The sequence below is a fragment of the Dryobates pubescens genome, chromosome 15, assembly GCF_014839835.1.
Source record: "Dryobates pubescens isolate bDryPub1 chromosome 15, bDryPub1.pri, whole genome shotgun sequence".
Lineage (NCBI taxonomy): Eukaryota > Metazoa > Chordata > Aves > Piciformes > Picidae > Dryobates > Dryobates pubescens.
Window position 1 is genome coordinate 357,263 of NC_071626.1, and position 137,951 is coordinate 495,213.

General features: G+C 57.2%; 3 protein-coding genes across 3 annotated transcripts; 1 reads left to right on the plus strand and 2 right to left on the minus strand.

Moving 5' to 3' along the window:
* The first annotated feature begins 6,005 nt into the window (after positions 1 to 6,005).
* On the plus strand, positions 6,006 to 14,679 carry KRAS (KRAS proto-oncogene, GTPase). The gene is made up of 5 exons (XM_054167817.1): positions 6,006 to 6,109; positions 6,953 to 7,075; positions 11,181 to 11,359; positions 11,812 to 11,971; positions 13,806 to 14,679. The coding sequence occupies exons 2-5, from the start codon at positions 6,965 to 6,967 to the stop codon at positions 13,920 to 13,922; spliced, it is 567 nt and encodes a 188-aa protein (XP_054023792.1). The 5' UTR covers positions 6,006 to 6,109; positions 6,953 to 6,964; the 3' UTR covers positions 13,923 to 14,679.
* Positions 14,680 to 18,244: 3,565 nt separating this feature from the next.
* ETFRF1 (electron transfer flavoprotein regulatory factor 1) lies at positions 18,245 to 18,514 on the minus strand (the record flags this gene model as incomplete). Its single annotated transcript, XM_009905983.2, has 1 exon — positions 18,245 to 18,514. A coding segment is annotated over one exon (231 nt), but the record flags the coding sequence as incomplete, so codon positions are not given.
* Positions 18,515 to 42,379: 23,865 nt separating this feature from the next.
* On the minus strand, positions 42,380 to 112,417 carry MGAT4C (MGAT4 family member C). Its single transcript, XM_054168079.1, has 5 exons — positions 112,156 to 112,417; positions 51,904 to 52,033; positions 47,425 to 47,551; positions 46,462 to 46,609; positions 42,380 to 43,717 (listed from the first exon to the last, which is right to left on the minus strand). Exons 2-5 carry the CDS (start codon positions 51,906 to 51,908, stop codon positions 42,561 to 42,563), a joined length of 1,437 nt encoding a protein of 478 aa, XP_054024054.1. The 5' UTR covers positions 51,909 to 52,033; positions 112,156 to 112,417; the 3' UTR covers positions 42,380 to 42,560.
* Between the last annotated feature and the right edge of the window lie 25,534 nt (positions 112,418 to 137,951).

Genomic DNA, 137,951 nt, shown 5'->3' on the forward strand with positions numbered 1-137,951 from the left:
GCTTGGTGCTGAGGGAGCCTCAGTGCCGCTGCCCATGGCACCAACAGAGATGTCAAACAGGACTGGTCCCAGTGCTGATCCCTGAGGGACTCCACCTGGCCATGGAGCCACTCTCTGGGAGTGGCTGTCCCACATGGGTGGTTCTGGGGCTGGAGGTGCCTTAGGTGTGACCCAGGCAGTGACCTGCAGAGTTTCCTGGTCTGGGGTGTGAGCAAGTGGCAGTGACAGGACAAGGAACAATGGACACAAGCTGGAACCCAGAAGGTTCCACCTCAGCAGGAGGAGAAACTTCTTCGGTGTGAGGCTGCTGGAGCCTGGAGCAGGCTGCCCAGAGAGGCTGTGGAGTCTCCTGCTCTGGAGACTTTTGAGACCCATCTGGACATGTTCCTGTGTTCCTGCCCTGCTCTGATCTTCAGAGGTCCCTTCCAAGCCCTCCCATGCTGTGATTCCAGCTCTGTCCCAGGCAGTGTCCTGAAGAGTTCCCTGGCCTGGGGTGGGCCCAGGTGGCATCAAGTCCCTCTACACCAAAGCTGGATTACTGCTGCTGTCAAGAAGATGCCAGCCCCTGGCCTTGCCTTGAGGCAGAGCTGTGTTTGGAAGGGCCTGCAGAGCACAGAAGGACGATTGTGCAGCAGGAGCAAACAAGAGGGTGTCAGCTGCAGACCAGAAATGGACCTTCCTGTTTGCTCTGCCTGCTCCACACCTTCTCAGCTAGGTCCTGCTCTCCCTGCAGCCACTAATCCAGATCCTGGCAGGGCTGACTCAGCCCTCTGCAGTCCTGAGGCTGAACAAAGCTCTGAAAGCCCAGGATTCCATGGCAGTGTTTGTCCCAGTGGGCTTGGCCAGCATCCCCCTCCTGCCCCCGAGCATGGCATGGAGCGTGGGGCTGGCTGGTGACCTCTCCTGGGCCTTCCCTTCTTCTGATCCATTAATTACTGTAAGTAATTACTGTACTGCCTCTGTAGGGCTGAGGTGATCATGCACTGGAGGGAGCTGATGCAGGAGGCTTTACTACCCACACCTTCAGCAGGTGCTGGGTGCTGTGCTCCTGCTGCCACTCCTGCACTTGCAGGGACTTGCCTGAGCTGAAGGGCACAGAACAGCAGAGCTTGGAGGGGATCTCTGCAGACCAGCCAGGCCAAGTCCCCTGCCAGAGCAGGGGCACCCAGGGACACAGCCAGGGGGGGCTGAAGGCCTCCACCACCTCTCTGGGCAGCCTGCTCCAGGGCTCTGCCACCCTGCAGTTAGAGAAGTTCCTCCTGTTTAGGTGGAGCCTCTTCTGCCCTGCTTGTGAAACCCAAGCACTGAAGTGACAGCAGTGCCTTCATTTCAGCCTTGGCAGAGCAGGAGCTGGGGGGGATTATTTACTGCTGAGTGTGAAAAAGGCCTCCTGAGGGCAGCTTTAAAGGATAAATCCAAAATATCTTCATTTTTCTGTCGGGCTGGAGGCAGCCTGGGTGGGGATTTTGTCACTCTTCAAGGGAAGGAATGCAAACAAGGATGGGTGTCAGGGTGGGAGCCAGCCCCTGCTTCTGACAACTCTCTCTTCACCTTTCTGGACTGGAAAACAACCTCCTGTGGGCTGCTCCCTCTGTAGTAATATTGCTAAAAATACCCTCCTGAGCTGAGAGCTCTGACTGCCAGCACTGCAGCCCTCAGGTGTGCTGGAAGGCAGGCTGCACAGCCATGGAGAGCAGATTGAGCACCTCGGCAGACATTAAGTTGGGGCTCCCTAAGCCAAGCCTCAGATGATTCCTTGTTTTTTGGGGGTGAAATATGTGTTCTCTCCCTTTTGCCTCCTGAGTCTTGCAGAGCCTGGCTGGGAAAACTGGGGCTGGAGACAAATGCTCCTGAAAACGTGGCCTGACTCCAGCTGATAAAAGAGAGACCAACAGAACACCAACTCAGAGCTGCTTCTGCCATCAAACCAGCTCAAAGCAAGCCTGGCAGGGTGCTGGGCCAGCTCCTTTCAGCTTCACCAGCACCTAGCAAGGTTGGCCCAGATGGTCCTTGGGGTCCCTTCCCACCTGGCACTCTGTGACCCTCTGCCTTACCATTCAGCTCTTCCTCCAGAGGTCTTCCAAGCTCAGAAGGAAATGATGCAAACTGATTTGTCATGTGGTGGTGCTGAACAGAGTGCTGAGCAGTGACAGCAGCAGCACTGAGACTGTGGCTCAGCAGTCACAGAACCCCAGAGGGCCAGGCTGGAAGGGACCCCAAGGACCGTCTGGCCCAGCCTTGGCAGGTGGTGGTGGAGCTGAAAGGAGCTGGCCCAGTGTGAGTCCATTTGGTGGCACTTCTGCAAATCAAGTCCCAGCCCTCTGGGACTAAGGCTTCACTCTCTAGACTGCAGGACTCCTGGGGGGAACATCTCACACTGAGGGCTGGAGCAGGTCCAGGGAAGGACAACAGAGCTGGGGAAGGGTCTGGAGAACAGGGCTGGGGAGGAGCAGCTGAGGGCCCTGGCAGGGGGCTGGAGCTGGATGAGCTGTCAGGTCCCTGTGAACATCTCACCAGCAGCGCTCTGCTGAGGGCTGTGCTTTACCTGCGCTGCCACAGCGGGCTCTGGGAAGTGTGCCTGGTGAAGGCACTTCCATGTGCCTGAGAGGGAGGGAAGCCAGGAGACACCATGCCTGGCAGGGCTGGAGGGAGCTGCTGGCTGTGGGAGGTGTAGGAGAGGTCACAGAATTGTTGGCAATGCCCAGACCTCCTCTTCTCTCCCTAAAGCCCCCCAGGCTTCAGCAGGCGGCTGCAGAGTGTGGGTAGGGTGGGAGCAGGGCAGCTGCAGGCAGGGACTGTCAGGAGTCACTGCAGGCTCTCACAAGCTGCTTTCCCACTTTGGGAGGGGACCAAGGCAAGCCACAAAGAAGGCTCTTTGAGTGCAGAACAAGAGTCCACGTGGGCACTGCAGCCACAAGAACTGAATTCAGTGCAGCCTCCCCCAGCAGCAAGGCCTGAGCCCTGCGAGCAAAGCGGAGGCTGGGGGCAGCCTGTGATGGAGAGGTGGCTGCTGGCAGCTGCAGCTGAAGAGCTCAAAGCAGAGAAGAGGAAAAGCATCCATGGCACTGGTCAGGGAAGGAGGTGGAGGAGAATAGCCTGAGCACCAGCAGGTCCATGCCAGAGCTTCTCCAGGTATCAGCTGCTGGGAGGGATCCCACAGCAGTAGTCAGAGGTGCTGAGGACAGAGATGGACAACAGCCAAAATGGTTTCTCCCCCTGGCCTCCTCTCCCTTGTCCCCTTCTCCCACTCACTCTTTTCCTTCTCTGTCAGCTTTGGTGGTCAGATAATCCCAGAGTGCCAGGTGGGAAGGGACCCCAGGGACCATCTGGTCCAACCCTTGAGAGGAACCCTTCCCAAGTCCGTAAGTGCCATCCCTGTGTATGAAGGAAGGTTGGATGAGCAACCTGGGCTGGTGGGAGGTGTCCCTGCCCATGGCAGGGGGGTTGCAGTGGATGAACTGTAAGGTCCCTTCCAACCAACCCATCCTGTGACTCCATGCAGTGAGGAGAGCGACCCCAGAGCAGAGCTGCTGCATGTGAGAGCTGGCCCCAGCCTGATGGAGCAAGCTCTCCAAGCCAAGCAAGCAGCAGCCGGGGCTGAGCGGAGGCATTTCTGCCCCTTTGGCAAGCAGCAGCACACTGTGCCTCGTGGGCCAGGTTTCCTCTGCAGGAGCAGGATGCAGGGTGCTGACTGGGTGTTTCCTCAGCCTGTTTAAAGAGCAGAGCAGCACAGGGCTGCCGCCAACAGCAGCCAGCCGAGTGCCCCTGCGGAGGGCCCGAGGGACAGGTGCTTGGTGTCCTTCCTGCAGGCTGCTCACCAGGTGGGAGGCAGCAGGACACTGCCAGCACCCTGCCTTTGAAGGAGGGAAACCTGGCTAGAGCCCCACCCATTAGCTATTGATCAGAATTGATCAGATCCCTCCTCAGGCTGCTCTCCTGCCCTGCCAGGTCCCCCAGGCTGAGCTCTGCTGGGAAGTGTGTGGGCCACAGAGCCCTGGGCCTTGCAGCCCTGGCTGGCCCTGCAGCAGCTCCAGCAGCTGAGTCTCCCAGGCTGGTTCCTATCCCTGGAGCAGCTGAGCCCCAAGCACAGCTGGTTTGTGGGGGAGCTGCCCTGGGCCTCTGCCTCCAGTGCCCCAGGGCAGCTGGGGAAACAGAAGGATGGGAAGCACCACCAGTACTGGGATGGTTCTTACTCCTTTGAGAAGGTTCCTCCTGGCTGTCCTGAGCTGCTGAGCCGATGGCTCCAGGCTGAACAGGCAGGAGGCTGTTGGGGTGGAAAAGGGACATGGTTTCCAAAGTGCTGACGGCATCTTGGGGGGGTTTCCTGAAGTAAAAAGCCTGCAGCAAGAGCAGCTGCCTTGGAGGGAAAAGGTTTCCTTCTCTTTAATGTTTTCCCAGGTGCTTCTGATCATCCTGGGGAGCTGCACAGGTCCTGCCAAGCTCCATAAAAGAGAACCCTGGCTGGGTTAGGAAGCAGCCAGGTCCTCAGGCACCAGGACAGCTAACATTTCACACCAAAATGACCAGGTAACAGCACCCAGATCCCTGGGATGCAGGAGAAGCAGAGGTCATAATGAGTTTCCCACTTCTATTCTCTCCACAGCTCATGACAGAACCACAGGAGGTTAGGGGTTGGAAGGCACCTTGGCAGATCATCCACTCCATGCCTCCCACTCTATGTGGGCATCCTTACAGCAGCTCCTGGAGCAAGCCACAGGACTTTTGTCACCAAAAAGCCTCTTCAAGCACAGGAGGAAAACTCATCAGCTGCTTTGTGAGCCCTGCATGAGCAGACAGCATTTTGCACCCCACAGCTCAGAGCTGAGCTTGCTTTCCACTGAGTCTTACCACAGGGAGTGGTGCTGAACAGCACCAAAGGGCTTTGGCTTCTTAGTGAGAATGAATCCCAGGAGCACACTGTGCAAGCACAGCCCCAGAGGGTTGGTGCCTGCAGGGGAGCAAATCTGGCCAGATGAATCCCTTGTGCAAAGCAGCTGACACCACTGGGGCTGCCCTCAGAGGAGGCTTAGCTAGGAGTGAGGTTTGCTCCCCTTGTCTAACACCTGGCAATGGGCTTAAGAAGACTCTAAGTGCTTGGGCTGTAACACAGAGGACATTGACCTCATCACCAGCTGACAGCCTTTCACAGCACGGCAGGGGCTGGAAGCAGTTCTGGAGACCATCCAGTCCAAGCCCCCTGCCAGAGCAGGGCCACCCAGAGTCAGTCCCACAGGGACACAGCCAGGTGGGTTTGGAATGCTCCAGAGAGGGCTCCACAGCCTCCCTGGGCAGCCTGCTGCAGGACTCTGCCTCCCTCACAGGGAAGAATTTTCCCCTTATGCTCACATGGAGCCTCCTGGGTTCCAGTTTGTGTCCACTGCCCCTGGGCACCCCCGGGCAGAGCCTGGCCCCTGCTGCGGGCTGCACACGCAGGCGCTCGGTGCCGCTGCCCGCTCCCGAGGCAGCTCGGTCAGGGCAGCTGACCCCGGAGCAGTTTCGTTGTGCAATCGCTAAGCCTCTTCCCGTCCGGCAGCTCCGGTGCGGCACAGCCGCCGCGTCCCGGGCTGCGACCGGCCGGCTGCAGCGGGCAGCACTGCGGCGCTGCCGGCACCAGTAAGGGCTACACCGCCGTTCCTGTGTGGCCAGGCCCCGCTGCAGGCCCGGTCGCCACCGCCCCCACCCGGGGTGCCCGGCGGCCGCTCAGCCTCTTTCCCTCCGCCTCCCGCCCTCGGTCCCCGTCGGCGATGAGGCTAAATGGCGAGCAACGGTGGAGCGCACGCTTCCCGGGCAGGCTTTCCATCAGGCTGCGGCACAAAAGCCTCCCCCGGGCCGCCCGGTGCCCGCCGGGGTCTGCCCGGTGCCCGGCGCCCGTTCCCCGGCCCTGCGGCCGCGGGCGGCTGCCGCAGCGGGGAGCGCCGAGCGCATCGCCCGTCCCGCCCGGCCCCCGCTCGATGCGCTCGGCGCTCGGCTGGCTCGGCAGCGCCGGCCCCGCCCTCCCCGGCCCCGCCATTTCAGACCGGGACGGGCAGGGACGCGGAGCGGCCGCCGAGGCGGGGCGGGCAAGGGAGGCACCGGCGTGCTCCCGCGGCCCGCTGCAGCGCCGGGGCAGGTACTCGCTGCTCCCTCACCGCGCCGGGGCGCCGGGGCCGCCCCGCTCGCTGTTCTTCCCTCCTTCCTTCCCTTTTCGCCTCTCGGCGGCGGGGCCGGGGGGCTCGGCGCGGCTCGGCGCGGCTCGGCGCGGCTCGGAATCGGGCACTCCCGTGCCGTTCGCCCGCTCCAGCACGCCGCTGCGGGCCGGGCGCGCAGCCGGGGCGGGCGCCGCAGCCTGGCCGCGCTCTGGCTGCCGCGCGCCGCTCGCGCTCTCCCCGCGGCGCGGGCGGGGGGCGGGCGGGACAGGTGGCCAACGCCCTCCGCGCGCCGGGGCGCGCCCCGCCCGGGCCTGCCCTGCCCCCCCCGCTCAGCCCCGGGGCCGCAGCGCCGCGGCGGAAAGTTTGGTGAGCCGGGCCGGGCCGGGCCGGGCCGGGGGCTGAGCGGAGCCCGCGGGAGGGTCTGGGCGAGGGCTCCCGCAGCGGCGGCGGGGCCGGCAGGTGAGGCTTGCTCCGAGGCTGTGCGGCCGGAGCCGCTGGCAGGGGCCGGTGCTGCGGGGCTCCCGGCCTCGGCAGCAGGCGGGGGGTGCCCGGCGCCGCCGCGGCTCGGGGGTGGGCGGCGGAGGATCGAGCGTGTGCCGGCCTGGCTCGGGACGGGCACGGCCGCGGGGGTCTGCTGCTCGCCGCCTGCGCGCTGGGAGCCTCCCGGCGCGGTGCCCACCTGCGGATGCTGGAGGAGCAGCTCTGCCGTGCGGCTCCCGGCGGGGGAGCTGCTGCCAGGCGCTGGGGAAGGGAGGTGATCCTGCAGGGAACGGCGGCCTCCCGGGCCGGGGCTTTCCGCCTAACGTTGGCTTCTTTGTCCTCAGGCCTGCTAAAAAATGACAGAATACAAACTGGTGGTGGTTGGAGCTGGAGGTGTAGGCAAGAGCGCCCTGACGATACAGCTCATCCAGAACCACTTTGTGGATGAGTATGACCCCACCATAGAGGTAAACAATCACCCTCTGCCTCCTGGGAGTGCTGCTTTGGTTTGCTTTTGGACAGGTACTGCAGGGAGGTGGTGGGGAACCCAGAGCTGAGTGCTGAGGGTGGCTGAGCAGCACAGCTCCTTGCTGAGGGAGCTGCTGCCAGTGAGTGCTCCAGGGCTGCACACTGCCTTCTGTGCTCAGGCTTCCTGCTGGGTGACATCTGTGTGATTCCTGCCTGACTCTGGGTGATCCTGCTCTGGAGGGGGTTGAGCTGGGTGATCTTCATGCTCATTGCCATGTTTTGTTGGCCAGTGTGTCTTCAGGGTCTTGGAGATCAAGGATTTGCTTGGCCAAACCCTTCAAGGCCTTGCAGGCCACCTCTTAAATGTGGCTTTTGGATAGCAAGAAGGAAAAGCTGTAGTTCTGAGACTTGCTCAGTGCCTCTTTGGGCCCTGTGTCAGCTGGGGAGAAGCATCCTGGGGTGTCCTGGTGAGGGGAGCACCGCTGTGGAGCCTGGTTTTGGTTTCAAGACAGCAGTGCATACACAAATGCTGTGACTGCTGCAGTGGAGTCTTGGAGATGGAGGTCACCACTGCTCACAGCCTGAGGCTCTGAGCTTTAAACCTTGTGATGTGTTCCAGGATTTTCCTGAGCAGAGGAGCTCTGCCTTGGGAGTGGCAGAGGCAGCCTGCTGGTGTCTGAGCCCAGCTGTGGGTCCCTGGGCTTGGTCACCTCAGGCTGTGCAAAGGAGAGGTGGCACCAGCATTTGCCCAGGGGTTGCTGGTGGCACACTGAAGCCCTGCAGCCGGGGGCTCCGTTTGCACGGCGGCACAGTCAGGCACTTCCCAGCTCCCTGGAAGGCATCCCCTGGGGCCAGATCCAGCCCTTCAGTGGGCTCATGGTCAGGTGGGCATCAGCAAGAGGAGCCAGTGCCTGGGATGGCAGGGAGCTGGCATAGCCTAGGGGCAGGCTGAGCTCCTGTGCCCCAAGCAGAGGTGTGCTGGCTTCACCTTGGCTTTGCTCCTGGAGTGAAGCTGCTCTGACCTTTGCCTGCTGCACCACCAGTGCTGTTTGCCATTTATTGCTCCTTTCATTGTCACTTTGTCTGTGCCTCCTCTCTCTCTTGCCTGCCCACATCACCTCATGCATGGTGATGATCTTCCAGGTCCCTTCCAAGCCAAACCCTTCTGTGATTCTCTGCCTGTAGCAGGTTTTGTGAGCAGGCTTCTGGAGAGCAGTGTTTGGCTTGCTCTGGGAAAGCTCTTCAGCTGCTGAGATGTGAGGTGCTCAGCCAGCAGCCACCAGCACCCTGCACAGCTCCTTGGGGGGAGCAAGCCAGGTGGGGGCTGCCTTCTGCCTGCCAGGGGGCTTTGGAGGCTGTTGGGCTCTGCCACACTCATTCAGGGCCCCTGGGCTTCTCTGAGCCTGGAGCTGTGTCTGGGTGGTACAGCAAGCACTGGGGAGGACTTCTGTGCTCAAGCTGGCAGAGCCAGGGCTGTGTGAACAGTGTTGTAATATACTGTGGGGGCACAGCAGCAGCCCCTTAAACTTGTTCCATGGAGCAGTGTTGACCCTCTGCCCCTCCTCCCCCTTCCTGCCTGTGTGCTTTGGAGGTGCTGAGACCATGGGGATGGAGGCTGCCCCTTCATGGGGGGCATTGCCCTCTGTGTGCTCACAGGCTGCAGGCACCTTGCAGGGAGCAGAAATCAGCTCTGACAAGAGCTGGGCTGGGCCTGGGGCTGGGCTTAGGTGTCCTGGCCTGGACAGAAGCCCATGCAGGTGAGAGGGGCTGCTGGGTTGGGCTGCTGCTGGAGCCAGGGCTGTGCTTCCCTGCAGCAGCAGCTGGAGAGAAGGCTGAGGCTGCCCAGCTCAGGAGGCTGCTTAGACTTTTTCATTAGGATTTCTTCACTTCCTGCCAAGCATCAAACCTTTGCCACTGGGAGAGAAAGCTCAGGCAGCCCACTGAGAGCTACTGAAGCCCCCACCCCAGGATGGTGTCCAGTTCTGGGGTCCCCAGCAGGAGAAGGACACAGAGCTGCTGGAGAGAGCCCAGAGGAGGCCACAAAGATGCTCCCAGGGCTGGAGCAGCTCTGCCCTGAGCACAGGCTGAGGGAGCTGGGGCTGTGCAGCCTGCAGAGGAGAAGGCTCCAGGGGCACCTCAGAGCTGCTGCCAGCACCTGAAGGGATCCTGCAGGAAGGCTGCAGAGAGACTTTTGCTGAGGGGGTCTGGAGCCAGGCCCAGGGGGAAGGGTTTGGAGCTGAGGCAGAGCAGGGTTAGAGTGGAGCTGAGGCAGAAGTTGTTCAGCAGGAGGCTGCTGAGCCTCTGGCACAGGCTGCCCAGGGAGGCTGTGGCTGCCTCCTGCCTGGGGGTGTTGAGGGCCAGGCTGGATGAGGCCCTGAGCAGCTGAGCCTAGCTGAGAGGTGTCCCTGGGCATGGAGGGGAGGCTGGAGGAGCTGAGCTCTGAGGTTCCCTCCATCCTGAGCCACTCTGTGACAGGGAGCAGCTGCTGGGCAGCTGCAGTCAGCTGCACCCAGGAGGCTCCCTCTGGGCTTCCCCTTCAGCAGTCAGGCTGAGCACTGCTCTGCTTGGAAGTACCTTGCAGCTCCACATGGTGTGGTGTTCCTGGTGTTGCCTGAACCCTGAGCTGGCACTTCTGGGAAAGAAATCCCTCTCAGATAAGCAGAGCCTGCCCCTGAAATCACCCTGCAGCTAAACCTTGCTCTGTGAGGTCAATATTGGCTTGCCTGCTGCTGCTGAGTGCCAGCCAGGCTGGAGGTAAAGGGGAGGTTAGAGCCTGCTCAGTCTGAGTTGCTGCTGTGCACCAGCAGAGAGCCTCTGGGAGGACACCAAGTGCAGGGCAGTGGCTGTGTGGTGCCTTCAAAGAGTGGAAAGGAGGGAAGGGCTCTCAGGTCCCCTTCCCACTGCCCTGGGCTCACTTGCAGCAGGGTTGTGCCCTCCCCACCCCGGGGCAGCAGGGCTGTGCCAGGGCTTTATGTGTGCCTCTTGCTGTGAGTGCTGCTCACCCAGGGGGTCCCTGGCACTGCCCCCTGGCCTGGAGCTCACTGCTGTGGGCTCATTTCAGCCACTCAGAGGCTCCTGGCAGTGCTGATGCCATGCTGGTGATGTTCCCACTACAGTTCCGTGCTCCCAGGAGCCCAGCAGCAGCTGTGGCCACTCCTGGCTGTGTGGCACAGATGTGAGTCAGTGACCTGAAAGCTCTGCCTTGGCAGCACCAAAATGGTTTGCTGCAGTGTCTGAGCCACAGCAGGGCTCTCCTGGGCTCCCCAGGATGGGACCTTACAGATAGCCAGTTCTGAGCCCACTTCCAACCTCCCCCCAGCCCAGGCTGCTCAGGGCCTCAGCCAGCCTGGCCCGGAGCACCCCCAGGCAGGAGGCAGCCACAGCCTCCCTGGGCAGCCTGTGCCAGAGTCTCCCCAGCCTCACTGCAGAATTTCTTCCTCCTCTCCAGTCTCAGTCTCCCCTCCTGGCAGATCCTTGAGCTCCAAGTAGATCACTTTTGGTCCCTTCCTAGCAGCCATCCTTGGAAGCTGCTGCTGAGGCACACAGCCCAGCCTGCCTCTGCCCAGCATGCAGCCTGCTGGGCTCCAGGTCCTTCTCAGTGCCACAGGGCTGGGCAGCTGCCTTGCTCCTGTGCCCTTGGTGTGGTGTGTGTGGCACAGTGCCTTTGAGCACAGCCTGAGAGTGGCAGCCAGAGCTTACTGCCACAAACAAAGGCAACAAAGCAAGCAACAAACCCCCCAGAGGTGAAACTGAGTGAGCTGTAAGTCACACCTTGTAAAGCCAGGGAGGTTTGGTTCCTGCTCTGTTAGCAGAGAGCGGAGATGCTGTGGGGTTTGTCTGCTGTGAACAGAGACAGGGAGATGCTCTTGGCCTGTGCAGAGCGCTGCCCTGCTCCCCTGTGTGCAGCTGTGCTATCCTCACTGACAGCCACAACCTGGCTCTCCAGCCTGGCTCCCCCTGGCCCTGGCTCCCCCTTTCCCTGCCCCCCTCCTGTCCCTTGCCCATCTCCACAGCTGAAGCTCTGCAGTGCCGCTGGTGGGGACCGGCCTGGCTGGCTGCTGGCCCTGGGTGCTCCCAGTGTTGCTCTGTGTGCTCTGTCCCCAGGACTCCTACAGGAAGCAGGTGGTCATTGATGGGGAGACCTGCCTGCTGGACATCCTGGACACAGCAGGCCAGGAGGAGTACAGTGCCATGAGGGACCAGTACATGAGGACAGGAGAAGGCTTCCTCTGCGTCTTTGCCATCAACAACACGAAGTCCTTTGAAGACATTCACCATTACAGGTGTGTGCAGTGCCAGGGCCCTGCCTGGCTCCTGCCTCAGAGTCACAGAGTTATGGGGGCTGGAAAAGCCCTCCAAGACCACCCAGTCCAGCCAGCCCCCCCTGGGCCCTGGCCTCCCCCTCCTCGAGCTCCAGGGGTGGGCACTCCATCCCCTCCCTGGGCAGCCTGTGCCAGTGCCTGGCCAAACCAGTTCTGGACACTCCTTGTAGAGAACCAGGCCAGTGGTCAACCCCGCCAGCCCAGCACCCCCCAGGCCAAGCCTGGGCAGCAGCCATGGTGCTTGGCAAGAGAGCTGAGCCCTGGGAGTGCTGAGCAGAGCTTACAGCAGGGCTGCGGCTGGGGGGGCTGCAGCTGGCAGGGGGTGCAGCCCATGGACAGAGGGAGCCATGCAGTTGTGTTCCCTGGCTGCAGGCTGCCTGCTCGGCCGCTGACAGCAGCCTGTCTCGTTGCAGGGAGCAGATCAAGAGGGTGAAGGACTCGGAGGACGTCCCCATGGTGCTGGTAGGCAACAAGTGCGACTTGCCGTCCAGAACGGTCGACACCAAGCAGGCGCAGGACCTGGCGCGGAGCTACGGCATCCCCTTCATCGAAACCTCGGCCAAGACGAGACAGGTGCGGCGCTGCGGGGGCTGCGGCGTGCCGCCGCTGCCAGGCCTGCAGCGGGCTGCGGCGCGGGTCTGTCAGTGCCTGCAGCGGGCTGCGGCGCGGGTCTGTCAGTGGCTGCAGCGGGCTGCAGTGCGGGTTGGTCTGTGCCTGCAGCGGGCTGCGGCGCGGGTCTGTCCGTGCCTGCAGCGGGCTGCGGCGCGGGTCGGTCAGTGGCTGCAGCGGGCTGCGGCGCGGGTCGGTCAGTGGCTGCAGCGGGCTGCGGCGCGGGTCGGTCAGTGGCTGCAGCGGGCTGCGGCGCGGGTCGGTCCGTGCCTGCAGCGGGCTGCGGCGCGGGTCGGTCCGTGCCTGCAGCGGGCTGCGGCGCGGGTCGGTCAGTGGCTGCAGCGGGCTGCGGCGCGGGTCGGTCAGTGGCTGCAGCGGGCTGCGGCGCGGGTCGGTCCGTGCCTGCAGCGGGCTGCGGCGCGGGTCGGTCCGTGCCTGCAGCGGGCTGCGGCGCGGGTCGGTCAGTGGCTGCAGCGGGCTGCGGCGCGGGTCGGTCCGTGCCTGCAGCGGGCTGCGGCGCAGGTCGGTCCGTGCCTGCAGCGGGCTGCGGCGCGGGTCGGTCCGTGCCTGCAGCGGGCTGCGGCGCGGGTCGGTCCGTGCCTGCAGCGGGCTGCGGCGCGGGTCGGTCAGTGCCTGCAGCGGGCTGCGGCGCGGGTCTGTCTGTCTGTGCCGCAGAGGGTGGGTGATGCCTTCTACACACTGGTGCAGTGGGGGTCTGTCTGTCCCTGCAGCTGGGCAGGGCTGTGGGGCTGCAGTGGGGGTCTGTCTGTCTGTCTGTCCCTGCAATGGGTGTCTGTCCCTTTGTCTGTCCAGCAGGGGGTGGGCGACACCACCTACACGCTGGTGCAGCGGCGGTCTGCCTGTCCCTGCAGCGGGGTGCAGCGGCGGTCTGCCTGTCCCTGCAGCAGCGGGGTGCAGTGGCGGTCTGTCTGTCCCTGCAGCGGGGTGCAGCGGCGGTGCAGCGGCGGTCTGCCTGTCCCTGCAGCGGGGTGCAGCGGGGTGCAGCGGCGGTCTGCCTGTCCCTGCAGCAGGGGGTGCAGCGGCGGTCTGCCTGTCCCTGCAGCAGGGGGGTGCAGCGGCGGTCTGTCTGTCCCTGCAGCAGCGGGGTGCAGCGGCGGTGCAGCGGCGGTCTGTCTGTCCCTGCAGCAGCGGGGTGCAGCGGGGTGCAGCAGCGGTCTGCCTGTCCCTGCAGCGGGGTGCAGCGGGGTGCAGCGGCAGTCTGCCTGTCCCTGCAGCAGCGGGGTGCAGCGGGGTGCAGCGGCGGTCTGCCTGTCCCTGCAGCGGGGTGCAGCGGCGGTCTGCCTGTCCCTGCAGCGGGGTGCAGCGGCGGTCTGCCTGTCCCTGCAGCGGGGTGCAGCGGGGTGCAGCGGCGGTCTGCCTGTCCCTGCAGCAGCGGGGTGCAGCGGGGTGCAGCGGCGGTCTGCCTGTCCCTGCAGCAGGGGGGTGCAGTGGCGGTGCAGCGGCGGTCTGCCTGTCCCTGCAGCAGCGGGGTGCAGCGGCGGTGCAGCGGCGGTCTGCCTGTCCCTGCAGCAGCGGGGTGCAGTGGCGGTGCAGCGGCGGTCTGTCTGTCCCTGCAGCAGCGGGGTGCAGCGGCGGTGCAGCGGCGGTCTGCCTGTCCCTGCAGCAGCGGGGTGCAGCGGGGTGCAGCGGCGGTCTGTCTGTCCCTGCAGCAGCGGGGTGCAGCGGCGGTCTGTCTGTCCCTGCAGCAGCGGGGTGCAGCGGCGGTGCAGCGGCGGTCTGTCTGTCCCTGCAGCAGCGGGGTGCAGCGGGGTGCAGCGGCGGTCTGTCTGTCCCGCAGGGGGTGGACGACGCCTTCTACACGCTGGTGCGGGAGATCCGTAAGCACAAGGAGAAGCTGAGCAAGGATGGGAAGAAGAAGAAGAAGAAGCCGAAGGCCAAGTGTGCAGTGATGTAAATACTGCCCTGCTGCCGGGGCCCTTTTGTACATTACACTAAATTATTAGCACCTGGTTTAGCCTTCTCTCCTCTCTGCCTCCTGCTGCTCCCTGCTTGCCCCCAGTGCTTGTGCCCCGGGGGGCCCTGCTCCCCCCTCAAGTGCCAGTATTCCCTGACCCCTTGGCCCTCGCCTGCACTGCCTGTGAGGGGCACCCCGGGCCTGAGGCCTCTGCTGGGGCTCTTTGGTGCATGCACGGTTTCTAACTCCCTGGTGGTTTCCTGGCTGGTTGTGAGCCTGCTCTGTGTGCGGCAGCAAGCCCTGGGCCGGTGCTCCCCGGGCTCTGGGCTCGGTGTGGGGGTGACCTCTGGCTGGGCAGAGGGAGCCTCTGCCCCCCAGCCCCCCCTTGGCCCTAGGCTGCCTGCAATAGAGACCAGAAGCCTTGAGAGTCTTCCTGTAGCTTTTTTTGCTCCTTGTCTTGTAGCATTTCAGATCAACTTGAATGAATGTAAAGAGACCTCCTCCCCCAGGCAGTGCTGCTGCAGCCTCTCCTGCCTGCTCCTCAAAGGCTCTATTTTTTCTAGTAAAAAGGAAAAAAAAACAATAAAAAAACTTCCCCCCCAAGCAGTCTGCAGAGGGAGCAGCCCCAGCCCTGGGGGGGTTGAGCTGCTCCTGTCCATGCACTGCCTGAAGACTTCCCTGACCTCCTGAGGCTGCAGAGCCAAGGTACCACCCCAGCTCCCCTCACCCCCAACCCCCCAGCAGCTTTCTTCAGCAGCTGCAGTTCTCCCTCCCTGTCCCCAGGAGAAGCCTTAAGGGAAGCTGATTCCAGTTGCTAATTAAGTCTCAGCTAGCTCGCAGGTGGATCAGGAGGTTAGCAGAAGAATTGGATCAGAGGGACTCCTGAGTGACACAGCAAAGCCAAACCACTGCCACGCTGCTTCCCCCCAGCGGCTCTTTCCACAGCCCTGCCCTGTGCAGAGGAGGAGAGGGATCTGAGAGTCCTGGGAGCAGAGGGAGGAGAGCTTGGCTGCTTCCTGCAGGTGCTTGGGGAGTCCACTGCTGCTGTGGGACCTGCAGGGGTGGGCAGCAGAGAAGGGAGGCTTCCAGTCAGTGCTGGGGGGTGATGCCTGTGCAGTGCTGCTCTGGCTGCACAGCTGAGGTGGTTGGTGAGTGGCATTGCAGTGTCCGGCCTGCCCTGAGGCCAGGCCAACACTTCCATGCTGTCTCTGTCATGAAGCTCTCCCCCTGTACCTGGAACCCATGCACAGTCTGGGGAGAAGTTTCCATGGTTTGGGTCCTGCCCCAGGCTGAGCCTGCAGTGAAGGAGGAGCCAGGGACTGCAGTGCTGCCAGCTCCTGAGGCTCACTGCCTGCTGTAGTGGTTGGTTGGTTCCTTAGGGCCTGGGTGCCTGCAGGTTCCCTTCACAGCTCCTAAAGGTTCACTTCATAGCCCTGACTCAGCTGCAGAGTGAAACTGGATCAGTCTCTAATGTCCCCCAGGAGGCACTGGAGCAGGACAGGTCAGGACACTGGGAGGTTCCTGAAGTGTAGGTGGGAATTCTGCACAGGACACCTGGGGCTTTGCTGGGTGTCAGAGGTGCAGCTGCATGAGCAAAGGCTTCTCTGGATCTACAGTGAGTCTCTAGGGGGGAGCTGCAAAGGTGGCAGGGGGGATGCTGCCTGTCCTCCACTCACAGTGTGGCTGAGACAAAGAATCCCTCCCCCACTGCTCCCCCTCCAGCAGCCCCCAGACCCCTGCTTCCAGCTTGGGTGTGCAGGACAAGGCAGGAGTTGCTCTGGCAAGGCAGCAGTAGGAGAACCTCACATTTCATTGTGAGGAGCAGATTCCCAGAGCCACAAAACGTTTCACAGCCTCCAGGTTAAACCCTGTTGGAGCCAGGTCGGTGACTTGCAGGCTTTGGGCACTCCTGAGTCTCTCTGAAGCACCTGGCAAGGGTGGGGCTGTTCCTCCAGCAGGTGGAAGTGATCCCAGGGTGAAGGTTGGGGGTGGCTGAGTCACTGCCTGTGGAACTAGGCCTCTTCTAAGGTTCTGGGGTTCACTGCACTCCATACTGGTAGGAGAAGGTTTAAAGCTCTGATGTTTGACTCCAAGCTGGTAGGAGAACATCTGAAACTCTGGTGATTGGCTGGAGACTGGCAGCAGAGGGTCTGAAACTCTTCCAGTCTGTAGTTAGCCATCAGGGGTTTAGACCTTCTGCCTTCTTTCACTACCAGCTGGTAGGAGAAGGTCTAAAATTGCTGGGGTTAGCTCCAGCCTGCTAGGAGAGGTTGTAGCTGCAGTGCCTCTGGTCCTCCCCTGTGGGTGTCCAGCCCTAAAGCAGCTGCTCTGACTGCAGCCACCCATCTGAGGCAGCTCAGAATCCACCTGCAGGAGCTCTGCTTGCCTCTGGCAAAGAAGCAGAGATCCTTGCCCTGTGCAGAGCTCCAGTGGGGCAGGGTGGGCTGCAGCCTGCACAAGTCCATCCCACAGAGGGGACTGGATTGGAAGGGGCCTCAGATCTTCTGGTCCAACCCCCTGCTGTGACCAGGGACATCTTTCACCGGCCTAGGCTGCTCCAGGTCTCATCCAGCCTGGCCTTGAGCACCTCCAGGGAGGGTTTTCCTGTCTCTCCTTGTTGGAAATGCTTGCAGAGACACCCCGCCCTCAGCCACCCCCCTGTGCCAGCACCTCCCAGAGCTGTAAGGCAGGTGGGCACCTTGCCCAGTAGTGTGCCCAGAGCTGGCCCTGAAATTGTTGCTAACTGAACCCCCCAGATTTTCAGTGCATCACTTTGGGCAACCCTGAGACACATCCCCTGCTCCTCTGTCCCCCTGGCTCCCCCCCAGGGCCATCAGACTCTGTCCCAGTCAGTTCTCTCCAGTTTACATGAAGCTACTCAGCTAGGAAAAACCTTTCTCCCCTCTTCACTCCACTGTCTTTGCTCTTCCTCATGGTGGGAACCCTTCTGCTTTTTCCTTCCTCAGTGCCAGCCTCTCCCTGGATGACTTCCTCCTGCCCCCTCTTTACCTGGAATGTATTTTAACTATTTTTGTATGGTCTCAGCTGTGCACATTTTGTACACTGTGCTTCCTCTGCTGGGGCCCAGCTGCAGGGGGCCCCAGGGCTGCCCCTGGGCTGGTTGGGAGCCAGCAGTGTTGGTGACAACTCAGACATTCAGTTCATAAAAAAGACAAAAAACCCAAGCCAAAAAAAGACCTCTGTTTGTGTTCCAGTTTTTAATGTTTCTAGGAGTAGGTGCTGTGAGGTGAGCTGGAGTTTGTCCTTTTCTTGTCAAACTGTACTGCTCCTATTTATTGTAATGTAATAAAGACAGTTATGGTGACCTGCTGGCCCAGCTGCCTTCTGCTCCACCCCCACCTCAGGGCAGCCCCTGGGAGCTGCAGCTGCTTGGCAGCCACCAGCACCCCGGCCTGGATCAGCAGTGGGTGACCAGGAGCAGAGCGGGGATGGTGCCCCTGGGCTCGGCACCAGTGAGGCCCCACCTTGAGTCCTGGGCCCTCACTCCCAGAAGGACACTGAGGGCTGGAGCAGGGCCAGAGAAGGGCAACCAAGCTGGGGAAGGGTCTGGAGAGCAGGGCTGGGGAGGAGCAGCTGAGGGCCCTGGGGGTGTTCAGCCTGGAGCAGAGGAGGCTGAGGGAGACCTCATTGCTCTCTGCAGCTCCCTGAGAGGAGGTTGAAGCCAGGTGGGGCTCAGGCTCTGCTCCCCAAGAACAAGTGACAGGAAGGCATGGCCTCAAGTTGCACTGGGGGAGGTTCAGGTTGGAGATTAAGAGAAACTTCTTCCCTGAAAGGGTTCTCAGAGCCTGGCACAGGCTGCCCAGGGAGGTGCCTGGAGTGTTTCAGAGAGGCAGAGCTGTGGTGCTGAGGGCCATGGCTTAGCCCCAGCCCTGAGTGGTTGGGCTGTGTGATCTTAGAGGTCTTTTCCAACCACTCCATGATTCTGATTCTCTTGCAGGGAAGAGCTCAAGTTCTGTGTCCCTGCCTCTGCAGTTACCCAACACCAGAAACCAGCAGTAGCAGGAAGTCTCTTCAGAGGCTGAAGTGCTTGAGCCACTGCTGCTCAAATCCAGCCCTTCCCTCACTCCTTGTCCCACACAGGAGGCCACCCTGACTCTGCCTCCTGCACATCGGGAGGCACCCCCAGGAGGCCGAGAAAAGCCTCTTGCCTGTTCGATACAAGCCCCAAGGCCTTCACGCAGCTCCTCGGGGGGAAGCAAGGTCCTGCTTTGGAAGCACTGCCACTGAGCTGCCGAGAGTTTGGAGCTGCTTTTATTGGTGCTCCCTGGCTGTGTTCCGGGGCTCGCCGGCGGCGCCTGGCGGCGGCTGGGGACGGCTGTCCGTCTGTCAGCGGCTGTCTGTCAGCGGCTGTCGTCGCTGTAGTAGCGCTGCTTCAGCGCTCGGTATTTCCTCAGGAAGTACAAAGCCTCCAGCTCCTTGATCACGAACTCTCCTCGGGCGATCAGCTGCTTGATTTTCTCAGGGTCCTTCTCGTCTTTGTTTTTAAGGAAGGCTGCTTTCAAGCGGCTCCTGAAGTAGTCAGCTCCCTTGGGGTACTCCCTGCCAAGGTACAGCAGCTTGAAGGAAAGAGAAGAGAGATTTTGAACGGGGGAGCTGGGGGCGAGGGCCAGGGGGGGCTGGCTGCATCAGAGAGCCTGCAGCACACTTACATTTTTGTACAGGTTCAGCACTTCAGCTCTCAGAGAATTTGCCATTCTGAGAGCTCTGTATTCTCCTTCTGTGCTCACCTGAGGAACAAGTTAGCCATTAGCCTTGGGGGGAGTGGGTCAGGAACTCCCTGCCTCACCCTGTGTGGGCCCCGCACGGCTGCTCGCCGGGCTTGGACCTTCCTCAGCCTGGCTGCTCCAACTCCTGCTCTCTTCTGCTTCTACTCTCTGCCTCTCCTGCTTCTACTCTCTGCCTCTCCTGCTTCTGGCTGCCTTTATTTTCCTGCCCCCCCCCATCTCGCCTCATCTCCAACACAGCACAAGAACCCTCCGGAGCCCTTCAGCTGCTGTCATGCTGCTTCATCTTTGTGCTGAGCTTGGCTTCTTTTTGTCTCTGTCCTTGGCTGATTTCTAAGGGCACGCAGCCCCTTCTCTGGCTGGAGGCTGCCAGCTGTGCCCTGCCAAGGAAACACAGCGACTACTGTTTGTTTTTTGCAACAGCGTGAAGAAACACCCCCCAGTCCTTGTGTAGCCCCGTGTGCACCGACAGGCAGCCAGCAACGCCTGCGGCCTCGCCCTTCCGCCTTCTTCCCTTTAACAAATCCTTTTCAGTGCGTTTAGCATCGAGGCCGGTGCGCAGCGGCCTCAGCGCTCACACGCACAGCGCGGCAGGAACGACCTGAGCCAGCAGCCGGAGCCCAGCGCGGCCTCCCCGGGCGGCACTCCCGGCCATCAGGAACCTCGGCGCGGCTCAGGACGGGGCCTGGGGCGTCGCCTCCTCCTGCTTCACCTACGCGGGGACCTGTCTGTGCCCTCGGTGGTGCCTTCTCCGGCCCCGCACCCCCTCCCCGGCCCGGGACAGCGGGGGAAGGTCAGAGTCTCACCGGCTCCGCTCGGCGCAAGCTCGCTGCAGGCGCTTTACGGCAAGGGGGCGGGGCAGCGGGAGGGAGGGCGCTCGGGGAGCAGCCGGAGGCGGGGATTGGTTACCTCGGCAGCGCGGGGAGGGACCGTGGGAGGTTCTGCCCGGCCCCCGCCCCGCCACCGGGGGCGTACCTGGGCGAGCCCCGGCCCCGCCCCGGCCCCGCGCAGGCCCCGCGCAGGCCCCGCGCAGGCCCCGCCCCGGCCCGGCCCCGGCCCCGCCCCGGCCCCGGCCCCGCCCCGGCCCCGCCCCGGCCCCGCGCTCCTCTGCCGGTGCCGGGGGCGCCGCAAGGCTGTGAAGGTTTCCCGAGATCAGCAGTGGGAGCAGCCGCCGCGGGACGCTGCTTAGCTGGCGGAGCCGATGAATCCCGGGCCGGAGCATCCGCATCGGCTGCTGCAGCACCGGCGCAGGGAAAAGCATTTAAGGCTGAGAAAAACCCCTGAAGGTCCCCAGGGGCCGCGAAGTGCCCTCGTGGCCAAGAAGGCAAAGGGTCTCCTGCGGTGCATCACGAAGAGTGTGGCCAGCAGGTCGAGGGAGGTTCTTCTGCCCCTCTGCTCTGCCCTGCTGGGAGCACATCTGAGATTCCCGTGCTGAGATTCGGTGAATTTCCAGGTTTATTTCGGTAAGGCTCTGAACAGCCCTGCCCGGGTGTGAGGGGACAGCTGTGTGCAGAGCAGCACACCAGCGACACCTGCTCGGCTCCAGGCTTGGGGAGAAGGCGGCTACAGGAAGGTTTTTAACCACTCTTCTGCCGGCACGATTCCAAGCCGGCGCTGGATCACCAGGAGCTGTCTCCCGCACCAGTAGATGGTGCTGGGCTGCTGCAGACCGGGAAGCACTTGGCGCGTGGAGGCTTCTTGTGACCTGGAACCGCCTGGCAGGCAGGCTGGGGAGAGACTGTTCAGAAGGGGCTGTGGGGATAGGGCCAGGGGCAATGGTTTGGAACTGGAGCAGGGCAGAGTTAGGTTGGACATCAGGAGGAAGCTCTGCAGAGGGAGGCTGGGGAGACACTGGCACAGGCTGCCCAGGGAGGGGGCTGAGGCTCCATCCCTGGGGACATTCAGGATCAGCCTGGCTGTGTCCCTGGGCAGCCTGCTCCAGCTGGAGCTGTCCCTGCTGCCTGCAGGGGGTTGGACAAGAGGACCTTTGAGGGTCCCTTCCAAGCCAGTGCATTCCATGATCCAACCCCTGCCTTTCACAATGTGCTGTTTGCTTTCATGCCAGCCAACATCCAGTTAAAAATGCCCAGCTCTGCTCCAGCAGGGAAGCTGCCAGCTCTGAATGCAGGTGTCCATCCCTGAGACAGCTGGTGGGAGGCCTGGAAAGATGATGGAAGGAGGCTGAAAGATGATAGAAGGCTTGAAGAGGGGGTTGAGGCCAATGGAGGCCTAAGGGTTGCTGGAAGGATGAAAGTGGGTTGGGGGTGGAAGGTGGCTGGGAGGCTGAAAGGCAGTGGGAGTCTGGGGCAGTGGTGAAAGGGTGAAAGAGGGCAGGAGGTGATAGCTGAGAGGGAGTCTGAAAGGGGGTGGGAGGGCAAAGAGGGGCAGGGTGTCCATAGGGTATAGGAGACCAAAGAGGGCAGGAAAGCCTAAAGGAGGTCGGGGACCGAAAGGGGATGTGAGGCCAAAAGTGGTCGGGAGGCTGAAGAGCCAAAGGTGATGGAAGAATGGGAGGGGTTGAGAGCCGGAGGGCTGAAGCTTTACCCCGGGTGATCCCTCTCGGCTGTGCAGCGCTGCCTTCCAGCGCCGCCGTTCGGCCGCTCCGCAGCGGGGCGCTCCGGAGCTCCCGGCGGCTGCGCTCACCAGGAGGAGTCTCGGCAGGGAGAGTTTCCCGGCCAGCCTCGGCCCGGTCCTGTGGTGGGTTGAAGTTTCTGCCCCCCAGCATTAACTTTGCCAGACCAGTTCAGTTAGAAGCAACTGAAGCTGTATTTACAAGCAAAATCCACACTCGGCGATGGAATGCAAGGAATGTGTACAAAATACCCAGGAGCTACAATATTCACAGGTCACAGAATCACCAAGCTGGAAGAGACCTCAAAGATCATCGAGTCCAACCTGTCACCACAGACCTGACTACTAAACCATGGCACCAAGTGCCACGTCCAATCCCCTCTTGAACACCTCCAGGGACAGTGACTCCACCACCTCCCTGGGCAGCACATTCCAATGGCCAACAACTCTCTCTGGGAAGAACTTTCTCCTCACCCCCAGCCTAAACTTCCCCTGGTGCAGCTTGAGACTGTGTCCTCTTGTTCTGGTGCTGGGTGCCTGGGAGAAGAGACCAACCCCTTCCTGGCTACAACCTCCCTTCAGGGAGTTGCAATTAATAAACAGCACAAGGACACCCCCACCCCACCCCCCCCCCAGCTAAGGACCAGGGGAAGCTGCCAGCTTCTCCCTCCCTGCCTCTCCCCTTACCTGCCTTGTACGAAAGGGACAAGAGAAAGGGGCAGAGAAGTTAGACTTAGGCAGGGCCAGCCAAAGCATGCAGGTTACCTCTCCTGAGCGAAGCAAAAGCAGCTGAGATCAGAGGAGAGGAAAATGAAGAATTGTTATGGTACAGCTCCTCTGATCCCAGAGATTTACCCAATGAATGTGTTCAGAATAACCTTTCGTTTTCCTTTTTACACCCACTGCTGATTTATTTATATTTTTCTACGTTTCTGCTCGGAATCTGTAACAATTTTAAAGGCATAGCCTGGAACCTCCACAGGTCCATCCCGACCCCGGCCGGTGCGGCGGCAGGCAGGGGCGGCTGAAGCTGCCCCCCCCCGGTCCTGCTCCCAGCCTGCTCCGTGTCGCACACCTGTCCTGACTCAAGGGACAGCCACCACGCCCCGGGCTCCGCCCGACACCACCCCCGGGACCACACCCAGGCTGCAGCACAGACACCGCAAGAGCTCATCGCGGCGCCAGGTCGTGGAGCACCGGTGGCTGACACGCATGCTGCGGGAGGTGAGTGCCGCGGCAGCGCCAGGCCGGGCACACCGGGGCCGAGCGCGGCGGAGCGGGGCCCCAGCTCGGCAACCCCCGGGGCGGCTGAAGGGGCAAGTGGCGAGAGGGCAGCGCCCGGCGGGACAGGCAGCGGGTGGGGATGCAGGCTGTGCCCCCGTATGGTGCATACCCCCCTTCCACCCCTGCTGAGGCCAGGCTCTTGTCAGTGGTGCCCAGGGACAGGACAAGAGGCAGTGGGCACCAACCCGAACCCAGGAGCTTTCACTCAAACATGAGGCAAAACGTCTTTGGTGTGAGGGTGCTGGAGCCCTGGAGGAGGCTGCCCAGGGAAGCAGGGGAGTCTGCTTCTCTGGACTGATTCCCAACCCACCTGGCTGTCGTGACCCTGATTTAGCAGGGGGGTTGCCCTGCATGACCTCTGGAGGGGCCTCCCAATCCCTGCCCTTCTGTGGCGGTGCCAGCAGGAGGGGGCGGCTGGGGGCCCTGCAGCACCCCCAGACAGAGCTGAGGGAGAAACTGCAGAGGAGTCGAACAAGGGCTAAAGAAGAGGGGAAAGGGCAAGCAGGGCTGGCCTGGGTCTCCTGGGCCAACTGTCTGGGGGCCTGGAGCCAGACAGAGCTCCTGCTGCTGTTCTCTGCAGAGGCAAAAGTTTGTGGCACAAAGGGAGAGCAAAATGCTGTGGCTGGATGAGCTCCCAGAGGTGGGAATGGCTTCTGTGGCTCGGTGGGAAGCTGCTGGCCTTCAGGCTGCACCTTGGTCTTCTGAATGCAGACCTGCCTTGGAAGGAGCTGCCCTGCTCTGGCAGGGGTTGGAGGAGATGGTCTCCAGAAAGCCTCACTGGAGTGAGCCCCAGCAGGACCCCAGGGAGCTGCCCTCTGCAGCCCAGGCTCAGCCTCAGCTGGGATGCCGACTGCTAATTCCATGGCTCACTGGGGTCGGTGACCTCCTCCTCCCTGCCTGGGATGCTCCATCCCTTCCCTGTCAGGTTGTTCTCATCTGCTCTGTCCTTCCTGTGGCCTCCAGAACTGCTCTCAGTGCCCCTGTGCCTGGGAAGGAGGAGATGTGCAAGCTGTCAGAGGCCACCTCCTCCTCTGGGGGCCCCCAGCACAAGCTCCTTGTTTGCCCAGCCTGCTCCTTCCTTTCCCTGCCCAGCCTGCCCTCATCCTCCCAGGCAGGGGCAGTGAGGGAGGCAGCTGTGGGATTCTGCTGGTGCCACTGTGTGTGGGCAGGGGGGAAGCCCACACTGAACACTGCTCCTTGCTTCATGTTCAGCTCCAGATGAAGGCTGAGGAGGAGCAATATGCTGAGGAGGAGCAAGATGCTGAGTCCACCCTGGTGCTACAAGGACCTGCTGGGCAGATCAACTCCACTGATGCCAGAGAAGTGTCTGCTGGTTCCTGGCTGTACAGGCAGCTGAGGCACAGCAAAGAGCTGCACAAGGGTAAGACTCATGTCTGCTGCTGGCTCAGGGCTCAGAGTCCCTTACAGCATACCCCAAAAACCTCCCAGCACTTCCCTTCTCCCCACCCGAGGGTACACCCAAAACCCCCAGACCTCTTTCTTCATCCCCACTGTTAGGCTGGTCTCAGCTGGCCAGGTCTGAAACTGCCTCTCCTTTCTCCTCCTGGCATTAGGCCTGTCCAGGTCCAAGAGCCTTGAGATACTTCCCCCCAGTTACCAGACAGGGAGCATCTCCCACGGGAGCAGGGAGGAAAGGAAGAGGAAGAGAGAGACTTTGCAGATGGATTTATAGGGTGCAGGATATTATGGGTATGACATTGGCTGTTTCCTGAGTTCACCTTCTGGGCTGGACCCTCGGGGCACCAGAGATGTATCCTGTGTGGCAGCAGCAGGGGGCACCCAGCCTGAACTGCCACATCATCACAGCTTTTGCACGGCAGAGCAGGAGCCTGGCCTGGATCTGCACCAGTGTGAAGCACCTGAGCTGGCTGTGGAGGCACTTGGGTGTGAGGCTGGCATCAGTGGGACCCGAGTCAGGCCTCCTCAAGCAGGAGGTGAGTGGCACAGCTGTCCCTTCAGCACCTCAGAGCTGCTGGCCACCTGACAGGACTTTCTGCCCAGGCTGCTGCTGCTGCACTGCTGGCTGGAGTTGGTGATCTGGAGAGGCTTTCCTCACCAAAGGCATCCTGTGGTCCTGGCATCACTAGCAGGTTAGGTGCAAGTGGCACAACCCTTAGCTGGTGTCCCTGCAGTGGGCAGCCAGCTGCAGGCTCCAACAGACACTCCAGCAGCTCTTGCTGGGGCTGGTGAAGTCAGCACCCCAGCAAGGGCAGGCTGGATGGAGCCCTGAACAACCTGGTCTGGTGGGAGGCTGGCCAGGGTGCAAACTGAGAGCCTCTGTCCACAGAGCAATGCAGGGCAAGGGAAGCAGCCAGCAGCAGTGAGTGAGACAGGGAGTGTTGAAAACAGGCCCAAAACACGTCACAGTAGCAGCTGAGAGAGGATGGTGCCCCTGGCTGCTACGAGTGCCCAAGGTCCATTGAAAGGGGAAGGAGAGCACCAAGGAGATCCTCAGTCACTGGAAGACTAGAAAGAGTCCCACTGCACCTTCACTTTGGTCGGCAGCACTGCTGACCTCCGCTGCAGGAGGCCTCCCAAGAGGACTGGGCAGATTCCTCTTCTCTCCTGGCAGACAAGGTCTGAAACACGTTTTGGAAGGCAGCACAAATGCTGATGGCTTGCAGGTGAGCTGAGAGTGTGGGTGTAGCAGGCTGCCACGGGCCCCAGCTGACCACCCACGGGGCATGTCCCCCAGGTCCACCCAGGTGAGGCTCTAGGTCACGGCTGCAGAGCCTTGGCACAGAGGCAGCACCTGGGCAGGGAGCATCCTGCAGTAGCGGAGCCGGATTCGGTCACGTAGGCACACTGAGAGGTGCCCTCTGCCTTGCCTCTGAAAACACACAGCAAGAGGACAGAGATGAGCAAAGAATTCCTCCTCCTGGGGCAAATATTTGAGGTTGCTGCAACCCCAAACCTCTGCTGAAGTTGGGCTTTGTTCCCCCCCTGGCAGTCTCAGCTGCTAAGAGCCAGGGGCGGTGTCCAGGGGGATGAGCACAGCCTGCTGAGCTCCTGCAGTGCTGCAGGGACCTCTGGCTCTGGGAACAGGCCCTGCCAGCTGTCAGACAGGGAGAGGAAGACAGACCAGAGGCAGCCTCTGCTGCATCCTGCCTGGGACCACTAGGCCAGCAGTGCTCTGGAGAAGAGCAGCAGGGGAACTGCTGTTTGCTGGCCCCGGTGCAGAGCTGCTGCAGTTTACCCCTGCTCTGGCAGAAGCAGGGGGGCTGGAGCTGCCTGCAGGCTGTGCAGCACTCACTGAGCAGGGAGGCTTTCTCCTGAGGCTGCTCTGCCCAGCTGAATGTGGACTCCCTGCTGCCTGTCCCTCCCTTCTCTTCCAGCCTTGAAACAGGGCTGTGGATTTGCGAGGGACTTGGGGCTGGAGGAGCACAAAGGATGCCATGGGGAACCCAAAGTGCTGAGGGTCTAAAGAAGCCTGAAATGTCCACAGCACAGACTGAACCCCTGTCTGAGGGGACACAGGGATGGTCAGCCACAGCACCTGGATGTGCTGAGCTGCCAACAGCCCTCCTGGAATCAGGGCCTTCTCCAGAGGGCTGCTGCTGGAGTGGGGTCAGCAGGAAATGCAGAGTTTGCTGCCAGAGCTACAAACCAGAGGGCTGCAGGAGCCCTGTGCTGTGAGCCCCAGCTCTGCGCTGCTGCTCTCTGTGCTGCACAACCAAAGGGACTTACAGGTCCTTCCCTGGGGCAGCACCATGCTCTGAGGAGGAGGGTCCAGCTTCACTGGGCAGCTCCACCCAGCATTCTTCTATCCTCAGCACCTTGCGAACAGAAGCCTGAAACACAAAGCCAAAACTTCTGGGTGAAGCCAGGGCCCCACTGGCAGCACTGCAAAGGCAGCAGCTGTGCACAAAGCCCTGCCAGAGGCAGCTCCATGCACCTGGACCCCCCTCATGAGCAGGGCAGAGTTCCACAGAGCCCTTAGAATGAGGAAAGGTCTGCAGAGCCCCAGCTGGGGGCACTCCCAGCCCTGGCAGCAGCAGGTGTCCCCAAGGGGCACGAAGGCAGAGCTGAGCAGAGGTGCAAGCAGATCATGAGGGTCAGCCCCGCTCTGGCAGGGAGGGGGTCTGACAGAAAGCAAAGGCTCCAGCTGGCTGTGGGCAGAAGCAGAGTTGCCTGAAGGTGAAGGGCCACAGGACAGATTGCTGGGAAGGCCAGTTCACAGCACAGAGCTTGGCATAGGCAAGCCAAGCCCAGGCTGCAAAGCAGTGAGGGGCAGCTGTCCTGCTCCTGCCCCTGCTGCAGCCCAGCAGCTGCCCCCCAGACCAGGTCCTGCAGGCACTGCCCCAGCTCCCTCCTCTGGCAAGGCTTCAAGGGAAGCTCTGCAGGCAAAGGTCTGAAAGTGCTGCCAAGGGGAGAGCTTGGCACAGAAGCTGCTGAGGGGGTTGCTCCCATTACCTGTTCTTCCTGGCTGTGGAAGGAAAGCAGCCTGAATCCCTGCTCAGCACATGAGGCCTGACAAGATGTCCAGTTGAGCCCAAGCTCCGGCTCCACGCGGAGGTAATAGGTCCCAGCAAGAAGGATCTGGTTTCTGCGACACTGCTCAGGAGTCCTGTAGGTGACAGCTGCCAAGGGAAGGAGAGAACCACATCTGAGCCTGGCAACAGCTTGGCACTGGGCAGGGGAACCAGCCCGGGGGGAGACGTTTGGCCAGCCAAGGGCAGCCCAGATGGCAGAGGAGAAGGGATCTCGGGTGGGAAATGTTCCCAAAGCTTACCAAAAGCAGTGAGGATCAGCACCAGAACCATGATGGTGAGGATCAGCACCAGAACCACAATCAACATGACAGGGGCTGTGGAAGGGAGGATCACGAGTGGAGGTGGAGGTGAGACACTGAGGCTCAGGCAGGGTTTCAGGGTGAGGTGAGACAGCTGCAGGGCAGCTTTGCAGTTGAGCTCCAAGCATGCAAGGCCAGACCCTGCTGCAGCCAAGGTGACTCTCTGGCAGTGGATGGTTTGAGGGCAGGGCGGCCGCAGCCTCGACCCGGAGGAGCTGAGCTGCAGAGGGCGGCCGCAGCCTCGACCCCGAGGAGCTGAGCTGCAGAGGGTGGCTGCAGCCTCGACCCCGAGGAGCTGAGCTGCAGAGGGTGGCTGCAGCCTCGACCCCGAGGAGCTGAGCTGCAGAGGGTGGCTGCAGCCTCGACCCCGAGGAGCTGAGCTGCAGAGGGTGGCTGCAGCCTCGACCCCGAGGAGCTGACTCTTGGTCCCATGCTCCTTCTCACACACAGGTGGCAGGGGCATGGCCAAGCTCATCCCTGGCCCAGGCTCAAACTGTTTTGCTGAAGAGCTTTTGGATTCCTTTCCTGCATCTGCTGCAGCAGCCTTGCACACAGGCCAGGGCCCCCTGGGACAGTGCCCACTGGCACCCCAGAGGATCAAAGCTCAGCAGCTCCCTTGCTCTTTGGGACTGCAGCTTTGCCCCCAGGACACCTCCCAGGCTATGTCTTGGCCAGAGCAGGGCACCTGCAGCTTGACTTGGAGCTGGGCTGCAGGCTCCCTGCAGAAAGGGGCCCTGAGCCAGCAGCAGACATGAATCTTACCCTTGTGCAGCTCTTTGCTGTGCCTCAGCTGCCTGTACAGCCAGGAACCAGCAGACACTTCTCTGGCATCAGTGGAGTTGATCTGCCCAGCAGGTCCTTGTAGCACCAGGGTGGACTCAGCATCTTGCTCCTCCTCAGCATATTGCTCCTCCTCAGCCTTCATCTGGAGCTGAACATGAAGCAAGGAGCAGTGTTCAGTGTGGGCTTCCCCCCTGCCCACACACAGTGGCACCAGCAGAATCCCACAGCTGCCTCCCTCACTGCCCCTGCCTGGGAGGATGAGGGCAGGCTGGGCAGGGAAAGGAAGGAGCAGGCTGGGCAAACAAGGAGCTTGTGCTGGGGGCCCCCAGAGGAGGAGGTGGCCTCTGACAGCTTGCACATCTCCTCCTTCCCAGGCACAGGGGCACTGAGAGCAGTTCTGGAGGCCACAGGAAGGACAGAGCAGATGAGAACAACCTGACAGGGAAGGGATGGAGCATCCCAGGCAGGGAGGAGGAGGTCACCGACCCCAGTGAGCCATGGAATTAGCAGTCGGCATCCCAGCTGAGGCTGAGCCTGGGCTGCAGAGGGCAGCTCCCTGGGGTCCTGCTGGGGCTCACTCCAGTGAGGCTTTCTGGAGACCATCTCCTCCAACCCCTGCCAGAGCAGGGCAGCTCCTTCCAAGGCAGGTCTGCATTCAGAAGACCAAGGTGCAGCCTGAAGGCCAGCAGCTTCCCACCGAGCCACAGAAGCCATTCCCACCTCTGGGAGCTCATCCAGCCACAGCATTTTGCTCTCCCTTTGTGCCACAAACTTTTGCCTCTGCAGAGAACAGCAGCAGGAGCTCTGTCTGGCTCCAGGCCCCCAGACAGTTGGCCCAGGAGACCCAGGCCAGCCCTGCTTGCCCTTTCCCCTCTTCTTTAGCCCTTGTTCGACTCCTCTGCAGTTTCTCCCTCAGCTCTGTCTGGGGGTGCTGCAGGGCCCCCAGCCGCCCCCTCCTGCTGGCACCGCCACAGAAGGGCAGGGATTGGGAGGCCCCTCCAGAGGTCATGCAGGGCAACCCCCCTGCTAAATCAGGGTCACGACAGCCAGGTGGGTTGGGAATCAGTCCAGAGAAGCAGACTCCCCTGCTTCCCTGGGCAGCCTCCTCCAGGGCTCCAGCACCCTCACACCAAAGACGTTTTGCCTCATGTTTGAGTGAAAGCTCCTGGGTTCGGGTTGGTGCCCACTGCCTCTTGTCCTGTCCCTGGGCACCACTGACAAGAGCCTGGCCTCAGCCTCTTGCCCCCACCCTTTCTCCGCGGCTGGGCTCCCTGCGACGCGGGACCAGCACCAGAGGCTGTCCCGCCTGCGCGTTAGGTTGGCCTGGCTGCTGCGCGGCCCGGAGGTGGCGCTGGATGATGAGAAAGGGACGGCGGCATCCAGGTGGCTCTGGAAGCCGCGGGGACGGGGGAATGGGGAGGGGTTCATGCCAGGGCGGAGAGGGCGTGGGGGTGTGTGCACCGTACGGGGTCACCGCGCTGCCTCCCTACCCGCTGCCTGTCCCGCCGGCGCCCGCTCGGCACCCATCCCTTCAGCCGCGCCGGAGGCTGCCGAGCCGGCGCCCCGCCCCTCCGCGCTCGGCCCCGGAGTGCCCGGCCTGGCGATTGCCCCCCACCCTTTATCTGGGGCTGAGCATTTCTCTGATCCCCTCTGGGGCTGCTCTTCCAGGCTGTACAGCCGCAAGGCTCTCAGCCTTTCCTCCTCTTCGAATGTCCCAGCCCCCTCCCGGTCAGTCACCCCCGGCGCAGGGCAGCGCAGCCGCTCCCACGGCTACAGGAGGCTGCTGGATCCCAGCGCATGCCGAGGGAAACGGGGAGGTGTCTCCTTGCCGGGGCGGGGGTGAGGGGAGGGCGTCTCTGGGTGCCGAGGGATGGGGCGAGTGGAATCTGACCCAACAGCGTGGTGGTAGCGGTCTCTGGGTGCAATGGATAGGAGTCGTCTCTGGTGCCAGGAAGGGTCTCTGGGTGCCGGGGTGTGTGTGTCTGGATGCTGGCAGCGGGGGATTCTCTGGATAATGGGGAGGAATTGGGGAGGGGGAGAGGGAGGGAGGTTGTGTCTGAATGCCGGGATCCTGCCTCCCCATCGCGCTGCCTGCCCGGCCGGTACTCGCTGCCCGCTCCCCAGCCGCCCTTTCACCTGCTAGCTCCGCGCTCGGCCCGCGCCGCTCTCCGGTCCTCCTGCAAGCCCGTACGCCCAGGGTGGCTCCGGTGCCCACACTGACTCACGGGCTGCAATGATGGGCTCACGCCACCCTGCTCCTCCACTTAAATACACTGGGATGAGCTCCGCCTTCACCGCTGGATGTTGGGCCGTTGGGCGGAGCTGCGGCGGCTCTGCAGCCCGCCTGCAGCCGCCCTGCAGCCGCCCTGCAGCCGACTTTGCAGAGACCCTGAGAGCCGCCGAGCCCTGGCGCGACCGGGTGAGTCCGGGCAGGTCGGGACGGTGGCCGCGGCGGGGCACGGCCGGCCAGGTTTTAGCTGTACCGGACCTCTACCGTGCCCGGTTACAGAGCCAGCGAGTCCCATCGGGGGGGTGGGGGGGTGGTGGTGGTTTGGAAGACACTTGAAACCGTCGAGTCCAGCAACGCTACCAGAGCAGGATCAGCCGGAGTAAACCCCACAGGAATGCGGGTTTAGAATGCCTCCAGAGAAGGAGGCTGCACAGCCTACTCCAGGGCTCTGCCGCCTTCGTAGGAAGGACTTTTCCTTTCCCGGGGGAACCCGCCCGGTCCAGGGGTGCTGTAGGTGTTTGGAAAGCCTTGCTGGAGCTGCTGTGCGTCTGCAGGGAGGCTTGAGCCGAGCCCTTTGTCCCTCATTAACTTTTCTCTCTCCCCTCGGAGGTGTTTGCTCAGTCCTCCTGGAGCAGCGTGGCTGGAACCAGAGCTGCGGTTTGGTGCCTCGGGTGGATTTCTGTCGCTGCCTTGGTTTCAGCCCTTGCCCGCGGCTGGCAGCTCAGAGACGTTTCCCCTGGATCTCGTTTCCCCCCACGGAGGCAGGAGGAGCTGCAGGGGAGCGAAGTGGGGCTGGGGCTCGGCCGCGGGCAGCCGCTCCGGGCAGTATGCGGATTCGTTCTCCGCGGGTCCCGCTGCGCTGCAGCCTGGCCGCGGCAGGCACACCCGCCCTGGGAGACGCCCTGGCACAGGGGCCCGAGGCTCGCCAGGAGCTGGCAAAGGTCGTCTCGATGCCTCCCGACGTGAGCCGGTGCCGCAGGGCCCAGGAGCTCTTTAGTGTTGCTGGGAGGACTCAGCCCTCCGACTAAAGAAGAATCGACCGCCCGGGACGGACTGTGGATGGAGTCACCCTGCGGAGCCCCGGGAGCATGCCCCGGGCAGCCTGGCAGCTGGGTCCTCTCCTCTTCGGCTGGGACCTGCTTAACTAAGGAGCCTGCAGCCCGGCTCGGTGAGTGTCTGTGTTTGGGCTTTCCCTTTCTGAGTGGGTGAGGGCACATTTTGGTTTATCTCCCCCGAGGCAGCTAAGCGTTTGTGCAGCAGGAGATTCCCCACTGGCATCCCAGCCTGGAGTTCTGTTGTGTCAGCAGAGCAACTGCAGTAACTCCACAGCTTTCTGAGGGCTGCTGCTCTCTGTTCTGTGGGTGCCTCTGTGGCGCTGGCAAGGTGCTGAGGAGTCACAGGGCCATGAGCATGGTGAGGGACACAGCTGTGACCTTCTGACTGATTCTGGCCCACAGACTTCTTTTTGTGGCCAAGGTCAGGCAGGACCTGCTCAGGCTCACGTTAGCTGCCTCCCAGTAGAGCACTGGTGTCTGTGCTCTGCCAGAGAAGGCCAGCGTGTGGATTTCGAGTGGTGTGAGTGGAGCTGGATGATCTCCGAGGTCCTTCCAGCCCAAACCATTCTAGGAATTAGTGAAAGCTCTAAACCAGTTCTGGGTGCACTGGTGCACATCCTTCTGGGTGCTCCTGAAGGACACAGCTCTTGCAGAGGGTGAGGGGTGAGCTTCACCATGCAGAAGGGCCTGGGAGAGCTGGGGCACAGCAGGCTGGCTGTGGGACAGCAGACTGGCCAAGAAAGTCTCCTGGGGTGCACTAAGAAGAGTGTGGCCAGCAGGTCAAAGGAGGATCTCCTCCTCCTCTATTCTGCCCTGTCCAGCCCATATCTGGAGTATTGTGTCCAGTTCCAGAGGGTTGAGATAAGAAGAGTTCAGAAGAGCACCAAGAGATAACAACAGTCATGGGGAACAGCCAGGCTGGTCAGGCAGTGCCTGCAAAACCCAGCGCCCAGTGGGATGGCCTGGCCAGGCTGGGCCAGGCTGGGCCAGGCTGCCTTCAGTGCTGCCTTCCTGCCAGCCCTGCCTTGCAGCCCTGCCTTAGGGAAGGGTATGGCTGTGCCCCCTCCCAGCTTCTGAAGGAGATAACTAAAGACTCTTACAACATTAACCCCATCCTGGCCAAGCCTAGGACAGATGACAGCAAGCTGGGGGGCAGTGTCAGTCTGCTGGAGAGCAGGAAGGCTCTGCAGGGGCACCTGGGCAGGCTGGATCTGTGGACTGAGGAAAATAGGATGAGATCCAACAAGGGCAAGTGCCAGGTCCTGCAGCTGGGTGGCAACAACCCCATGGGTGCTGCAGAGTGGCTGGAAACTGCCCAGCAGAGAAAGCCCTGGGGCTGCTGGGTGACAGCAGCTGAAGATGAGCCAGGGAGTGCTCAGGTGGGCAATGCCAGCAGCCTGGCCTGGAGCAGGAGACACAGTAGGAACAGGCAGGTTTGGACATCCAGAGGATACTCCCATTTCCCAATGCTCTCACAACTGGCCCTGGTGGAGAAGAGGAAGCTGTGGGAAGCTGCCCCCTTCCCAGAGAAGAGAAGGCAGCAGATGCCATCATTAACAATGTCCAGGCAGTGTCACCCAGGCCACAGAAGGTGCCCCCAGAGCAGCCTCTGGGACAGAGCTGTTGAGAGCACCAACCAGCTGCTGACACATGGGTGGTGACCAGAGCAGGCTCGGGGGCTGGGAGGAGACCTGGTCTTGCTGTGGTACCAGGGAGGGTCAAAATCATGGAATTGTGGAATTGTTTGGATTGGAAAAGGCCTCCAAGCTCACCCAGTCCAACATCAACCCAGCACCACCATGGCCACTAAACTATGGCCCCAGGGAGAGTTCTTGACCACCTCCAGGGATGGGCACCAAAGGGCTGGCACAGATGGAGGGGGTTGTCCCCATCACCCCCTCCAGAAGGGACACCTTGTGGGAAGGAGTTGTGACTCCTGGGGGCTCCAGTGTGTGGCTGCAGCTGAGGTTTGGAGCTGTGGAGCTGGGTGTCCATCACCAGCAGTCTGAGGGCTCCGGGTGCTGCTGCTGCTGGGTGCTGCTGGACCTCTGGGCAGGCTGCCTGGGGGCCTGTGCCATGTCTCTAGGATGCTGAACCGGCAGAGCTGCCAGAGTTGAGCCCAGGGCCCCTGTCCCTCTGCTCTCTGAGGGCCAACTACAATGCAAGGGTCTTCATCTCTTACCAGTGATGCAGGGGATCTGCTCCTCACAGTCTGTGTCTCATGTTCAAGTGCCCCTTGGTGTCTGGCTGGTTTGAGGGGGAGGTGCCCACCCGTGGCGTGTGGCCAGCCTGGGTGCCGCAGGCAGGCTCTGCGTGGGCTGAAGGTCAGAGCTCAAAGTGCTGCTCTCAGTAGAGCAGCTGAGAGCGGAAGGGGCTCAGGGTGCAGAGCTGTTCGTAAGGCCCCGAGGGGAGGATGTCCATTTGCACCCCAGCAGCCTCAGCTCCGCTTCCGCTGCGGGCGGCTGAAGGGCTCCGGGGAGCCCGGGCAGGGGCGGGGGGAGCCAGGCGGGGCGCAGGCCAGGGCCCTCCTGCCGCAGCCAGTCCGTGTGGGCTGCAGGGCTGGGAGCAGCTGAGCGAGATGGCAGGGCAGGTGGTCTATGCAGAGGTCTCCTCCAAGAGAAGAGTGACTTTCACCTCCCCAGCTCCAGATCCAGGTAAGACATGCATCTGCCTGCGCCTGGCTGCCCCTGCCCAGCCACAGCTTGCCCTCCTGCTCAGAACAAAGCTTCCCTCAGGGGCTGAAGGCGTTGGCAGCGTTGCCAGACCCTTGGCACCCACCTCTGCAGATCACAGATCTGTTTCCTTGCCAAGTTCTCATCTGTCAATGGGCTGCTGGACTCACAGCCCCACGATGAGTTGTCCCCTGTGGTTCCTAGACCTGGCTACCCAGTGTGAACGTTCACAGGGGGAGGAAGGTCTGCTCCATGCCCTTGGCTTCTCCAGGCTGGGAGCAAGTGTGCCTGGGCTGCTGCAGTGTTAGTGGCAGTGCCAGCTCCGCATGGAAGGCAGAGGTGTGGTGGTAAGGGACACAGCTGGAAGGCTGCTCTGAGGTCTTCCTGGAGCCTTCTCCAGGCTGCACAGCCCCAGCTCCCTCAGCCTGTGCCCTTGGGGGAGGTTCTGCAGCCCTTTGATCATCGTTGTGGCCTCCTCCGAACCTGCTCCAACAGCTCCCTGTGCTTGTGCTGGGGGTGCTGGAACTGGGAGGGATGCTCCCCAGTTTCTGATGCTGCAGGGCATCAGTGTGGGTGGCAGGGGCTGGCCTGGGGCAGGGTCTCCAAGTGCAGCGCTTTGTGTCTCAGCAGGTGACTCAGTCAGGTACGCCGAGGTGGCCCTGCAGTGCCAGTCTGACGGAGCTGAGGGCACGCCCGAGGCCGGGCATGCAGGTACTGCAGCACCCTTCCCACTGCCCTCTGTGCACTATCAGTCCCCATCTTGCACACAGAGGAGGAGCTGCCTGGGCCTGGCTGCCCAAAGAGATGTGGATGTGATCTAGGCCAGCTAAAAGCCCTTCAGAAGCTTCCCTCGCTGCCTGAGGGAGGAGAGCATTTCCCTTCCCGAGCTGCAGGTACAGGGCAGCCATGGGCACCTTCCTGTGCCCCTGCCCTTGCCCAGCCACACCTGCCTGCCACTGCCCCTGCGCAGCCTCCAGAAGCAGCCAGGTTAGCAGCAAGCTGCCCTGAGGGCGGGGGGGGATCAGTTGGCCTTGCCACAAGGGAAACTGAAAGCTGCAGCCGATGGCTGTGCATGAAGCGGCTGCTGGGGAGGCAAGAGAGAGGGCCCAGGGCAGGTCTCGGCCCTGCTGCTGCAGACACAAACCCAGCTTGGTGATGTCAGTGCAATGCCCCTCGACTGCCTGGCAGCCAGCCTGCAGTGGCTGCAGCAGCAGCAGTGCTGCCAGCAGAGCAGTGTCACTGTGTGATGTGTCACCATGCTTGCTGCCTGCCTCTGGTACCCCACTCCTCTCCTCCTTTCTGCCCTGCTGCCTCTCCTGTGCAGAGGTCCAGGTTTGCAGAGCTTTGTTCAAGGAGTATTAAAATCCAGGCCTTCCCCAGGGAGAAAAGCTGAGGGTGAGTTCTGTCCCTTCACATCCCTCACTGGGAGAGACTCCCAGGGAGGTGGCAGAATGCCCAGCCCTGGAGGTGTTTCAGAGCTGTGGTGCTGAGGGCCACGGCTTAGGGAATGGCAGACTTAGGGAATGGTTGGAGTGGGTGACCTGGAAGGGCTTTGCCAACCAAAGTCATTCTAGGCCAGGCTGGATAAGGCCTTGAGCAGCCTGGGCTGGTGGGAGCTGTCCCTGCCCATGGGAGGGGATTGGAGCTGGATGATCTTGAGGGTCCCTTCCAACCCAACCCCCTCCACGAGTCTGTGAGTCTATGAATAGAGCTCTGAAGTGCAGCAGCAGCCTGGAGCTTGTTCTGCTTCACTGCAAGACTGCAGTGCTGGGCACACAGCTTCACAGTCACAGGAATCTGGGGCTTGGTTTCATATTCCTCAGACACATTCAGCTGAAGAAGCTGCCCAGAGCTCTCAGCTGCCCTTGCAGCACACCAGGGACATCCTCCACAAGGACATCCTCCTTCACCCTCCACAAGGTCACAGTGTGGCACCCTGCGGCTGCATCCTGGGCACGCTGCCCTGGCATGCTCCCAGGGCTCAGAGGAAGGCTGAGCTGCTGCTGCCTGTGGTGAGAGCTCTCTGCCTTGTGCCCTTGCAGTGAGCTGCATGCAGAACCCACACTGGTGCTACCTGGTGCTCGGCCTGTGCTTCGCAGCACTCCTCCTGTTCCTCACTGCCGCGCTCATGGCAGCGAAGTGCCCTCGCCCCTGAGGTGGAGCCCAGCAGCTGCTGCTGCCAGGGTAAGCCACTTCTCACCGTGCTTGGATGGTCCTGCAGTGCTTTGCAGCGATCAGATGAGGGGCAAGGAAGCAGCCAGTGCCTGAAGGGGCTCCAGGAGAGCTGGGGAGGGACTTGTGACAAGGGCTGGGAGGGACAGGAGGAGGGGAATGGCTTTGAGCTGGGAGAGGAGAGATTGAGAGTGGAGATGGGGAAAAGATTCTGTACAGTGAGGGTGGGGAGAGCCTGGCACAGGCTGCCCAGGGGGGTTGTGGATGCCCTTCCCTGGAGGTGTTCAAGGCCAGGCTGGATGAGGACTTCAGTCATGCAGACTTGGATTACTTCTGGGGTCTGCTGGCCAGAGGATTGTGACAAAGCCCTGCAGGGAAGGAGTCCCAGAACTCCCTCCTGAAGCATGGCTCCTCTTGCCGTGGTGCTCACCACCCAGGGGTGCCCTTTCTGTGCTCATGGCTCACCCAGAGCAGGTCCCTGAGCTTTTGTCTCGTTCATTTCCAGCTGTCCCTGCTCAGAACACTCTGCTGCCTCTCCACAACAGCTCCAAGTGCTCCTTTACTTCCCTTTCTTCTCTCTGAAGAGACCTCTGCGAAAGGAGGCACAGCCACCAGCCTGACTGCGCTTCAGTGATGCCTTCCAGACCTCCATCAGCCCTCTGACCTCCCCACACGTGGACACACCACATGAAACCACCTTTGTTTGGCCTTTGCTTAGCCCTGCAGAGGCAGCAGTGACTCAGGTCCCCCAGTGTGGGTACCAGGGCAGGGGCTCGAGCTGCTGCCTCACAAAGTGGCCTTGGCTCTTGTCTGGAAAAGATGGAGGAGCAGGGGGATGGTTTGAGACCTCCCTGCTGGTTCACAGCTGGCTTCATCTTGCAGTGATTTGCAACCTAGGGAAGCTTCTAGGTTCCACACATGCAAAAATGGTGAAATGCTGCACTGAAAGGTTTGGATCAAAGCCCAGGTTGGGGCTTGGCACAGGCTGCCCAGGGAGGTGCTGCTTGTCCTGCACACTGAGGCTAATTCATGCAGTTACCTGCACCAAAAGCTACTGGAAATGTTTTTCTGGTCTTCTACTTGAAAGTTTTGCTTTGCTTTGGGTTTGTTTTGGTTTGGTTTTACTTTGTTTCAAGTGAGGAAATAAATCTCTTGCTTTCAGTAGCTTTAGCATAAACATTCTAGAGCCAGGGATTAGAAGCCAGGTGTGAGCTGTGTCCTTGTGATTGCAGCTGGAAAGCTGCCCTGGGGAGCTGCTCAAAAGCAGCTGAAGATGAGCCAGCAGATTGCTGAGGTGGCCAGGAAGGCCACCAGCAGCCTGGCCTGGAGCAGCAGTGGTGTGGCCAGCAGGACCCCAGCAGCAATTGTGCTCTTGGTGAGGTCACACCTGGAATCCTGGGGTCAGTTTTGGGCCTCTCACTGCAAGAAGGACACTGAGGGCTGGAGCAGGGCCAGAGAAGGGCAACCAAGCTGGGGAAGGGTCTGGAGAGCAGGGCTGGGGAGGAGCAGCTGAGGGCCCTGGGGGTGTTCAGCCTGGAGCAGAGGAGGCTGAGGGAGACCTCATTGCTCTCTGCAGCTCCCTGAGAGGAGGCTGCAGTGGGGTGGGAGTTGGGCTCTGCTCCTCAGGAACAAGGGACAGGAGAGGCAGTGGCCTCAAGCTGCACCTGGGATTGTTCTTCCCCGAGAAGATTCTCATCCACTGGAGCAGGCTCCCTGGAGGCGTTTCAGAGAGGTAGGGAAGTGTCTGTGCAAACCTCCTTTCCTCAGCACTTTGGATGTTGTGGCAGGCTGGGCCCTGGCACACCTGGGGGCATTGCCCCACCAGGCAGTGGCAGGGAGCTGGCTGCCTCTATCTGCCTCTTAAAAGCAGCTTCTTGTTTGATCCCTTGTCCCCTCTCCACACCACCTTCCTTCTGGCCAGTGTCTCACCTTGGGCCAGCAGGGTGTGAATGGCACAGGGACAAGAAAGGAATTTGGGGGAAAAAATTATATATATTTGAAAAGGAAAAAGCTTTTAATTATAAATGAGCCTCAAATGAGGCCTGAGGTCAGCTCCAGTCACACACCAGGAGTCAGCTTTCTTTTCCCATGCTACAGCCTGCTTCTGCTTTGCTCTTCCCTCTCACGTTTTTCATTGCAGACACAACTGGAGCAGCAAAAAGACTTCAAACCTTTTCCACCCTTGCTTCTCAGCTCCAGACCTTCCCAGGACTTGCCCAGACGGCAAGCTCTGCTCAGAGGCTCTTGGACGACTTCCTGCTGCTTTAAAAGAGCACAGCACAAACCTTCCTCCGTGTCAGGACAGTCTGAGGGCCAGATACTTGTCTGAGTTACCCTGAGGCAAAGAACTGCTCCCAGCACTGCTGCAAAACAAACTCTGCCCTCTTGGTTTCCTTCTTTAGTTTGTCTTTCATCTTAATGCTGTAACTGAATAGAGGGAGATGATGGAAACAGTCTCCAAAGCCCTTGAAGGGGAACAGGGTCCTTGACTCAGAGGCTTAAACTCCTTTCTCTCCCACAAAATCAAGTGCTAAAGCAAGCTTTCCCCAGAGTCAGGGAAACCTCAGGAACCTGCAAGAGGACCTCCTTCCTTTCTCATCTTAGTATGAGCCTGAGGTTCAGAGGTTCATGGAACGGTTTGGCCTGGAAGGGACCACAAAGATGATCCAGTCCCAGGCCCCCTGCCATGGGCAGGGGCACCTCCCACCAGCCCAGGTTGCTCAAGGCCTCATCCAACCTGCCCCTGAACACCTCCAGGGAGGAGGCAGCCACAGCCCCCCCGGGCAGCCTGTGCCAGAGTCTCCCCAGCCTCACTGGAAAGAATTTCTTCCTCATCCCCCGTCTCAGTCTGCCCTCTCCCAGCTTCAGTCCATCCCCCTCACTCTGTCACCACAAGCCCTTGTCAGAAGTCTCTAGAATTCTATTCTATTCTAAAGTCCCTCCCCAGCTCTCCTCTGGGACCTTTAAGGATTCTCTGACAACCAACCACCTTGGCAGGAGTTCATCCCCACCCTGTCCTGCTCCGGCAGGGGGTGGGAGTCGATGATCTCCGGAGCTCCCTTCCAGCCCCTCTCACGCTGCGGTGCTGTGCCCCTGGCAGGAGGGGTGGGAGTGCACTTGCACCAGGAACATGCACGCACAAAGGTGATTTTTAACCTTTCTCTGCCACCTTTTGTATTGAAGTTGCCTGAGCACAAGGAAACCTTTGAACCTGCTTTTAAAGAAGCTAAGTGGAGCTTTTGCATAGCACTTCACTTGGTGCTTTTGTTTCCTGGAAGTGTCTTCTGCGCTCTCTAGAGAGCAGATCCCCTCTGCTGGCACAGGGCAGGCAGCTGTGCTGCCTCTCCAGGAGCAGTGGCTGTGCAGAGGGAGGAAGGTCTCCTGCAGCACAAGCAGCATTTGGAGGCCAGGAGGTGGCAGCCTCAAGGTGTCCCTGGCTGCCAGGCAGGGTTTCCTGAAGTGACAAAAGCGGCCCCGAAATCCATAGTGAGTAAATAGGTGGAGCGAGAGGGAGAGCAGCTCGTTAAGGAGCTGAATGGAGGAGCCTGGCCCCAGCCTGACTCATTAAATGTGAAACTCCTCCACAACCCAGCGCAGGGCTGGCAAAGGCTTTAATTAGCCACATTACCCTGCTCAAAGCACTTGCAAGTTCTCTGTGGGATTTTAAGAGCCTTTTTACAACCGGAGCTGCGTTGGAGAATTTGTGGTGAGTAGCATAAACGATGCAAGCATCTAGAAATGTGCCTGGAAAACAGCCTGGGGGCTGCCCACGTGGAGTTTGATTTAATTACAGCTTGACAGAAGCTGCTGTCGTGGAAATGCAGCCACGGAGTCCTAGAATGGCTTGGCTTGGAAAGGACCCCAAAGCTGCAGCCCCCTGCCACGGGCAGGGACCCCTCCCACCAGCACAGGCTGCTCAGGGCCTCATCCAGCCTGGCCTTGGACACCTCCAGGCAGGAGGCAGCCACAGTCTCCCTGGGCAGCCTGTGCCAGAGGCTCACCACCCTCCCTGGAAACAATTTCTTCCTCATCTCCAGTTTCAGTCTCCCCTCTCCCAGCTCCAAGCCATTGTTCCTCATCCTGGCACTCCCAGCCCTTGTCACAAGTCCCTCCCCAGCTCTCCTGGAGCCCTTCAGGTACTGGAAGGCTGCTCTGAGGTCTCCCTGGAATCTTCTCTTCTCCAGGCTGAACAGCCCCAGCTCCCTCAGCCTGTCCCCACAGGAGAGGTTCTGCAGCCCTCTGATCATCCTGGTGGCCTCCTCTGGACCCTCTCCAGCAGCTCCATGTCTCTATTGGTCTGGGGGCTCCAGAACTGGAGGCAGTGCTGCAGGTGGGGTCTGAGCAGAGCAGAAGGGCAGAATCCCCTCTTGACCTGCTGGCCACACTTCCTGCAGTGTCTTAGCAGGAAAATATTGCTGCTAGCCCCGACCTGCGCCCAGGCCAATACACACCAAGGGAACCAAAGGGACACCACTGCCCAGGGCTTTGTCACCCTGTTAACCTCTGGCTTCCTCAGTGGAAAGCCCAAAGCTTGAGCAGTGTCACCGAGCACAGAGCTCTGATGAAGCAGTCCCCAGCACTTTGCTCAGCAGATGGAGACAGAAGGACAGGTTTTGATCTAAGATGTTGATCTTGATCTATGCCCTGCCTGGCAGTGAGCAGTGATTCTAGGAGGGGGTTTATTGTTTCCTCTTCTTCCCCTCTCCAGAGATCTGAATGGAAGTCAGGGAGTGTTCCAGGTTAGCCTAGGTTGTGCTTGCTTTGGTAGCAGTGGTTAAGGATCAAAGCAGGAAAAAGAGAAGATCAACAAATCACTTCAAGAGTGGTGTTGGCTGCTGACTCATGAGTAGCTAATTACTTGCTGTGCAGGCCAGCTCAGTGGTACAAAGCAAGCCCTGAGCCTTTACAGCCCCTTGAGAACAGCAGGGTTTCGTTTTTCAGTGGTGTGATTGTCCTCCTCGGGCTGAACACAGGCTGCTGGTGACCTGTTTGGCTGAAGCTGTGTGTGAGAAGAGCAGGGAGTTAGCTGTGCTTTAAGGAGCCAAGAAGCAAAGGCTTGCTCTGAGAGGAGGATGCTTCACTGAATCCTGTACCAGAATAGGCTGCCCAGGGAGGTGGTGGAGTACCCAGGTCTGGAGGTGTTCCAGAACCCTGTGGCCATGGCACCTGGGGCCATGGTGGGGCTGGGTTGAAGGTTGGACTGGATGACCTCTGAGGGCTTTCCCAACCCAAATGATTCTATGGTTGGTTCAGTGATTCTGTGACTGACTGAGTCTGTGGTTGGCTTTTCACTGAACTCAGGGTCCCCATGCTGCATGCACTCTGCGGGGCTCTGGTGATTCCATTCCCCTCCAACTGCTTAACCCTTTGCATTTGTACCCTCTGTGGACTGGGCACGTAGGCACGGAAGACAAAGCAGTGCTTGCAGAGCCTGCTGGGTTCCAGCTCTGTGCAAATTCCTCTGCATGTTGTGAAGGAACAGAGGCTGTGGATGCTGAGCTCTGCTAAGAGGTCTGTCTAAGAGAACAGGTTTGCCCTTGGGGTGCTTGGGTTTGATAGCAACGTCTGTCCTGGAGCAGAATGCTTGCTCCCTGTGAGGCATTTCCTTTGCAGGAGGGCAGTGAACTGGTCCTCTGCATCACACAGAGTCCAAGCAGTGCTCATGTCAGTCAAAGGGAGCCAGGAACAAGAACAAAAAGCTCTCTGCTGAGACAGAAGGAGAGATGCAATGATCTATTTCTTTACAGAGTTGTCAGGTTTCTCATTTTACAGACATCCCCCTCAGGAAAGGAGGTGCAGTGCTCAGCCACACTGCTCTAGCACCGTGTCCAGCCTGAAGCTGCCACTGCCAGGAGAGGTTTCCCTGCCACAGCTGCCTCAAGAAGCAACACACCGCCACCGAGGGCACACACACACACTGCCCAGCACTGGCTGCATCTCTGTGCAGCTGCACCCCGGGCTCTGGCCACACTGCCCTGGCCAGAGCTCCACACCTTTTGCTGAGTGCAGGGTGCTTTGTTTTGTTCTGTTTGGCCCAGCAGATCTCCCTTGTGGAGAAAAAGAATAAAAAAAGGAGTTCAAGGTCTGAGGAGAACTTTGCTTTTCCTACAAAACTCAAGACCTCCACAGAGAAGGCTTTGTGCATTGCCTGGCCCTTGCCTGGCCAAGCCGGTAAAAAAGGAACTGCTCTGCTGGCTCTGAGCTCCCCAGGGCCTCCCTGGCTCCAGGGCAGAGCTGGGAGTGCCAGCTGGGGGGGATGGGCACCGGGTGGGGCACAGCTGCCGGAACGCTCGCTGTACCTTCTGAGGCGGCTCTATGGGCTGGGTGCCTGAGAGGTCCAGATGCTGATGCTCCTAATGATCAGCCACTCCTTCTGGCCTTTGGTGACAAGTATCCTCAAGCAGCTAACCTCGAACAGCACTTTGTGCTCCACCTCTGTCACCTCGAGCCTCCCGCCGCTGAACTCCCCCAGTCTCAGGTAGGTGCTGCACTGCCTCCCCTGCTTACTCCCCACCAGCTTCTCCCCCACTTCCAGGGCCCCGTGGTGCAGGATGTCGTTTTGCCTGTCCTCGGTGCCGGTGACCACCTTGATCCTGCTGATCCTGGTGGGCTTCTCAAACACCACCCCATAGAAGTCCCCGGCGGCGGGAGCCTTGCCCCAGAAGTACTCGTCGCCGGCGCTGTACGCCCGGCTGGCCTCGTAGTGCTCGAAGACGCTGATGCTGGTGTGCAGCCTGGCCGGGGGGTTGTCGGGCAGGTCGAAGGACTCCTCCTCGAAGTCGTCGTCCTTCAGCTTGTTCTCGGCCCCCTTGTAGGAGGAGTAGTACCCCATGTGCTGGAACAGCGAGGGCTTGAAGCGGATCACCTCCTTCTGCGCCAGCAGCCCGCGGAAGTGGATGAGCAGCCAGTCGCAGGGCATCTCCTGGTAGAACATCAGCAGGAAGCGCGCCAGGCGCGGCAGGTCGTGCGAGTGGTAGAGCTTCCCGATGTAGCCCAGCTTGGAGAACTCCAGGGTCACCCAGTAGGAGCCCTCCCGCGAGGCGATCACCTTCTTGACGGCCGTCAGGAAGTTCCTGGCGCAGCGGACGTCGTCCTCCAGCATCACGTAGTAGTCGGAGAGGTTGGCGCAGAAGTTGAGCAGGAAGGCGTAGTCCACGTTCTGCTTGGAGCGGAACTTGACCCTCTCGGCGGGGTCGTTGTAGTTCCTCTTCAGCCCCTCCAGGGCGGGGTAGTGCTCCGGGGGCACGCGGATGACCAGCAGCCTGCCCGCGATGATGTGGTGCGCGAAGCGCTGCGCGATGCCCTGCGCCATGCCGGCGCACCAGGCCGCGTCGAAGTCCGCCAGCTGCACCACCACCGCCAGCTCCTTCAGCTCCTCGTAGCTCGACTGCTCGAAGATGGACTTGATGGTCTCCAGCAGGTAGTTGCCCTTTCTCCTCTTCACAGAGGAGAGCCCAATGGTCAGGTACCCTGCAGGGGAGAGGGCAGACACCACCTGGTGGGGCTGGGGAACCCTGCGGCCGCCCTGCCGAGCTCTGCTCAGGGACACCAAGCCCGCGGGGGGCTGAAGGCTGAGAGCTGTGTCCTGTGGGCTCAGGAGGAACCCTGCAGCCACCCTGCCAAGGTGTGCTCGGGGGGGTGGCTGAAGGCTGAGAGCTGTGCCCTGTGGGCTCGGGAGGAACCCTGCAGCCACCCTGCCAAGGTGTGCTTGGTGCTCCCAAACCCTTGGGAGGCTGAAGGCTGAGAGCTGTGCCCTGTGGGCTCGGGAGGCTGCATGCAGGGTGGGGGGGCTGTTGGCTTTCCACGAGGGAAGAAGCCTACTGCAAGCAGGCAGCCACATGGAGATCACTGCACTAAGCAGTGCTGGCTGCAAGGAACATGGTGGAGAAGAGCCAAAGCAAGGAGCAGCTTTGTGCCTGGCAGAGAAAGCAGAGAGGTGAAGTCAAGGTTGGGAGGTCTGCTGAAAGCAAGGAGAGGATCAGATATGAGCCACAGCAGAGCTTCAGAGCCAGGAACTACAAAATGCAGCACAAAAGTGCAAGGGACAGGGGAGCTGCCAACTGTGGCACTGTGAGCTCTCTGCAGGACTGCCCATAGGACAAGCCCTGTGAGGAGAGGCTGAGGGAGCTGGGGTTGTTTAGCCTGGAGAAGGATCAGAGGTGACCTCATTGCCCTCTACAACTACCTGAAAGGTGGTTGTAGACAGGAGGGGGTTGGTCTCTTCTCCCAGGCAACCAGCACCAGAACAAGGGGACACAGTCTCAAGCTGTGCCAGGGGAGGTTTAGACTCAAGGTGAGGAAAAAGTTCTTCACTGAGTCGTTCGTCATTGGGATGTGCTGCCCAGGGAGGTGGTGGAGTCCCCATCCCTGCAGGTGTTCAAGGGGAGATTGGACGTGGCACTTGGTGCCATGGTCTAGTTGTGAGGTCTGTTGGGACAGGTTGGACTTGATGATCCTTGGGGTCTCTTCCAACCTTGGTTATACTGTGAGACTGTGACACTGTGACTGGTTGGACTGAAGGAGCTTGAAGGTCTCTTCCAAACAAAACAATTCTATGATTCTCTGTCCCCCCCCCCGGGAGGCCCTCTGTGTCCCCCCCCCCGGGAGTCCCTCTGTGTCCCCCCCCCCCCCGGGAGTCCCTCTGTCCCCCCCCCCCCCGGGAGTCCCTCTGTGTCCCCCCCCCCCCCCCCGGGAGTCCCTCTGTGTCCCCCCCCCCCCCCCCCCCGGGAGTCCCTCTGTGTCCCCCCCCCCCCCCCCCCCGGGAGTCCCTCTGTGTCGTCCCCCCCCCGGGAGTCCCTCTGTGTCCCCCCCCCCCCCCGGGGAGTCCCTCTGTGTCCCCCCCCCCCCCCCGGGAGTCCCTCTGTGTCCCCCCCCCCGGAGTCCCTCTGTGTCCCCCCGGAGTCCCTGCACCTCTCCATCACCTCACAGCTTCATGAACATTGCAGGAATATTTTTCCCCTGCCTTTCTGTTCATTTTTAACTGAACTTGTCCAATTTTCCCTGGCTTGTAGCTGCTCTTCTGCTCCTCACCATGGACTCGATGAGCTTTGCAGAGGGAGCTCCCTACTGCAGGCTGTGGTTTAAGGATTATTTGGAAGTGGAAGAATGATTTGCAAGTAGAAGAATTGCTCTGAAGCAGCAAGTGTTTACTGCTGCTCCATCCTGCTAGGGAGGGATCCACCTGAGTTACAAGGAAAGAGTTTTCCTCTCTGCTGTTTGGAGCCACTGCCGTGGGTTTTTTTGCCAGCAGTCGAAGTCGTTTTGTTTCTCCAGGTGCTAATGCAGCTCCATTTCCCTGCCCTTTGATGCAGCCCCGAAGCTGAGAGTTTGACTGCCAGGGAGTGCTGCAGCTGGCCCTCCCCCAGCGGCCGTAGAGCATTTGGGTTAGCAACAGACTGCTGAAGTGATTCTGACTTTCCCGTGAGGCTTAATTCTGCTCCTGAGGTGGTTGTAGAGTGAAGCACAGCCCCAGGAGCCGCTTCTGCTGCCTGCAGAGCCTCCAGTTCCTCACCCCTCATCGGAGCAACCTTTGCTTTATAGCTTTCTATGAAGTTCAACAACTCAGAGATGGTTTTGCTCCACCTTGAGTGCTTGGACTTCTGAGCCTCGGTGAGCTGTGTGAAGGGACTGCTTTGGAAGCCAGAGGAGAGCTGTCTGAAGCCCAGGCATAGCCAGATTTGATGGCAGATGAAGTCCTGAGCCCTGCCTCAGGTCACAACCACCAGATCGTCCATCTGCAGGTGGCTGAGAGAAAGCTGCTCCTCTGCAGACCTCACCACAGCAGCACTCACCTGAAACTGGGCCAGGGGAGCTCTAGGCTGGAGGTGAGGGAAAACTCCTTTGCTGCAAGAGTGGTCAGGGGTTGGCACAGGCTGCCCAGGGAGGTGGTGGAGTGCCCATGCCTGGAGGGGTTCAGGAAGCTGTAGATGTGGTGCTTCAGGGTGTAGTTCAGTGGCCATGGCAGCTGGGTTATGGTTGGACGTGATGATCTTAAAGGTCTTTTCCAACCACCTTCTCCTGATTCGCTCAGGAGGTGACCAGGCTCAGGGGCAGCCACTCCTGGGGCTGGAGCAGCCTACACCAAGAGAGAGCTGTCCCCGGAGCCCTGAGCCCCTCACTGCTCCTCAGCCCCTCCTGGAGCCCCCCGGGGACTCTGTGCAGGTCACCCTTGTGCAGTGCCCTGGTTCCAGCACATTCAGAGGGCAGTTACTTACTTTTCTTTGGCAGAGGTGTGCCAGCCAGGTAGAGATAGGAAATGTTCCTGGCTGCTGAGAGGTTGGAGGCAGCCTGCGCGGGGCGCGGGGGGCGCTCGGGGCTCAGCTGGTGCGTGGCTGTCTCGCTCAGGAGCTGCTTGTCCCCCTCCTGCTGGGAGAGAGCAGGGCAGGGGCAGGAGAGGGGGAGAGAGACACAGAGACGTTTGTGAGTGTCAGCCAGAGAGCAGACACACAGGCAGCATCTCACAGAGTCAGCCCTTGGGAGAGGATGGAGATGTCACCTCGGGCTTGCAGTAGCTCAGTGTTAGGCACTGCTGGCTACAGAGAATCCACCACAGCCCTTCAGGCTATGGGAGCAGGGAAAGAGAGGAGGAAGAGAGGAAAGAGGAGGAAAGGGAGAAGAGCTTGTGTCCAAATTTTCTAAGACAGGTGGCAAGCACTGAATCATTGCCACAGCTTCACAGATTGCATTGGCTTGGGAGGGACCCTCCAAGGGCACCCTGTCCAACCCCCTGCAGGCAGCAGGGACAGCTCCACCTGCAGCAGGCTGCCCAGGAGATCCAGGCTCATCTTGAATGTCTCCAGGGATGGACCCTCAGCCACCTCCTTGGGCAGCCTGTGCCAGTGTCTCACCAATCTCATTGTGCAGAGCCTAAACCTGCCCTGCTCCAGTTGTGCCAGAGGAGGGTAGGTTGGAGATGAGGAAACATTTCCCTGCTGCAAGAATGGTCAGGGATTGGCAGAGGCTGCCCAGGGAGGTGGTGGAGTCCCCACCCCTGGAGGTGTTCCAGAAACCTGTGGATGTGGTGCTTCAGGACATGGTTTGGTGGCCATGGTGGTGCTGGGTTGCTGGTTGGACTGGATGATCCTAGAGGGCTTCTCCAACCCAAACCACCCTGTGATTAACCAGGGCTGGATCCTGTTTCATGCCCCATGGTCACTGCTCCCACCTGAGGAACTCACCAGCACGTGGCCATCTTCAATGTAGAGGTTGATGAGGAGCAGGCAGAGGATGAGGAGCCCCAGGAAGGGCACTGCCGAGCGCTTCCGCAGGCATCTCATCTTCTCCAGCTGCTTCAGGCTGTGTCTCCTGCCAGAGGCAAACAGCAGTGGCACCGGGGGGAGGCACTCACTCCTCTGCCAGGGTTCACCACCCTCCCTGGAAAGGATTTCCTCCTGATCTGCAGTCTCAATCTGCCCTCCTCCAGCTTCAAACCCTTCCCTCTGTCTGACAGCCTCAGAGTGACACAAAGTGCAGCCCCAAGCCCTGCTGTGCCTGTGGCGTCCTGAGCACGAGGAGATGGATTTCCTCTGCTCTGGAGGAGTCAGCTCCCATCCAGGGGCAGAGATGACTAAGAGATGTGAAGACCTATTGACTTGGACAGCCAAGCTGCAGCTCATCCATCAGTGGCTGCTGGGCAGTTCATCAAGCAGGCAGTGGTGTAAGATGGGGTTTGGAAAACGATGGAGACAAGGAAAGCAAAGGACAAGGACATAGCCCTGAAGTGTGGACCTGCAGCACGGACCTAGGCCCTTCCTGGGCTAAAAATGCTGGAGCAGATGAGGTCTGAGGTCCCTTCCCACCAGAGCCATCCACGAGCAGCCCCCAGTGCTTGTTGGTCCCTTGGCATTTGTGCTGAAGCACAGGAACCTCTCCTTTGGGCCTCTGTGGGGCTGGCAGTGTGCAGTCACTTACAAAGGAGAGCAACCATCTCAGTGACTTCAGCTGCTGGACCATTCTGCTCCCAACCAGCACCTGTCCCCACACCTCAGCTCTTGATTCCATGATGGGAGAGAGCCCAGGAGCAGACCCTGTGCTCACAGGCACCGGGGTGAGACTCCTGCTAAAACAGCCTTGGATCCAGCAGGAGAAGTTGTTCCTTACACAATGAGCTGCACTTGGATCAGCTGGGGAGGCAGGAAATGGAGCTGGCACTGCTGGAGAGACACAGAGCCAGCCAGCAGTGAACACTCAGCTTTGGCTGGCAGGGCAGGAGGGAAAGGCATGCTGCTGGGGAGCTGGGGAGCTGGGCTGCTGGGGAGCTGGGCTGCTGGGGAGCTGGGGAGCTGGGCTGCTGGGGAGCTGGGCTGCTGGGGAGCTGGGCTGCTGGGGAGCTGGGCTGCTGGGGAGCTGGGGAGCTGGGGAGCTGGGCTGCTGGGCTGCTGGGGAGCTGGGCTGCTGGGGAGCTGGGCTGCTGGGCTGCTGGGGAGCTGGGGAGCTGGGGAGCTGGGGAGCTGGGCTGCTGGGGAGCTGGGGTGCTGGGGTGCTGGGGAGCTGGGGAGCTGGGCTGCTGGGGAGCTGGGCTGCTGGGGTGCTGGGGAGCTGGGGTGCTGGGGAGCTGGGGAGCTGGGGAGCTGGGCTGCTGGGGAGCTGGGCTGCTGGGGTGCTGGGGAGCTGGGGAGCTGGGCTGCTGGGGAGCTGGGCTGCTGGGCTGCTGGGGTCAGTGCTGCTGGGGAGCTGTGCTGCTGGGGTCAGCAGGTGCACCTGCTCTGGCAGGGGGTTGGGCTGGATGGTCTCTGGAGGTCCCTTCCCAGCCCTCCCGTTGTGTGAGTCCAGATGTCAGCTTGCTGAGGTTCTACTGCACCTCTGGAGAACAATTCTGTCCCTCCTGAGCAGCAGAGTTTGCCATTTCCAAGAGGAGCAGCTCCCGAGGCCGAGTGGAAAGCAGAACACCTCTGAGTGCAGAGAGGCTCAGCCAGGGCAGATGGGGCCTGGGAGGTAGCCCAGGGAACTGAGATGAGCTACCCCCTGCTCCCTCACCTCGGCAGTGCAGCCTGGAATGCGGAGAGCTGGGAAGCAGGGACTTGATCTGCTGCTTTCAAAGGCAAGAGCTGGGGCACAGAGGAGATGAAAAATAAAGGGGGGGAGATAAAATAGGTGGAAGAGAGAGAGAAGCAGAGAGTGTGCTTTGATTAGTGGAAAGGGTAATCACTGCAAAGCTTCCTGCGTGCAGCAGCCTGGCAGCGGGAGGGGCTGAGGGCTGCGACTTCAGTGAGCACTGCGGGAAGCCAGCAGGGCAGAGACCACTGCTTGGCTCCTGTGGCCAAGGGCATCCTGGGGGGCAGTGAGAAAAGTGAGGCCAGCAGGGCTAGGAAGGCTCTCCTGCCCCTCTGCTCTGCCCTGCTGAGCCCACAGCTGCAATGCTGTGTCCAGTCCTGGGCTCCCCAGATCAAGAGAGACAGAGAGCTGCTGGAGTCCAGTGGAGGCTGTGAGGATGATGAAGGGGCTGCACCACCTCTGCTGTGAGGAAAGGCTGAGAGCCCTGGGGCTGTTCAGTCTGGAGAGGAGACGGCTGAGAGGGGTCTGAGCAATGTCTGTAAGTATCTGAGGGGTGGGTGCCAGGGTGAAGGTGCCAGGGTGGAGGTGCCAGGCTTGGTACAAGCTGGACCCCAGGAGGTTCCACCCCAACATGAGGAGAAAGTTCTTTGGTGTGAGGGTGCTGAGCCCTGGGGCAGGCTGCCCAGAGAGGCTGTGGAGCCTCCTGCTCTGGAGCCTTTCCATCCCCTCCTGGATATGTTCCTGTGTGGCCTGCCCTGGGTGATGCTGCTCTGGCAGGGGGCTGGAGTGGGTGACCTCTAGGGTGACCCCTCCCATTCTGTGACTCTGATGTTACTCAAGGCAGTGCTAGGGCAGAGCTTAGCAAAGCTCCTACAAACACCATTCCTCATCCTGCCCTCTTCACAGCAGTGCCAGCAGCCTTGGCTCTGGTCCTGCTGCTTCTGCTGGTCACCCCCCTGTGGAAGGATCAATGCTTCAGACAGCAGCAAACTCAGTCCTGTGCTGAGCCATCTCTGCTCTGTTTGGTGTTTGATCTCCTTTCTCCTGCAGCTGAGTCCCATTTCTGTGCCCTGCTGGGAGACCTTCAGCCTGCAGCCTGGGCAGCCCAGCCAGGGCCAGGGGCAGCCTGCTGGCAGTGTGGGCAAGCAGCTGTGCCCGGGCTGGGGTTTGTCTGGGCAGAGCTCTGCCAGTCTCACCTCCTCCCGTGGGACACCTGCAGCAGGCAGGATGCAGTGCTCAGGGGGAACCATTTGCAGTCTTCCAGGCCAGCTCCAATGCTTTTGTGTCATGAGCTGAGTGCATTTCACAGCTCTGTGACTTTTCAGCAGGGTTCTGCTGTTCTGAGGCAGAGCTGTTCCCAGTGTGCCATCTGCTTTTGTGTCCCCTGCTGTCACAGCACCCTGCAGAAGGCTGCTCCTCAGGTGGGGCTGGACAAACGGGCAGAGGGATGGAGAAGGCAAATGATAGCTGCATGTGCTAGCTGGTGCCACAGGCAGGCAGACACCTCCCCAGTTGCCATGGTGATTGCAACCTGTGCTGCAGGAACAGATCTCAAGCATCTTCTAGTTGTGTGCTGCTGCACTCACTTGAGGGCAGGGATCCATCCAGAAGGATCTGGACAGGCTGCAGAAGTGGCCAGGGCCAGCTGCAGGAGGTTCAACAAGTCACAGTGCAAGGTCCTGCAGCTGGGTTCAGACAACTCCAGGACCAATCCAGCCTGGGTGCAGAGTGGGTTGAGAGCAGCCCTGAAGAAAGAGCCTTGGGGGTGCTGAGCAGCTCCCCAGGAGCCAGCAGTGCCTCCTGCAGCCCTCAGGCAGCTGTGTGCTGGGCTGCAGCCAGAGCAGGGTGGGCAGCAGGGCAGCAGAGGGGATTCTGCCCCTGGGCTCTGCTCAGACCTCACCTCCAACCCTGCCTCCAGCTCTGGGGTCCCCAGCAGGAGAAGGACACAGAGCTGCTGGGGAGAGTCCAGAGGAGGCCACAGAGATGCTCCAAGCTGAGGCAGAGCAGGGTTAGAGTGGAGCTGAGGAAGAAGTTGTTCAGCAGGAGGCTGCTGAGCCTCTGGCACAGGCTGCCCAGGGAGGCTGTGGCTGCCTCCTGCCTGGGGGTGTTGAGGGCCAGGCTGGATGAGGCCCTGAGCAGCTGAGTGCAGCTGAGAGGTGTCCCTGGGCATGGAGGGGAGGTTGGAGGAGCTGAGCTCTGAGCTCCCTCCCAGCCTGAGCCACTCTAAGTTTCTGTGCATAACCCTGGGTCCAGCTGATTCTCCACCCCCTTTGGTTTACTAAGCCACAGCTCTGTCAGGGAAGTGCTGCTGGCAGGGATGCTGTGGAGCTCAGGCAGGTCAGGGGCTGCTCAGGCTGGGGCTATGCCCAGCACTTTAGAAGGCCACCTGTGGCTTGGTCCCTGCTGACTGCTGGGGGTGGCCTAAGTGATCTTTGGAGGTCCCTTCCGAGCAGTGCACCCTGTGCAAATCTTTGCAGGCATTCCCCAGCCCCCCAGGGCAGCTCCTGGCAGTGCTCCATGGCCCTTCCAGTGGTTTTCCTTTGCCAGGTGTCTCAGCTGAAGGTCTCAGGCTGGAGGCTGTGACCTGAGCAGAGTGCTGCCTCTGTGCCCTTCTGTCACCTAACATTAAACAGGAGGTCTGTGACATTAACAAAGCCACTCACAACATCTCCTTCGAGCCACCAGCAGCAGGGAAGGACAACTTCAGTGCAAAGCCATCTCCCAGCAGCTCACAGGGAAGAGGTGAGAATGCTCCTAGCAGAAGCTGGCACCACTGCTGGCCCAAGCCAGGAGCTGAAAGACAAGAAGTGAGAAGAGGCTGCTCAGATCCCAGCAGCCTCGGCAGGGTGCCTGTGGGCATGGCCAGCAGCTGAGAGCAGTGGGAGGGAACAGCTCAGCTGAAATGCCAGGAGGGTGCAGGTAGCATTCAGCATCTGCACCTGGGACTGAGAAGTAAAGCTCCTTATTGACAGTGCCCAGGTGAGCTCACATGCCCACACCACATCCTGCTCAAGGTGTGCCACATCTCCAGAGCAGAGAAGGTGAGAGTGCATCCCAGGAAGCTCCCAGCCCCTCTTGGGAGGGATGAGCAGTGGCATCTCACTGGGAGAAAAACAGCCCGGGGCAGACAAGCCCTGAAGCACTCTGGAACACCCAGAGAGACAGGAAATCAATAAGGCCTCTCATTATTGGCACAGGGATTTAATGAAGTGGAAAACTTTGGTGTAGCAACAAATTAAAGCTCCATTAATGTCCAGGGGTAATGAAGAGCAGAACATGATTCAGAAGGAAAGGCTCTGCTGGCTCTGCTCTCCCCATGCACTTCAGGCACTGTGAGGGGTTGGTTAGGTTTTCTGCAACAAATAGCTAAGGAAGACTTTAACAAAGGTAATTTTGATGGAAGTGTAACACTTGCTATGAAGCAAAGCAGCCCCAGGGCTGCAGAGGGGCAGAATCCCCTCCCTGTGCTGTGCTCCCCCTGCCCTGGCTGCAGCTCAGCACCCCGCTGGGGCTGGGCTGCCAGGGACCACCGCTGGCTCCTGGGCACTTTGCCAGCAGCTGGCACCCCCAAGGCCTTCTCCTCTCGGCCACTCCTGCCTGGGGTTGCCCTGACCCAGGTGTAGGATCTTGCACTGGGCCTTGTGGAACTTCATCAGGCTGGCTTGGGGCCACAGTAGATGGCTAGTGCTAGCCATCAGCCATCGGGTGTCAGCTGTTGATCCTTAGCTGTTACCTCCAGGCTTGCACACAGTTAGCTTCCTGTCTGCCAGAGCAGCTGCTGCTGGAGCTGTCAACCTCTCTCTCTCCAAGAGCTCTCCAGGAACTCCATGTGCCAAGAAGCAAGGGCAGACTCCTTCCAGTGGTGCCCAGTGACAGGACAAGGGCAAAGGACACAAACTGGAACCCAGGCTCCACCTCAAGGTGAGGAGAAACTTCCTTGCTGTGAGGGTGGCAGAGCCCTGGGGCAGGCTGCCCAGAGAGGCTGTGGAGTCTCCTTCCCTGGAGACTTTGCAGACCCTCCTGGATGTGTTCTGTGCCCTGCCCTGGGTGCTGCTGCTCTGGCAGGGGGCTGGACTGGGTGGTCTCAGGAGGTCCCTTCCTTCCCCTCCCATGCTGTGATTCCATGAGTCCATGACTCTCAGCCACACATCCACAGAGCTCAGCACTGAAGACAAAGCAAACTCACCATGGCTCAGACAGAAAGCCTCTGTAAGGCACCAAAGCTCCTTATTTGTTGGTATTCCACCTGCCCTTCCAGGCACCAGGCTGCAGCTGTGCCTCAGCTGTGCCTATGTCCTTCCATTGCCTGGGTTGTGGAATCCAAACAGATCAGGGAGTAAAGGAGACCAATTTCCCCCCAAGTGGGTCAGCAGTGTGGGCTGCTGTGGGCAGCTGAGCTGCTGCTGAAGCTCTGTGGTGCCACAGCTGGGGGACAATGCTGGCTGCCTCCTGTGGGGCTGCTCCTCAAGTGACACACCTGGAGTGACTGCTTTGGGGGACAGGTGGCTGACAGGGGGCAGGAAGAGAGATCATTGATTTCTAGAGGGAAAAAATACCTCTGCCAAGTGAGGGATTGCTGGTTGGAGGAGTTTGATACACAGTGCAGCCACAGGGCTGGGCTCACATTTGGGGCTCTCACTGCAGGAAGGACACTGAGGGCTGGAGCAGGGCCAGAGAAGGACAACACAGCTGGGGAGGGGTCTGGAGAAGAGGGCTGGGGAGGAGCAGCTGAGGGTCCTGGGGGTGTTCAGCCTGGAGCAGAGGAGGCTGAGGGAGACCTCATTGCTCTCTGCAGCTCCCTGAGAGGAGGCTGCAGTGAGCTGGGGCTTGGGCTCTGCTCCCCAGTCTCAGTGATAGGAGAGGCAATGGCCTGGAATGTGCCACGGCAGGAGAGGAGGAGAAATGTCTTTGCTGCCAGAGTGGTCAGGGCAGGGACCCCTCCCCCCAGCCCAGGCTGCTCAAGGCCTCCTCCAGCCTGGCCCTGAACGCCTGCAGGGCTGATCTGGCTGCTGCAGTCAGCGATGCTGCCTGCTCTCTGTGAATGCTCTCCAGGAGCCCTTTGTCCTCACCTTCTCCTCAGGACCCAGACTGCATTTTCTGTCCCCCCAGATGCAGCACTTCAGGTCAATATTTCACCATTTTGCTCCTCTCCTTAGCAGGAGAATTTCTTGCCTGATAGTGTCGAGCCCAATGTCTGCTGATAAGGGAGTGCAATTCATCATGCCCACAGCCTCTTCTCTCCTCTCACACAGTGTGAATCCACCACAGCTTCAGAGATCCCCAGCCCAGGATCCCAGGGGGCTGGGATGTGGCAGCAGCTCCTCACAGGCACGTGGCAGTGGCTCACTTCTAGCTCTGCTCAAATATTCCACCTTCCAACTCCCTCTCCTTTCTCTTTGCCTTCTAATCCCACCCCCCAGTTTACTTTGGAGCTCAGAGAGGAGCCCCCAAGCCACATCAAACCCCAAACACAGCTTTCATTACACTGTGAAACAATATTTCAAGGGAAGCAATAAAAATCTCTCTGGCCCCTTAGAATCTCTCTGGGAAGCTTGGTGAAAGCTGCCTGGCAGAGCAAGGCCTGGGGGTGCTGGCTGACAGCAGCTGAACAGGAGCCAGCAGTGCCCAGGTGGGCAGGAAGGGCACCAGCAGCCTGGCCTGGGGCAGCAGTGGTGTGGGCAGCAGGAGCAGGGCAGGGCAGGGGTCCCTGGATGGGCACTGGGGAGGCTCCACCTCGAGAGCCTTTGGAGCCATTGTCCCTGGTCCTGGCACTCCCAGCCCTTGTCACAAGTCCCTCCCCAGCTCTCCTGGAGCCCTCCAGCTACTGCAAGGCTGCTCTGAGGTCTCCCTGGAGCCTTCTCTTCCCCAGGCTGCACAGCCCCAGCTCTCCCAGCCTGTCCCACAGGGGAGGTTCTGCAGCCTCTGACCATCTCTGTGGCCTCCTCTGGAACCTCTCCAGCAGCTCCAGGTCCTTCTTGTGCTGGGGGCCCCATGGCTGCACCGTTTTTGATGTCACATTTTGCCAACCCTCTCGTCTGCTGTGCAAGGTTGCAGAGCTAGGAGCGTTGGGATGAGCTGCTGCCAGGGTGAATGGCTGCCACTGGTGAGCAGCCACAGGAGGGACACTGCTTCCCCCTGGGGAGGTGAACCGCCAGCACTCACCCCAGCAGCCTTTGCCACTTCCATTTCTTGCAGCTTCACCACTCTCTGACGCATGTTCAGCCCAGCCCTGCTGCAGCCAGCCCTGCAGCCTCCTCCCACCAGGAGTTTACTTTTGACTCCTTCCTTTCACACTTAATTAACCTGGTTAAATATTTACCCTGCTGTCACAGCCCATGTCCCCTGCAAGGCTGAGGTCCTACTGTGTTAATTGCTAGGCACAGTGCAAACACAGGAGTCCATCATCTTAATTACTCAGGAAAACTCTGCTCAGCTTCCTTTGAAGAATCCCTGGCTCTGGAACACCTCTGCTCTCCTGACAGCAAATCACCCTGGCTGATAGCAGCAGGCTGGGCTGGCTGGCTGCTGAGGGCAGCAGTCACACACTGCCCTCCTCCTGGTTATGGCCATGGCTCTGCTCCACCAGCCTGGCCTGCAGCAGAGAGCTTCATGGCACAGCCTCCAGTGTGCGCTGGGGGTGGCAAAACAGAGCAGAAAGCAGAAGCTTGCAGCCCCAGGAGTCAGAGCCACAGAGTGCTTTGGGTTGGAGAAGACCTCACAGGTGACTCAGATCCATGGAATGGTTTGGGCTGGGAGGGAGCTCAGAGATCAGCCAGTTCCAGCCCTCTGCCATGGGCAGGGACCCCTCCCATCCAGCCTGGCCTTGACCACCTTCAGGGAGGGGACATCCATAGCCTCCCTGAGCAACCTGTGCCAGCATCTCACCACCCTCACTCTCCTCCTCTCCAGTCTCAGTCTGCCCTCTCCCAGCTCAGAGCCATTGTTCCTCATCCTGGCTCTCCCAGCCCCTGGGGCTGAGAGCCAGGCAGCAGGTTTCAGCTAATCTCTCATCAGCCCTGTGGGATCCTGCTGCTGCAAATGCAGTGCTGCAAAGCCAGGCAGCCCTGCTGCCAAGGCTGCTCCTGCCCAGGCCATGAAGTCCTCTGTGAGGAAAGAAACAGCAAAGAACAAATGCACCCCCAGCACCTTTGGGGGTGACACCAGGCTGTGTGGTGCAGCTGGCACCCTGGAGGGAAGGCAACCATGCAGAAGGACTTGGACAGGCTTGAGAGGTGAGCCCAAACCAACCTCATGGTGTTCAGTAAGGCCAAGTGTGAGGGACCTTAAAGCTCATTCAGCTCCAACCCCCTGCCATGGGCAGGACACCTCCCACCAGCCCAAGGCCTCATCCAGCCTCATCCATGCCCTCCCTGGGCAGCCTGTGCCAGTGTCTCCCCACTCTCACCCAACAATCCCTTCCTCATCTCCAGTCTCAGTCTCCCTTCTTCCTGCTCAAAACCATTGCCTCCCATCCTGTCACTCCCAGCTCTTGTCCAGAGTCCCTCCCCAGCTCTCCTGCAGCCCCTTCAGGTACTGGGAGGCTGCTCTGGGGTCTCCCTGGACAGCCCCACGTGCCCTGAAGGGCAGTGTGAGCCTGGTGCAGGCACTCAGGCTGTTAGTCCCTGGATGCATCTGGAGACATGGAGCAGGTGGGACCTGGTCAGGTACCTCCTCTTGCCCCTGTGGTGGACAGGACAGCATTGCTCATGGCCATGGTTCAGTGATTCTGTCCCAGCCCTCTGTGAGCCTCCAGCTCCTCACTCTCCAGAGCCCCTCCAGACCATTCCTTGCAGTGAAACTCTCCTGCAGCTCAGACTCCTGACGGATTGGGAGGCCCAGGAGGGAATTGAGTGCCAGGTGCAGGGAACTGATAGCTGCTCTCCCTGGCCCAGGAAGGGAGCTAACAAGCCCTCTGAGATCCTGGGGCTGCTCATTCTCTTGTCTACTTCTAATTTAGAAGCAACCTGAAGGTCTTTGTCTGTCAGATACCAGCAGAAACAATTCCCCTGCTGGGTCTGAAACGTTTACCTGCTGAAAGTTTTTGGTGAAAGCAGAGAGCTGAATATGCTTAGAGAGCCCCAGCCCTCAGGCACGGTGCTGGGGAGAGTGCAGTGCTGCCTCTGCTCTGCTGGGGGAAGCTGGAAGGAGAGGCAGCAAACAGCAGTGGTCCTGGATTCTAATGAGTTGGTGCAAGCCAGAGCTGCTCCATCACAGAACAGAGCCAGAGGGTCATGAAGGTTGGACAAGCTCTCTGAGACCACCCAGTCCAACCAGCAACCCAACCCCACCATGGCCCCAGGTGCCAGGGCCACAGGCTTCTGGAACCCCTCCAGGGATGGGGACTCCACCACCTCCTGGGCAGCCTGTGCCAGGCCCTGACCACTCCTGCAGCGGAGAATTTCTTCCTCATCTCCAAGCTAAGTTGTTAGTCCTGCAGGGAGAAAAATGGCTTCATTTGACAAGCACAGGGGGAGATAAGAAGCAGTGTTGGTATAAATCACTTTAGAAGTTAATTAATGAGGAGCCACAAGCCCACAGGAGCTGCAGCCTGTTCCCAGGGACCATTCAGACACTGCCTGGTTGCTCTTGGGGCTCTTCCCCTCCCTCTGAGTCTATGAGAATTGTAAGATGAAAACACCAAAGCAAGATGCTCTACTGCTCTCTGCACCCTGGGGCAGCAGTGCTCAGAGAATCACACAACTGATAGGGCTGGAAAAGCTCTCTAAGGTCTTTGAGTCCCAACACTGACTTGAGAGCATGGCCACAGGCTTCTGGAACCCCTCCAGGGCTGGGGACTCCACCACCTCCCTGGGCAGCCTCTGCCAGTCCCTGACCACTCTGGCAACAAAGACATTCTTCCTCCTCTCCAACCTCACCCTCCCCTGGCAGAGTCTCAGGACATTTCCTCTCCTATCACCTGATCCCAGGGAGCAGAGCCCAACCCCCCCCTGGCTGCAGCCTCCTCTCAGGGAGCTGCAGAAAGCAATGAGGTCTCCCTCAGCCTCCTCTGCTCCAGGCTGAACACCCCCAGGGCCCTCAGCTGCTCCTCCCCAGCCCTGCTCTCCAGACCCTTCCCCAGCTTGGTTGTCCTAATGTGGGCACAGGGATGTGCAGCCTGGCAGCAGAGAACTGTGTGCTGCCTCTGCCCTTGAGGAGAGCAATCCAAGAACATGCAGCCCAGCTGTGATGGTTTGAGAAGATGCAGCAGACATCAGCAACAGGTGGGGGCCCAAATGGTTCTGGGAGCAGGGAAACAAATGGCCAAGAACAGGAGCAAGCATGGGAGATCCTGAGTGTGAAAGCTGGACTGAGCTTCTCCCTCTTTCCAGCCATTCTGCTACTTTCCCCCACCCTTTAAACTTCCTGAGTGCCAGAAAAGCCCTGTGGAGCCTCAGGGTGCTGGGCCAAGTCCTCTGCTGCCCACCCCTGCTGCTGCAGAGCTGAGCTGAGTCCATCTGCTGCAGAAATAAGTAGCTGAGCCTGCACCATGCAGCAGCTGCTGGGCACAGTTATTGGTTTGTGATTGATGCTCCTGGAGGGACTCAGTGCCACCCCCAGATATTAAAGAGCTTAATTAGAGCAGAGCTGAAAGTCTGGGAGGCAGCAGGAGTGACAGTATGCAGCCAGGCTGGCTGTGTGGAGAGGGTCTGAGCTCTCCAGGGAGTGATGCAGCTCAGCTGCCTGCAGTCATTGTCCTGAGGGTGGGAGATGTCTCTTTCTGTCCTCCTGAGGTAAGAGGAACCTTCCTGGCTGCAATGAGCATCACCCACAGCACAGGGGACTGGCTCTGTGCACTCCCAGGGTCACCATCCCTGGGAAACAAAAAGCTCCATGCTGGGTGCAGGCCAAAGATCTTCACAGGGAGTGTGGGGAGACTCTGGCACAGGCTGCCCAGGGAGGCTGTGGCTGCCTCCTCCCTGGAGGTGTTCAGGGCCAGGCTGGATGAGGCCCTGAGCAGCCTGGGCTGGGGGGAGGGGTCCCTGCTCATGGCAGGGGGTTGGGGCTGGATGAGCTTTGGGGTCCCTTTCAACCCAAACCATTCCATGATCTTCAGGGCCTGGGCTGTGAGCCCTTGGCCATGCTCTCCTTTCAGCACAACCTTTAGTGTGCATTTTATTGAAGAGCCCAAAGGAGCCAGGAAAGAGAGAAGCTGTCAGGGTCCTGCCTGTGTGCCAGATGTGCGAGCTGCAGCAGTGCTCCCTGCATCATCCTGACAGATGTCCTCCTGGAGGGCAGCCAAGAGGTGCTCTCTGTGTCTGTGCCTCTGGATTTCTGTCCAAAGAGTAGCCAGGGTTTGGGGGTGGCTGCTGACCCACATCTCCCACCTTAAAAACTGTCTTTGTATTCTCTCTTCCCTTTGGCTTTACTAACAGAGATGAGAAAGCTGCAGAGGGACTGCGCCCAAAGGCCTGCAGGGACAGCGCCAGGGGCAACGGTTTGAAATGTGAGCAGAGCAGATGTGAGGAACAAGTTCTGCACCAGGAGGCTGCTGGAACCCTGGAACAGGGGCTCCATCCCTGGAGATATTCAAGGTGAGGCTGGACAGAGCTCTGGGAAACCTGATCCAGTGGAGGATGTCCCTGCTGGCTGCAGGGGCTTGGGCTGGATCAGCTGTGGAGGTCCAAACCACTCTGTGATAAAGAGCCTCAGGGACACCCATGGGAGGGGGCTGCAGCACAAGGTTTTGGAGCTGGTTTGATGATTTCCAAGCTCCTAGAGGAGTCTCCTTGCAGTCTGTTGGAGATAAGAAACCTGGCTGACTCTTGGCCTTGGGATGGAGCATGGAGGACCTGCTTTGCCTCCTGCTCCTCCTGTAAACTGCATGCAGAAGCAGAGGAGGTCTTGCAGCTGCACTTCAGTTTGCATTTCCTAGGGATGAATTTCCTTTGCCAGCTCCAGAGGAAGAATTGCCTCTGGTTCTCTTCAGACTCCTGGTGTTATGGATACTCCTCCAGCAATCCATGCCATGGTGGTAGTCCTGCTTAGCTGACAGCTTCACTCTCCTTAAGCAATAGCACATGCATTGAACTTACACGGAGAGATGCATGTGTGGATGTGAGCAGTCCCCGTGTGTCACTGCACTCCGACTCACCTGACAGAAGCAGTGAGTGTCTGCTGTGGGAGGAATGACTCAGACCTTCCTTGTGAGGGTTGTTACCTGGTACCCTGCTGTGCAGCCTGTGCTTGGCTCATTCACAGCGCTCAGGCAAACCAAATGAGCTGCCCCTGCCCCCTGCGGGCTCCCTGCCCCCTGCGGGCTCCCTGCCCCCTGCGGGCTCCCTGCCCCCTGCGGGCTCCCTGCCCCCTGCGGGCTCCCTGCCCCCTGCGGGCTCCCTGCCCCCTGCGGGCTCCCTGCTGCTGGGACAGGACAGGACACGAGGAGGGGAGGCCAGTGGTCACTCTGCTCTGCAGCCCCTCTGCTGGCACGAGCAAGGTGCTGCTCAGTGCTCTGAAGACAAAGGCTGCAACACTATTGTGTTATTGATCCTGGGAGCGTGGTTTCCTTCAAGCTTGGAAGAGAAACTTAATTTCTGATTGAAAATAAGCACAAGCCCCACCCCCCTTTTCCCTGGGAACTGCCCCTGCAGGAAGGATTTCTCTTCCCTTTGAAAGCTTACCCTAGGAAGCTTCATTTCCTAGCAGGATGTGTGGTTGTCTGTTTGGATTCTCTCCTCATTAGGCTTCCCTGGCTTGCCTGGGTCTGTGATTACCATCTAATAAAGCAATACTTAAAGGACTCCTCTATTGGGAACAGTCTGGGAATGCCTGGGACCAGGTGAGTGTGTGGCACAGCAGCATTAACCCTGTGCAGAGCCACCCCCTCTGAGCAGAAACAGCAGTTTGCTCACAGGTGACCTTTGGCTGTGTGTGGGAACAGAGACACTGTGAGATCAGACAGGAGCCTGGGACAGAAGTGGGGACCAGGACCTGTGCAGTGTGTAGGCATTCAGCCCAAGGGAGACACTGAAATGCTTCTCCTGTTTCATTTAGAAAGGAGAAGAGAAAAGGGCAAGAGGGCAAGGCTGGCACAAGCTACATTTGAGTTAAGTTTGGTCCTGCAGGAAGGGTAAAGCACTAAGATGCCAACCACTCCTCTCCCTTCCAGGCCATGGGCAGCTCCTGTCTGAGCTGAACATCTGCCTCTTGCCAGCAAAAAGGCAACAAAGCACAGGGAAGCTTTCACCTGCACAAGAGTGTGGTGGTCTGAGCCCACCCTCCTGGTTTAGTGGCCATGGTGGTGCTAGGTCTGTGGCTGGGCTGGATGATCTCAGAGGCATTTTCCAACCCAAAACAATTCCATGGTTTAATAGAAGCCTGGGATCCTTTGGGAGTATTACAACCCAGAGCTGAGTGAGGAATGGTAGATGCCAGGGGCTGCAGAGATGAGGCTGAAGCAGCAAGAGGCACAAAGTGTAACAGAGCTGAGAAACCCTCACGTCTCAACTGCTCTTCTGCTGCTCCTTATCAGAGCAGACCTGGCCACAGCTGGGCTGAAGGCCAATAAGCCTCAGCTGCACCAAGCTCCCTGCACAGGGCAGCATCTCAGCCTTGTGTTGTGTAATCAGCTGAAATAAACAGAGTTCTCCAGGGACCTAGGCTGGGAGTGACCTCCCATCACTGTAAACCCAATGTCATCAAGCTTCTGAATTAACTGGAGCCTGCTAGTTACTGTTTGCCATTAAGTACAGTAGTTAAAGTGGTATTGGCTGCTGCAGACAGGAGCCCCTCAGCTCCTCCAGTCAATTAAATCCTTTATTGCAGCTGGTTTGTCACTGCCACTCTCACTTTAATCTCCTAAATCCACACCGGTTCCGAAGCTTCCAATCCACTGACTCTGCTGCAAACCCAGGGAGCTGCACAGGCAGCATCCCTCTCCCTCCTCCTCCTCCTCCTCTGCAAACCTAAAGCTGCTAATGATGTGAAAGGCAAACCCCTTCTCCGTGTGCGCTCCGAGCTACAGACTGAGGCAGCTTTTAGCATGAGCTACAGAGTGTGAAGAGGAGAAACAAACCCAACCGAGCCGTGCAGGGAGGTTTGCTCCCAGCACACTGCCCTCGGATCCCTTCTCATCTTGGCTCAGTTTCTTACTGCTGCAAATTAGACACTGGCAGAACAAAGTAACTGTAACTACCCCCAGAGCTGGAAACTCTTGGGAGCCTGGGATTCATCTTCCCAGGTTTGTGATCTACAGCTGCAAAAGTGATTCCAGAAGTATTGTTCTAAAGTTAGTAATGCAAGCTCAGAATGCTTACAGCTCCCCAGTTCCCTCTTCAGCAGCAAACCCACAGCTGGAAGGAAAAGCACAGGGGAAAGGGGAAAGGAAGGAAAACACAGGGTAAAAGGAGGAAAATCAGGGTAAAAGGGAGGAAAATCAGGGTAAAGGGAGGAAAATCAGGGTAAAAGGAGGAAAATCAGGGTAAAAGGGAGGAAAATCAGGGTAAGAGGAGGAAAATCAGGGTAAGAGGACGAAAATCAGGGTAAAGGGAGGAAAATCAGGGTAAAGGGAGGAAAATCAGGGTAAGAGGAGGAAAATCAGGGTAAAGGGAGGAAAATCAGGGTAAGAGGAGGAAAATCAGGGTAAGAGGAGGAAAATCAGGGTAAAGGGAGGAAAATCAGGGTAAGGGGAGGAAAATCAGGGTAAAGGGAGGAAAATCAGGGTAAAGGGAGGAAAATCAGGGTAAAGGGAGGAAAACCACAGGTTAAATAAAAAAAAAAAAAAAGGAAAAACACAGGGAAAAGAAAAGAAAGGAAAAGGGGGAAAGAGAGGAAAAACAGAGGTTAAAGAAAGGGAAACCACAGGGAAGAGGGAAAAGAAAGGTGAGGCAGGGGTGTGAGGTGCTGGCTTTGTGCAGGGGCTGAGCCCCGTAACTCCTCAGCGCAGCCGGAGCGCAGCAGCATGCAGGTGATTGATTTCCGTGCGCTAAAGTAGAGTTCGCAGCCACAGACCTGTTCCTGCTCGCCAACATCATCTCCTGCGTGCCAGCCTCCGCCGCTCCTCGCACACTGCAAGCCCCTGGAGCAGGCGAGAGCTCTGCAGCGCAGGGTGGGCTCCTGCCCTGCCGTGCCGGAGCAGGCGAGCCCGGAGCAGCTCTTACCGGGCAGAGGGAAGCGGCGCTCGGCGCGATGCGGGCAGGCGGCGGAGAATCCACTCCCGGCGACGAGCTGCGACCGTCCCCAGCATCCATCACTGGCTGGGAGCTGCCGCCCGGGCTGGGGGCTCCGTGCTGGATGATGTCAGACACCAACCGGCTGGAATCTCATTGGCTTCCCTCACCTGGAATCATCTCTTAACCCTCAGCTACCAGCCGCGCTCTGCAGTGCGCCTCCCAGCCTCAGGCAGCCGCACGCAGCCTGCTCCTTGCTCTTCTCTTTCCCTCCTTTTTTTTCTTTTTCCCTCCGTTCTTTCATTTTTTCCTCTTCCTCCCTCCCTTCCCTATCCTCCTCTTCTTGTTTCCTTTGTCCTTTTCTTTTTCACAGAGTCACAGAATGGCCGGGCTTGGAGGGCACCTCCGGAGATCATCCAGTCCAAGCTCCCTGCCAGGGCAGGTCACACAGGAACACATCCAGTGGGTTTGGAAGCTCTGCAGAGAAGGAGACTCCACAGCCTCTCTGGGCAGCCTGCTCCAGGGCTCAGCACCCTCACAACAAAAACTTTCTCCTTATGGTGAGCTGGAACCTTCTGTGTTCCACCTTGTGCCTCTTGTCCCTTGTCCTGTCACTGGGCACGTGGCTCTAGGTGCCCCTGCTCTGGCAGGGCTGTTGGATTCTAGGTCCCTTCCAACCCCTACCATTCTGTGATGCTGTGGCTGTGTCTTGTGAAGTGTTTCAGACTAGCAGGGAAAGTAAAGAGCTGCACAAGTGCAGCTCCAAACTTCTCTGCATGCTGAGCAGCAGCCCAGACCTTCTGTAGCAAATGAGGCATGAAACACACAGGCAGATAGCTGCCGTCCTGACTCCCGTGGCACTGCCAGCACAGGCAACATCATAAATCATAGCAGCTGGCACATGAGGCCAAAGCACTGCTTAAGGAATTGATTGATTGGTTTTCAATAAATGGGTATTGAAGGCTCCGGGGAGACCTCAGAGCAGCCTCCCAGTACCTGAAGGGGGCTACAGGAGAGCTGGGAGGGACTTTTGGCAAAGGCTGGGAGTGACAGGATGAGGGACAATGGATTGGGGCTGGAAAAGAGGAGCTTGAGACTGGGGATGAGGATGAAATTCTTTACAGGACACCCAGCTGGCTGTGCTCCTGTGTGACCTGCCCTCTGCTGCCCTGGGGTCTAGCAGAGCTGAGCTGCTCTGGCAGGGGGGTTGGAGTGGATGATCTCCAGAGGTCCCTTCCAGCCCCTGCCATGCTGTGGTTCCATGGTATGGTGCAACCAGGGCCTTTCAAGCCAGATGAAGACATGCAGTCAGGTTTTGTCAGCATGGTGCCTGTTTGGTCTGGACCATTTGTAGCTCCATTCAGAGCACAACCTGTAGGTCTGATTCTAGTAACCCTCTTCTACACCAGCCCTCACCCTGCTCCTCGTGGCTCTCACCTCCTCAGCAATCTCTGCCTCTTACCTTTGCCTCCAGTGCCAGGGAAGCAAAGCTGGCATTCCCATTCTCCAGACCCTCCTTCCCTGCTCTGCAGTTCTGTTTTGTCAGCCTGCATGGCAGTGACTTTTGTCCCTCTACCCTTTCCAGCTGCAGCCCTGTGTTTGCTGAGCAGAACGAACGACCAGAGCCTGGAGTACATCTTGACTGACGAGTTACCCTCCAGACCCCCCCACACCGGTGCTCCTGATTAAGAACCCAGGATTTAATCTCCTGAGCCTCTGTAAGTTGGTGAAAGAAGCAGAGGGAAACAGCAGAGCTGTTCATCAAGCTGATTGTAGAGGCCTTACATTGCCTGGCTTGAGCTAAACCCTCTCTGAGGATATTTCTTGGTTTGTTTTCCCCCAGTGCTGCACTGGCTGCAGCTGGCTCCTTGCTTTTGCCTTTTTTGTCCTTTCCCCCCCCAAACAGAGTAAGACAATTTGTACAGCTCATGATTTGGGGCTGGCTGGGGCTTGGTGTGTGGCTGGTTGGTTTTGCCTGGAGGGAGAGAAGTAACCAAGGGCGGTGTACAACGTACTGTAACTAAACCCTCGGCCAACTTGCTCTCCAGACAAAGGGAAACTCAGTCTGCAGAGGTGAAAACCTCCCCAGCGGGTGCAGGGCAGAAGATGCAAATCCAGCAGGTGCTAGAGAAGAGTTTTGGCTTTTGCCCCAGAGCAGCAGGAAGTGGGAATGGTGCTGAGGAATACCTGCAAGGAGGCTGCAGTGAGCTGGGGGTTGAGCTCTTCTCCCTAGCCTCAGGTGACAGGAGGAGGGGAACTGGCCTGAAATTGTGCCAGGGGAGGGTGAGGTTGCAGATGAGGAAGAATTTCTTTGCTGCAGGAGTGGTCAGGCACTGGCAGAGGCTGCCCAGGGAGGTGGTGGAGTCCCCATCCCTGGAGGTGCTCAAGGAACCTGGGGCCATGGTGTGGTGGCCATGGTGGGGTTGGGTTGAAGGTTGGACTGGAGGATCTCAGAGAGCTTTTCCCACCCAGACAGTTCTCTGATTCTCTGAGTGGATATTTTCCTTCTCCAGCACAGCAGAACTCAGGTTTATTAGTGTGCATTTCCCAGGAGCTGCAATCATGACTGCATTTAATTGCCTGACAATTATTTCTGTCACATCAGTTTAATGGTTAAACCAATTATTTATATTACAAACCAGAGCTCTGCACCAGGCACTAATTGAAACCCACAAGAGGCTTCTCCAGGCTTGCTGAACCTGTGGATTACTGATATGGGAAGGGCTAGGCCTGAAGGTTTGGGTGGGTATCAGAGCTCAGCCAGGTGAGGAGGGGGTTCCCAGGCTTAGGGTGCAAGCACTGAGCTCCCATTGCCCTGTGGCTGAGCTGAAGGCCAAGCCAGGCAGAGCTGAGCACTGCTGCAAAGGTGATTTGCTTCTGCGCCCTGGCAACCTGAGCCACCTGCTCTGGGCATATTTCACCCAGGAGATGGCAGCTCTGTGGGCATGCCCCTGCAAACCCTCTCCTGAGCACCCAGGCCCACGGTGGCTTGGAGATTGTCTGTCAGACCCTTGTGTTTTGACTGATAAATGACTTAATTATGGACTCCTAGAGAAGCCATTTCAAGCTTAGAAATGACAACAAGATCCAGGAAGGACAAAGATAAGAGGAGAGTCTCCTGATGACTTCACACCCAGCAGGCAGAACACAGCATCGCTTCACAGCTTCCCCCCCAACTGCTGTTTAATTAACACTGCCTCTGGTTGGCAGCTTTAGCCCAAAGAGAGAGATCAGAAGCATTCCTGAAAGCCACAGCTGCTGTGTTCTGTGCTTTGGCCAGAGTAAGGAGCACAGGGATAGGAGAACTGCAAGGAACCAGGGTTCTAACCAGCAAATATTCATTCCAGCAGCTGGCCCTGGAAGGCAGTTGCCCATCCTGGAGCAGCAGCAGACACCACTGCAGCTGTGCTCAAACCAAGAGGCAAAGAGCAATCTCTGCAGGCTGTAGTCCTGGTCCCTGAGAATACCTCTCCTGATCCCTGAAGGATGTGGTGCAAGCATCCTGCACTGCAGCTCAAGGTTTCCACTCCTGGATGTGCCAGCTGCCAGATCACAGGGCATGAGAAAAGTACCAGGTGTCAGTGCCAGCTCCTGAGTGGCATACAGCAGGTGAGAGATGTGGCAGGGAACCATAGAAGTGTTTGGGTTGGAGAAGCCCTCTGAGATCACTCAGTCCAACACCAACCCAACCCCACCATGGCCACCAACCCATGGCCCCAGCTGCCGTGGCCACAGGGTTCTGGAACCCCTGCAGGGATGGGGACTCCACCACCTCCCTGGGCAGCCTCTGCCAGTCCCTGACCACTATTGCACCAAAGACACTTTTCCTCCTCTCCATCCCAACCCTCCCCTGGCACAATCTCAGGCCATTTCCTCTCCTGTCACCAGAGGCTGGGGAGCAGAGCCCAACCCCCACTTCATTGCAGCCTCCTCTCAGGGAGCTGCAGAGAGCAATGAGGTCTCTCTCAGCCTCCTCCAGGCTGCACCCCCCCAGGGCCCTCAGCTGCTCCTCCCCAGCCCTGCTCTCCAGACCCTTCCCCAGCTTGGTTGTCCTTCTCTGGCCCTGCTCCAGCTCCTCAATGTCCTTGGAGAGGGCCCAAAGCTGCACACAATATCTAAAAGGACCCAAACCCAGATACTTTGCCCACTGTTGAGACCTCTTCCTCAACATCTCCCTTGGGAGCATGGCCTGGCTCAAACAGCTCCAGTGGCTGCAGCTGGAGGCAGCAAGGAGAGGTCCCTGCCCTTGAGGGATGAGTTCTGAGGGTCCCTTCCAACCCAAACCATTCCTTGATCCTGCAGCCCTGTGCCAAAATCCTGCCAGCTCTCCCAGAGCCTTGGCTGTTAGGCCACTGAGGTGCAGTCTGTGCTCTTGAAGGGTCAACCCTTTGGAGTGAAGGTTCAGTGCAGCACAAGTACAGGGTCCCAGGGCCCGGCAGCTATCTACCTGGCACAGCTCTAACCATGGCTTCATTAAGCACAGTCTATTAAAATGATAACATCTGAGGGTCTGGAGCTGCTGCAGTAATTACAGCTTGGTGGAACCATCCTGCAGAAGATAAAGAGCAGCTGGGTCTGGGGGGGTTTCAGTTAGCCCACTGGATTGAGCCTGTCTGGGTCTAGGTCTGCCTGGGTGATTTAAAATGGTAATGCTTGCTCCTGATGGGATCCAGGGGAGATTAACTCTCACAGTTGTCTGCATGGAGCTGGGCTTCTGATCTCACTTTCTAATCAAGGCAGAGCCAATCAATGCAATCACTGGAGCCTGGAAATAAGTTCAGCTCCTGTTGGGTATCTATGGAGAGATGCAGGCACAGAGTCACAGAGCTGCTGGGGTTGGGAAAGCTCTCCAGGATCATCCAGTCCAAGCAGCAACCCAGCACCTCCATGGCCACTAACCCATTCCTTTGCAGCTTCTTTTGCCTCACTGCCCCCTTCCCATCCCACTGCCCCCTTCCCATCTCAAAGCTCTTTGCAACCCCTTACTGTCACTGCCTGACCTCTGTGGACTTCCAGAGGTGACGTGAAAGCTTTGCCTTAAAACCATGAACTAACAGCACGCCTCCCCCAGTGCTTGGCAGGGTCCTCCTGGGCAGGCCTGATCTCTTGGGGGCTGTTTTGCTGTGTTCATTTGGTGTGGAACTATTGGCAGGAGCTAAATTTCTTTGTGTTTTCCCCATTCTTGCTTCTCTCTTGTCTCAGCAAGGTGCAGGCTGAGCCTCGAGCTGCACAGCTCTGCTCCACCTCCTCTCTGTGCACGCTGCAGCCTGGCTGGAATTGATCCCTTTGGCAAGAGGGAAGAACAAAGTCTCTGAATCACCTCGGTCCAGATGAGGCCTCCAAGCAGGCTCTATCTCATCCTGCTGCATACAAATGAGTTTTATCAGGAGAGCTTCCCCAGGTTTATTTGTCTGTGGCTGTTTGATATGTGCAGAACTCCCCTGGGAAGGTAAAAAACACAACAGCAAACCACCAAAACTGCCTCACTTTTATGAACTTCCAGAGCTGGGGTAAAAGGTTTGGCTTAAAAAATAGAATAAGAAGAAAATCAGAGTCCTAGAATGGCTCAGGCTGGAGGAGACCTCAGAGCTCAGCTCCTCCAACCTCCCCTCCATGCCCAGGGACACCTCTCAGCTAGGCTCAGCTGCTCAGGGCCTCATCCAGCCTGGTCCTCAACACCCCCATGCAGGAGGCAGCCACAGCCTCCCTGGGCAGCCTGTGCCAGAGGCTCAGCAGCCTCACTGCCAAGAATTTCTTCTCCTCCTCCTGCTGAGGACACCAGAACTGCAGGCAGGGGTGGAGGTGAGGTCTGAAATTGTGCCAGGGGAGGCTTAGGTTGGAGAGGAGGAAAAATGTCTTTGCTGCCAGAGTGGTCAAGGAGTGGCAGAGGCTGCCCAGGGAGGTGGTGGAGTCCCCAGCCCTGGAGGTGTTCAAGGAAGCTGGGGCCATGGTTTGGTGGCCAGGGTGGTGCTGGGTTGATGCTTGGACTGGATGAGCCCAGCCCAACCCCTCTGTGATTCTGTTGCTGCTGTTGTTGTTTCCCATCCCTGCCCTGCCATTCAGCTGTCTTTATCTCAGCCCAGCAATTCAGCTTTGCTTTCCCTGTGTGGTGTTTCCCTGCCTGGCACAGCAGCTGGGATTAGCCAACCCACCCCTGGAGCTTTCAAATCATTTATTCCCAAGCCTGATGGCTTTTTCATCTCTGTACTGAGAGATTCCATCTAGGCAATAAGATCTCTCCTCATGTGCAGTCAGCTCCCAGTAAACAATCCCTCTGCCCAAGCAGGAGGGCACTGCCAGCAGGGCATTTTTTATTTGGCAGGATGCTCAGAGCTGGGATTGTGCTTCCTGGGCTGGTGTCTGAGGGCTGGTGTCTGAGGGCTGACACTTGCAGCACTCAGCCCTGACCATTGTGCTGGGCTGCTCTTTCCCCTGGGGTCTGGGAGTGGAGGTCCTAAAGGCAGCTGCAAACCCCTTGTTGGACACCATGAAGTGTAGAGCCCTGGGGAGCAGCAGCACCATGCGGCAGTGCAGGTCGGGGTTCCCCTGCTGGAGAGCAGGGCTGGCACTGGATGACCTTTAAGGTCCCTTCCCACCCAAACCATTCCATGAATGGATGGATTAGGCCAAGCCCCTCTCAACTTGTCCCCTCTGGAGCTGCAGGGAAGGTAGAAAGCCTGCAGTGAGCTGTCCTCAAGCAGCACCCAAAGCTGGGAAACAGAGCTGCTGATTAACCCCCTCATTTCTACCTCCCCAGCCACAAATCACAGTCACAGATTGCACTGGCTTGGAAGGCACCCTCCAAGCTCATCCTGCCCAGCACTCAGCAGGGACAGCTCCAGCTAGAGCAGGCTGCGTTGGGTGCAGATGGGAGGGGATGAAAGCTTAGCTCCAAACCCCTCCTGCCCTGTTGCTGGCTGCCTCCTTGCCTGGTCCCTTCCTCTCTTTGCTTGAGTGATTCCCACGGCAGTGGCTTTGGGACTCCTTTCTCCCCAGCTTTGTGGCCTCCTCTGGACCCTCTCCATCAGGTGCCTGTCCCCCTTGTGCTGGGGTCCCACAGCTGGACACAGCACTGCAGGTGAGCAGAGCAGAGGGGCAGGATCCCCTCTCTCCATCTCTGCCAATGGGCACTGGCAGTGCCCATTGCTGGCTGCTGCCCAGCTTCTCCCTCTCAGGCTTGACCTGCTGAGAGGTCACCTTGTCCAACTCCCAACCTCCATCAGTGCTTTTTATTCTTAGGCTGGGGAAAAAAAAGGTCAAACCAAGCCCCTGGGAGCCTACCTGGAGGTGATTCATCCCGAGGGCTGCAGCAGCTGCCACAGGGACCCCCTGAAATTCATAGAGGTTTGCCCTGCCTCCATTGTTCTCCACCCAGAGTGCTGTTCCACTCCCTCTGACCTTCATTAGGATAATTGATAGTAGTTTGAGAGCTGCACACTGCTTTAATCAATGTACTTAGAGCTGCCCTGACAGGAGAGAAATGAAAGAGCAGCTGGGAGCTCTCTATTAATAGTGAGGGAACAGAAAGGTAGAAGCAGAGACTCTGCTTAGGACTCCAGGCTTCTGTGGTGCTAGTCATGGATGAGGGATGTGCTCTGAGAGGAGCACTCTGACCTCCAAGGGCAGCAGGAGGCAGGATCAGTGTGAGGTGGGAACCTGAGATCATCAGGAAATCAGATGGCTGCAGGAGGGTAGGGAAAGGGATAGGGATAAGGATAGGGATAGGCCAGGAAAAGTGCCAGAGCTGGAGAACAGGAACCATGTGTGGATGGGGTGAACCTGGGCACAGCTGCCCGAGCAGCCACCCAACCCCTCCATGGCCTCTAAGCCCTGGCCCCAGGTGGGACAAGGCCACATGGTCCTTGAGCACCTCCAGGGAGGTGAATTGAATCCAAGATGAAATCCAGCTCCTGAGGGGGGGAAAGGTAAATCCTCAGGGCTCCTGCACTCAGGTCTGTGCAAGGACCAGGTGGTGCTTTAATGCACTGCTTGGTTTGGTGCTCTTTGAACAGCTGGGTGTGGAAGTGCTCAAGAGGCAAGAGAAGCACAGCAGGGACCTCCCTGAGCCCACAGACTTTTCTTCAGCAGCTTTGAGAGCCAGTCAGCTCTGGTTCTGATAGACCAAAGGTGCCTTTGGCTCCTTGCCATAGCCTGGCTCAGCCAGGGCTCGCTCTCTCTGTTTGGTTGGGGGTGATTTGGTCTTCTTTAATCTCCTTTTTGGTTTCCTCTTCCATCCCCTTTCAGCTTCTCTCAGCAAGTGAAGCCTGCTGAATCCAGACTGTCAGAGACTGAGCTGAATGGCCACAAAAAGCTGAAGCTTTCCTTTGCTCCTTTCCCCCTCCCTGCCATGGCAGCCACTCATCACTCTGAGGAGCCCACACATTCTTCATGCTCCAGCTCTCCCTGTCCAAACATGTTAGGGATAGATGGATGCTCTTCCCTAACTTTCCTTCACTTTGAACCCTCTTGGTCCTCCCTCATGGAATTGAAAAGCTGCCATCACCTGCCAGCTCCTCCCTGCTTTGCTCCAAGCAGATGTCAGCAGAAAGTGAATTCAGCTGAAGTCCACTGTGGAATCCATGGAACAGATTTTGCCTGTGGGGCCAAGCCAGGGGAGGTTCAGGCTGGATGTTAGGAAGTTCTTCACAGAGAGAGAGATTGGCCATTGGGATGTGCTGCCCAGGGAGGTGCTGGAGTCCCCATCACTGGAGGTGGTTAGGAAGAGCCTGGATGAGGCCCTGGGTGCCATGGTTTAGCTGCTTAGATGGTGTTGGGTGATAGGTTGGACTGGATGACCTCAAAGGTCTCTTCCAACCTGATTAATTCCATTCCATTCCATTCCACTCCATTCCCTTCCCTGAGCCTCCTGCCCCGCAGGTGCTGAACCAGCCCCTCATTAACTGCCCAGCTCTCCTCCTGTGGGTTTCCAGCTCAATCATTCAGGCCCTCAGAGCTGCTGGGCAATGCAGGCTCCATGGCATCAGCTGCATGGCAAAGGTCACCTTTGGGGTCCTTGCTTTTCAGCACATGGAGCAGGGTAAGTGCTGCTGGTTAGCAGTGGGCAGATGCAATCAGTCCCTGCCTGAGTGGTGGTTCCAGGCAGGGCTCAGCCCCTGGCAGATTCCTGACACCTACAGACACAGCTGGAGCACAAAGCTGTGCAGAGCAGCAGCTTCTGCAAACCATTTCCCCTCCTGCTCCAGGGCCCCTGTGGGGGTGCAGAAGCTCTGGGGGCCACAGCCAGCAACTCCAATGTCTTCATGTGGTGAGGGAGACCTTTTCTGCCTATTAAAAAGCCATCCTAGAATGAGACCATCAGAGCACGAGTTGGGCTGGAAGGGGCCAGCCCCAACCCCCTGCCAGGGGCAGGGACACCTCCCAGCAGCCCAGGCTGCTCAAGGGCTCTGGCTGCATGCAGAACAACTGGTGGTGAAGCAGAATCCTTTCCTGCTCCTGCTGGAACCGACAGAGACAGAGCAGGATTTCATCCCTTCCAGGTGCCTGGCACTGCCCCGACTGCCCAGCTGCCAGCAGCAGTCCCTCGGGGAAGCAGCAGCAGTCCCTGGAGTGCTACAGCTGCCCTGCTCCCAAGGCAGCAGGGAAGGGCTGCGCCCTTCCCCTTGCTCTCCGTGCAGGATTCCTGCAGCCAGGAATGAGGATGCTGCGCGGGACCGTCGGCTCCCGGCAGCGCGCACAGGGGGCGCTCTCCTGGGCACGGCGCTCCGCAGGGCCAGGGGAGCCCGGGGCCGCCCGGCCCCAGCTCTGCTCTCTCCGTGCTCAGGGCCCTGCCGAGGGCAGGGCTTGCACGGGCACGGGGTGCCTGGCAACAGCATCGGTGCCAGTTCCCCTCCAGGCTGTGCTCTGTGTCCATGGCCAGAATGCTCTTCCTCAGACCTCAGTCACCCGCTCTGCCCAGCCCCTGGTGCCCATCAGCTCCGCGGTCACCACCTCTGCCTTGCTCCACCAGCTGCACTTACAGGCAAGACAGAAACAGCATCAGCCCTGCAGCCTCCCCGCCCGGAGCACGGCCTCATTAACACTGCACTGCTGCCTCCCTCTTCATTCTCAGTGCTCTGATTGCTACCCATTAATTAAACTGTGCCAACAGGACCTGAGCCCAGCTCCTGACTGCCAGCCTTCCCGTGCAGAGAGGCATTGCTCTACCCTGGCATAACCATGGCTCTTGCATTCCAATTGCAAACTCTTCAGGTGCTTCCTCCCCAGGGTGCCCCCCAGCACCCCAAGGCACTAAAGGCAGGGCTGGGTCGCTGCAGCTTCACTCTGCTTGAAAAGAAAACAGCCAAGCAGCAAAGCACATGCCCCAAACCCAGGCAGCAACCACAAACAGGCTTCAGGCCCCTGCATGCCCCCTGCACGGCCCTGCATGCCCCTGCACACCCCTGCATGCCCCTGCATGCCCCCTGCACGCCCCTGCACGCACCCTGCATGTCCCTGCATGCCCCTGCACGCACCCTGCATGCCCCTGCACGCACCCTGAATGTCCCTGCACGTCCCTGCATGTCCCTGCACGGCCCTGCATGCCCCTGCACGTGCCTGCACACCCCCTGCACACCCCCTGCATGCCCCCTGCACGGCCCTGCATGTCTCTGTGTTTGCAGGTTTGTAGAATGGGTTGGGTTGGGAGGGACCTCAAAGCTCATCCAGCTTCAACCCAACTCTCCCATCCTGGCCCCACAGGGGAGGTTCTCCACCCTCTGAGCATCTCTGTGGCCTCCTCCTGAGCCTCTCCAGCAGCTCCAGGTCCTCCTTGTGCTGGGGACCGCAGAGCTGGAGGCAGTGCTGCAGGTGGGGGCTGAGCAGAGCAGAGGGGCAGACTCCCCTCCCTGTGCTGTGCTCTCCCTGCTCTGGCTGCAGCTCAGCACCCAGGGCCCAGTGCTGGCTGCCTTCCTGTGGGTGACCCTGCCTGGACAGGGGGGGTTGGACTCAGTGACCTCTGGAGGTGCCTTCCAAGCCCTGCCATGGTGGTGGTGCTGTGCCCCCAGGTTCAGCAGCCCCTGGCTGCCACCCTTCCTTTGGCCAAAAACGCTGTTTCAGAGGAGTTTTCTCTGCTTGTTCCTTTCCTGCTGCCCCTAGCAAGTGGCTGTGGGAATGACCTTGGCAGAGGGACTCGATCTCCTTGGGCTAATTGCTGCACCTCCATTTTCAGGTCCTGCTCTGGAGAATTCAGACTTCTTCTCATTTTGCATCATTGAACTTTTTGTTGTTTCTTCTTTTTTGTTGTTTTCTTTTCTCCTTCCCACACTCCTCTTTAGCTAAAATTCTGCCAGGACTTCAAAGAGCTGGGGGGGAATCAGATGTTAATTTATTCCATCACAGCCACCCTGGATGGAGGCTTTGCAGGCTCCAGAGACCCTTCCTTCTGGTGAAGCTCTCAGAGGACTGCTGGAGTTCCTCCACCCCTGCACTGGGGCTGGGGAGAGTTAGCCAAGGAGGCAGCAAGGCTTTGGTGGGGGAGAAGCTGGGCAGGAGAGGTGGATAGAGGGGATCCTGCCCCCCTGCTCTGGGCTGCCAGTGCCCCCTGCCAGGGGTGGATAGAGGGGATCCTGCCCCCCTGCTCTGAGCTGCCAGTGCCCCCTGCCAGGGGTGGATAGAGGGGATCCTGCCCTCCTGCTCTGGGCTGCCAGTGCCCACTGCCAGGGGTGGATAGAGGGGATCCTGCCCCCCTGCTCTGGGCTGCCAGTGCCCCCTGCCAGGAGTGGATAGAGGGGATCCTGCCCCCCTGCTCTGGGCTGCCAGTGCCCCCTGCCAGGGGTGGATAGAGGGGATCCTGCCCCCCTGCTCTGAGCTGCCAGTGCCCCCTGCCAGGGGTGGATAGAGGGGATCCTGCCCCCCTGCTCTGGGCTGCCAGTGCCCCCTGCCAGGGGTGGATAGAGGGGATCTTGCCCCCCTGCTCTGGGCTGCCAGTGCCCCCTGCCAGGGGTGGATAGAGGGGATCCTGCCCCCCTGCTCTGGGCTGCCAGTGCCCCCTGCCAGGGGTGGGGGTGGGTTTCTAGATGCTCCTTCTTGAGCACTGGGAAAGCCTCTCCAGAAGAGCTCAGCCTGCCCCAGGGCTCCAGCAGCCTCACACCAAAGAAGTTTCTCCTCATGCTGAGGTGGAACCTCCTGGCAACCAGCTGGTACCTGTTGGTCCTTGTCCTGTCACTGGGCACCACCAGGGCCTGGCACCTTCATCCTGACCCCCACCCCTCAGATGCTGATAGACATTGCTCAGATCCCTCAGCCTTCTCCAGACTAAGCAGCCCCAGGGCTCTCAGCCTCTCTCAGCAGAGATGTTCCAGTCCTTCATCATCCTCACAGCTTCCTGTCTGGCCTGGGGAGCCCAGAACTGGACACAATACTCCAGCTGTGGTCTCAGCAGGGCAGAGCAGAGGGGCAGGAGACCCTCCCCAGCCCTGCTGGCCACACTCTTCTTGCTGCCCCCCCAGGATACCATTGCCCCCCTTGGCCCAAGGGCACATTGCTGTGCCATGCAGAACTTGCTGCCCACCAGGACCCCGAGGTCCTTGTGCATGGAGCTGCTTGGCAGCAGGCAGTCACCTGCAGCAAGGCACCCATGGATCCTCTGCTAATTTAGATCATGCAAGGAGTAAGGACAGGGAAGAAATGGATTCCATCTCAGCAAGTGTGGGGCTGGGCTGTGTTAGGGAAATGCTGGGAGACAAATGGAAGGCAATCAGTGTAAATAAATCCTCAAGCCTCATTCCTTCTGTGGCAGACATTCTAACACAGCCCCTGGTGCTGGGTCCTGGGGAGATTTATGCCAAACAACCTTCCCTCTTGAAATTTATCACCTAATTACAAGAGAAAATAAATGGGGACAGTGTCCTGGAGCATGTAAATTGTGGGCAGGCAGCTCTGGCTGCTGCTCCCTTCTCCCACACATCATAACAAGTTGTATATTTTTCTCCCCAACTACATGTCTTAAAAAGAAATAAAGTTGTAATTACCCTGGCATCAAAGCTCCTGTGGAAGGGAGAGGACAGGCTGCTAGCACCCTGCTTTGTTTTGTTGTGCTTGGCTGTCACATGCAGTGTTGAAAGGAACTGAGCAAGGGAAAAGGGCAGACAGGGAGAGGAGGAGACAGAGGATCCCTCTGAGTGAAGGTGGAAGTGAGGCAGGGGGGGAGAGGCTGGGGCAAACAGAAACGCTCCTCTGGTCCCTGCTGGAAGAGCAAAGGACTCAGAAAGCTCAGCTCCACAGAGTCACAGAATGGGCTGGGTTGGAAGGGACCTCAAAGCTCATCCAGCTCCAACCCTGCAGAGAAGGACTTGGGGGTGCTGGTGGGGGAGAAGCTGGACAGGAGCCAGCAATGGGCACTGGCAGCCTGGGGCTGCCCTTGGCCTTCTGTGCTGCCAGTGCCCATTGCCAGAGATGGAGAGAGGGATCCTGCCCCTCTGCTCTGCTCTGGAGAGACCTCACTTGCAGTGAGACCCCAACACAAGAGAGACAGGGACCTGATGGAGAAGGTCCAGAGGAGGCCACCAAGATGATCAGAGGATGGAGAACCTCTGCTGTGGGGACAGGCTGAGAGTTGGGGCTGTTCAGCCTGGAGAGGAGAAGGCTCCAAGGAGACCTCAGAGCTGCACTTCAATATCTGCAGGGGAGCTGCAGACAGCTGGGGAGGGACTGCTCAGAAGGGGCTGTGGGGATAGGCCCAGGGGCAATGGTTGGGAACTGCAGCAGGACAGAGGTTGGACAGCAGGAGGAAGCTCTGCAGAGGGAGGCTGGGGAGACACTGGCACAGGCTGCCCAGGGAGGGGGCTGAGGCTCCATCCCTGGGGACGTTCAGGATCAGCCTGGCTGTGTCCCTGGGCAGCCTGCTCCAGCTGGAGCTGTCCCTGCTGCCTGCAGGGGGTTGGGCAAGGGGACCTTGGGGGGTCCCTTCCACCCCAGTGCAGCTGTGAAGCTGTGGAGAGGCAGGCACAGCAAGATGAAATGTGTGAGACTTGCAGGCAGCTGCCCATGAAGGTTGAATTAGTAAATGGGATTAGAATGTGTCCCAGAAAGGGACAAATTAGAGCCATTTGCTGACACCACACAGCAGATCTGCAGCTTGAAAGATGGAGGTGAAAGAAGAGGCAGTTAGAGGGGAATGAATGTGTAATAAATGGGATGAGAAGGAGCTCTTCAGGAGAGCCAGGTCGTTAAGGCAGCAGGAGTGACCTTGTGGAGTAGCAGATGGATGGGAAACCACAGCTAGAAGGTAGAGAGATAAAGGGGAGGAAGAGGCAGCCCTGCTCAGGTTTGCAGAGCATTTGCTGTCCAGAAGGAGCAGAGCAGGAGGGAGGAGTGAGGGCAGCAGAAGGCTGCCTTGTCAGCAGGAAAAGCAGCTGGAGCTGGGTGAGGGCTCTGCATGCCCTCAGTCCTGGAAAGAATCACCACTTTCACCCTTTCCCCCCAAATCAGCCAGAGCCTGGCCCTGCTGGCTCTCTCCTGAAGTCTTGCCTGCATGCATGAGCAGGATCTGTGGCAGGGTGACAGAAAGAGCTCAGGGTGAGAAGAATCAGAGTGGTTTGGGCTGGAAAAGACCTCTGAGACCCCTGGGCCTGGCCATTTGTTTGCTGTATTGGTTGAAAGAGCTCAAAACTGAAGTTCTGTTTCAGTCCTGAGGAGGACAAGGATCTGATCCTGCTTCCTACAGTGCTGCTTCATGAAACCACAGAGGAGAAGCTGCTCCTGTGGGAATGATTAGAAGAGTGCTAATGATGAGCTGCTGCAGACAGGCACTTGGAGGAGGGGGAAAAGAGACAGAGTGGGATCAGGACTGAGAGTGTCACTGGCAGGCAGGCAGCGACCAAGGCAGCAGGGGGACGGTGAAAACACTGCAAAACCAGAGGAAGGAGCTCAGTGTTAGCACCAGAGCTGGGGAAGAGCTGGAAGGGAGCCACCAATGGGCACTGGCAGCCCAGGAGGCCGGTGGCAGCTCAGCTGGGCTGCCAGTGCCCATTGCCAGAGGTGGAGAGAAAGGAAAGGAAAGGTCAGAACTAGATGGAAAAGGCAGCAAGTGGGAGGTAGATGTCCAGGGAAGAGGAGTGAGTGACCCTGTAAAAAGAGGCAGAAACAGACAGTAACCAGCATGAAACAGAGCTGGCAGCAAAGGCAGAGATTCGCTTGCCTAGGGCACTGCCCGCAGCCGTCTGGCACTCCGCGCTGCGAGGCACGACAGCGGCAGCGCCACGGAGGCGCCTGCCCAGCCGGGACAGCTCCGCAGGCTCTGCGCCGCTGGGCTCCGGGCTCGCCGGTGCTGAGTGCGTGCAGAGGGAGCAGCGCAGCCCAGGCTCCTTGCTGCGCTCACCCCTGCCCTGCCTTCCTGACTGCCCTCTCCCTTCGAGGATGCTCTGAGGCTGCAGCAAGTCCTGGCTAACAAACAACTCTCTTCAGCCAAGGGCAATGGAATGGATAGAAGGAAAAATGAGCCTGGAAGAGGTGTGGATCATGCAGCAGTGTACAGAGATGTTCTTGGCTGGCACTCAGACAGGAGCATTTGCTACCAACCCTTTCAGAGCAGAAAGGCTGCTCCAGCACGTGTCTAGGAGGAGCAAAAGCTTCAGAGAGTTACAGAATAGGTTGGGATGGAAAGGACCTCAAAGCTCAGCCAGCTCCAACCCCCTGCCATGGGTAGGGACACCTCCCACCAGCCCAGGCTGCTCAGGGCCTCATCCAGCCTGGCCTTGAACACCTCCAGACAGGAGACAGCCACAGCCTCCCTGGGCAGCCTGTGCCAGAGTCTCCCCAGCCTCACTGCCAAGAACTTCCTCCTCCTCTCCAGTCTCAGTCTCCCCTCTCCCAGCTCAAAGCCATTGTCCCTGTCCTGGCACTCCCAGCCCTTGTCAAAGGTCCCTCCCCAGCTCTCCTGGAGCCCTTCAGATCCTGGAGGGCTGCTCTGAGGTCAGATTTTGACTATAAGATCTACTTTGGGGGTTGTTTGTTCTTTTTCAGTGGTATTTTTTCTTGTAACAGCACTTAGCTAAGCACCAGGGGCACAGCTCCAGAGGATCCTTACCTGAGGCTGACCTCTTAGGGGAAAAAAAAGAAGAAGATGATAAAAATTGCCTCTCATGAATAAAAGAGCAGCCTTGGCAATACCATTTCATTAACCTCCAAATAATGGTGCTAGCAGCTGCAGTTACAGGGATTTCCTCACTTGCACACTTAAGTTGAAGCTTAACTCATCTTTAAGTACAAAATCAATCAGGAATAACAAAGTGTCTCAAGAACAGCAAATTTTCTTTTCCAATATCCTTAGCTCCAGGGCATTAGAGGGAGGGAGATTGATTTAGTGCAGTAAATTATTCACAGGAGTTTCACTGAGCAGACTGGATCCAGTCTGAGGGAAAAGAAAACTTTCAACAGGATAAGGGAAAAAACAGATGTTGGAAGTGTCCTAGAGCTGACCAGAGGCTGCAGAACCTCCCCTGTGGGACAGGCTGGGAGGGTTGGGGCTGTGCAGCCTGGGGAAGAGAAGGCTCTGGGGAGACCTCAGAGCAGCCTTCCAGTACCTGAAGGGCTCCAGGAGAGCTGGGGAGGGACTTGGGACAAGGGCTGGGAGGGACTCTGGACAAGGGCCAATGGCTTTGAGCTGGGAGAGGGGAGCCTGAGACTGGAGATGGGGAAGGACTTTGGGCAAGGGCTGAGTTGCCACCACCTGTAAGGAATGATTTCAAACCTAGGAAACGTGAGAGCCTGGCAGGAGGAGAGGTTGGGCAAAGGCTCAGTGAAGGCTGGGTGAGTTGGGCTCAGTCAGCACAGCTCAGCTCCTCTAGACTCTTTGCAGTGAGGTCAGTGCTGCTCACAGTGCACTGCAGTGGAGGAGCAGCTCTGTACAAGATTTGGGGTTAGCAAAGAGTTTTGCTGCTCCTGGCACTTGCAAAGCCCAGCCAGAAATGCACTTGGTACAATACTCTGAAGAGAATGATCTGCTTTCAGCCAGTTCAGCTGCCCTCAGTACCACTTTGAGCAGATGACATTGAGAGGGTCACAGAACGACTTGGGTTGGAAGGGACCCCAAAGCTCATCCAGCTCCAACCCCCTGCCATGGGCAGGGACCCCTCCCACCAGCCCAGGCTGCTCAGGGCCTCATCCAGCCTGGCCTTGAACACCTCCAGGCAGGAGGCAGCCACAGCCTCCCTGGGCAGCCTGTGCCAGAGGCTCAGCAGCCTCACTGCCAAGAATTTCTTCCTCATCTCCAGTCTCAGCCTCCCCTCCTCAAGCTTCAATCCATTGCCCTCATCAAATGTCCCTCCCCAGCTTTCTTGTGGTCCCTTTAAGGTACTGGGAGGCTGCTCTGGGGCCTCCTTTTGCTCATGAGCTCTCCATAAAGCCTTCTTTGCAGCAGTTCCATTGCCCTCAATACCAGTTTGGAAGGGCTGAGGCTTCGTCCCTGCACTGCCTCTGCCGGAGTCAAACCTGCTGCGCTGTGTTCCCCTCTGCAGGGGGGTCCTCCCCCCTGCACACCCCACTGAACCTCTCCAATGGTTTCTTTCTTTCCAGGACAAGTTTGATTTTTTTTCTTTCTGACACAGTTTTCTTCTATTTCAGAGCCAGCTCTGGAGGGAAGAGCTGTAAGGTTTGATCTACCAATATTCTCCTCTCCTATCTCCCTGTGTCTTGAGACCAACAAATTGGGAATGATTGCTAAAATCAAGGCATGTAATTAGACAGCATAACATCCAATACAGTCCTTTTGTCAGGCTGCCAGGGAGAGAATTTCAGTAAATGATACATTACAGCATGGAAAAAAGGCCTCTTTTCAAGCAGGGCTGTTAATGATGATAAATAAAGAACTTGTGCAAAACCAAGCAATTAATTGTCTGGAAGCCTTCCACTGCAGTCCCCATCCAGGCACCGAGAAGTGCACAGAGAGCAAACCCTCCGTGAATATCCCCCTGGAGGCTCCTGCAGCTTCTCCAGACCCAGCTGCAGGGAACATCTTCCAGCTCATGTCTCACTCCCTGTCCTCCTTTGGTGTAACCACACCACTGCTTGGGCTGGGAGAGCCCCCTGAGACCCTCCAGCCCAACATCAGCTCAGCACCACCATGGCCACCAAACCACAAGTGCCATGGCCACCTCCAGGGCTGGGGACTCCACCACCACGGGAGAATCTCAGTACCAGGTCTTCAATTTTGTCCCAGGCATCCCATATCAGAACCCTTGGTAGGAGCTGCTGGGAAGCCAGAACCAGCTCAGCACAGAACAGCTGAGGGCAGCAGGGACCCCTGGGATCATTTGGGCTAACCCTCCTTGCTCACAGCAATCAGAGAACCATGGAATGGTTTGGGATGGAAGGAACCTTACGGTTCTGACCCTCCCCAGTCTAGAGCCAGTTGGCCAAGACCCTGTCCAGACAGCCTTTGGCAGGAAGAAGACTCCACAGCCCCTCAGACATCTCAGCCAGAACCCTCTCCAGCTCTCTCTTCTCAGCCCAGGCAAAGAGGTGTCCTTGGTTTATGTTCCTCTGGGTGACCCCCAGGCCCCCCAGGCCCTCTCCTGCAAACCTGCTCTCCAGCTGGCCAGTCCCCATCCCTGAAGGGGTTCAAGAAGCTGTAGCTGTGGTGCTTCAGGGTATAGCTCAGTGGTCATGGGAGTTGGGCTGCTGTTGGACTGGATGATCTCGAGGGTCTTTCCCAACCTCAGTGACTCCATGGTTCTGTGAAATTGCCCTTGATGAGCTCTCCAGCCAGCACATCTCTCATGCCCCACATGAGGGTGGTGAGAGCCTGGCACAGGCTGCCCAGGGAGGTGGTGGAAGCCTCCTGCCTGGAGGTGTTTGCAGCCAGGCTGGAGGTGGCTGTGAGCAACCTGCTCTGTTGTGAGGAGTCCCTGCCCATGGCAGGGGCTTGGAACTGGATGAGCCTTGAGGTCCCTTCCAAGCCTGACAGCTCTATGGTTCTCTGCTCACACTTGACCACATCTGGAATGTTCTTTCTGGCACCTAAGGGCAAACATCCCAAGCTTGGAAGCAGGAAGGAAGTGACAGCTGCTGTGCCTGTGTGCATCAGCATTGGATGGTCTGTGAAGAACGCTCACAAATAATTAAGACAGCAGGAGAGAAGTCATCTAATTGAAGGGAAAGGTGAGGTACAGATCAATACATTTGTTCCCGAGCACCACAGCTCAGCCTGCTCAAACCCAGGGCTTTGCAACATCTCTGCTCCTCAATCCAATTACCTGAGAGACAAGAGGCTTTAATTGAACTCTGCCACCGCAGTTGTTTGTAAGGCTGTGTGAAAAAGCCTCATCAAGGAAAGAAATGACTCTGAGGCCAAAACAAGCCCAGATTTAAATGCAGCCGTTTGCTTGAACTTCACTTCCCCCTCAAAGCAGAAAAAGACAGAAAGGGAGGCAGAAGGAGAAGGAGGCAGCATCACCCTTTGGCTAAGCAGACAGTGAAGCTTCCCCTGGCAAGCACCAGGCTGGAGGCTGGTTTAAATCAGTTATTAGTAACACCCAGAGGTTTCTGTGGTTCCTGCAGTTTGGGTTCACCTGCTCCTGCCTCTGATTCCATCTGAGTGCCAAAGCACAAATATCAAAAGGTCTTTCTCCATGGAGCTGCTTTCCAGCAGGACCAGCCCTGGTCTGTCCCAGGTGCAGGGCTCTGCTCTTATCCTCATTGAGCTTCCTGAGGTTCCCCTTCGAGTCCAGCCCTGTGCCCAGCACCTCCATGACCAGGAGACCTCTCATACAGGACTCCTCTCGGGCTGTAGCCACACTTGAGTACATTTCTGACTGTCTCAGTGCCCTGGGGCTCAGCACAGCCACACAAGCACAGCCCTGCTCCTCCCCAGGCTGACTGCTCCACCAAGCCTGGCTGCTTGCAGCCTCTGTGCTGGCACACAGCAGCAGGGGTCGGGTGCCAGCAGCACAGCTGATTGCCAGCTCAGATGCAAGCCTTCAGCCCACTGACAGCACTCCTGGCTGTAAGAGCCTGCTGGGGCAGTGCCAGATGTTGGTGCACTTACCAGATGTGCCAGGGATGTGCTTCAGAACTGAGACTACAACGACCTACAGCCTTAGAGCTGCCTGCCAATAGCTGAAGGGATGCTGCAGCTTTGTTGCCCTTCCCTGGCCCTGCTCCAGCTCCTTGGAGTCCTTCTTGGAGTGAGGAGCCCAAAACTGGACCCAGCACTCAAGGTGTGGCCTCAGCAGCTCACCTTCAGAGGTGGTTCTGAGTGCTGAAGCATCTCCAAGCTACACACAAGAGAGAAAAGAGTGTGGGGTCCTTTCTCTTCCTTAGGGAAGTTCTGCTGTGCAGTTCCAGAATGAAAGCTCCTTGCCAGCAGCTGATGAAAATCTGGGAGTGGTCTGCAAAGCACAGAGAAATCAGAGGCTGGGGGGACCTGCTCTAGCTCCTGGCCCGGTTTGTTTCTCCTTCTCCTCCACCTAAGAACTGAAAGCCACTGACTGAGCACTGCCACAGGCCAGGTCAGAGCCCAGCCTCAGAGCCAGGCAGCTTTGCCAGCTGCTCTCAGCCAGGTGGGCAGCAGCAGCTCCTCAGCACTCAGTGATTTTGTTAGGACCTGGCAGGAACCTGTGAAGCAGCAGGAACGGCAGAGGCACTCACAGGGAACTCTTCCCTGTGCATCAAAAGCACGCTCCACTTGTGGTCTGCATCCGACGGGATACTGAGCTACATTTAAGTAAGGGTCGAGGGGCTGTGTAATCCACGTGGGGGCAATTGTCTCACAACCCCAGTATGCACAAAAGTAGCGACCTGGCTGATTGCAATAGGATTTTCCGGGGTTGGAGCTGGGACACATGTAAAACGATGGAGATTCCCTGTCACATGCTCCCTTTGCGTTCACTAGCTCACACAGTGTAACCAGACAGCTAGGACCCCCCACCGTTATTAAGGTTCTCACGACCGATCGATCCCCTCGAGACAGTGTCCATTGAATGGTTGATGGGCCTGGTGACTGCGGTAATCTGATTCCGCCCGCCCTACAGCAATAGGAGCTAGAATCACCATCACACAACGGCATCGCAACCCTCTTCTGCAAAGGTTACTCTGCTGTTGTCTGGGTTCTGCAAGTGTTGGTCTCCCAGGCTTGGATGGAGTATCTGCTGGCTCGTCGGGCTCTCCTGACAGCGGGGTACGCAGGTCACGGCGGGGTACGCGGGTCACGGCGGGGTACGCGGGTCACGGCGGGGTACGCGGGTCACGGCGGGGTACGCGGGTCACGGCGGGGTACGCGGGTCACGGCGGGGTACGCGGGTCACGGCGGGGTACGCGGGTCACGGCGGCGTCCGATGATCCAGTCCTGCATAAGGGACTCCGTTGTCGCTGGTTCCAGGGAATTCGACTCTTCGCAAGACGACCGTCACAGGGGTTCCCCTGCCTCTCTTGGTCCTTGAGAACCTATATCCTCGATTTCTTGCTGGTCCTGGGGGCGTCCCCCCTGCAGCAGTGGACTTCTTCTCTGGAATCCAAGCGTTTTCCCGGGTTGTCGGCACCACTCGTTGCCTTTTTACAAGCTAATTGCTTGTGGTAGGCAAGACGACCTGGTCCAGGCTGCTCGGACCACCAGCACGCTGACACCAATGTGGTGGGTGGCAAGTGGCATTTATTACTGGTTGTTATCACCTTTTATCACCCTGGGGTACAGTGTCACACCCATCTGCTTACAGCATGGCCTGGGTGCCATAGGCTGTTAGAAAAACCTTATCCTTCGGTCCAGCACGAGATCTTCCGGTCGCCGGTCCCTAGCTATCCGCACTCCTGCAAGGCACTGAGGACTTCACAGCCAAGCCAGGAGGAGCAGCTGCCCATCTTCACTGCAGGGATTTTCCTCTCCGATGTATGCAAGGCTGCAGGGAGAGAGGTGCTGGGGATCCTGTCAGCAGCCCTAGACCAGCCCATCAGAAACCGATTTCCTGTGCCAAAGTCACTTTGGGGAGGATTTAACTCCTAAGCTCCACAAATGAGGTGGATTTCTGCCTGCATTAGATGCATCTGATGAGGAGGTTTTAGTCCTGATTTATTCCAAATTTCAAGGCCAGCAGAGAGGGAGAGCAGGAGCCAGGAAGAGTGCAGGGTTTGGAGGTGCAGCTGTTAGCAGCTGCTGGAGGCTCTTCCCATTGCTCCCAGAAGAAACCAAAGCAGTGAGTTTTGAATTATTCATGAACTTTCTTTCTCCTTGAGGCAAGATCTGACCCACAAAGATGTACAGGATTAAAAATGGCTTTCTGAGAGGGAAAGGCTCTGCTGGTGCAGGTGGCACTCCCCTCACTGCTCCTGCCTGCTGCCAGCCTTTGCAGAAAGCCTCTTGCATGCCCTGCTCGAGGCTCTGCTCACCTCCACACTCCTCATCCATGCTGGCTGCTCAGTGCAGTCAGCTCCATGGCACTGGTGGCAGTGAGGCTCATTCCACAGCAGACATCCAGCACTGTGTAACTGACCAGGCCCTGCCAGGACAACTTTGCCAGCCTGGCTGGGAAAAGCCCTCTGAGAGCATCCAGTCCCACCTTCAACCCAGCCCCACCATGGCCACCAAACCATGGCCCCGAGTGCCATGGCCACAGGGTTCTGGAACCCCTCCAGGCATGGGGACTGCACCACCTCCCTGTGCAGCCTCTGCCAGTCCCTGACCACTCCTGCAGCAAGGAAATCTTTCCTGATCTCTCACCCAGCACCCCCAGGGCCTCTTCTGCTGGGCACTTTCCAACCTCTCTGCCCCTAGCCTGGAGCATTGCCTGGGGCTGTTGTGACCCAAGGGCAGGACCCAGCACTTGGCTTTGCAAACCTCACACAACTGGCAGGGGTGCAGCCTGGCCAGGTCCCTCTGCACAGCCTTCCTGCCCTCCAGCAGCTCCACACTGCCACCCATTCAGTGCCATCTGCAACCTAACTCTTTCCATTTCATTGATTATTTCAATGCAGGTTGCCCAGGTTTTGGTTCCTGCTTTAGAAACAAACCAAGCAAGGCCCCCAGGCAAACGATGCCCCCCCGAAAAGCCACAGCAGCAGGTCCCTTACTCTTACACAGAGCACCCCACTTCTCATCTGTCCTCCTCTCACACCCAGGAGCTTTGGAACCTGGAAGTCTTCTCCTAATGATCCCAGGTCATTTGGGTTCACAGCTTACAAACCACCAGGAAGAAAGGAAAGAGATCACACCATTGTGAAGCACATCACAGAGGGCCACCCCTGCAGGTCAGAACATTGACAGCAGTGCCTGCTAGAGACAGAGGTCTCTGGTCTCTGGGAGGGGTTTGGTGCCACGTTTAAGTGTGACTTACCTTCCAGTCCTGCCAGATCTAACCGGCTGGGCAGTGTGGAGGTCACGCAGGGCAGTCCAAGCCACAGCTGCTTCAGCACCAAGGGTCTGCAGAGCAAAAGGGAAGCCAAGAGTGTTCAGCATGAGCTCCTCCTGCCCCTTTTTGCCCAGTGCTTCACTTCCCAAACCCCTTTGGTCATAGCCAAAGTAGCTGACCCCGGCTGGGTTAAGCTGCCCAGAGCTGTCCTGGCACTGCCTGGGCTGCTCCACGCACTGGGGGTGAGTGACTCGGAGGGGAAAGGCCTCAGTGAGCAGATGGATCTTGATGGGGAGCAGAGCCACAGCATCTGTGGCTGTCACCACAGCGAGGTGTCCCTGCTGACTGCAGGGGCTTGGACAAGATGAGCTCTCAGGGCCCCTTCCAGCCTGCTGCACTCTGTGATTCCTCACAGGTTCCTCACAGGTGGTGACTGTCCTGGGGCAGCTCACACTGCTCATCAGTGCAGAGCAGCAATGGGGCTTCAAGATGCTCAGAGGGCTGGAGAGCCTCCCCTGTGGGGACAGGCTGAGAGCTGACAGCCTGGAGAAGAGAAGGCTCCAGGGACACCTCAGAGCAGCCTTCCAGTGCCTGAAGGGCTCCAGGAGAGCTGGGGAGGGACTTTGGACAAGGGCTGGGAGTGCCAGGACCAGGGGCAATGGCTTTGAGCTGGGCAGATGGAGAGTGGAGATGAGGAAGAAATTCTTTGCTTGCATTTCTCACTTGCACTTCACTTCTCTCCAGGGCTGTGTACTTTTTGCTTGGTAGTGCAGGGGGGTGAGGAAGAGAGGGTGTCTGGTTGGGCTGCTGGAACAGGCTGCCCAGGGAGGTGGTGGAGTCCCCATCCCTGAAGCCTGTGGAGACAGCACCTGGGGTCGTGGTTTAATGACCATGGAGGTCTTATCTCCAAGAAGGTGAAGGACAGAAGAAAAAGCTGAGCTGTAAGAGAGGTGGGAGGACAAGTGTCCAGAGGGAACTGTGGTGGGGTGACTGGAGCTGGCAGCTGAGTAACAGCCCATCCTGCCAGAGGAGTTTTGAGGGAGGAGAAAAGGGAAGAAGCTCTCTGAGAGCTTCCTTGAGAGTGATGAAAGACAGCTGATAGAGATTTTCCCTTGGAGGCCTGGCACTAATGAGGCTGTAATGGGCTTGTTAGCCTGGGTTATCTTCTGCTGGGATGAGTACAGGAAGGGATTATGCTGCTAAGGAGCTGAGTACCAGGAGGCATTCAAAGGGAAGGATCCAAGTTGAAATCTGGAGCTCTGCATTGCTGGGCAGTGGAAGCAGAGTTCCCTTTGCAGGGAAAACCCAGCAAGAGAGGAGGCTGTGGCTGGAGAGCAGGAAGAAAATCCTGGCAGTGAGGGTGGTGGCACTGCCAAGGAATAAACACAGCCTTGGAGAGTCACAGACTGGGTTGGGATGGGCAGGGAGCTCAGAGCTCATCCAGTTAACACACCAGGCTGCTCAAGGCCATATTCCAACTTGTCCTTGAACATCACCAGGGAGGAGGCAGCCACAGCCCCCCTGGGCAGCCTGTGCCAGAGTCCCAGCAGCCTCACTGAGCAGAATTTCTTCCTCCTCTCCAGTCTCAGTCTGCCCTCTCCCAGCTTCAATCCATTGCCCCTTGTCCTGTCACTGCAAGCCCTCTTCACTGCCTGCTTTCTTCACCACACAACATCCTGCCCAGCTCCCATTCAGCTCAAGAGACATCAGGGACATGACTTTATCTGCCTGGTTTCACAAAGCTGATAAATCACAGAACCACAGAGCTGCTTGGTCTGCAAAAGCCCCCTGAGCCCACCCAGTCCAACCAGCCACCAGCAGGCTGCTCAGAAGTTGTTTCCTGAACAGCCTGAGAAGACTTCAGGCTCAGCTTTGTGTCCTGGTCTGGGTGAGGAGAGAACTGATTCTGCTCAGTGGTTGTGAGCAGAGCTTGGAGCTGCCTGCCAGAGATTCCTGCTGTTTGCTGGGGGGGCAAATCAGCCCTGCTTCAGCTCAGCTGCTGTGGGGAATGTGTATTTTGACTTGGTGGAAATCAAGATTGTCTCCTGCCACTGTGTCTGAGAGGCAGAGAGCAGCACTGTGAGCATTAATAGAAGCACAGAGCTGGAGCTGTCAGCTGCACTAAGCACAGTTTCACCTACCAACCATTCCCAACAGCAGTTGCCAGTTTAGCTTTAAGGCACTCATCTGATTTATTTCCAAGCATATCCTCATTACCAAAGTGATCTGCAGTGAAAGCTGCACACCTTTCTAGTGCATAATGAAGAATTAACAACAAAGCTTAGCTGCCCCCTGGGATGTTCAGGGCAAAGCAGAGCTTACACAGTGCTTTTTTGGGGTCTTTTTTCTAGGTTCACAGAATGGGTTTGGATGGAAAGGACCTCAAAGCTCAGCCAGCTCCAAGCCCCTGCCAAGGGCAGGGAAACCTCCACCAGTCCAGGTTGCTCAGGGCCTCATCCAGCCAGGTCCTGAACACCTCCAGGGAAGAGGCAGCCACAGCCTCCCTGGGCAGCCTGTGCCAGAGTCTCCCCAGCCTCACTGCCAAGAATCTCTTCCTCATCTCCAGTCTCAGTCTCCTCTCTCCCAGCTCAAAGCCATTGTTCCTGTCCTGGCACTCCCAGCCCTTGTCACAAGTCCCTCCCCAGCTCTCCTGCAGCCCCTTCAGGTACTGGAAGCTGCTCTGAGGTCTGCCTCAGCCTTCTCTTCTCCAGGCTCAATGTGCTCAGTCTCTTCCAACCTACATCACAGAGCCAAGGGACCAGAAACCTTCCTAGGAAATTTCAGACCAGAACATTTTGCATTGGGCTCCCTCCCTGCCAGAGCAGACACCACTGACCTGCTCAGCTCCCTGAGCAGCAGACACCAGCTCTGAGTGACTTACAGATTGATTTCCCATTGAAATCCTAAACTTGTTTTTCCTTGCTACTAATCCTAAACTTTATTTGATAGTCATCATCTCTTGCTGCCACTCCACTGGCTTGGCAGGGGAGCATTTCTCTATGCATCTGTTGATTAACTCCTAATTACCTGCTCATTCTAAACTCCAGTGCTTCCCTTCTGCCCTTCCCCACCCTGGAAGCTTCACAACCAAACCCAAGCTCTGGGTACCGAGAAGCTCCTTGGAACTTTTTGCATCTCCAGCCACTCTCCTTCATTGTTTCTGAGCCCTGGTAGTTTGCAAAGCAGAGCTGGGGCTGAAAGCTCAGCAGGCTTTGGTTCGAGGCACACAAAACCGAGCTTCGTTATTTCACTTGTAATTGAATCTAAGCAGTACAGGCTGAACTGCAGGGAAAACAATTCACTTAACACAGCAATCGATAGGAAAGCTTTTGCTCCACCAGAAGGCTTCATAAAGGACAGTTCTGGAGTGAAAGCTCTGAGGAATCCAAGGCTTTGGAACAAAAGCTCTTAGAATCTGTGTGAAGGTTTGCCGAGGGCCCTGCACTCCTGCATCACAAAGTCACCGCTGCCCGGGGAGAGGAAGAGGCAAGAGGGGAAAGAGAGGCTCCCAACAAAGCAGCAGAGAAGTTGTGGCCCAGGACTGGTCACAGAGAAGGCAGGGAAGTGTCACTTCAGACGGCTATGCACCTGGAAGTGCTCCAGGGTTCCACTGGAGAGGAGCTTCACATGAGTGACACTGAGGGGAGGGGGCACAGGCAAGGGCAGATCACTGCAGCACTTTGCTTTGTACCTCAGTATCTTGTTCTGCTCAGAGAGGAAGCCCAAAGGAAGAGACCAGCTGCTCTGGTGCCTCCCCAGCCTCTCTGTGCAGAGCTTCCTCCTGCTGTCCAACCTAACTCTGCCCTGCTCCAGTTCCAAACCATTGCCCCTGGGCCTATCCCCACAGCCCCTCCTGAGCAGTCCCTCCCCAGGAGCCTGTAGCTCCCCTGCAGGTACTGAAATGCAGCTCCAAGGTCTTCCAGGAACCTTCTCTTCTCCAGGCTGTTCAGCCCCAGCTCCCCCAACCTGTCCTTGTAGCAGAGGTGCTCCAGCCCCCTGATCCCTTGGTGGCCTGCTCTGGACCCTCTCCATCAGCTGCATGTCCCTTCCCGTGCTGAGGAGCCCAGAGCTGGGCACAGACCCCCCCTGCTCTTGGTCCTTTTCTCTTCTCCTCTGTCTTTTTCACAGATGCAAACCACCACAGCAGTCTAGAAACCCTTTCTGCTATCCAGACCACTTCCTCCTGACTCAGCTGCTTTCTCCCTCTGCTAACCAGCCACCACCTTCACTCCCGGTGAAGCTCTCTCTTTCCTCCCAGACCACTGCCTGTGGCCTCCTCATTACCATGGACACCACAGCCTGCTTTCATTTTTTGCAGGCCAGTGTCACATGTAGCTACATCCTAAGCCCTGATAATTCCTTTCACACAAAGAAAACAAATTGCCTGAGCTCCAACCCTTGCTGTAAGTCATCTCCTTTATCTAGACTATTACAGCTCCCATCTCAGCTCTGCTAATACCTCTGCATTTGTCAGGAGCAGCTGAGGTCTGGTTCAATCAGGGCTATATTCACAATTCTATTAGAAGCTCATTTATGGAGATTGCTCTTTTAAGCCAATCACATTTGTTAATGCACTGCTCTGCTGCCACATCAAGGGCTATTTCTCTCCAGCCTGCAGGAATGTCACAGCTGCTTTTTTATTCACCAGCAGAGGTATCAGGTGGCCCAGACTGCCAGCTTCTATCAGCTGGGACACACATTCTAGGCCAGCATGGCATCAGAGTGTGTATGCCACGCTGCAGACTCCTCTCTGGCAGCTGACTTCAATGAGCTTTCATTCAGCATCTGCAGCATCAACACTTCCTCTGCATTCCTGCTTTCATTTCCCCATGATGTCTACAAGACCCAAGTCAGCAGTGCTGCAGGGTGACCACCTGCCCCCTCCCTGCTGCTCTGATTCACAGAGCCACAGACTGGGGAGGAAGGGACCTTGAAGCTCATCCAGTTCCAACCCAAGGGCAGGTTGGTCAGGACCTCATCCAGCCTGGCCTTGAACACCTCCAGGGAGGAGGCAGCCACAGCCTCCCTGGGTGACCTGTTCAGCATCTGCCCACCCTCACTGCCCAGAATTTCTTCCCCCTCCCCAGTCTCTCTCTCCTCACCATGGCTTTTCCTCTCCAGAGGCCATTTGCCTGCAACAGAGTAGGTTTGGGTTGGTTCCCCCCCCCCTTACCTTTTCAGCTCAATTCCTTTTTCCTCTTTATGAAAACATAAGTCTGGAAATAAAAACATCCTTGCAGCTCTGATCTATGAGTGAGCAAACACATTTAGACTCCATTCAATTTCAGGCCAATGCTTACTGAGCCAAATAAACTAAATATGGATGAGCTCTAATTTCCTGCTCTTTAGAGGGAGGCTTCTCAGAAGAAATCCTGCACAAGAGAAGCAGGGGGATGGCTTGAGAGCACTGAAGTGCCAATGGAACACCAGCCAGAGCACACAGCAGGCTACAGGAGGCCTCCACACCCTGCAAAAGCCTCTTGCTTAGACTTGAGGAGGTTGTTGCTTGTACTTCATCCTGCAGCTCGCTGTTCCTCACCCAGATCTGGCAGCTGCAAGCAAGGCAACAGCTTGGCCAGTTTCAGACACAGGGATCAGAGAATGGGTTGGGCTGGAAGGGACCTTAGAGGTCATCCAGCTCCTTCTGCTCAGCGACGCATGGCACAGTTCAGCTCTCCTGACTACACCTGAGGCTTCACCCCACTGGCAGATGCCATCCCTCTGTCTTCCCTTGCAAGAAACAGGAACAGCAGCACCAAAGCCAGCAGGGAGTCCTGTGCAGCTCAGGCAGAAACATCCAACAGCTCCTACCCACAAAACAGTTTGAGACAATCACAGAACCACAGAATGGTTTGGGTTGGAGAAGCTCTCTGAGCTCATCCAGTCCAACAGCAACCCAACCCCACCATGGCCACCAAACCATGGCCCCAGCTGCCATGGCCACAGGGTTCTGGAACACCTCCAGGCACCAAAGGAACTTCTCCTCCTCTCCAACCTAAGCCTCCCCTGGCACACATTCCAATGCCTGCTGAAAGCCAGGACCCCTCTCAGCAGAGCACCAGCAAGGATCTCACTTATTCCAAACAGGATAAGAAGTGCATCCATTAGTCTGAGGGCATCCAACTCCTGATCTGTTGGACATAAAAAAGGGCAGGGACAGCACTCAGGAAGGTGGCAAAACGTCCTGCCCCCTGCACACACCTCCTGGCACTCTGCTGGCACAGGCTGTGTCTCTTTGTGGCTCTCCTGCCCTGCATCAGTTTCTGTTTCAATATTTTGCTGTGCTGCTTCACCAAACCCTCCAAATCTTCACCCACTGAGCTGAGCCACGGCTTCGCTTCTGCCATCCCTGAGTCTGCTTCAATCTGCCAAGGGAGTTGCTCAAGAGGCAGATCTGTAAGAGAAAGCAGCAGAAGGAATTAACAAGAGGGAGCTCTAGCAGCTGCTGGAGGCTGCAGCAGTTGTGTCTGTGACAAGGCTTTATGGGCAGAGGAGCTCCAGGGCTGAGATGTGAGTGCTCCCCGAGTTCATCTCAATCACATTTGCTTTATTCATGCTGAAGGAACAAATTCATTCTGATCATTTCATCTCTGGCTGAGAAAATTGAACTCTAACAGATTGCAGTCCCAGGAGAAATTGGTTGGTGTTAGAGCTGCAAGTAATTGTTAAACTCCCACATGCCTCAGGGGAGAAAGCCTGTCCTTGGTTAGAGAAACAGGCAGGGGATGGAGGGGAGGGGAGAAGCCAGGCTGCTGGGGGATGGCTGTGGTGGATGCTCTCCACAACTCACTCCCTGGGTTTATCTTGGGCTGAACATTCATCCAGAGGTCAGTAACTATTCCTATTTAGAGCCTATTTGCCTTTCTGTTCCTACTGCAAGGCAGAGCTCTCCGAGTACAACCTGAGCTGTCAGTCAGCAGATCAGCACACAAAGCCAGGAGACCTACATCCAGGCATCCTCACTCTCATCAAATGACATCCTGCTGACAACTCAGCAGTGGAGGGAGCTTTGCTTGTTCTCTCCTGGAATAAGAAGTGATTCTGCTGCAGAAAATTCAACCCTGAAACAAAAGCATCTCTTGCTGAAAGCTCCACCCCTGCCACCAGCAGCATCTGGGTGGCTTCTGAGGCTGCACACAGCACAGTGGCTGCAGCCTGCGTGAACCAGAGCAGCTTTCACACTCATGAGCAGCACAGACCTGATGGGTTGCAAAAGACCTCCAAGATCATCCAGTGCAACCATCAGCCCAACACCACCATGGCCACCAAACCATGGCCCCAAGGGCCACGGAGACTCCCTGCCCAGTGAGCTTCATTTCCACACTAACCAAGGCGAACGGCAGCAGGAGAATGGCAAAGCTCCAAACTCCTTCAAGGCTGGAGGTTTGTGTGGGATCCTCCCTGGGACACACAGCTGGAAGTGATGTGGATGCTGTGGCCTGCATGGCTTCAACTTGCTACTTAGAGCTCAGATTGGAAGGTGGGAATGGTGCAATTAGAATCATAGACTCATAGAATGGATTGGGTTGGAGGGGACCTCGAGGCTCATCCAGCTCCAGCCCCCTGCCATGGGCAGGGACACCTCCCACCAGCCCAGCTTGCTTAAAGCCTCCTCCAACCTGGTCTTGAACACCTGCAGGGAGGGGGCAGCCACAGCCTCCCTGGGCTACCTGCTCCTGCACTGCAGAGGCTGAACCAGCTGCTCTTGAATGGTCAGAGGTTTCCCTGGGCAATTTTAGGCAACAAAAATCAGCTCAAAAATCACCAGTCTCCACAAGCAATGAAAGACTTTCTTCAGGCTTTCCTACTCTCATTGAAGCACATCAAGGCAAAATGCCTGTGCTGGATCACCTCTGTACTGTGCTGCAGGTAGTGGAATTCCTGATGTGGAAGAAGGTTTGTTTGCTGTTTCATGTCTGCTGATGGCAGCTGCCCCTGCATCATAGCATCACAGAGTGGTGAGGCTTGGGAGGGACCTCTGAAGAGCATCCAGTCCGCACCCCTGCCAGAGCAGGGTCACCAGGAACACAGCCAGCAGGGTCTTGAAAGCCTCCAGAGAAGGAGGCTCCACCTCTCTGGGCAGCCTGCTCTGGGGCTCTGTCACCCTCACAGGACAGTTTTTGCTCATGCTGAGGTGGAACTTCCTGAGTTGCAGTTTGTGTCCCTCAGGGCAGGGTGAGGTTGGAGAGGAGGAAAAATGTCTCTGGTGCAAGAGTGGTCAGGGATTGGCAGAGGCTACCCAGGGAGGTGGTGGAGTCTCCATCTCTGAAGCAGGTGGGGCCAGGGTTTGATGGCCACGGTGGTCTTACCTCCAAGAGAAGTGAAGTGGAGGAGAAAAAGCTGAGCTGGGAGGACAAGTGTCTAGAGGGAACTCCAGAGGCCAGGTGGCAGCTGAGGTTGGCTCTCAGAGGGCTTCTCCAACCCAAGCAGCTCTCTGCTTCCCTAAATGTGGCCATGGCACTTTGGGACCAGGTTTATCGACCATGGTGGTGCTAGGTCATTGCTGGGACTCGATGATCTTGAAGGTCTCTCCCAAGCCAGCAGTCCTATGCCCCTGGGAGGAGCAGGCAGTGCAGCAGCTCCTGCTCAGCGCTGTGGGGAGCAGGGTCTCAGGCTGATGTTCTCTTCACAGGCAGCAGCGTGGGGGCTAAGCCTTTCTGTGAGACTAGAAGGGGAAATAATTTATTCATGAGGTATCACACCAAATTCATTAGCACAGCTGTTAGGGCCTGCACAAAGCATTCCAAATGAACCTGCTGCCTTATAAATTTAAATTAAAATTGATTAGTAATGCAAATCTTAATGACTGCAGAAACAGGGCTGTGTGGAGCCGTGACATGCTGTACAGCACCGCTCCCCTCCGCTGCTGCCAAACCGCCCCTGCAGGAGAGGGGCTGCAGGCCTGCTCCCAGGCACAGGGAGGAGCAGCTACAGACAGGCACAGGCAAACAGATAAATAGCAAATAGAAATATATATTAAAGATATAAATACATGAAAGGAGCAACTGTCTGAAAATTCTCTCTATGTAGCAGCACAGGGAGGGGATTCTGCCCCTCTGCTCTGCTCAGCCCCCACCTGCAGCACTGCCTCCAGCTCTGGGGCCCCCAGCACAGGAAGGACCTGGAGCTGCTGGAGAGGCTCCAGAGCAGGGGGCACAAAGATGAGAACCTCCCCTGTGGGGCCAGGCTGGGAGGGTTGCGGCTGTTCAGCCTGGAGAAGAGAAGGCTCTGGGGAGACCTCAGAGCAGCCTCCTGGTACCTGAAGGGCTCCAGGAGAGCATCTCCAAGCCCCAGTCAGGAGCAGATGTAACAAATCTTCTTCTGTGTTGCTAAAATGCTAATAGTGATAAAGTCATCAGTGAGGCATCTGCAGCTGCACCAGGGAAAGGTGACCCTGGCTGAGCAGGGGGAACCTGCAGTGCCAGTGACAACTGTAATCAGAAAATGAATTGTGCTCTTTCCCTTCTTTTTTCCACTTGAAAGCAAGAGTGAGGAGCTGTGAGTCATGACTGACTCATGGCTCTCTGCAAACAAAGGCATGGGAAATGGAAACTATGAGGAAAAGAAACAGAAGCTGTGGGCACTGGCTCAGGCTGCCCAGGGAGGTGGTGGAGTCCTCCCCCTGGAGGGGTTCAAGAAAGCTGGGGCCATGGCTCCTGGGGCCATGGTGGGGGTGGGTCAATGGTTGGGCTTGATGGCTTCAGAGAGCTTTTCCAGCCCAAATTCCCTCTCAGGGGGCTGCAGAGAGCAATGAGGTCTCCTCTCAGCCCCCTCTTCTCCAGGCTAAATACCCCCAAGTCCCTCAGCTGCTCCTCCCCAGCCCTGTTCTCCAGACCCTTCCCCAGCTGTGTTGCCCTTCTCTGGCCCTGCTTCAGCCCCTGAGCGTCCTTGGAGCGAGAAGCTCAAGGCTGAAGCCAGGACTCAGCAGTGCCCAGCCCAGAAGCCCTCCCTGCCCTGCTCCTGCTGAGCCCAGCAGGTGAGGGGCAGCCCCAGCAGGGCCACTGTGCACTAACTCCAGTTTAGAAGACTCTTCACTCACTTTCAGTTTTGCTCACCCAGGAACAGTTCCCAGGGGGTGCAGTTGAGCCTGAGGTGAAGTTAGCAAACCCTTTCTTATGAGGTGCATGGCATCCCCCTGCCTATTTACAACTTGGCATCCTTGGGGTCTTCAGTCCAGAGAAAGCTTGAGGAAGATGAGAGAAAGTAGCTGGAGCCCCCTCGCTTGTTTGGGTTCTGCTGCCCTGCACACTGTTTAGATGGATGGAGAAGGTGCTGCTAGAGCTCAGCTGAGCTCAGCTGTTCAGCAAACACAGAGTGCTTGGCAAGTATCAGTTTCTGTTTGTGTGTATTCATACTAACCAAAGAGCAAAGCAATTATAAAGTTCCTAAACCCAATTACTGCAGATGCTTCAGGAGAAAACTGAAATGGCCAAGGTCCAGAGGCTGTCTCCTGAACAGCTCCTGAGTGCTTCCCAAGCAGCCCAGGAGAAGCAATAACATTTTAATTAGAAGCAACCCCTCATGTTTACCCTTCCCCAGCAAATGCAGAGCAGGGCAGAAGGTAAGCAAGGGACACCTCAGGTACTGCTAATTGTTTACACATCAGAAGTCAAAAGAGAGACTCTGCACATGGAGTTAGCCAAGCTCTAAGTGGTTGGTTTGCAGCTGGGAGAGGACAGATTGAGACTGGAGATGAGGAAGAGATTCTTGACAGCGAGGGAGGGGAGACTCTGGCACAGGCTGCCCAGGGAGGCTGTGGATGTCCTCCCCCTGGAGGTGTTCAAGGACAGGCTGGGTGAGACCTTGAGCAGCCTGGGCTGGTGGAGGTGTCCCTGCCAGTGAATCTCTGAGTAACAGAGCTCACCCCTGGTGCATGAAGTCAGCCAAGATCTGAATGATGCTACTGACAGAATTCACTCCTTGCACATGCAGTTAATCAAGCTCTCAGCGAGGTTGTTCCTAACAGAACCAACCCTTTCTTGCAAGCCTCCCCAGTGCACCAGAGGAAGGGCTAGGAAAGGTTTATAGATTCATGAATCACAGCATGGGTTGGGTGGGAAGGGACCTTAAAGCTCATCCAGCTCCAATCCCCTGCCGTGGGCAGGGACACCTCCCACCAGCCCAGGCTGCTCAAGGCCTTGGTCACCTCCAGGGAGGGACATCCACAGCCTCCCTGGGCAGCCTGTGCCAGAGTCTCCCCAGCCTCACTGTGCAGAATCTCTTCCTCACCTCCAGTTTCAATCTGCCCTCTCCCAGCTTCAATCCACCCTCTCTCACCCTACCCCTCCCAGCCCTTTCCCTACAAGTTGATCAACCCAAAGTGAAATCTTGGTGAGCTCTCTGCTGAGCAGCTCTTCATGGCCTTGAAATTCTCTACCTTTTTAAGGGCAAATAATGTTAGGAAGCTCTGCTAGTTTAAAAATAAGCTTTTTGAGGAAGCTTCTGGTTGCCAGCTGAAGGAGCTGGCACACAGAGCCTGGCTGCAGACACACTGCCCACAGCCAGCTCAAGGAACGTGGGGATGCTCAAAGGCTGATCCTCCTGAGATGGCCAGAGGCAAGGAGAGAAGCCTCATGCTTAATGCATCACTGCAGGGCTGGCTGTGAGGAACTGAGGCTTGATGGCAGATAGGAAAGGAAAGAAAAAAGTCATGATTCCAGCAGCAGGAAAGAAGGAACTTTGCAACTTCCATGAAGGACTTCTGAGTATTGAAGGGCTGTGATAAATAAATCCATTGGAAGTGAAGGACTTCTCCTTCAGCAGCTCAGAGGCAAGAAGCAGACTGATGCTGTGGTTTGAGAGCATCCAGGTAGTCAACAACATTGACTAACAGCCAGAGAAACATTTCTCACCGCTGCTTCTCACGTGCAGCCAGTGACAGGACAAGAGCAAGCAGCCTCCAGTTGTGCCAGGGGAGGCTCAGGTTGGGGATTAGGAGAAATTTCTCCCCAGCAAAGGGTTCCCAGGCACTGGCCCAGGCTGCCCAGGGAGGTGGTGGAGTCCCCATCCCTGGAGGGGTTTAAAAGAGGCAGAGATGTGGTTCTGAGGGCTGTGGTTTAGTGTCCGTGGTTCAGCAGCAGCGGTGGATTGTGAGCCCTAGCTGAGCAGTTGGACTCTTCCTCCCTCAGCAGTTCCATGGCTCTGTGATCCTATGACCATCACCTGCTCAGCAAGCACCAGAGGAGCCTTGGCTGAGCAGTGCTGAGTACTTTTGTGCCTTAGAAACCAAAACCCTCTTTAGGACTTGATGGGACAGTGAGCAAGGAGCTGCAGAGGGCTTTTGCTGGCATGGTCCTGCCAGTCGGTAAAGGCCGTGCCTGGATGGCTGGATGCTGGCAGCTGGAATTCCAGATGCACAGAGCAGGGCTGAGGGCTGGCAGCTGCCCTCACACAATGTCACACTTGAGCACAGACAACTGCTGCCCTGGCTTCACATCTAGATTCTAGTACAGCAGCTGGGGAGCTCTTGCTCTCTGGCCCTGGCAGCAGCTTGTGCAGCCCAGATCTGGAAGGGTCTGAAGCTGTGCAGATCTTTGCTGACATCTGAGGCGCAGGAGCTGCCAACACCCTGGCTGAGTGGCTCAGAACAAGGCAAGGAAACCAGGAATGCTGCCTCCAAAGGGATGATTGTCTTAAACCAAGGCAGATATGGAGGCTGCAGGGTTTGCCTCAGTACCAAATCAACTGGTGGGAAGGAGGAGAGTTGGGATCTTTGCTGGTTTGCATTGAAAGGGATGAGAGAGAGGTTTAATCATCTGCTTAATCACCCAGCCCGTGGGTGATTAACCAAACCTCAATGGAACCACTTAGCCAAACCACAACCAACGTAACCAAACCACAGCCAACCCAGCCATAACCAAGTTAACCAAACCACTTGAGCAAACCTCAACCAAACCATAACAACTAAGGGCATTCACAGATTGCATTGGGCTGGAAGGGAGCCTCCAAGGGCCTCTTGTCCAACCCCTACAGGCAGCAGGGACAGCTCCAGCTGGAGCAGGCTGCCCAGGGACACAGCCAGGCTGAGCTTGGATGTCCCCAGGGATGGAGCCTCAGCCCCCTCCCTGGGCAGCCTGTGCCAGTGTCTCCCCAGCCTCCCTCTGCAGAGCTTCCTCCTGATGTCCAACCTAACTCTGCCCTGCTCCAGTTCCAAACCATTGCCCCTGGGCCTATCCCCACAGCCCCTTCTGAACAGTCCCTCCCTCCCCAGCCTGCCTGCAGCTCCCCTGCAGGTCCTGAAGCCCCAAGAGCCTTTTCACTCTCAGTGCCTGTTGCAGGACTTTTCCTTCCCCCATTCAAGCTCTGCAGACCAAACGTCAGCCCCAGCAGATTCCAGGCTCAGTGTGGAAAGCAAGCTCAGCAAAGCCAGAGTCCTGCTGGCATCACTTCCAGAGGAAGCCTCAGCCCCCTCATCAAACCTGCTCCCATTTAGCAAGGCACACAGCAGCTGCCCTCTATGAAATGAGACAAACCCAAGGTTGAGAATAATCCTTTCTTGAGTCTAAATTATTCCATGGCTAATGACCCTTAATTGGCAGAATTATCTTTTTTGCCTCCAGTTCCTAATAGCTCAGGAATTATTCATTTAAAAGATTATTCTTTATTCCCTTGCAAATCTTTATTAATAAAGTTCCAGCTGGCCCTGTGGAGGCAGAGCCAGCAAAGAAGCCACCAGTTGCTGCCTTTGCTTCCTCAGACAAGGAAAGGTTTCCACTTAGAGCAATTATTTTAAGGCTAAAGTCCTCACTTTCTGCTCCAGCTCTTCCTGATGCCCCTGGATGTAGTGAGCAAACCAAGCACCCCAGAGAGAAGGGGAAATGGAGTTTCCTTCCTCACAAACACCAGCAGCAAACACCAGCAGGGGTGGTGCTAGGTCACACCGAGCCTGCTTGGCTGATGCTGGTTTAAAGCACTCATTCCAGAGCCAGAGGCAGCACTTTGCTGTCATCCTCCCTGTGTAACAGGCACAGAGTCCTGACTTTGGCTAGGGCAGAGTTCAGATTTTGGTTGGTTTGGTTTTTCCCCTTCAGAAGGAGCTGGGAAGCTGTAACCCCACAGTCTGCAGCCTCAGTTAATTGCCAGTCCAAGCAGCTGCCATCCAGACCACTGTTCTTAAACACCTCAGGCATTTGGATCAATCCTCTTTGGTTTATACAGGAAATTTCCTTTTCCCCTCACCTTCAGAAATTCAGCTCCAAAAAGCCTGGCTTCATGGAATCACAGAAGGGTTTGGGCTGGGAAAGCTCTCCCAGATCACCCAGTCCAGCATCAACCCAGCCCCACCATGGCCACCAAGCCCTGGCCCCAGCTGCCACAGCCACAGGGCTCTGAACACCTCCAGGGAGGGGACTCCACCACCTCCCTGGGCAGCCTCTGCCAGTCCCTGACCACTCCTGCAGCAAGGAAAGTTTTTCCTTACCTCCAACCTGACCTTTCTGCTGGCTCCTGTTCAGCTGCTGCCACCCAGCACCCCCAGGTCCTTTCCTGCTGGGCACTTTCCAGCCTCTCTGCCCCCAGCCTGCAGCCTTCCTGGGTGGTTGTGCCCCAAGTGCAGCACCCAGCACTTGGCCTTGCTGACCCTCACACCACTGCCCCTGGCTCATGGATGCAGCCTGGCCAGGTCCCTCTGCAGAGCCTGGCTGAGGCTGCCAGGCCATTGGTGAAGATGTTCAACAGAGCTGGCCCAGCACTGAGCCCTGGGCAGCACCACTGGTGCCTGGCAGCCAGCTGGAGGCATCTCCATTCCCCACCACTCCTTGGCCATCAGCCAGCTCCTAAGCCAGAGGCTCAGCCCCTCCAGAGCCTGCTTGGAGCAGCAGTGATCAGGGGTGGAGACACAAAGGGTGAGAGAGCAGGGGGTGGGGGAGCTGGGGGCTCCCAGGCAGCTGGGAACCAGCAGGATTTATTTTTTCCTCATTGCAAATTCTCCTGCTGTTTTGTATTAATTAGGGTAATTGATAACAGTTATAAAGATATCTGGCATTTTAATCATGCAGATATGTCTTTTGCTGTCAGAAGGGAAAATTAAACCAGCCAGGAGTCTTTTATTTGCAGGGCTAGCTGGGCAGGAAATTAAAGCAGAGCTGGTCAGGAATGAGAGACAGATCCAGCTGAGGAGATCAGAGATGTGGGTCACAGGGAAGAGGAGACCTTGAGGAAGGTCAGGGGGGTCTCAAGCTGTTGCTGTGTAGACATTACAAGCAAGTTGAAACTCATCCTGCTGGGCTTGGTGGCTCCTAATGCTGCCACTTAGGCAGAGGTTCCTCACACATTTGCTGCTGTCCCCATCAGTGAAGAGGGAAGACAGCACAGCAGCCACTGAGCAAGCTCTGCCTTGCAGGGAGATGGCAGAACACAGAATGGTTTGGGTTGGGAAAGATCTCTGAGCTCATCCAGTCCAGCATCAACCCAGCACCACCACAGGACTGCCACAGAGAAGAGAGGAAAATAAAGCACACAGAGAGATGGACACAGAGACAGAGAATTGTTTAGGCTGGAAAGGACCTCCAAGAACATCCACTCCAACCAGCAACCCAACCCCACCATGGCCACCAAACCCTGGCCCCAGCTGCCATGGCCACAGGGTTCTGGAACCCCTCCAGGCATGGGGACTCCACCACCTCCCTGGGCAGCCTGGGACAGTCCCTGACCACTCTGCCACCAAAGAAGTTTTCCATCGCATCCAACCTCACCCTCCCCTGGCTCAATTTCAGGCCATTTCCTCTCCTTCTATCACCTGAGACTAAGGAGCAGAGCCCAAGCCCCACTTCATTGCAGCCTCCTCTCAGGGAGCTGCAGAGGGCAATAAGGTCTCCCTCAGCCTCCTCTTCTCCAGGCTGAACACCCCCAGGGCCCTCAGCTGTTCCTCCCCAGCCCTGTTCCCCAGACCCTTCCCCACTTGCTTGCCCTTCTCTGGCCCTGCTCCAGCCCCTCAATGTCCTTCTGGGAGTGAGAAGCCCAAAACTGAGCCCAGCACTCAAGCTCCTTCTCCTCTCTTACTCAGCAGTAAGGGCTGGGAAGAAGGTGCAACACCTCACGCTGCCTGTGAAGCAAAGGATGAATGCACAGCATCCAACCACCGTCAGGTGCTGCAGACACCTCACAGATATCTCCTCCACCCAGCAGGGAGAGCAACTCCACCTTCATTACAGTTACAAGCAGGAGCATCCTTTGCCTCACTGCTCACAGAGCTGAGCTGGCATCTCCTTTCCTTCCGTGATGTGGCTGTTCAGACCCTGAGCTCCCCCTCTGCCATCAGTCCTCAACAGAAGCACTAAAAGGGGAATCTCACCGGCTGCTCGGACCACCAGCACGCTGACACCAATGTGCTGGGTGGCAAGTGGCATTTATTACTGGTTGTTATCACCTTTTATAACCCTGGGGGTACAGTGTCACACCCATCTGCTTACAGCATGGCCTGGGTGCCATAGGCTGTTAGAAAACCCTTATCTTCCCCTCCAGATCTTGCGCTCGCCGGCCCCAGCTCTCCACAGCGTGGGCTGAAAGGACAGGCTCCGCTTTCCCTGCCCCCCGAGAAAGACACCACGGCTAGCTCAGGGATTAGAAAAGCTGACTGTGCATTTACAAGCATGCATAGGAAGCAGATTGCATGTAACACCACAAAGACAGGGATTTTACAATATATACAGGAATATACAGCAAATGAGCTCAACCAGAAACCAGACCCCCACCAGGGGCTTCCCCCTGGGCCCCCTTCACCCCCCTACCTCCCTTCTCCCCCCCAAAGAGGTAGACAAAGGAGACAAGGGTGGTTAGCAGGGCAGGAAAGAAAGAAGAGAGGCCTGGGACAGGACTTAGTTCTGATCTCTTAGTTGGCCAGAAACCCAGAAGCAGTCCAGCCGAAAGGAACAGCGAAGGAAAGGAAACTGAAAGTCCCAGCTCCCCTGGGTCCCAGACCTTAATCAGCCAATGAAGTTCGTTCAGAATACCAAAATGTTTTGTAAACATTTAGCCAGTGTGCCCCTCCCTTAAAGGCACGGCCTCAAACGCTCACAAGTCGACTGAAAAGCAAAGGCTGGCAGAGCCTGGCTGAAGGAAGGACAGGAAGCAAAGCAGAGAAGGGAAGAGGCAGAGCCTGGGAAGGCTCAGTGCTGAGCAGGGAACAGCTAAAACTCACCAAGAGTGCTCCCTGCCCGAGGCTCCAAGTGAGAAAGGCCAAAGGCCATCTGAGCAGAGGGACAAAGAGCAAGGCAGTGATAAATAAACTTTCCATCCTGATAGGCCTTGGGGGTGCCAGCTGCTGACAAACTGCCCAGGAACCAGCACTGGGCACTGGCAGCCCAGAGCCAGCTGCTGCTGCCAGAGCAGGGAGAGCAGCAGCACAGGGAGGGGATTCTGCCCCTCTGCTCGGCCCCCAGCTGCAGCACTGCCTCCAGTTCTGGAGCCCCCAGACCAATAGAGATGTGGAGCTGCTGGAGAGGCTCCAGAGGGGCCACAAAGATGATCAGAGGCTGCAGAACCTCCCCTGTGGGACAGGCTGGGAGAGCTGGGGCTGTGCAGCCTGGAGAAGAGAAGGCTCCAAGGAGACCTCAGAGCAGCCTTCCAGTACCTGAAGGGCTCCAGGAGAGCTGGGGAGGGACTTGTGACAAGGGCTGGGAGTGACAGGATGAGGGACAAGGGCTTTGAGCTGGGAGAGAGGAGACTGAGACTGGAGATGAGGAAGAGATTCTTGGCAGTGAGGCTGGGGAGAGCCTGGCACAGGCTGCCCAGGGAGGCTGTGGCTGCCTCCTGCCTGGAGGAGCTCAAGGCCAGGCTGGATGAGGCCCTGAGCAGCCTGGGCTGGTGGGAGGGGTCCCTGCCTGTGGCAGGGGGCTGGAGCTGGCTGAGCTGTGAGGTCCCTTCCAAGCCATTCCATAGCTCTGGGTTTTCCAGCTGGCTTTAGAGGCCAGCAGAATGCTTCCTGCTCATGCACTGCTTAAAATTCTGTGCCATGTAAACAGGCATTCAGGGTTTGATCTTTCCTGAGCAGCCCTGAACAAATAGACTATAAAAGATAATTTTGCATGCACTTATGATGGGATTATGACTCAGCACAAGCTCCAGATGAATATAATCACCCTACTGCCTCTCTTGTCTCTTTTTTCTCCCTGGGAGAAGCTTGACAAAAGGCAAGCAAAGGTTTGGAAACTCTGCAGTTAGGTTTTGCTAAACAACAGAAAAATATTGATGTGGGAGGGAATTGTGCAAATAAACTCAGAGCTCCTGCAGGAGGCAGCTCCTGGAGCACAGCAGTGGTAGTTCCACCCTCCCCAGACGTCTGGAGTAGGAAATGCCTCTCTCTCCATTCCTTCTTTCCATTCCAGCAACTTCCTCTGACTCACAGGGAAGGAAGGTTCCACATTACCCCTGGGGAGCTGCCTGTGCCTGTGACCTCCCAGCTGAGAGGCTACTCTCTGCCTTTCAGGACCCTCCCGGCCTCAGAATCTGTTTCCAAGACAAAAGATTTTGTCTCAGACACGCAGCAGCGAGTCAGGAGGTGGCACTTGGGTCCCTGACTCTGCTGCCAGGTCGCTGGCAGGCCTGGCTCAACTCCTGGAAGATCCACAGAGGTCTTCTCACCTGCCCCTTGCCTGCCTAGTCCAGGGTCACTCAGGTTGCAGCTGGCTGAGGTCTTCTCACCTACAGTAAGTCTGAGCAGGCTGCCCAGGGAAGTGGTAGAGACACTCGAGGTCAGGCTTGCTGAGGCTCCGAGTACCCTGCTCCAGCTGGGGCTGTCCCTGCTCGCCCCTGGGGTCACACTGGGGGACCTTGAAGGTCCCTCCCAGCAGCGCATTCTGTGGTGCCACATCCATCCCACCTTGGGGGCTTGCCTCCTGCTGGCTTCTGCAGCCCTGCCAGCCTCAGAGTACACTCCAGAAGCTCTTCTGGGCTGAGTGTGCTGAGTTTTGAGGAAGAACTTTCCTCCTGCAGGGAAAGTGACTCCTGCGGACGTGCGCTGGGCACCGGAGCGCCAGCAGGGAGCTCTCCTCTGTGCTGCCGGGCTCCTGCCTTCCCACCGCGGCAAACTGAGTGGAGAGGCTCTGCAGTCAGACCATCTGCTGGTGTCAGAGCCCCTCACAAGTGCCATCTCTGCGTTCTGCTGGGATGAGCAGAAATCCTTCCAACTGCCCCTCGGAGCGAGCGGCAGCGGGGCTCTGCCGGCCGGGAACACAGAGCCCACGTGCCAAGCCCAGCTGCAGGCTGTCTGCAAACCTGACTCAAGCACAAAAACAGAGCCAGGGAATTCTTTCAGCTGGAGAAGACCTCTAAGGTCACCGAGTCCAACCATGCCACAGAGCAGTGCACTGCAGGTGGAACTGGTCTAGGTTGCAGCTTTGCTATGATCTTATCCTCTCCCCTTGATTTATTCCCATGCCCAGCTCTCCCCCACTGCAGCCCTCAGCCAGTCAACCAAAACTGAGCCCAGGAATCATTTCACAAAACCTGAGGCTTTAAAAGGCAGCCAGCACTGGGAAGCCCTGAGCCAGGGACAGCATCACAGACTGCACTGGGCTGGAAGGGAGCCTCCAAGGGCATCCTGTCCACCCCCTGCAGGCAGCAGGGACAGCTCCAGCTGGAGCAGGCTGCCCAGGGACACAGCCAGGCTGAGCTTGGATGTCCCCAGGGATGGAGCCTCAGCCCCCTCCCTGGGCAGCCTGTGCCAGTGTCTCCCCAGCCTCCCTGTGCAGAGCTTCCTCCTGATGTCCAACCTAACTCTGCCCTGCTGCAGTTCCAAACCATTGCCCCTGGGCCTATCCCCACAGCCCCTTCTGAGCAGTCCCTCCCCAGCTGCCTGCAGCTCCCCTGCAGACACTGAAATGCAGCTCTGAGGTCTCCCTGGAGCCTTCTCCTCTCCATGCTGAACAGTCCCAACTCTCAGCCTGACCCCACAGTAGAGGTTCTCCATCCCTCTGATCATCCTGGTGGCCTCCTCTGGACCCTCTCCACCAGGACTACATCTCCCTTGTGCTGGGGCCCCCAGAGCTGGACACAGTAACATGTCCCTCAGAAACTCAGCAATTGCTTCAGACAATGAAATTGCTGTAAGTGAAGCAGCCAGGACCAGCAGTGTGCAGTAGCCTCAGCTCAGAGGCAGTGTCCAGGCTGGGTTCTCCTTTCCCCAGAAAGCTCAGTCATGATGGTACCAATAATAAAAAGATAATCTTGGAGCCTCCTGTGGCAGCAGAAGGTGCTGAGGATTTCAGTTCAGAAGGCTCTTGAGCTGTAGCCAAATGAATAGAAATCATTCTGGGAAGGAAATATTTGACAGTGTGTACAGAGAGCAGCAGCTGAACAGCAGAGCAAGGCTGGAGAGTCTCCCCCTGCACCTCCAGCAAGGAGCTCAGCAGCTGCTCTGCTGTGGGGCTGCTGAACCTGGCAACAATTTCTTCCTCCAGAGCAAATTCAAATACTAGAGAAAAGCCACAAAAACCCCTAAGAAAACTACCCCAGCCCAACAACCTCAGGGCAAAGCTTCAGGCCTTGAGCTATACTCATGTCTTTACCCACCCTGTGAATGCCTCTTCCCTGGGGGTGTTCAAGGCCAGGCTGGATGGGACCTTGAGCAGCCTGTGCTGGTGGGAGGTGTCCCTGCCCATGGCAGGGGGCTGGAGCTGGATGAGCTTTGGGGTCCCTTCCAACCCAACCCATGCTGTGGTCCATGAGCACCAGGGGCAGGGCTCCCTTGCAGTAGTCCTACTTGCAGATGGTGGAAGGCTGAGACCACAAGACAATGGCCAGCACAAAACCAGTGGCCAGCATGGCACAAATTCTCCAGGTGAGCTTAGTATCCTAAATGAAATCCTGAAGAGCCCTGAGAGAGTGTCAGAGTCTGGCAAACCTGACTGGGAACACGTCCTAGAGCCCAGAGAATGAAGATCCTTCTCCAACCATCCCACATCCTCCTCATGCTGGGAGCCACACAACAGCCTAGGAGTTCCTCAGCTCCAAGGCTTCTCCTGCTCAGGCAATTTCCACAGGGAGTACTTCAGGGATAATTCTATTTCCTGGCCAGAAGATTTCTTTTCCCAGATGTCTAAATGAGCAGAGTGAACAAAGTTCTCTTTGCTTCCCCTTTCTGCCCTGTTAAATTGTATAATGGCAGGTTGCAGGGGGTCACATCAGGCTGGGGAGCTCAGGCTGACAACACATGGCACAGGGATGCACTCCATTAGTGCTCAAGTGAGGAAGCAATGGGAGCCAGAGCACTTCCTCAGTGTTACATGTCCATCATCTGCTCCAGCAGTGGCCTCTGGAGCAGCTGGGTCAAGTGTCTGCAGCAAGAGGATATTTGTGTTGTCTGATCTGCTAATTAACAGTGCCACAGGGCCACAGAATCCCAGACCATCCAGTCCAGTATCAACCCAGCACCACCATGGACACCAAACCATGGCCTGAAGCACCACATCCACAGGGTTCTGGACCACCTCCAGGCATGGGGACTCCACCACCTCCCTGGGCAGCCTCTGCCAGTTCCTGACCACTCTTGCACCAAAGAAGTTTTTCCTCACATCCAACCTAAGCCTCCCCTGGCACAGTCTCAGGCCATTGCCTCTCCTTCTACCATCTGAGACTAGAAGAGCCCAACCCCCAGAGCTCACTGAAGCCTCCTCTCAGGGAGCTGTAGAGAGCAATGAGGTCTCCCTCAGCCTCCTCCCCAGCCCTGTTCTCCAGACCCTTCCCCAGCTTGGTTCTCCTCTGCACACTCTCCAGCAACTCAGTGGCCATGGAGGCATTGGGCTGGTTGGACTGAATGATCTTAGAGGCCTTTTCCAACCCAAACCCTTCTATGAGCCTGAGAAGCCTGGGGAAGGCTCAGTTACTGCGCAGAGCTCCTTTGAAAAACAGCCTGCTGATGGTAGGAGCTTCTGGGGAGAGCTTAGTGAAAGCCTCTTTGCCTCAGTCCTCCTGAGGTCTGTAGGAAAGGAAGCACTTGAGCAGAGTTCACTGGAAACAGGACACAATCAGTCTCTCTCCTTTTTCCTTCAGCCTTTCCAAGGCTCTGGAGGAAAGGGACATTCAGGGGCTGCATATCCTGCCAGTAGTTATTAGGAATGCCTTGGGAAGGTTGGATTCCACAGACAGGACAAAGCCAGCAGCGTTTTCTGGTGCCTTTATCTCAGACTTGCTGATTTTAACCCTTCTGGCTTCTAACAGCTCCTTCTGCCCCTATCTCTCTGGTACTGCCTGGCTGCTTGCTTTCAGCAGTGCACTCCAAGGAGATGGCAACCATCTGTCCCTTGGGCCTGGGTACCCAGCTGAGTTTGCCTTCTGCACTCTCAGCAGGCCATGCCCAGCCTCATTCAGCCTTTACTGCTGGCTGCAGGATGGCAGCAAAGGCACTGGACCAGCAGCTACAGGTAAGGGGCTTGGATGGATGTTTCTTTCAGGGTGTAATCCTTGCTTAGCATCTCTGTTTGTGCCCAAGCCTCGGAGCTTGCTCCCGGGGATGCTGCCAGCTCAGAGTCCAGGAGTGCAGCTGGAATGCGGCAGCGCTTTGCCACAGCTGCAGCAGCTCCCGCGCTTCGAAAGCGTCTGGCAGCATCTGCAGCTGGAGAGCTGCCGGGCGGAGCTCAGCCTGCCCCGCAGCTCCAGGCGCGGGGCTCCGCCTGCCCCTGACGGCCGGGCGCGGAGCTCCGCCAGCCCCGGCGCTGCCGGCGAGCAAGGAGCGCCTCAGAGCGGGAGGCAGCAGCCGCAGCTCCCCTTGGAACGCAGAACTCGAAAAGGGAAACAACTCCGCCCTAAAGCTTCTGCTACAAGCCCCGGGTATGGTATAAACCCCTCGGGCTTCGCGGTGCAGCTCCCGGAGCCTGCCAGCAGAGCTGCAACCACAACAGGCTGCCTGTGCACACCTGGCACCAAGACTGGCACGGTGCAACATCCCGACTCCCTGTGCCCAACACAGGCTGCTTGTGCACACCTGGCACCAAGACTGGCACAGTGCAACATCCCGACTCCCTGTGCCCAACACAGGCTGCTTGTGCACACCTGGCACCAAGACTGGCACAGTGCAACATCCCGACTCCCTGTGCCCAACACAGGCTGCTTGTGCACACCTGGCACCAAGACTGGCACAGTGCAACATCCCGACTCCCTGTGCCCAACAGGCTGCTTGTGCACACCTGGCACCAAGACTGGCATGGTGCAACATCCCGACTCCCTGTGCCCAACAGGCTGCTTGTGCACACCTGGCACCAGAGACTGGCACAGTGCAACATCCCGACTCCCTGTGCCCAACACAGGCTCCTTGTGCACACCTGGCACCAGAGACTGGCACAGTGCAACATCCCGACTCCCTGTGCCCAACAGGCTGCTTGTGCACACCTGGCACCAGAGACTGGCACAGTGCAACATCCCGACTCCCTGTGCCCAACACAGGCTGCTTGTGCACACCTGGCACCAAGACTGGCACAGTGCAACATCCCGACTCCCTGTGCCCAACAGGCTGCTTGTGCACACCTGGCACCAGAGACTGGCACAGTGCAACATCCCGACTCCCTGTGCCCAACACAGGCTGCTTGTGCACACCTGGCACCCGAGACTGGCACAGTGCAACATCCCGACTCCCTGTGCCCAACACAGGCTGCTTGTGCACACCTGGCACCAAGACTGGCACAGTGCAACATCCCGACTCCCTGTGCCCAACACAGGCTGCTTGTGCACACCTGGCACCAGAGACTGGCACAGTGCAACATCCCGACTCCCTGTGCCCAACAGGCTGCTTGTGCATACCTGGCACCAAGACTGGCACAGTGCAACATCCCAACTCCCTGTGCCCAACACAGGCTGCTTGTGCACACCTGGCACCAAGACTGGCACAGTGCAACATCCCGACTCCCTGTGCCCAACACAGGCTGCTTGTGCACACCTGGCACCAGAGACTGGCACAGTGCAACATCCCGACTCCCTGTGCCCAACACAGGCTGCTTGTGCACACCTGGCACCAGAGACTGGCACAGTGCAACATCCCAACTCCCTGTGCCCAACACAGGCTGCTTGTGCACACCTGGCACCAAGACTGGCACAGTGCAACATCCCGACTCCCTGTGCCCAACACAGGCTGCTTGTGCACACCTGGCACCAGAGACTGGCACAGTGCAACATCCCGACTCCCTGTGCCCAACACAGGCTGCTTGTGCACACCTGGCACCAAGACTGGCACAGTGCAACATCCCGACTCCCTGTGCCCAACACAGGCTGCTTGTGCACACCTGGCACCAGAGGCTGGCACAGTGCAACATCCCGACTCCCTGTGCCCAACACAGGCTGCTTGTGCACACCTGGCACCAAGACTGGCACAGTGCAACATCCCAACTCCCTGTGCCCAACAGGCTGCTTGTGCACACCTGGCACCAGAGACTGGCACAGTGCAACATCCCAACTCCCTGTGCCCATGGCTGGACCATGAGAGGAAAGAACCAAACATCTCAACTCCACTTCAGAGGGAGTTCTGCTCATGCTCAGGTTCGGAGAAGGTTTTGCAGGCTGAGTACTTCCCTAGAGCAAACTGAGAAGCCAGAAATGGGATCGGTTTGGGCTGCTTGTTATTCATTGCTTTAGAAACAAACCAAACCAACCACCCCCCCAGCAACAACAATGAAACCAAACCAAACCCAACCCCAACCCAGCACTGGGCAAGGTTCTGCAGAGTGATGCTAACAAAATTCAAAGCAGAAGGAGGATTTTTGCCGTGATTGTTGTTTCAGGGAAACAACAACAACCACCACCCCACCACCCTCCGCCGGCAAAGGTTTAGCACAGTAATTATCTCCACAAGAACTAACCCCAGAGGTGAGCACTGTCCATGCAGTGCTCCAGAAACAAGCAACACAGGAAGAGGTTCTGCAGAGGGATTGCCTCCAACAGTTTGAGCTTGGCACTGGGGAAGGTTTTGCACAGTAATCCCCCACAGCAAACGCCAAATCGGGAAGTTTCCTGGTGGCTTTTTGAAATGTTTGTTGGGTTTCCCCCCCCTGCTTATTGTTGTTTTCCCAACCAACGCTGGAGAAGGTTTTGCAGAGTGATGCTAACAGATTCCAAACCAGAAGCAGGATTTGGGGTGCTGCTATTATTTTTTTGCTGTTCGTTATTCACTGCTTCAGGGGGGAAACAGATAAATAACACACCCCCCCCCAAGGATGGGAAAGGTTTTGCACCGCAGTGATCTCTACCCCCCTGCCATCGGAAGTATCATTCTTCCCCTGCGCTGCTCTCTGTTGATGGTTTCCGCACAGCCCAGCACGCCCTGGCCGGCCGGGCTGGCCCCGCGGCCGCGCTCCGCGCAGCCCAAGCGCTTCTGCCTCTCCGGCTTAAGGCTGGGGCTGGTTTTGCCCGGGGGGAGCAGGGTTGCTGACAAAGCACATCTCCCGCGGGAGCTCAGGGAGCTTCGCCTGCAAGCGGGCAGCCGTAAAGCTCCATCGATCACTCCCTGCTGATCACTTAGTTCACATCTTGCTTAATGCCCCTGGGCTGCTGCTTCATTAGCTCATCCCCCGCTAAAGGGTGCGGGCGAGGGATGGGTGGAGAGGGAACCACCTACCTTCAGCCACAGCCTGCCCCGCACCGAGAAGCCATCGGGAGAGCTGGCAGCGTCCTCTGAGCTGCTGCCCGCGGAGCCAGCACCTGATGGAGAGTTTCGTTCCCCCTGCTGAGCACTCCAGAAGCAAATCAGCAGCATTGAAAGATCTCCCGGGACGTGAGAGCTCCCTGGATCCCTGCGTGCCTCCCGGGCCCGGGGGCTGCCGAGCTGCTGGCGGTGCGCACGCAGCACTGAGGATGAATTGGGGTGGAGGGGCGGAAGAGAAGAGCTGGAGAGATAGATTAGGGCTGGCGAAGTTGAAATGGTCTCTGCTCCCGAGCGTCTCCTCCGCAGTCTGCCAGCCTGTTTGCTGGGAAGAAGCTAGATGGCAGACTGCCTCAGCCCGGGCTGCAGCCTTTGCAATCAAGGAAAAATCCTCTCGTTACCTAAGCTAATGTGGCTGCAGCTCGAGCTGGGCTTCCAAGTGTCTGCTAGCAGCAGATTCAGTCTCACTGCTGCCTGCTTTCATGCCACAGGTTAGAAAAGACACAAACCCCCTCAACAGCAACGGACCTCAAACAGAACACCCAACCCAAAGGGAAATTGAACCACAGCAGCACAAGCAGCACCACCCAGGAGCTTTCTGCTGCCTGAGAGAAATACTCAAGTTTTCAAGCTGCTAGACACCAGCACCTTCCATCAGGGAATGCTTTGGGTTGGGAGGGAGCTTCAAGCTCGTCCAGCTCCAAGCCCCTGCCGTGGGCAGGGACACCTCCCACCAGCCCAGGTTGCTCAAGGCATCAGCCAGCCTGGCCTTGAACACTTCCAGGGATGAAGTGTCCACAACTTCCCTGGGCAACCCCTTCCAGTGTCTCTCAACCCTCACTGTGCAGAGCTTCCTCCTGGTGTCCAGCCTAACTCTGCCCTGCTCCAGTTTCCATTGCCCCAGGTCCTGTCCCCACAGACTCTTCCAAAAAGATCCTTCAGAATTCCTGCTTCCAGCCTTGTGCTGCTAAGAAAAAAGACACTGCCTCTTGGACCAAAGCCTCTGATGGGGAATGGATCATAAATTAACCTTGAAAAGAACAATCCTGGGACATGAGAAACTACCTCCCTCTGATGAGCACAGGACTAGGTGGCCAGATCTCTTTGGGTGCTTGGCTGGGAATCCATTCCCTCCCAGTCAAGAATTCAGGGTTACGACACCAAAATTCTTCTGTAAATGTCTCTCCTACTCTCTGTATTTTCCAATGCTCCCAGGGCTGGAGCAGCTCTGCCCTGAGCACAGGCTGAGGGAGCTGGGGCTGTGCAGCCTGCAGAGGAGAAGGCTCCAGGGGCACCTCAGAGCTGCTGCCAGGACCTGAAGGGATCCTGCAGGAAGGCTGCAGAGAGACTTTTGCTGAGGGGGTCTGGAGCCAGGCCCAGGGGGAAGGGTTTGGAGCTGAGGCAGAGCAGGGTTAGAGTGGAGCTGAGGCAGAAGTTGTTCAGCAGGAGGCTGCTGAGCCTCTGGCACAGGCTGCCCAGGGAGGCTGTGGCTGCCTCCTGCCTGGGGGTGTTGAGGGCCAGGCTGGATGAGGCCCTGAGCAGCTGAGTCTGGCTGAGAGGTGTCCCTGGAGGGGAGGACTCCATCCTGAGCCATCCTATGATGTGAGAAGGCTGCTGGTGGTGGCTGTGCTTCAGAAGACCTCTGGCCAAGTGAGGCCATGTCTGGAGTGTGGGACTGTGGCCACAGCTCCCCAGCCCCTGGGGACCTGGCTGTGACTCAGAGGCAGATGAAGTGCCAGGCTGCACACAGAGCACGTGTGAATTCTCACTGGATCTGTGATTTAAGACAGCTAAGAATGAGTACGAAGTCAAGAAGCAAAGCAAAGCAAACTTTGTTCCAGCTTCCTTGTCTTTGTCTGCAGGAGAAAAACAACTTGAGAGAGTCACGAAGGCTCAGCCCTCCTACCCACCTGGCATGTCAAAGGAAATTGTCACTTGTCCCAGCAATGAATGTGAAGGTGAATTCAGGAGCCTCAATTACCACGCTGATGCACTGTCAGCTTAGAAAGCTCTGTGGGTGAAAGCAGTGCTGAGCAAAGGTCAGGGATGGACATGCTCCTGGCATGCAAACCACAGCTAGCCTGGGACAGCAAAAGGACCTCCACGTGCAGCTGTTGGATGGAAACAAAACCCCAACCTGACTCTGCAGCTGAGAGGATTCCTTTTGTGTCACAGAATCATGGGATGGATTGGATTGGAGGGGGCCTCAAAGCTCATCCAGTTCCGACCCCCTGCCATGGCAGGGACACCTCCCACCAGCCCAGCTGGCTCATGGTCCATCCAACCTGGTTTGGACACCTCCAGGGCTGGGGACTCCACTACCCCCCTGGGCAGCCTCTGCCAGTCCCTGACCACTCTGGCAGCTAAGACATTTTTCCTTCTCTCCAACCTAAGCCTCCCCTGGCACAATTTCAGCCCACTTCCCCTCCTTCTATCACCTGAGTCTGGTGAGAAGGGCCCAACCCCCACCTGGCTCCAGCCTCCTCTCAGGGAGCTGCAGAGAGCAATGAGGTCTCCCTCAGCCTCCTCTTCTCCAGGCTGAACACCCCCAGCTCCCTCAGCTGCTCCTCCCCAGCCCTGTTCTCCAGACCCTTCCCCAGCTTGGTTGCCCTTCTCTGGGACCTGCTCCAGCCCTCAGTGTCCTTCTGGGAGTGAGGAGTCCAAAACTGAACCCAGTACTCAGCAGTACCCAGCCCAGGGGCACCATCCCTGCCCTGCTCCTGCTGCCCACACTATTGCTGATCCAGGCCAGGCTGCTGGTGGCCTTCTTAACCACCTGGGCACACTGCTGGCACAGCCAAGCCTCCCTCATCTGTACAAAACACAGCAGCAGGGTATAAATTCTTAGTTCCAGTGTTGTTAGCTGTGCTGAGGACATTTATGGCACCTCTGGGAGCTGGCATAAAGAAGTTCATTTCAATAAATGATTCCCCAGCATTTCCAGATTCCCCAAACCTTTCCCCCACTCTCTGACCTTTCAGCACAGAGCCCCTGGCTGTGGCTAATCTATTAGACAGTTATATGTTCCAATGAATCATGGGCTCAAGGAAAGGATGTGTGTGGAGAGTGAAAAGGAACCACTAACCCAGACATTTCTGTGCTCTCAAGCCCAGAGACAAGACTGAGGAGAAGAGAAAGATTTCATCCACCCGTTCCAGCTGCAGACAGCAAGGAGGACTGCAAGAATTCCTCTCACTTTGAGACTCCCAGCACCTGCAGAGCTTTCTGCTGCCTACCCACTCTCCACTTCTGTTTGCTGAGTTTTTGTAGCATCTGAGAGCACCATAAATCACTGCTGCCTCCCCCCAGTCTGTCATCAAGCCTACTCCTGAAGACAGGAGCGGTGTCAGGCAGGAGAGCAGCAAAACACTGCTGCAGCTGAGCCTCTGCTTAAACACAAACCATTAGATGTGTGCATGAAGCAGGACTGAGAGGAAAAGTGAGTTAGGAAAAATATCAGAGCTGAACCCCAAAGCTTTAACTCTTTCTGGTGGATCCTTCAGCACTGATAGCTCGGTGGTGTTCTGCCAAGTGCTGCACCTGGCTGCTCAGAATGCAAAGGAACAAACTGCTTTTGCTGGTCCCCTGCCCCTTGCTTTGCTGCTCAGCCTATTTCCCCACTTAGAGATGGGAAGGGATTTTCTTCCTGCACAGGAAACAAAGACATTGCAAATCCAAACTGCACAGGAAACTAAGGCATTGCAAATCCAACTCCTCAGCCTCTGCTTTAGGTCTTTGCTGTCCACAGGCACTGCACAGCCACAGCTCATTGATGCTCCTGTCCACAGAGACCAAGGAAGGGCTTCCTGAGGGGCTGCACTTTGGGGATGTTTCCAGAGCACAAAGAGAAGCAGGAAAGAGAAGAGCCAGAGGAGATGTGTGTGGCAAGAAGAGATCAGTGAATCCTGAGAAGGGCAGCAAATAGGTGCACAACCAGACTTCAGAGGGGACTAAACAGACTTTTCTTGGATCCCCAGAGCTGATTTGCTGCAACCTCCGAAGTCAGAGAAGGTTGCTGGATGAAAATCAGGTCTGGAGGACAAGTGCAGTACTAAAACACACAGAGGTCAGGCTCACAGAATGGCAGAGGTTGGAAGGGACCTCTGAACATCCAGTCCAACCCCTGCCAGGGCAGGAGCACCCAGGGAAGGGCACGGCACACAGGATGTGTATCCAGGAGGGTCTTGAAAGGCTCCAGAGCAGGAGACTCCACAGCCCCTCTGGGCAGCCTGCTCCAGGCCTCCAGCAGCCTCACACCAAAGGAGTTTCTCCTCATGCTGAGGTGGAACCTCCTGGATTCCAGCTTGTACCTGTTGGTCCTTGTCCTGCCATTGGGCACCACCAAACAGAGCCTGGCACCCCCATACTGACCCCCACCCCTCAGATGCTGATAGGCATTGCTCAGACCCCTCTCAGCCTTCTCCTCTCCAGGCTAAAGAGCCCCAGGGCTCCCAGCCTTAAAGGATTTTATGAACACCACTTACTTTGCCCAACTCTTTCCAGAGTTCCCCCTGTGTCCCTCTACCAAAGGCAGCTTTGGTGACTCAGAAGGTGCCCCTGTGGCACACCACAACTTCCAGATGCTTTACCTGGGAAACCACCCAAAGACCTGCTTGAAGACACAAGCAGAACATGGAGCAGAGGTGGTAAAACCCACAAGAACTTACCCTAGGGCTCAGCCATCCTGTGGCAACACAGACTGGGCTCAACAGCTTTGCCTCTTTTTCCTGCCAGCACACAGAGCCTTTGCTCTGAGCAGGTGTTCATGGATAAAGTTCCTCTCATTCCTTCTCCCCTGCCTCTCTGCTTCCTCCTCCTCTGCCTCTCTCATTCTTGCCTCTTATTCATCATTTCTCACAGCTACTACAGCTCCATCACACCTTCAATAACCAGAGGGTTCCTGCCAAATAAAATTGGATCAAATTAATCAGGACATGCAAACCACTAATTGTTTTAGACCTGCTCTGAGCCCAGGAGGATAAAGTGACTCAGGCAGCGTTTGGCAGCCACCTGAAGTCCTCTGCCTACAAGAGAGCCCTGCTGCTGTGCACAGGAGAACGCTGCCCCCGAGATCAGTTTCTTGAGCAATCTCTCCCCCAGCTGCAGATTTCCTCCTGGGAAGCAAAAGCCAAGGGAGGTTTAGGATGAGCTTTGTTAGGTCAGCCAATGGTTGCATGCTGGCTAAGCCCAGCACCCAGTGCTGCTTCTCTGCCCTGCCCTGCCCTGCCCCTGCCACAGCCATTTGGTAGGAACAGAAATGGCTACAGGTGACAGGGAAGTGATTGTCTTCATTTAGATTTGCCATCATTTGCTGTAGTCCATCAGGGCACTAGAGGGGGGCAGGCATACAGCCCTGCCAGTGCTACCCTTGGCTTTGCCAGAGCCCTAGAATTGTGCATCCAGCTCCTGCTGAGCTGTGAAAGGCAGCTTGGAAAAGCCATTTGGGGAAACATCTCCAAACTCAGGAGAATGCACAGGAATGTTTAGGCTGATTCATGGATTCACAGCAAGGGTTGGGTTGGAAGGGACCTCAAAGCTCATCCAGCTCCAACCCCCTGCCATGGGCAGGGAACCTCCCACCAGCCCAGGCTGCTCAACCAACCTGACCTTAAATACCTCCAGGGAGGGACATCCAGAGCCTCCCTGGGCAGCCTGTGCCTGAGTCTCCCCACCCTCACTGCCAAGAATTTCTTCCTCATCTCCAGTCTCAATCTGCCCTCTCCCAGCTCAAAGCCCTTGTCCCTCATCCTGGCACTCCCAGCCTTTGTCCCACGTCCCTCCCCCTGCTTTCTTGTAGGGCCCCTTCGGGTCCTGGAGGGCTGCTCTCGAAGGAGCTGTGTGGACATGAAGGAGCTGTCTCGCTTGCACAGCTGGCCATCAGCGAAGCTCATCCTCTTTGTTCTCTGTGACTGCCGCACTCGGGGGTGCTGGCACACCCACCACGTCCGGAGGGATTACTGACTCCCGGGACACAGACAGGAGAAAGGCGAGGAGATGGAAGTGGCAGAGAAGATCCTTGCCCAGGAGTCATTTCATCAGGCTGCAATTCCACAGCTTTCCCTTGCAGCAGTTACAGCAAAATCAATATCAGACACTCTGTTGGTTTTAACTGCAGCGAGAAACCACTGGTCAGGGGCAGGGAGATCAGCCGGCGGAGCAGGCGGCAGGCAGGGGAGGCTTCTGCCGCTGCCCATCACCGCAATCAGCGGAGCTTTTCACACCCTGCCTGCCCCTCACCGGGACTGCAGGCTCCTGCTGCTCCCTAACAGCCAAAGGGGCTGGGAGGAAGGCAGGGAGCAGCCCCCCCAGCTCCCACCCCCCAGCTCCCCCTCCTCAGGCGGATTTTCCCCCTCTCTTTTCATTTAGTCACTGTTTCTTCAGGGAGAAAATTCTCTCCCTCTAGTTCCATTTATTCACTCTTGGGTTAGGTAAATTCTTGCCTCTCTTATCAGTTTTTCACTCTTTCTCCAGGCAGATCCTTTTGTTGTTTCCCCTTTCCATTTCCCCCCCTCTTTAGATAACTTTTTCCCCCCATTTTTTCACTCTTCAGGTAGAATTTGTTCCTCTATCTTCCTGTGCTCACTCTCCCTCTAGGTAGAATCTTTCCTCTTTTCATTCTCTCCCTCTTTCAAGTGATTTTTTTTTCCCTCTTTTCAGTTTGTCACTATTTCTCTAGGCAGATTCCCCCTCCTCCCCATTCCTTTTCCCCCCTTTCCCCCATTCCTTTTCCCCCCTTCCCCCCATTCCTTTCCCCCCCCTTCCCCCCATTCCTTTCCCCCCTCCTCCCCATTTCTTCCCCCCCTTCCCCCTATTTCTCTCCCCCTCCCCCCAGATGAACTTTTTTCTCACTTCCCATGTTTCCCCTCTTTCTTTAGGCAGATTTTCCCCCCTCCCTTTTCATCTCTCCACTCTTTCTCATCATTTCTGCCAGTCACAGAACCGTTCAGCCACGGAGACCAGCCAGGATTTGCTCGAGCAGAGCAGGAAAGTTCTCCTCTTACCTGGTCTCCGGCTGGAGCAACTGGCCGCGGCTCCGGGAACTCCAGCAAAGGCAGCAGAGGACCAGCCCTGGGGGAAAGCTGCTCCACTGCTTGACGTCTTACACAGAAAAAGGCCTGAGAGAGGCATTCACGACAGCCCGCGGGGAGAGTGCTAAGCTAATTAGGCTGTAATATACCACTAAAAATAATTTGTTTGTGCTACTAAAACTCGGGGGAAATCTGGCTCAGCAACAAAGCCCAGCTGCTGCTCTCCACTCTGCCTGGAGTCCTTGCAGCTCAGCCTAAGCTACAGGCATGCAGCTGTGAGCTGCTCTGAGTAGCAACAGTTTGCACCTGGGTGATGGGAAGTGAGCTGAGCTGCTGCTCCTTCCTCCTTCCATCGATAGTATCCCTGTGGAACTTCTGCTTCCATGAGCAAAAAGCTGCTCTGTGGTTATTGACATGAATCCTGAACAGGAGAGGGTGCCTCAGGAAAGGGTCTTCTAAGTTCTTCAGCTGGGTGTAGAAGATAGAATCACAGAATGGTTTGGGTTGGACAAGCTCTCTGAGCTCCTCCAGTCCAACACCAACCCAACCCCACCATGGCCCCAAGTGCCGTGGCCACAGGGCTCTGGAACCTCTCCAGGGATGGGGACTCCACCACCTCCCTGGGCAGCCTCTGCCAGTCCTGACCACCCTTGCACCAAAGAAACTTTCCCTCCTCTCCAACCTAAGCCTCCCCTGGCACAACCTCAGGCCATTGGCTCTATCAGCTGATGCTGGGGAGAAGAGCCCAAGCCCAGCTCACTGCAGCCTCCTTGCAGGGAGCTGTGGATCTCATGGCTCTGTAGGTACAGAACTTGACCTGCCAGGTTGTGTCTCCCCTGTTCTGCCTTCACACAGTGTGAGAGGCCTCGGGAGGCTCAGAGTGACACAAAGCAGCACACAGGCTTCTAGCCATGCCCTTGGCCAACCTGCTGTGACTGCTCTCCCAGGCACCAGCAGCTCAGACTGCAACCTCTGCCCAGGAGCTTGGAGACTCGAAGGCTTGAAGCCCAAACTCCACAGGCTGGTATTTGATGTGTTCCCAAGTCCTGCAGACCTTGTCCCCTGCAGGAGCAAGGCCCTAAGAGGAAAATGCCCTCCCAGGAAGGGTTCTCAGGCACTGTCCCAGGCTGCCCAGGGAGGTGGTGGAATCCCCATCCCTGGAGGGATTTAGGACACCTGGATGTGGTGCTGGGGGAGGTGTTTGGTGGTAGAAGCTTAGCAGCAGGGGTGGGATTGTGAGCTCTGGGTGAGCAGCTGGACCTGATGATCTCAGAGGTCTCTTCCAACCTGGGCAGTTTTGTGACTCTAAGAGACAGAACTAATTAAGGAGAATCTAAGTTGTTTAAATCAGTGAGTCAGAACTGGAGCAGTTTCTCATCCCAGTTCTCCCACTAGGAACCTCTCCACTGTAGATCTTCACAAAATGAGAACAGTTATTAAACAGCAATGCCACTTAGGCTCTGGACAGATTAATCAACCTTTCCCCTAATTAAAAAAGCTGAGGCCTCCTGCTAGCAACAGAGAGAGTCCCAGGGCACAGCCACACAGTTCATTATTCCTCTCCTGCTTTCCACAGAAGAATACTGGGCCAGGAGCCCTGAGCAGCCCTTGCATCAGACACATTACAACAAGACACAGAAGTTTAATTAACTGCCATGGTATTAATCAGACCTTCATCGTCATCACCAGCAGTGGCAGGCTGCTGCAAGGCTGGGAGAAAGGCATCTGGTGAAGCTGGACTGTGGACTGCCACAGAGGGGAGAGAAGAACAAAGCACACAGAGAGATGGACACAGAGACAGAGAATTGTTTAGGCTGGAAAGGACCTCCAAGAACATCCACTCCAACCAGCAACCCAACCCCACCATGGCCACCAAACCCTGGCCCCAGCTGCCATGGCCACAGTGTTCTGGAACCCCTCCAGGCATGGGGACTCCACCACCTCCCTGGGCAGCCTGGGACAGTCCCTGACCACTCTGCCACCGAAGAAGTTTTCCCTCACATCCAACCTAAGCCTCCCCTGGCACAATTCCAGGCCCTCTCCTATCACCTGAGACTAAGGAGCAGAGCCCAAGCCCCAGCTCACTGCAGCCTCCTCTCAGGGAGCTGCAGAGAGCAATGAGGTCTCCCTCAGCCTCCTCTGCTCCAGGCTGAACACCCCCAGGGCCCTCAGCTGCTCCTCCCCAGCCCTGTTCTCCAGACCCTTCCCCACTTGCTTGCCCTTCTCTGGCCCTGCTCCAGCCTCTCAAGGTCCTGCTGGGAGTGAGAAGCCTCAAACTGAACCCAGTGCCCATCCAGGGGCACCATCCCTGCCCTGCTCCTGCTGCCCACACCACTGCTGCTCCAGGCCAGGCTGCTGGTGCCCTTCTTGGCCACCTGGGCACCCTGCTGGCTCCTGTTCAGCTGCTGTCAGCCAGCACCTTCACCTTCCACTTCTGGGTCTTTCAAGCTCCCATTGCTCAGACACAGAGATGCAAAGAGGAAACCACCAGCAGCCTTCCAGCACACACAGCCCTCAGTGCAAGCAGTGAGCTACATGTCCTTGTGTGTCAGAAGGGAGACAAGAGGAGAGAGCAGCTCTTCAGGGTGGGATACTGCAGCCCAGGGAGCAGTGGCAGGAGCAGAGCTGATCCTCAGCAGAGCAGAGCCCCAGGCTTTATCGCTGGAGCAGGCTGCGTGGCAGCAGCAGATAACAGTCTGGTGGCAGACACAGCACTGCCAGCCTGGCAACCAGGAGAGCACTTGTGAGACAATGAGGCAGGCAGAGTGGCAGCCTCCTTGCTTCCACACTGAACTGATTGAACAGCTCTGCCCTTGACATAAACCATGAGCTGATTTGTTATTTGTTTGGTGGCTTTTGAAGCCAGCTGCAAGCAGAAGCTCTGCTTTGGAGGCAGCTTTTGGAGGGTTGTCCTCTAGGGGCTTGGGTTGCTGCTGTGGTAATTAGAACTGCCCAGACCCCCAGGGCTGTAAGCTCCACTGAGCAACTGGCACAGCAATGTGCCCTTGTGGCCATGAGGGCCACTGCTGCCCAGGGGTGCATCAGGAGAATTGTCTCCAGCAGGTCTGGGGAGGCTCTCAGTTGGCTGGACTGGGCTCAGAAGGTGTTGCTCAATGCTGCAATAGCTGACTAGTGGCCTGTGATAAGCAGAAGATACCCCAGGATGATACCAGGGTCCTTGGAAGGCATCATGAAGGACACTGAACTCATAAGGGACATTGAACTCCTGGAATGGATCCAGAGGAAGCCACAAAGATGATCAGAGGCTGGAGAACCTCTGCTGTGGGGACAGGCTGGGAGAGTTGGGGCTGCTCAGCCTGGAAAAGGCTCCAGGGAGACCTCAGAGCAGCCTTCCAGTACCTGAAGGGCTCCAGGAGAGCTGGGGAGGGACTTGTGACAAGGGCTGGGAGTGACAGGATGAGGGACAATGGCTTTGAGCTGGGAGAGGGGAGACTGAGAGTGGAGATGGGGAAGAAATTCTTGGCAGAGAGGCTGGGGAGACTCTGGCACAGGCTGCCCAGGGAGGCTGTGGATGTCCTCTCCCTGGAGGTGTTCAAGGCCAGGCTGGATGAGGCCCTGAGCAGCCTGAGGTGTCCCTGCCCATGGCAGGGGGCTGCAGCTGGATCATCTTGAAGGTCCCTTCCAGCCTAACCCCTTCTGTGACTCTCTGAATGTCTGAGTCTGTGGCTCCATGGCAATGCTGAGTGCAGTGCCAGCAGGCACAGGGGTGACACCCAGTGAATGCCATCCACCCTGCTCACAGGGCCAGAGGACAGCCAGAGGCACAATCAAAATGAGGCAAAGAAAGGATTATTCCTCCTGTGCTGTTTGGTGCCAGGTCTGTGTCTGCAGGCACCCAGCCTGGGCTCTCCTGCCCAGCAGTGGAGCTGGGTTTGTGACAGGAGAGCAGTCTGGGGAGCTCCAGGCCCCAGCTGGAAGCGCCACTGGACTTCACAGGAGGGTTTGCTTTGCTCCCCTCTCCTCCTGTGCACAGGCAGTGGAAGTCTGGAGCTGCAGAGCGCCTCTGGAGCAGCTCCATGCCTCCCTGCTCTGCCGGAGGGATGATGCTCGCTGACGAGCGCAGCACCAGAGGTACATAATTAGGAAGGGTGAAAGAAGCTGCATTCAAATTACCCCTGAGCCTAAATGCTTGGCTCTGTATAATTACCTCCAAATTATTTCTGTCAAACACACATTAGAGTTGAGTTAGTAATTTATGTTTTAAAAAGAAAATTAAGAGAATCGAGGAAGAGCTGCAGCAGAATCCTTAATGAGCAGAGCTCCTGCCTTGGCAAAAATGAGCAGGCTTTTGGAGCCAGGAATCAGAGGCACAGAGTGGGGTGGGTTGGAAAGGACCTTCAGGCTCAGCCAGTTCCAGCCCCCTGCCATGGGCAGGGACACCTCCCACCAGCCCAGGCTGCTCAAAGCCTCATCCTTGAACAGCTCCAGGCAGGAGGCAGCCACAGCCTCCCTGGGCAGCCTGTGCCAGAGTCTCCCCACCCTCACTGTCAGGAATTTCTTCCCTCCACCTTCAGCACCAGGCTCTGAGGCTCTGCTGGACAGCAAATCTGCACTCTGAGAGACTCCAGGTCCAGCACCCATCTGGGCAGGCTGATTTCCCACCATGCCCAGTCTGCAGCTGAAAACCTGGGGGATCCTGACCCAGTTCTGCATTGCTGTCCCTTGGTAGCTTTGCTGCTCCCACACCCAGCACTCAGGGCTCTCAAAACCATAACCCTGGCTGGAGCCCAGGGTGTTCTCTGTGCTTCCTTTGCTGAGGGTTAAGGCAGGAGACAAGGGGAAAGAAAAGAACCTTTCTGTCTTCTTCACTGCATTTACAGCTTCACAGATTGCATTGGCTTGGAAGGGAGCCTCAAAGGGCCCAACCCCCTGCAGGCAGCAGGGACAGCTCCAGCTGGAGCAGGCTGCCCAGGGATGCATCCAGGGATGCAGGCTCTCAGCACCAGTCTCCCGTGGTGTTGAGACTCCTTTATCCCCTCACATCTACACCTTTGAGCCCCACTTGGTAAGCTGCAGTAACAGATCCCTCATGGGGCTAATGGGGATGCAGCAGGGGCTTGGTGGGCTGCCAAGAGCAGGGACTGCCTCAGCTCACTGCTGTGGGTGACACAGCTCTGCAGGGCTCAGTGCTGGGAGGGAGAGAGACAGAACACAAATTCTGACACACTTGAGGGGAGAAGGAGCCAGCCCTGCAATTAAGCCTCCCAGTGGTGCTGTGGGGAGGAGAGCAGGAGGCTCCCTCAGCACCCAGGATAAAGGAGTGTAAAGCCAGGGGAGGTGGCTGTCAGACACCAGCCCAGAGTGCACCCACAGAAGGGTTCTCATCGCTTCCAAGCCTCCTGACAGCGCAGGCTTTGCTGCTGACTGCTGTGCCCAGGGATGCCAACTCAAGTGTTTGAGCCCAGAGCCTGCACTAGGGATCAGCCACATGTGTGCCCAGGGCTCTGGAGAGAGGAGAGTCTGGCTGGCTGCATTCCTTTGCTTCCCTTTTACTCCCATCTTCGTATTCTCAGGCCCCAGAGAGTGCACAAATGAAGTACAAAACCAATCTCAGTGGCTTTGGAAAGACTCAGACAATAATCCCAGCACTGGCATGGACAGAATGAACTCAGAGAGTAGCTGCAGAACATTGATGTTGAGAAGCCTGCTACAGGCCAGCAGCTTGCTTTCATCTGCTGATGCTCACAGTCACAGACTGCACTGGGCTGGAAGGGACCCTCCAAGGGCAGTTGTGTGAGGTTCAGCGAGGCCAAGGTCTGGGTCCTGCATTTGGATCACAACAACCTCATGAAGGCTCCAGGCTGGAGGCAGGGTGGCAGGGAACTGCCCAGCAGAAAAGGACCTGGGGGTGCTGGGTGACAGCTGGCAGAAAGTGAGCCACTGTGTGCCCAGGTGGCCAAGAAGGCAACCAGCAGCCTGGCCTGGAGCAGCAGTGGTGTGACCAACTGGAGCAGAGAAGTGATGCTGCCCCTGGGCTGGGCACTGCCGAGTGCTGGGCTCACTTTTGGGCTCCTCACTCCCAGAAGGACACCGAGGAGCTGGAGCAGGGCCAGAGAAGGGCAACCAAAATGGGGAAGGGTCTGGAGAAGAGGGCTGGGGAGGAGCAGCTGAGGGAGCTGGGGGTGTTCAGCCTGGAGAAGAGGCTGAGGGAGACCTCATTGCTCTCTGCAGCTCCCTGAGTTGGGTTGGGCTCTGCTCCCTAGTCTCAGGTGATAGGAGAGGCAATGGCCTGAAGTTGTGCCAGGGGAGGCTTAGGTTGGAGATGAGGAAGAATTTCTTTGGTGCAAGAGTGGTCAGGGACTGGCAGAGGCTGCCCAGGGAGGTGGTGGAGTCCCCATGGCTGGAGGTGTTCAAGGAACCTGTGGATGTGGTGCTTCATGGGGTTGGGTTGCTGGTTGGGCTGCATGATCCTGGAGGCCTTTTCCAACCCAGCCATTGCTTCCTCTTGCACTCCTAGCTGTTCAGAGCACATTTTGCCGTGAAACAGCCCGAGAAAGCTTTCCATCACTTTTTGCATCCCCTCTGCTGTGTTTCTGTCCCAGCTCTCGCTGCCTCCGCGGGCAGCTTCAGGGAGCAGCAGCGCTGCAGGGGTTAATGGCCCTCCCCTGCGCTGCTAATCTGTCCTCTACACCACTGATTAGCATTGAAATAGACTCCCAGCTCCTCCCGGGCCGCCTGACATTAATTTGGTGGCTGCTATTAAAACTGTGACACCTTGCTCGTGTTACCAGGTGATAACACACCGGGAATTTGACAGCTTCCATTGTTCTGCCTGCCCTTGGGACAGCTACAAATGGCAGCAGGGAGCCAAAAAGAAAAAGCCCTGATGCAGGGGGGGAGAAGCTGGACAAGGGTCGGCAATGGGCACTGGCAGCCCAGAAGGCCAAGGGCAGCTGAGCTCCGAGGCACAACTGTCCTGGGGAGGTCCTGCTCCTCTGCACAAAAGCAGGCTGGATGAGGCCCTGAGCAGCCTGGGCTGGTGGAGGTCTCCCTGCCCATGGCAGGGGGCTGGAGATGGATGAGCTTTAAGGTCCCTTCCAACCCAACCCCTTCCAGAAATCTATGGAAACACAACACAAGTGTGTCTGAGAGCAAAGTGCCAGGCTAGGTTTTGTTGTGAAGGAGGAGGTCCAGGTCCCCATGAGAGCATTCAGGCTGTAGGGCACTGCAAGGGGGGTGAAACACCTCGGGTGCCACTGCTGCACTCCACAAGACCAAGTGGTGCCAGTCAGGATGCAGATGTGTCTGCATGGGGGGCAGAAAGCCATGGAAGTTGGCACAGGACACAGGGGGAGAGAGGAACCAGAGGGATCACTCTCCAAGCCAGACTGTTGGATCTTTATAGACTAAAGGCTTTCTCCTGGAAACAGAATCACAGAATGGTTTGGGTTGGAAAAGCTCTCTGAGCTCCTCCAGTCCAACCACCAACCCAACCCCACCATGGCCACCAAACCATGGCCACAGGGTTCTTGCACACCTCTAGAGATGGGAACTCCACCACCTCCCTGTGCCAGTGTCTCACCACCCTCACTTCACCCCAGCTTCCTCCTGGGGTCCAACCTAACTCTGCCCTGCTGCAGTTCCAAACCATTGCCCCTGGGCCTATCCCCACAGCCCTTCTGAGCAGTCCCTGTGCAGGTAGATCAGAGAAGTTGCTTCACTTGTCCTTAAACCCTTTAAATGAATGATGCAAACACTGCTCCTCTCCCTTTGGACTCCCAGCACGGTGCCTGGGGGGGCTGGGAGCTCCTCAGATCCGCCTCACCCCAGCCTTCCTGCAGCGAGATCCCAGCTCAGCCTTCCCTTCTGCTGCCCAGCCAGCCCCAGCTCGCTGAGCAGCCTGCCCCAGGTGCTGAGTGCTCACTGGAATGGCTCTACAGCCCCTGGCACACATCCTGCTGCTGCCCAAAGCCGGCGGGGAGCATGGTCCTGCTCAGCATCGATTGCTGCTGCAGCAGCAGGCACAGCTAACTCCTCGAGCTGGATTAAGTAAGAGCAGTTAATGCAGGAGCCCAGCCCAGCCTCCATTGCTTAACCACTTTATCGACCTGCAAAGCAGGATTTGTGTGAGGGCAGAGATTCCACTGCAGCTCTGGGGCTCTGCTCAGCACAATCAGAGAGCTTGCTGCGTGCTGGAGCGGGGCAGAGCCTGTCAGAGCCCAGCTGCTGGGAGAGGCAGGGAATGGATTTCCCAGCTGAGGGCTGTTTCTCTATGCCAGGCAGCTCTTGGTATTGATCCCCCTCTATTTATTTCTAATTTTGTTGTCCCTGATTGAGTTGAGCTCTCAGGCTTGTGATGGCTTTACATGCTGTTAGGATGCAGCATTGTTACACCAAGTGCAAGGTGGCAATGTTCTCGTTTCAAGCTCTAATTTACTCTGATTTGCAACAAATTAGGCTTTCTGGAGCAGCATTTCACTGCAGACAGCCATTTGTTTACTCTGCTTTCCGTGGCACAGACTGCAACTTCCACACTGGGAAGGCAGAGAAGGGGCTTGGGAGCTGCCTCATGGTTACTTTATCAATTAAATATTAACACTTCAGAGCTGAACCTCTGCATGGTCGTGAAAATAGCAAACAAACACAGACATCATCTCATCCTTTCAGTGGCAGGAGACAGGGGGGAGCTCAGGGAGGGTTTCTTCATAGGGTCACAGAATGGCTCAGGTTGGAATGGACCTTAGGGATCACCTACCCCAACCACCTCCCACCTTGGCTTAGAGCAGCTGCTGGGTGATATGGCATTTGTGCTGACCTACTTTTGTAGGGCACAACTCCTGTGGTCATTCAAGATCAGGAGACATAGAATGGGTTGGGTTGGAAAGGGTCTTAAAGCTCATCCAGCTCCAGCCCCCTGCCATGGGCAGGGACAGCTCCACCAGCCCAGCCTGGCCTTCAACACCTCCAGGGAGGGGACATCCCCAGCCCCCCCTGGGCAGCCTCTGCCAGAGTCTGCCCACCCTCACTGTGCACAATTTCTTCCTCATCTCCAGCCTCACTCTGCCTTCCTCAGGCTTAAATCCACCTCCTCCCTCACCCTACCGAAACAGCAATGCAAAAGCTGCTTCCTAGTCAGCAGGGGAAGCTTGGCAAACGATCCCACTCCATGACAGTTCTGTGGAGTGCTTCATGGCAGTGTCCAAACCAGGACTTGGCGACTTGCTGTGCATTCCCAACTGCAAAGAAGCTGTTTCCCCATTAGTGTCATCACTCTTACACCTTCCTTGGCAAAACACAGCCCTGCTGCACTCATGCACCGTGTTTGGCTACAGGGATGAAAGCAAATGAGCTGCAGACGAGTCTGAATGTGCTGGGAGCATTTCAAAGGGAGAAAAAAGGCAAAGCTGAGGTGGGAAAAAAGCTAAGTGCAGAATCTCCAATGGAATCAGCCTCACTGCTCATTGTGGCTGAGGCAGATGAGCCCTCTGGGGCTCAAGGGCTGCTGGTTAGCATTTTATGAATCACAGAGTCACAGAATGGCAGAGCCTGGAAGGGACCTCTGAACATCCAGTCCAACCCCTGCCAGGGCAGGAGCACCCAGGGCAGGGCACACAGAACACAGCCAGGTGGGGTTGGAAAGGCTCCAGAGCAGGAGGCTCCACAGCCTCTCTGGGCAGCCTGCTCCAGGGCTCAGCAGGCTCACACCAAAGGAGTTTCTCCTCATGCTGAGGTGGAACCTCCTGGGCTCCAGCTTGTACCTGTTGGTCCTTGTCCTGCCACTGGGCACCACAAACAGAGCCTGGCACCTACCCCTCAGATGCTCACAGACATTGCTCAGATCCCCTCTCAGCCTTCTCCTCTCCAGGCTAAACATCCCAAGGGCTCTCAGCCTCTCTTCACAGCAGAGATGTTGCAGTCCCTTCATCATCCTCACAGCCTCCACTGGACTCTCCCCAGCAGGTCTCTGTCCCTGTGCCCTGGGGAGCCCAGAACTGGACACAGCATTGCAGCTGTGGTCTCAGCAAGCCTTCTGTGGAGGCATCTTGGAACATTTAACCCAAACTGAATCAGCTGTTTCCCAGGAGGCAAAACCAGCAGCAGAAATCATGCTCAAAGGTCAACATTTAGATCATTTTAACCACATTTCACACTCATATCTTTACACCCCACCCACCCCCCGTGGCTGTCCCCTCCCTGGAGCTGCTCAAGGCCAGGCTGGATGAGGCCCTGAGCAGCCTGGGCTGGTGGAGGTGTCCCTGCCCGTGGCAGGGGGTTGGAGCTGGGTGAGCTTTGGGGTCCCTTCCAACCCAACCCATTCTGGGATTCTAACACCCCTGCAGCTGGAGTTTGTGACTGATCACTCTAAAACCCAAGCAAGTTTGCTGCCATTACTGTTTCTCTCATTGAGCTTTTCTCAGCAGGCTACCATCAGAACCCCAAAGGTGTGGTTCTTCAGACACAAACCAGTGATTTTACTCACATGAATGGTTTCTAGGAAATTAGCTGCTCCTTCCTTTTTTTCCTGCTGTGTTTTTGGCTGCATTTCAGTAATTTTTGTTTGCTTCTCTGCTACAAAGATGTTTCTGTGCCCTGGATCACTAACAGGCTCAGGAACACAACCAGAATCTGGGCCAAGCTATAAATAAGGTGAATGCTTGGAAAGAATTTAGAATGAGTACAGCTGAAGTAGGCACAGAGGAGGGGTCAGAGCCTCCCTCACCTTCTGTACAGGAGGAGGGGTCAGAGCCTCCCTCACCTTCTGTACAGGAGGGGTCAGAGCCTCCCTCACCTTCTGTACAGCAGGAGGGGTCAGAGCCTCCCTCACCTTCTGTACAGCAGGAGGGGTCAGAGCCTCCCTCACCTTCTGTACAGGAGGGGTCAGAGCCTCCCTCACCTTCTGTACAGCAGGAGGGGTCAGAGCCTCCCTCACCTTCTGTACAGCAGGAGGGGTCAGAGCCTCCCTCACCTTCTGTACAGCAGGAGGGGTCAGAGCTTCCATCACCTTCTGTACAGGAGGGGGGGTCAGAGCCTCCCTCACCTTCTGTACAGCAGGAGGGGTCAGAGCCTCCCTCACCTTCTGTACAGGAGGGGTCAGAGCCTCCCTCACCTTCTGTACAGGAGGGGTCAGAGCCTCCCTCACCTTCTGTACAGCAGGAGGGGTCAGAGCCTCCCTCACCTTCTGTACAGCAGGAGGGGTCAGAGCTTCCATCGCCTTCTGTACAGGAGGGGTCAGAGCCTCCCTCACCTTCTGTACAGGAGGGGTCAGAGCCTCCCTCACCTTCTGTACAGCAGGAGGGGTCAGAGCCTCCCTCACCTTCTGTACAGGAGGGGGGGTCAGAGCCTCCCTCACCTTCTGTACAGGAGGGGTCAGAGCCTCCCTCACCTTCTGTAGCCAGCATGGACTAACTCCAGCTCCAGTGCCAAGCTTTGTGCCTGTGGGCTTCATTTGAGGGGTACTTGCACAAAACTCTGCTCTTCATCCCACTGCTTGGTGAGCAGAAGAGGGAGAACTGAGAACTTAGGGCTTGTTTCTAAGACACATTGAGATTCTGAATTCCATCCCCATTCCCTGGGGACACAGCCTGCTAAACCCCCAGGGAAATGTTCATTCAGGTTTTTCCTGCTGTAACTTGGTAGCTTTCTCAAGCAGCTGTGTGTGGAAGGTGCTCAATCTCAGTGCCTGAGAGAGTCTGTAAGTAGCCCAGCAGAGGTTTGTGCAGGGCCAGGGTCTTTCACATTGCCACTGCCTTTGCCTTGCACTTCAGAGCCTGCTGGGGAGGTTGGGGGTAGGTTGCCATACTGCAAATGACAGCAGTGTAAAGTCCTTGGCCAGTGGCCTCAGCATTTCCCTTCCTGCTTGGCAGCTGTGAGACAGCAGAAGCTTTGAGTTTCTCTGGGATGAGGAACCCCTTGGGTAGCACAAATAAAGCACTTCCAGATTCCTGGGTCAGGCACATTTTGTGCAGGGTTATGGAATCACAGAATCAGTTCAGCTGCAGAAGCCCTCCCAGCTCTCCCAGCCCAACCAGTCCTTAGCCCTACCAAGGCTGGGGCTAAGCCATGGCCCTCAGCACCACAGCTCTGCCTCTCTGAAACACCTCCAGGCATGGGCATTCAGCCACCTCCCTGGGAGCCTGGGCCAGGCTCTGAGAACCCTTTCAGGGAAGCAATTTCTTCTGATGTCCAACCTGAACCTCCCCTGGTGCTGCCTGAGGCCATGGCTTCTGCTCCTGTCTCTTGTTGGAAGATACCACAGAGACACACACAGACACAGAGGGAATCCTAACCTTTGGGAAAGATCTCTGAGATCGAGTCCAACCTTCTGCCCTACAGCTCCATGACCACTGCAGTGTGTCCTGGATGACACAGCTGTCATCCTCTGAACCCCTGCAGGGCTGGGGACTCCACCACCCCCCTGGGCAGCCTCTGCCAGTCCCTGACCACTCTTGCACCAAAGACATTTTTCCTCCTCTCCAACCTAAGCCTCCCCTGGCACACTCCAGGCCATTTCCACTCCTTCTAGCACCTGAGACCAGGGAGCAGAGCCCAACCCCCACCTCGGGGAGCTGCAGAGAGCAATGAGGTCTCCCTCAGCCTCCTCTTCTCCCAAGCACAGGATGCTGTCAGGGTGATCAATGCAGGAGGATCTTTCTGCCCCTCAGAACATGCACACAGGGACATTTTCCTCCCTCTGCAGACACTGCCAAGCCAGAGGAACATCAGTCAATGCTATCCTCAGGGACTCTGCTATTTAAAGCTGCCTAATATGGAAAAATTGCTGAGCAAGCATGGCCAGACACTGGGGGCTCATCTCCCAGGCACCTTCCAGGCTGCAGGAAAGGATTATTGCTTTATGAGCTGCTTGAACACTCTATCAATATTGATCTTAGCAGGCAATTAAAGATTCCCCAGCCCTGTTTTCCTGAGCAAACTGCTTTGAGATTCTACAGGAGAGAAGATTCTGCACCTTCACTCTGAGCCCCCACCTGGAGCGCTGGGTCCTGGAGCGCTGGGTCCTGGAGCGCTGGGTCCTGGAGCGCTGGGTCCTGGAGCGCTGGGTCCTGGAGCGCTGGGTCCTGGAGCGCTGGGTCCTGGAGCGCTGGGTCCTGGAGCGCTGGGTCCTGGTGTCACTCTTGCCCAAAGGCTTTCCAGAGCCATGCAGACATGAACTCGGGGAGGATTTGAGCTCCTTCTGGATTCCTCTCTCCTGTAACCCAGATCACACTCTCAGGTTTCTCGTTGGCTTCACCCCTCTTACCCAGTCCCAGGATTACAGAAGGCCAGAACACAGCTCCAAGGGCAGCTAAACCTGCCATTGAAACCCAGGCTTGGGCAAAACAGAGAGTGAACAGAGCTCCAGAGGAAAGCCCCCGGGGCTCTGCCCCTGCCTGCTCTCCGGGTTGTTGAAGACCCAGGAAAAGCAGAGCTGGAAACAGCTGCCGAGGAAGCCTGCAGCCCCTCTCTGCAGGCTGCCGCTCTGGGCTGGGCTGACTAATAACTTTTAAGCGCTAATAAATGGCCCAGCAGCGTCGGTTGCAGGGTGACTAATGGCAGGCAGCATTGGCTGGGACGTTAACTGAAAGGCCTCAGCAGATCCCTTGATTTATCACTCATCGAAGGAAAATACTTCTTTGTTATTCCTCTGACATCAACTGCTGAGCAGTCATTTGAATTAGTCTGGGCTGGAACCTTCAAAACGCGACCCAGCCTGCAGTTAAGGGGCAATGAAATGCTTCCTTTATTCAATTTATAGCTGGCTACTTAATTCTGAGGCTTATGTGAGCCCGTGCAGACCAAACACAACCAACTACATTGATTTTTCTCCCACACTTTTCAAACCCAGGTGAATAAAATCCTCTCCACTGCAGACTTGTTTGTGAGAGAAATGTAAATAATCTGCACCTTGGTGTTCCCAGGACATCAGTCAAGCAGCTGCTGAGGCATTGGATGTGCTGCACAGCACTCAGCTGCAGCCTGCCTGCCTCCTGCCTGCCTCCTGCCTTCCTCCTGCCTTCCCATTCGGTGCAGAGGGACTCTGGGTTCCAGCGAGTCCCTGGCTGTCTAGAGCCAGGCATCAGCTTCAAGCAGAGTAGTCTGGGCTGGAAGGGACCTCAAAGCTCATCCAGCTCCAGCCCCCTGCCATGGGCAGGGACACCTCCCACCAGCACAGGCTGCTCAAGGTCTCACCCAGCCTGGCCTTGAACACCTCCAGGGCGGGCACAGCCACAGCCTCCCTGGGTGACCTGTGCCAGTGCCTCCCCACCCTCACTGTCAATTTCTTCCTCATCTCCAGCCTCAGTCCAGAGCCAGGCAGACGTGTCCAAGAGCCCCTAGTTCCCTCTCTTGTTGAGCAGCTTGGCAGGCTGCAGGAGCAGGAGCTGGGACCCTCCTGCAGCCAGGATCAGCTCTGCTGAACAGGGCTGAGAATAACCAGGGGGACAGCAGCGCAGAGCAGAGGGATCTGATCTCCTTGCATCGGCTCGGCACAAGCAGCGGCTCGCGCGGAGGCTGCTCTTTGATTGTGATTCAAATGGATTTCAGTGGCAAATTGGATGTGGTCATGCTTCATAAGAACACATTTCATGAAGCCAGCTGAATTGCCTACCTTTACAAATTGATATGGAGCAGGAGAGAAGCTTCATTTCATGCAGCCTCTGAAATACCCACACAGAAATCTGCCACTGGCTCCTGCGAGCCAGCTGGGGCACTAACGCAGCACCAAAGGGTTCCACCTCAGCAGACGCAGCAGGAGCTCTCCTCTTATTTATCTGTCTCGTTTTGGGGGTCTTTATCACGCTTTCATTCATCATATTTTTACTCATCACATTTTTGTTCCTCCTGTTTTCATTAATCCTGTTTTATTCATCTCACTTTTGTTCATCACATTTTTATTCCTCATGTTTTTACTCATCACATTTTTATCCCTCACGCTTTTGTTCACCCCTGTTTGCCTTTATCACATTATTATTTATCACATTTTCCCTTATCAGCTTTTTATTTATCATCTTCTCAGCTGTTGTGTTTTCCCCTCTGCTACCAAGTGGTATTTAAAATGTAATCTCCTCGGGTTCCTGAAAACACTTCAATTATTTTCCCTGCAACTCTCCTCACTCTTCCTCTGCCTCCACTTCCTGCTTGATTCCTGTGATGCTTCTTTCAAGTTAATCTTTTTCAAGGTAATTTGAAATGATTCTTCACTCCTCAGATACTGAAAATGAACTTAATGGGGGGAAAAAAGAGAGAGAATTCTGTTTGCTTTGTCTCTTTCTTCCTGGAAGGTTCAATAAAGCAGAATTTGCTGGCTTCATCCTGCACCTCTCACAGGACTCAGCACAGCACTCTCTGCACTGCTTCACTCAGATCAAAAACCTTGGAGGGCAAATAGCCTTATTTTAAAGTCAGCCAGGCACTGAAAACTCTTAGTTACAACCCCCCTGAAATGCTTTATTGGGGGAGGAAGAATTAAGCTTTGCAAGAAACCAATATTCATCATTCCTTAAGGCAGCAAATGATCATCTGCTCAGCCTGGAGAGGAGCAGGCTCCAGGGAGACCTCAGAGCTGCATTTCAGTGTCTGCAGGGGAGCTGCAGGCAGCTGGGGAGGGACTGCTCAGAAGGGGCTGTGGGGATAGGCCCAGGGGCAATGGTTTGGAACTGCAGCAGGGCAGAGGTAGGTTGGACATCAGGAGGAAGCTCTGCACAGGGAGGCTGGGGAGACACTGGCACAGGCTGCCCAGGGAGGGGGCTGAGGCTCCATCCCTGGGGACATCCAAACTCAGCCTGGCTGTGTCCCTGGGCAGCCTGCTCCAGCTGGAGCTGTCCCTGCTGCCTGCAGGGGGTGGACAGGATGCCCTTGGAGGCTCCCCTCAAGCCAATGCACTTTGTGATCTGCAAAGTATTTCAGTTCTTATGGAACTAAACTGGGGAAAGCCATTCTCATGCTGGGCTTAAGAAGAAGTTTTTGCTCAAATGACTATTTTGTGCTAATCTAGGGAGTAGTCTTCTTATTGAAGCTCTCTCTATTATTCATCCACTCCAGCATATTGACTCTTTGGTACTATATTTAGCCCCCCAGCATACCAACATTTCCCAGTGTTAGCAGTACATTAATATCTCCACTTGTAAATCATCTGCTGACAAAAATACCACAATCCTCCCACAGTAGTCTAAAACTATAAAGCCAGAAAGTAGGAATCCAAATGAGGCTTCCAAAAGGCTAAACTGCAAAATTTGCAAGGTATACCTAAAAAAAAGAGCCACCAACAAAACCAAACCCCAGAGCCCCCCTACAAACCCAGAAACAGAGCTGCTATTCGAGGAGGCTGCTCCCACTGCACAGAACCAACCTGCTCCTCATTAATTTGCAGGCTAAAAATGCTCTTTTTGCCCTGTTAGAATGTGGGTCCTGGCAGACAGCTACAGTGCCAGCTTCTCCCCAGGGGCCGTGTCCTGCAACACACAACCTTGGAATCACTTCAGGTGGAAAAGCTCTCTGAGCTCAGCCACTCCAACCACCAACCCAACCCCACCATGGCTCCAAGAGCCGTGGCCAAACATTTCTTGAACCCCTCCAGGGATGGGGACTCCACCACCTCCCTTTGCCAGTCCCTGACCACTCTTGCAGCAAAGAGATTTTCCCTCCTCTCCAACCTGCCCCCCAGCTGGCACAGTCTCAGGCCAGCTGTAGCAATAAAGCTTCCTCAAGGAGCAGGAGAAGGAAAAAGGGTTGACATCCACATGGAAAAGTAGGTTGTGAAGTAAAAGAGAGATGGGGAAGGGAAGGGGAAGGGAAGGGGAAGGGAAGGGGAAGGGAAGGGGAAGGGAAGGGGAAGGGAAGGGGAAGGGAAGGGGAAGGGAAGGGGAAGGGAAGGGGAAGGGAAGGGGAAGGGAAGGGGAAGGGAAGGGGAAGGGAAGGGGAAGAAAAACAGGAACTGAGAAGAGAAATGAAGGTTGGGCAGATAGAAGGAGGTTGGGAAGGATGAAAGGAGCTTGGGAAGAAAAAGAGGAAGTTTTGAAGAAAAATGGAGGCTGGGAAGAGAAAAAGAGTCTGGGAAGGTGGAAAAAAAGAAGCTGTGAAGATAAAAGGTTGGGAAGAAAGGTGTTGGGAAGAACAAAAAGAGTTTGGGAGCAAGCAAGGGGATTTGGAAGATAAAAAGGGGTTGTGAGAAACGATGGGAGGTGGGAAGAAAGCCAGAGGTTGGTGAAGGTGCCAGAGAGATCCACGCTGCGGCCAGGTCTGGCCCTTGTTGGAGGTGGAGCTCGGGCAGCCTCTGGGCTCCGTTCTGGGCTTGGTACCCACAGAGCTTCCAAGGTGGGGGAGCCTGAGTGGCAGTAAGTGCCAAGGCAAGGTGAGGCTGGGTGGGTTTGCCCCCACCTCTTTCCATGCCCTTTTCTCCCAGGCACTCAGGTTTTCAGCTGTGGTCCACACTGATGCAAAGCTGCTGCTCCCCTTCCCTCACAGCAGCGAACCAAAGCCCTGCAGAGGCCTCGGGCTGTACAAAGCAGCCAAACCTCTCGGACAGTTTTTCACTCATACATTTGAGGTTCACTTCCCTTACCCCAAACCCTTCCTGTAGTGAAAACTCAGCATTGCTGGGGAGCCAAGGCAGAGGAGCTTGGGTGAAAGGATTCTAATATCAGCCAGTTTTGTCTTATTATTATATCTGTTTCCAAGGGCTTGAGAGTTAATATTTGCCTTCTTCCAAAGAGGCAAAGGAAAATGAATTCCTTTTCCTGAGACCACACAGAGCTGTGCTGGTAGTCAACAAAAATATTGGGAGTGCTGTTGCCTGGCAACCTCCATGTGAGGAAAATGAGATTCCTGAGCACAGCCCCTCTGTAGCTGCAGATTCTGGGATCCCTATGAGAAACTGAAGGCTGCAGTGCTGCTGCCAGACAATGAACTCAGCCTCCTGTGAAGTATCCTCTGACACGTGAGAGTCAGACCCACAGCCTTCGTTGTCCAGCGAGCCAAAATAAGCCAAGGTCTAAAGATACTAAAGGATGGGGAGGGGGAACTCAAAGTGGGACCCACCCCCCGAGGGAGCACCACATCCACCCTCAGCAGTGAGCTCTCAGCTGTTCCCAAAACGCTGCCAGGGCTTGGAGTTGGCTTTTGGATCAGTGGCAAATTTGCTGCCTGAAGGAGGTGACCTTGGTTTACCAAAGCACAGCAGTGTGTGGGGGGCGAACTGTGTCTGTACCTCAGTGAGGTTAGTGCTGGTTCTTGGGTTACAGTCCTGGAACCACAGGATGGGTTGGGGTGGAAGGGACCTCCACAGACCATCCAGCCCAACCCCCCTGCAGCATCTGCACCACTTCATCTAGGCCCTGTGTGTGACAGAGAGCAACTGAGTAATATCCTTGCACTGGATGCAAGTGTCTGTGACTTACAGCTACTTGTTTTCATCACAGGATGGGGAAGGTTGGAAAAGACCTCTAAGGCCTTCAAGTGCAACCTCCCTATAGGCTGCACCTGATGCTCTCTGAGGTCTTTTCCAGTCTGGTTGGTTCTCTGATTCTTCCACATTTTCCATCTGTTATTTACATAGAGAGTCTTAGAATGGGTTGGAAGGGACCTGCCAGGGCCACCCAGTCCAAGCCCCCTGCGCTCAGCAGGGACACCTCCACGGCATCAGGTTCCCAGAGCCCTGTCCAGCCTCACCTGGAGTGTCTCCAGGGATGGAGTCCCAGCCACCTCCCTGGGCAGCCTGTTGCAGGGTTCCTCACACGCAGTCTGAGCCTGCTGTGCTCTCCTCAAACCCTTGCCCTGGCTGCACAGCCG

Coding starts and splice junctions, on each gene's coding strand:
- KRAS (XM_054167817.1), top strand. CDS start 6,965: ATGACAGAATACAAACTGGTGGTGGTTGGAGCTGGAGGTGTAGGCAAG. Junction 11,360..11,811: donor GAAGACATTCACCATTACAG/GTGTGTGCAGTG, acceptor GTCTCGTTGCAG/GGAGCAGATCAAGAGGGTGA. Junction 11,972..13,805: donor CCTCGGCCAAGACGAGACAG/GTGCGGCGCTGC, acceptor TCTGTCCCGCAG/GGGGTGGACGACGCCTTCTA.
- MGAT4C (XM_054168079.1), bottom strand. Junction 46,610..47,424: donor TTGAAGATGGCCACGTGCTG/GTGAGTTCCTCA, acceptor CTCTCCCAGCAG/GAGGGGGACAAGCAGCTCCT. Junction 43,718..46,461: donor CACACCTCTGCCAAAGAAAA/GTAAGTAACTGC, acceptor TCTCCCCTGCAG/GGTACCTGACCATTGGGCTC.